The sequence below is a fragment of the Elgaria multicarinata genome, chromosome 4 (assembly GCF_023053635.1).
Source record: "Elgaria multicarinata webbii isolate HBS135686 ecotype San Diego chromosome 4, rElgMul1.1.pri, whole genome shotgun sequence".
Lineage (NCBI taxonomy): Eukaryota > Metazoa > Chordata > Lepidosauria > Squamata > Anguidae > Elgaria > Elgaria multicarinata.
In genome coordinates, this window is record NC_086174.1 from 71611862 (window position 1) to 71756040 (window position 144179).

The 144179-nt window shown below is 42.3% G+C and overlaps 3 protein-coding genes across 6 annotated transcripts; all 3 read left to right on the forward strand.

Annotated features, from left to right (window-relative positions):
• Window positions 1-17386: 17386 nt before the first annotated feature.
• RGS17 (regulator of G protein signaling 17) lies at window positions 17387-83476 on the forward strand. 4 transcript variants are annotated; one of them, XM_063125688.1, is made up of 5 exons: window positions 17387-17528; window positions 59577-59720; window positions 78445-78534; window positions 81709-81943; window positions 82989-83476. In XM_063125688.1, exons 2-5 carry the CDS (start codon window positions 59602-59604, stop codon window positions 83175-83177), a joined length of 633 nt encoding a protein of 210 aa, XP_062981758.1. In that variant the 5' UTR covers window positions 17387-17528; window positions 59577-59601; the 3' UTR covers window positions 83178-83476. The 4 variants fall into 4 exon arrangements, with proteins under 4 accessions (XP_062981758.1, XP_062981759.1, XP_062981757.1 ...); XM_063125689.1 differs by having other exon boundaries at window positions 17433-17532; XM_063125687.1 differs by having other exon boundaries at window positions 17452-17528; window positions 78457-78534.
• Window positions 83477-93243: 9767 nt separating this feature from the next.
• MTRF1L (mitochondrial translation release factor 1 like) lies at window positions 93244-101363 on the forward strand. Its single transcript, XM_063124529.1, has 7 exons — window positions 93244-93466; window positions 95384-95463; window positions 96754-96937; window positions 97977-98140; window positions 98403-98520; window positions 99285-99421; window positions 101148-101363. The coding sequence occupies exons 1-7, from the start codon at window positions 93319-93321 to the stop codon at window positions 101361-101363; spliced, it is 1047 nt and encodes a 348-aa protein (XP_062980599.1). The 5' UTR covers window positions 93244-93318.
• A 10382-nt stretch (window positions 101364-111745) lies between these two features.
• FBXO5 (F-box protein 5) lies at window positions 111746-116287 on the forward strand. Its single transcript, XM_063124528.1, has 4 exons — window positions 111746-112386; window positions 112834-112924; window positions 114661-114849; window positions 115639-116287. The coding sequence occupies exons 1-4, from the start codon at window positions 111746-111748 to the stop codon at window positions 115888-115890; spliced, it is 1173 nt and encodes a 390-aa protein (XP_062980598.1). The 3' UTR covers window positions 115891-116287.
• The last annotated feature ends 27892 nt before the right edge of the window (window positions 116288-144179 follow it).

The following is a 144179-nucleotide window of genomic DNA, read 5'->3' on the forward strand; positions in this document are numbered from 1 at the left end:
GCTGTTGACCTATCACATACGTTAAAATAATAAGTGGGACACAGTTCATTATGGGATTTATCTAGTTCCATTTTAAAATTTCCAAAGTCCATGTTAGAGTCATAGCTTTATTAGGCCAATCAAAATTCACACACACACACAAATGTGCAAGCTTTTTAAGATCTCCAGATCTCTTCATTGCATGAGGAATTGGGGGGAAAGCAGAAGTGAGGGGAAATAGGAGAGAAAATAATGCTGACTTGGTGGATTCCTGGTGTCTTCCAATATGGAGTGGTCCTAGAGGCAGCACCAGGTCCAACCTGTAAACATCTGCAGACCCTCCTCCCCCACACCATCTTAGGACTCTCATTTATTTTATTATCTGTTTATTTACTTACAATATTTATATACCGCTCCCCATCCAAAAGATTTCAGAGTGGTAAACAACAAATAGAATAAAAGAATAACATACCATATTAAAATTACAGCTTTAAAAGAACAATTACATTTTTCAAAGAACAAAGTTCTACTAAAGCTGTGGCCGGTTATTCAAGGAAAGCTTCCTTAAACAACAACACTTTCAGGAGGCACTGGAAGCAATACAACATTGGCGCCTGTCTGACTCCAAAGGCAGGGAATTCCATAGAAAAGGGGGTCACCACACTGAAGGCTCTTCTCCTGGTGGACTCCAATCAGACCATAGGTCCATGTGGAACCACCAGGACCGTGACCTCAGTAACCATGCAGGTTGGTAAGGGAGGTGCTCTCTTAGGAAGCCTGGTCCCAAGTTGTTTAGGGCTTTGTACATTAGTACCAAAGCCTTAGCCCTGGCCTAGTAGCCCATATGCAGCCAGTCTTGTCATGCAGACACCATGATTCCATCAAGCCAGTAGTTTTCTTCTCCTAATTCCCTTTGCCTCTGCTTTATGTAATAGCAATCTTACCTAATGAAGAGATCTGAAGATCTCCAAAGCGTGCATATTTTTGGTAGCCTTTTGGTTGGCCTAATAAAAGGATTACACTAATATAATACAAGACTTTTCTCTTCTCCCAGGCATTTAGCAATACGTAATGAGCCTGGATCTGTTTTTTTGGCTCATCATTTGTCAAATTGTTAGAGTGGTTTTAAATGTAAGTGCATTTTGCATGAACTTGTGGTTTTTCATTTTTGTATATTGTTTCTAAGTGTTTTTATCTTATGTGAACCGCCCAAAGAGCTTCGGCTATGGGGCAGTATACACATGCAACAAATAAATAAATAAATAAATAAAATGGATTTTGCTTTTTTTTTTTTAACAGATAGCATGGCTACTTGGGCATTTTAAACTTTGTTATCCATGCACACATCCTTTTATTTATTTCCCCAGACGTTTTAACAAAAGTTTATTGTCTTACATTACTTCAGTCAAACTTAAGGTTCTGTCTGTTTTCTGCTGCCAAATTGCAAACAGAGCCATTTCCCTATTTACTTTCAGTTTAAATGTTTGTGTTCCTTTTATGTTTAACCTTCTTTCTTTGCTTGTGCTCCTGGGTTTCGTGTCACCTGGACTATGTGTGTTACTAGGTATGTAAAAACTATTAATCAAAAATAGCTTGCACTCAAATTGAACTCCAATTTACATACATTTTTGACAGGAAATATGACATGGACAAATAAAGTAACGAAGAATTGTACATAAAGCCATGCAATTATTTATTATTTTTCACATTTACAACCTGCCTTATTTCAAGCTGCTTATGTAAAACCCTCGAAGAAGCCCTCTGAGGTAATCCAGGGTATGTACAAATGGATTGCTGTGAAAGAGTCAGGGGCAGTTTTACTGCTTTGTAAACAGATGCACTTCTGTTCTTTAAAATAAAATAAGAAGTTGTGTTGCTTTTCAAAATGGTCGTGTTTGAATGAGGAAGATCCACCCATGGAGAGCTGGTATTGGATGGTGCTTCATAATATGGCAAAGTGACCTCCCCTCCCCTATACCTAGAGTGCTTTGCAACTGATATTAAAAATTTAAACAGAATGTGTGTGAATGCATTTCAAGGACATGTGGCACTTGGGGAAAAAAACTTTTTTGAGAAAGCAGCTGGACCTATCTGAAGCACCAGGGAGGTGGAGAGTGATAGCTGGACCAGTGTCTGATTTGCTGCTATGTGAATCTGTCATCCAAACTGTAAAGTAGGGAGAGACCTACTTTAAAAGGTCTTCACTTGGTGCCAAAAAGACTACAATGAGGGTGCGAGGTGAGCCTCTCTAGGAAAGGCATTCCACATCTCCGGTGCCAGCACTGGTAGCCACCCGCTTCAGCTCATTTGAGAGGGGCACCTGAAGGAGGAGGAAAGACTTTGACATGCGCAAAGGCATCCAGGGATCTTCATGGTAGCTGGGAATGGCCATTTAAACCTGGCTAAACCAACCCTCTAACCATTTCATTTGATGAGGAGTTAGTTAAAAGGCTACTTTGGCTTTTATAAGCCAAAAGAATGGCCAGAAGAATGACAAATGCACACTGCTCCATTAGACATTTTCCATGTAGATTATTCCTTACTGCAAAATGTCTTCGCAAGAAGTAGTCTGCAACTGTGCAGTCTGGTGAGGTATTGATTGTGTTCCAGATTTCTATTAATTACGCAGATCTACACCAAGCAGGATAAAACACTTTGAAAACTTTATATGGAGTATGTCATGGGCCTCAATAATTGTCAAAACTGTTATAAACCGTTTTAAAGCAGTAGTGTAGATCCTGCCCCAGTTCCAGACTCTTGACTTAGGGCCATTTCTTTTTGTAAAAATTCAATTCAATTCCAAAATTCAATTCATTCATTTAGCTTTAGATAGATACCTATGTGTTATCCAAGTTGAGGAGTGGTTTTATCCAGGGATACCATTTAAGGATGGCACAGAGGCTTTTTACCCTCTCTTCTTTCAGACCATATGTGATTATTTCTGAAGAAGAGTCCCTTCATTTCTAAGTAGAGGCATATGAGAAATTCATTTGTTTGTTGTTGTTGGTGTTTTACCAGAATTTACCTACTACGTTTCCAAGCTTGCAATACCATTTGCAGAACAACAAAAATGTGTTTGAAAAATGTGCATTGAAGTAAAAGATGCACTTTTGAAAAATGTGCATAAACATACTTTAATCAACGGGAGAAAATGCGTAGATTTCTAAATCCATGCGATTGATGCATACGTTTAGGAAAATAGGTATGCATGAGTCAGAACGAGCTTTGAGGGGAGGGATTCCTAGATCCACCAGGCAGGATCTACACTACTGCTTTAAAGTGCTTTAAAGCACTTTATAACAGTTTTGACAACTGTTGGGGCCCAGGATACACTGCATATACAGTTTTCAAATCATTTTCAAAGTGCTTTAAAGCAGTAGTGTAGAAAGCTTTATCACACGTACCTGCTTCCCTCGGATTATCCCCGTAGCGCTTAGCTTTCGCGGCTGCTGTTTTTGCTACTGGGCGACAGCGATCATTTGCATACCAGGAAGTTAGTTTAAGGGGGGAAATGTAAAGAAATCATTAAAAAATCAAAAGATGACCCAATTCAATTCAAATTTGGTATGCTTAAAGCTCTCCCTAATATCTATTAATGTGCCAATTTTGGTGTCTTTATCTTTAAAGGTTATGCAGATGTAACCATGTCTTTAAAATCCTCCTCCTGCACCCCAGCGGCGGCTTGGAAGATACGCTAAAAAAGCAGGGGCTGAATATGGCGCATCTTTTCTCTTTAAAGGTTCTCTGATGGTTTTTAAATTTTGTATATTTTTAATGTTTACTGTTTTTAGCTTTTGTGAGCCACCCAGAGAGCTTCGGCTGTGGGGCGGTATATAAATGTCATTAAATAAATAAATAACAATTTGAAGCACAATTAAAGCAGGATGCATGGGAGTACTCCACAATCAAAGCAGATTATAAGGTGGGAAACTTCTGAGTCCTTTGCATGCAATTCGCAGTGATTGCACAGTATAACGCTGGTGTGATAAAGCTCTGAGATTCTAGTTCCCACTCGGCCATGAAGTGTAGGACTTTGTGCCAGTCACTGACCTTCAACCTAACATACCACACAGAATTGTTGTGACAATAAAATGGAGAGGAGGAGGGCCATGTAATCCACCTTGAGTTCCTTGCAAGAGGAAAAAGGTAGGATATAAATATAATCAGTGGCAAAACCTATAGTGGTTTGTGACTCATGGTTGAACTGCACACACAAAATCTGGGAAATCATTTTCCAACCAGAACACCAGCCCCCTTTCAAACCACAATGACTTTTGAACCACAGGGCTCTGGGAGCTATCAGTCAGCAGCCTGAGTGCTCGGGTCTCTGAGATATTTTTCATGCCAAGTCAGAGTCCCCGTCCCCACCCTCGTGACATGTTGATTAAGCATCTCTGGCTGGCTGCTTCTGTAGCCCATCTGTGCATGAAGATCAAGCTGCCTAGTCTTGTAGCAATGAAGGGTGCTGGAAAACAGAAGGCATGTCTACACCATGACACAAAGGGGATCCTGGAGGCAGGGAGGGATGATCCCTCTATTTCCCCAGTATAACCAGGACGGCTTTAATCCCAACTTTTCCTGCAGTCTTGGGATCATCCTGAGACTGCAGGAGGTGTGGGCAGCCATCATGGTTTTGTCCTGGCTCCTCACGAGTAAATGCAAAGAGCTGGAAACTGAGCATGGGGCATGGAGCTCTTCAGGCACTCCGTGTCCATCAGGAGTGGGGTGGGGGAGCAGGATCAGGGTTGTGTTTTTTTGTTTTGTTTTTAAACCTAACCTTTTCGTTGGAGAGCTTGTGCGCTCATCTTCAATTAAAAAAAAATGGTGGGTGCGACATCCTCCTTCCTCCCTGGACATCACACATCATGTGTGGACAAAGGGGAGGAACTTATGATGAGCATATTGCGAGATCCTCCCCCCTCCCTCCTGGATCGCCGGGAGGTGTAGACATGCCCAGAGAGTAAGTTGGGATAGAGACAGAAAGCCAGTGACCAGCAGTACAAGAGGCAACATTCAGCCCCCACTGGGCTGCACCACCAGTGCAAAGATCAACAGACCCTATAGCCTATACTTCTAGTCTCTCTCCATGTTTTTCCCAGCTCTCCCAATCTTGTGCCATCAGCAGAAGCTGCTAGCAGCATACAGTATTGCAGGTGCAGTACTCATTGAAGTAGCTAAGAGGCTTCAACAATCAGTTGATACATTGTAGCTGGAAATGCATCCCCAGCTAATTACAAGCCACTACAAATATATCCTCAGCCACTGATAGCCTATTAACATCAACAATGAGCTGATATAATTTGTAGCTCGTGACTGGAGCAGCATGACTGGAGCAACTCCTCCATTCCTATAGGCAGGTAGAAATGGGGTGGAGGCTGGAGGGAGGCTGTTTGCCCTTGTCATGCCACTGCACCCATTGGGAGTCAAACCGTTAACTTTTGGTTGTGCTGGGTGCAGCCTTGCTATCTGGTATGACATCCCAACTTCCTCTCTGCCAACCAGCACTCAAGCTGCTATTCCCTTCACTGCTGACACAATGGCACAGGGTGTAGTGAAACCAATGGGAAGTGGGATATGGGGTGGAGGCTATGGGTGCTGAACGTTAACCCCTGAACTGCTGGCTTTCCCTCAGCTGTTTTCACTCAGGCATGAAGGGGCAACATGGCTGAGCACTCAGTCTCAGAGCTCTGTGGTTCAATGGTCATGTGTGCATCCCAATGGGCTCCTGCCCTTCGTCACTTGCCACACATACGTTGGTCCCTTTGCCCAAGATGCATTGTGGTTTGGAAGGGGCTGTCATTATGGTTGAAAAAATGATTTCCCAGTGTGTTCATTTCAACTATAATTCCAATTTGCCACTGAGATATTATTACATTGCCTCAGGCATATGAGAGCCTTTCTCCAGTGGGACCATTACTAAGGACTAATACTGTAACCTCTTGAGTAAGGAACCAGAGCTGTTCTGCTGGGCCACAGCCCCACACTGAGGCCTCCTTAGTACTAGGCAATGTTGCTGTGCTTCCCTGGGTGCCATGAAAGAGTTTTCAGAGCTGAACCGTCACAATGGTTCAGAAACCATCTGATACTTCCAGTATCAGAAATTCATCACCTTTATAGGGGTGTGACTTGATGGGATGCTTGTGGTAGAGTGTCTTGTTTGTAGGCTTTTGGAGCAGAATAGCTTTGAAGCTTGGATTTTATGCATTTCAAGGTGCTGAATCTGAATTTTGTGTTGTTAAATCAGGGCTGGGCAATTTGTGGCCTTCTAGATGTTTTGGCGTACAATCCCCATGATCCCTCACCATTGGCTGTGCTGACTAGGCCTTATGGGAGTCACAGATCAAAACATATGCAGGGTCACAAGTCGTTCACCCCTGACCTAAATAATTAACAATGGGGTTCTGTTCAAAATTCAATATGGCTCTTTGAAATGCTAATAAAATATTCAGTATTTATTCAAAACTATATGGAATTTGGTCGGGGTGTCCATAACCATGCCCAATGTCAGGCACTTCTGTTGAGTATTGGCCAGGATACAACCACTTTATTCCCCCTGGGTTTGTCTTTCCTTTTTTCTTTCTTTTTTGCCTCTTAAATAACTTTGGATTGCTGTAAGGATAAATAGAGGGTGACTGAACATGTCTCCCAGAGCTCCTTGGGCAGGACAGATATATAATAAATAAAATAGCAATGCCCATTTGTGTTTTTGTGGCATGGGATTTAGTACAATGATCTTTTATAAATGTCCCATCCATCTATTAGTCAGGATGAAACTATACATTACTTTGAACATGCAGCGTGCAGCTCCATATGGGCTTCATGTTTACTCAGAAGTAAGCGCTGGAGCAGCAATTTGGATTCCCTTCCAATCCCAATCCTGAAAAATATCCCCCACATGCGCCAAGTAGTGGTAGTAAAAAAGAAAGAAAAAAAGATCCCAATGGCATATTGAAGTATAAAGTGTAGTTTGTCCCTCAGGGCAAAGAAAAAAAAAATCTTCCACAGCTTCTGCTGGCTAAGGAAAATTGGTCAGACCTTCAAAAGATTGACTTTTTGTTAACTAACAGATGTCAAAGAATATATTACTCAAGTCAGTGGCTTAGGCTTTGTCTAACACCCATGCTGCTTTTATTGAGTCCTATAGTGTGAATTGCTGCCATGATTGCTGTAATGACAACTAATTTTGGTTGGCAACTTGCCCATTGTAAAAATCTGGAAGGTGTGACTTTTGTCAGCAATTATTTTAGGTATACCTTTGCATTTGTCCTAGTACCAATTTGGAAATAAGATTGAACTGAAAATAATTAATGCACCATCATTTTCAAGTGTGACCCTGAGCAGTTGCCTGGAGAGGAGGCAACTTGGGAACCATGGAACTTCATGGAAGCATAAATATAATAAACAAACAGGCTGAATTTGGCTGCAGCAAAGAAATAGGCCTGACCAAGATACTAGCTACCATGAAAGCTTTCACAACGCATTAAAGACAGAGTGAATATACCATTATTTTACAACAACAAAATCGTATACCTTTTCCCCCAAATCCCATCTCTGTGCCCTACAGTCCTATAAGTCTAGCACGAAACTGTGTGCAGTAATTGCTGCCCCATTACCTCTGATAAGACATTTCACTGATATTTTGTGTTCTAATGAGATTCTATATTTTGTAGAAGAAATATTACTTGTTTGCATATATTAAAGGTTACATTTTTATCTCCCTTCATTTAAACCCCACAACAATCCCATGAGGTAGGTTAGGTGAAGGAACACTTACAGTCTAAGCTTAGGTGTCCCTGCTCCGAATCCCAGCCTCTTGCTACTGTGCCACACTGCCTCACCTGTCATCTTTATTAGTTATGGTTTAAGACTCTGATTCAGCAATTCACTGAAATTATTATATATGCAAAGCAATGTTCTGAGCCCAAAGGAAGTCTTGTGCTTTATGTAATCAAATTGTTGGTCTTTGGATGTATTTTGAAGCAACATCAATCAATTGTCTTTTGCCTAGTTCTTAATGTTGCAAATAAGTTTAACGGCTGTTAAATGATGGAGAGTTAAATATTAGAGAAAAGAGGCTGAACGGGACCTATGGCAGCTAGGAAAACAGAACAGCAGAATCCAATTAACTATGCCCTTCCACTTGGAGAAACAAAGATTTGTTTATAGGCATATTTGATTGCTAAGAAACTGATCCAATATATTTTCAAATAAATCCTACTCTTCTGTTATTTATAACTCAGAAAATAAGCAGGTAGAAGGCAAATATTGAGTGTTCATTTCTCCACTCTAGTCTAGTTGCTTGGTTCCTTTCTCCAGCTTTGAAACACTAATAAACAAATGACTTATTCCTTCTTGCTGCAATTAAATCATTGCAACGTATACATGAATGCAACAATAGCAACTGGAAGCGTGATTGATGATTGCAGGAGATAGTAAGGTTCAAACCCACAGCAGGGCCTGAACCAAGGGGAAACAAGGGATATAGCACCACCATCCAGCTCTGGTTGGTGGAGGGAACTGCAATTAAACCAGCAAAAAAGGAAAGAATCATCTTTTAAAAAACAATTGAAGTCAATGTGAGTGGGGTGATGCCTCCTGGTACATTAAGGTCTTCCAAACCAGCCTTTAACACACCTCCTTCACATTCATCTTGCCCCCTATTTGGACATGTGCTCGGGCAACGTGGGTGGACCACACATCCAACCCCAGGAGTGTGCATGATGTGCTCCTGCATGCCTTCCGCATGATGAGTATTAGGATCATTGACAGTGTCAATCACTTGAGAGGGAAACCAGGAAGTTTATAAAACCAAGGTGCCCCTCACTTCTGATCACTCAATAGGTGGATCATGTCATTTATATAAAAGGTGGGGTTTTTTTTCACTTCTCCCTGCTCCCACTCTATTCTCCTCACCTGACCACATCCCACAGGAGACCCCTTGACATGAACAAAGTGGCTCTGTTTCTGCTGCAGCCTCCTCAGGGCATTGTCTGGGGTAAAATTCATTGCCTCCATTGCCTACGTTTCACTTTATTGCAGACCTGTAAAATCACCTAGATGATATGGATCCAGTTTTTAAAATGTAGGCACCTGCTTTCCCTGGGCAAGACAGCAGGAGTCCCTCCACCCCCTTAGCACTCTGGAACATCGTAGAGCGGCAAAACAGTTAAGGCAAAAATTCAGGACCAAGGCGGAAGATTTAACTTCTCAAAGGCAAACTAACAGCACAAACCTCTGCATGTCTCTTCAGAAATAAGTCCCATTGGATTTAATGAGACTCGCTGCCTAGTAAGTGCATACTTACCTGGGAGTATGTCCCATTAAACTCTTTGGGTCTTAGTTCTGAATAGATATATACAGGACTGCACTTAAAATTGTTTTATCAGAAGTTTTAATAAAAGTCAGTACAAATACACAGACACACATATGCCCCATTCAAATAAATCAATGTGATTAGTAAAACAAGGTCAACTCCTAACTTTGGTTACAGGAATATGCTTGCCACATATTCACATGTAGAGCCATTTCATGCAGTTCAGAGTCAAATAAACCTACACACAGTAACTGGTAATATTTTAAAACTTAATTCACATTTGAGAACTACAAGTGACCTCATAGCCCATGTGGGTTTCCTGAACTAATTCTAGCCAGGGTCAATCAAGTGGATAACAAAACTAATGACCTTGGAAACTAAATATTATTGAGGGTGCAATCCTATGCATATTTGGACGGGTGGGTGGGTGTCCAACAACTCCCAGCATAGCTGGCTGGGGCATGCCAGGTGTTGTAGAACATTCTTTTGTTTCATTATGCATAGGATTGCTCTCTAAAGAGTTTTTTGGTTAACACATACCTAAAATTAATTGCCTCAATATAAGTGGATATAGCAGATATGGGGATTGGAATAGAGAAAGAAGTGGAAATGGGGAGGGAGAGCAATTGTGATGGCATTAGGGATCCTATCTTTCATAGGCTTGGCTACTGACAAACCTCTTCTTGGTGGCATCCATCCTTGTAAATGTCTCTGAAGTAAAGGTCTTCTAAATTCACCTATCCTAAATCAACAAAATACTTGTCTGAAGACTCAAGGTGTAAATTTTATGGAGACAGAAGAGGATATAGAGTGAAAAATAACAGATGTGCCTTTGGTATTACCATATCTTGATGACAGTACACTACCCTCTTTCCTCACTAAGGGCCAAAACAAACATGACGTTGGGAGATCCACAATCGTATGTCCAATACTATTACTGCCACCACCGCGTTGAGAACATAAGAAGTGCCCTGCTGGATCAGACTGAAGGTCCATCTAGTCCAGCATGCTGTTCACACAGTGGCCAACCAGCTGTCAGCCAGGGACCTACAAAGCAAGCTATGGTGCAACAGCACCCTCCCACCCAAGTTCCCTAGCAACTGATGCATACATGCTTACTGCCTCAGATACTGGAGGTAGGACATAGCCATCAGGGCTAGTAGCCACTGATAGCCTTCTCCTCCAGGAATTTATCAAACCCCCTTTTAAAGCCATCCAAATTGGTGGCCATCACTACATCTTGTGGTAGTGAATTCCATGGTTTAACTATGCGCCGAGTGAAGAAGTCCTTCCTTTTATCTGCCCTGAATTTCCCACCAATCAGCTTCATGGGATGACTCTGGGTTCTAGTATTATGGAAGAGGGAGAAAAATGTCTCCCTATCCACATTCTCTGCTCCTCCTCCTCCTCCTCTTTAGAAATTCATAGCAACTGGGTGTGGAGAGAGAGAAGTGGACCAGGTCTGTGACACTGGGGGACCAGGTTAAAACTTGCTCATCTGTGCCATTTTCTCAATGCAAGCAATCCCTCCCACAAGTTGCTATTTACCAGTGGAGGCTGGTGTCTCTGATTTCAGTGGGGTTGTGATTCCATTCTGGGTTTTAGTCATAACTCTAAAGGAGCGAGCCAAGGTGCTGAACCCTGTCCCCCAAATGGGTTCAGCACCTTGGATAGGCCCTTTAGAGATCTGTCTGGCTCTGGCAAAAAGCCAGAATGGAACCTCAGACCCACCAAAATTGGAACCACCAGCCGCCACTGCTATTTGCTCTGCATGTGTGTAGGGAGGGAGAATATTCATTTCTTATGAATTAAAGCTCTCGTGTCTAAGTCTAAAGAAAGAAAACTACATTAGATCAAGGATTTTCTTTTACGGAGCCTTGAATCAAATCTAGTTCTAGATCATTATTATTATTATTATTATTATTGATGTTGCATTGAGTCAAAATATGCCTTTTTAAAAGAGAGGTCAGTCAAATATGTTTTCTGTTTATGAGATTAGAATAACTATGACAAAATTGTCAAGTTCTGAGGAACAAATGCTCCATTTTGTAGGAATGATGCATCAGAATCTATAGCAGTAGCAGCAGCAGCAATAATAACAGGAAGAGGAGAAGGAGAGAAAGAGCATCAGAGATACAATGCATGGGGAAAGATCACACAACTAACCACTCTATTGTCTTAGCTGCCAAGAAGTTGGAAATATGAAGCAATGTCCATATATAAGATGTTGTATTTTTATCTTAGGGCATATCCTTAATTCAGCTGCACATTCTTTGAGGGCCCATCCAGAGAATCAAGGAAGTGGTCACAGTTCAACAGGAGAGCACAGATTTTGGCACAGGATATTTATTTCCTCTCCCTCTTGGTAAGGACTCATGGTTGGGAAGGCTGGGATAGATCCCTCTCTGGCACTTGAGAGCTCAAGCTTAGGATAGTGAATAGGTTCCATGACATGTAATACATGCTGGCATGCCTAAAGCAGTTGAGAAGTTTGTGGGGGCCGGGGAAGTAGATGGATATCTATCTAAGGATGGCTGCATATGTGCATAAGCAGCCTTTAAAGGTGGCATGGGGTTTTTATCATGCACACATGGTCGATCACTTATTATTATTATTATTATTATTATTATTATTATTATTATTATTATTTATTTATTTATTTATTTATTTATGGAAGTTTGCAGGTCCTTTTCACGATGTCATCAACCTCCAGTGTCTCTCCTATAATTTTTGAGCTTTTTCCTCTGCCAAAAATGCAGTAATAAATATAAATAGCCATCAAAGAGGTGATGTATTTCCAGAATTGCTCAATATCAAACTGATTATTATCCAAACAAGAAGAATAGTAAGCATAATATTTATTTAAATTATATTCCACTTTAATAATAATTTATTTATTTATTTATTTATTTATTGCACTTGTATACGGCTCCCATAGCCAGAGTTCTCTGGGCGGTTTACAGAAATTCTAAAATTAAGATAAAAATGAGTATACAAAATTTAAAATTCTAAAATACAGAACATAACACATAAAGCATTAAAAACCATTAAAAAAACTAAACATGTGGGTGATTAAGATGTGCCGCCATATGCCTGGGCAAAGAGGAAAGTCTTAACCTGGCATCAGAAAGATAGCAGCGTTTGTGCCAGGCGAGCCTCGTCAGGGAGATCATTCCATAGTCTGGGGGCCACCACCGAAAAGGCCCTATCCCTCGTTGCCACACTCTGAGCCTTTCTCGGAGTAGGCACCCAGAGGAGGACCTTAGATGTTGAACGTAGTGACCAGGTATATTCACATTGGGAGAGGCGTTCCATCAGGTATTGTGGTCCCAAGCCGAGTAAGGCTTTATAGGTCAAAACCAGCACCTTGAATTGGGCTCAGAAATATACAGGCAGCCAGTGCAAGCGGACCAGAGCAGGTGTTATATGGTCGAATCTTCTGGTTCCTGAAATCAATCTGGCTGCTGCATTTTGCATGAGCTGCAGCTTCCAAACCATCTTCAAAAGCAGCCCTACGTAGAGTGCATTGCAGTAATCTAACTTAGAGGTTACCAGAGCATGGACAACTGAAGCCAGGTTATCCCTGTCTAGATAGGGGCGTAGCTGGGCCACCAACCGGAGTTTGTAGAAGGCACTCCTTGCCACTGAGGTCACCTGAGCCACAAGTGACAATGATGGATCTAAAAAAAAACCCAAGCTACGAACCTGCTCCTTCAGGGTGAGTGCAATCCCATCCAGAACCGGTAGAACACCCCCCATCCTGTTAGCGGAGTCACCTATTAACAGCATCTCAGTCTTGTCTGGATTGAGTCTCAGTTTATTAGCCCTCATCCAGTCCATTGTCGCAGCCAGGCACCGGTTCAACACATCCACAGCCTCTCCTGCTGAAGATGAAAAGGAGAAATAGAGCTGTGTGTCATCAGCATACTGATGACAACACACTCCAAAGCTCCGGATGACCGCACCCAGGGCCTTCATGTAAATGTTAAACAATATGGGGGACAAAACCGACCCCTGCGGGACCCCATACTTGAGAGTCCACGGGGCCGAGTAATGTTTCCCAAGCACCATCTTCTGAATCCGACCTGCCAAATAAGAGCGAAACCACTGCAGAGCAGTACCTCCCACTCCCAGTTCAGTGAGTCGTCCCAGAAGGATACCATGGTCAATGGTATCGAAAGCTGCTGAGAGGTTGAGGAGAATCAACAGCGTCACACTCCCTCTCTTGTCTTTCTCCAGACATAGGTCATCATACAGTGCGACCAAGGCTGTTTCCGTGCCAAAACCAGGCCTGAAGCCCGACTGAATTTATTTATTTATTTATTTGTTACCCGCCTCGATCCAGAGGGAGAGGCGGGTAACAAATAATTAAATATATAAAAAAGGGGTACAACACAAATAAAAACACCATAAAATAATATAACTAATTAAAACATTTAAAACTAATACATGATTAAAAGCAGCACATTATTAAAAAAGGCATCTTAAAATCCAACTGGATAGGCCTGCCGGAAGAGATCAGTCTTTATGGCTTTCTTAAATTCTGGAAGACTGTTAGGTTGACGAACCAAAAAACAGTTTACCAACCAAAAAACAGTTTGCCAACCAAAAAACAGTTCTCAAGGTGGCCAATAATAAAAAACAGATAAAATAACAAAGTTATAATTAAAATACAGCAATAAGAAATAACAGTGCCCCCAAATTAAAAACGTCTCCAGCAGCAAAGAAACTTAGCTGCCAAAAGCCTGTCTGAATAAGTCTTTGCCTGGCAGCAGAAAGACATCAGAGATGAAGATAGACTGGCTTCCATTATTGTTATTGTTATTAAGCACACTGGCTGGTATGGATCTAGGCTAGCTTTGAACAACAACTCTCAGCACGCCCCAGCCCTCTGGGGGGTGCTAGGTTGGGGAAAGCTGATCTAGGCCAATGGTTTGATTACCTCTAAGGTAGGTAATTACTCAGTGACAGAACACATGCTTTTTGTTTATATGGTCCTATTACTGTACAAAAATGTTAACCTAGTGTGCAGCATCTGTGAAAAAGGCAAGTTCCATGTTAAGTATAATTAGAAAAGGAATTGAAAATAATGCTGCCAATTCTTACTCCCCCCCCGATACAAATCTATTAGGGCTGTGCACAGACCCCCCGATCCGCTCCAGATTCCAATCCGCACCTTTTGGATCGGGTTCACTCCGCTTTGGGTTGATCCACCTCCGCTCCACTCCGGATCTCCATTCGACTTGCATTGCAAATGTAAAACGCCTATAACTTTTTTAGTTTTCAAGTTAGAAACATGAAAATGGGCACCATGATAGGTTCTGAATAGATCCTTAGTCATGGCCATTTTGAAGGAAATGGGATCACCCCCTGATATTTGGGGAATTTTTAAAAGATTCCCCCCCCCATTTACAGAAATGCAGTTATCTCCGTTGTTTTTCAACATACCCACATGTAACTGGGCACCATGATAGCTTCCACATAGAACCTTAGGCATGGCCACATTGAAGGAAACCAGATCATGCCCTGATTTTGGGGGAATTTAAAAATATATTTTCCCCATTTACAGAAATGCAATTATCTCAGTTTTTTTAAGCTACACACATGTAACTGGGCACCATGATAGCTTCCACATAGAACTTTAGGCATGGCCACATTGAAGAAAACCAGATCATGCCCTGATTTTGGGGGAATTTTTAAAAGGTGTTCCCTCCCCCATTTATAGAAATTTCAGGACAATAGCATTTCAAAGGGAACACAGTGTTCCCTTTGCATTGTGTTCCCTTTGAAGTGCTAATATTGTCCTGAGATGCACTTTCGCTATCTCCTTTCCAATATACTTTATTTCTGAATGATATTGTGGTTAAGGTTTAACTTTAAAAATTTCCTAAAAATCAGGGGATGATCCGATTTGCTTAAAAATTGGCACAACTAAGGATCTATTTAGAAGCTATCATGTTGCCCAGTTACATGTCTGTATCTTGAAAACTGATGGAGATGAATGCAGTTTTGTAAATTGGGGAAATGGTTGAGGGTTAAATAATTTAAAATTCGCTAAAAATCAGGGCATGATCCGATTTCCTTCAAAGTGGCCATGCCTAAGGTCCTATTTGGGAGCTATCATGGTGCCCAGTTACATGTGTGTATCTTGAAAAATGATGGAGATAAATGAAATTTTGTAAATGGATGTGGCAACTTTAAAAATTCTCCAAAAATCAGGGGATGGTTACTTCAAAATTGGCATGAATAAGGATCTATTTAGAACCTATCATGGTGCCCAGCTACATGTGTGTATCTTGAAAAACAAAAAAGTTATAGGTGTTTTTTCACCCAATACAATGGAAAAAACGCTCAAAATGGCGTCCAGAGCTCTGGATCAAGGTGAAGCGATCTGAATCAAAGTGAACCACTTTGCTTTGATCCAGAGGTCCCTAGACCTGATCGAGATCTGAATTTAGCTGGTCTGGATCGGGTTGCTCTGCTCCGGATTCGGGGATCTGAAACGGAGCAGAGCACAGCCCTAAAATCTATGGTGCAACCACACTTAGGATACTGTGTATTTTAGATTAGGATATTATCTAATCTGTGTATTAGAATACTGTGTATACTGTCACAGCACCTAAAAAAAGAAATTGTAGAGTTGGGAAAAGTGCAGAAAAGGGCAACTATATTGATCAAAGGGCTGTAGCAACTCCCCTATGAGGAAACATTACAGCAGCTGCTGGGATTGTTTAGTTTAGAAAAGGGGCAAGTAAGGGTGACATGATAGAGGCGTAAAGAGTTATGCATGGTGCAGAGAATGTGGATAGGGAGACATTTTTCTCCCTCATAATACAAGATCTCATGAAGCTAATAAGTGATGAGAGATTCAGGACTGATAAAAGGAAGTACTTGTTCACAGGGTGCATAGTTGAACTATGGAATTCAATTTGGCCACCATTAAAGGGGGATTGGACAAATTCATGGAGGATAAGTCTATCAATGACTTCTAGTTCTGAGGGCTATGTGCTACCTCCAGTATCAGAGGCAATATGTACACCAGTTGCTGAGGGTACTGATGCACCTGTGTCCTGTGTGTGGGTTCCTGGTCAACAGTGGGCTGGCCACTGTGTGTACAGAGTGCTGGACTACATCCCACATGGCTCTTCTTTTGTGCTTATATTCTTGGTAATTCCCTAATGTAGATTAGGGTTATTATCCCCATATTGCAGATGGCTGGGTTGAAGCGAAGAAAAAGTGGTTTGCCTAACACCAGCGACTGAAATCCAAACTAGATGTTAAACAAGTGGATAGGGTGCCCCTGAAACCTCAATGATCGCGGGTGCCCGAAGGCCTCACTGAGCTTTGCCCAACCTGGTGCCCTCCACATGTTTGGGACTTCGACTCCCATCAGGAATGCTGGGAGTGGTGGTCCACAACATCTGGAGGTTGTTGTGAAATGGCTGACCTAGCTTGTATCTGTTGAAGACAGGCATTTGTCCGTTCATACAATGTTTCTCCCTGACCCCCTTTCCAAACTAAACTAAAACAAATCCCGGGGTCACCGTGATCTTTGACCACTTGTCCCCCTTGCCGGCCGGCGGGCTGGCCTCTTCGGCCACGCTCGCTCACTTGCCTGCCACCACAGAGCCCGCATCCCGCTCCAAGCACGTGGCCGCGCGGCTGGGCACGCAGCAGCGCCCGGCTCCGCCCGCGATCTCCACGTTTCTTCCCCTGCCGAAGACGCATCCCGAGCGCCGCGGGGATCCTCTGCCTGCCTGCCTGCCTGCCCGCCTCCCTCCCTGCGCTCGCCCCCTGGTACTCGCCAGCCTCCTGCTCGGAATCTCCCTGGGGAGGGGGGCAGGGAGGGACGGAGGGGAGGCGGGGCGGCAGTGGCCGGGCTGGGGGGGGGGGGGGCTCCAGGAATGAGTCACGCTTGGGAGAAGCGGGGAAACTCCAGCTGCTCTGTCGGGGCCAGCGCTAGCGGCGAGGCGCATGCGCACGCAGAGCCTCCGCTCTCCTTCCTCCCTCCCTCTTTCCCTCTCTCCCTTCCTTGCTTTCCCCTCCCTCCTACCCTCCTTCCCTTCTCTCTCTCTCTCTCTCTCTCTCTCTCTCTCTCGCTCTCGCTCCCTCTCTCTTTCCCTGCCGGCTGGGTGCTGAAGTTGGGCGGATGGCAGCAAACCAGCTCCGCTGAGGACCAGCTGCACAAGCCTTTCCCCGGGAGCGTTCAGTGCCAAGCACACCCATCCAGGCGGGGGTGGGTAAGACAAGACCGTCTCTCTCTCTCTCTCTCTCTCCCACCCCGGTTTTCCCTTTCAACCTCAGCCTTGGACAAATCAATGGCACCAAAATGTCTGCTTTATGGACCGATGCGCGGCAGGATAGAGATCTATATAAGAAAAGATGGGCGAGCGGGAGGGGGGCGCTGACGGGAGCGGGCGGGAGGACTGCAGATCCACGCGAAAGAGGGGAGGGACCGCCGTGGCTGCGTGGAGTGCCGAAGGGGGCGAGCGGTGGGGCTGGCGGCGGCGGCTGCCCGAGGTGCGCGTCTCTCGGGGCGGGGGGGTGTTTGGAGGTGGGGGGGTTGTTTCTCACCAATGATGCAGATCGTGGTGGGGAGGGTGCGAGGCTGAGAGCGCCGTGGCTTCCCCTGGACCGGCCATCACACGCGCGCGCGCACACACACACACACACACACTGGGTCTCCTCCTGGGCTGTTGCTCTGTAGAATGATGCTACCGGCTGGAGGGGCAAAGAATTGGAAACTGATCAAGTCAGGGAGGCAGAATATGGTTTGGAAGTAGGCTGGGAGTGATATTGTAAAAAAAAAGGGGGGGTGAAAGGGAAGAGAAAGCCCCTGAAATGGATGAATGTCAATGAGCAGATGTGAAGAGAGGCGCCTGAGATTGTCTCCGCTCCTCTTGCCTAGCTGGGCTTATTCCCAGGAGGAGGGAATGGAAGGCTGCAACCCTCCTCCACCCCCAAATATCTTTACAGATCATTGCGTCCTGTAGAATCGATGCCTTTCCCACCCACCCCTCCCCTTCCCCTGTGGACATCGTTCCCTTTCCAAATCCTGATTTTCCGCCTTGGCTCCATGTTTCAAGAAACTGGGATCCCTTCCTTTGGTGTATGTGTCTCTGTGTGTGGGAAAATCCCTAACGGAGGCATCGATTTCCAGAGGGATGAAAGGAAGAGAACCAGCCGCTGAATCGATAGTAGCCGCCGCATTGGTGTGAAGGGGGACACCCCCACGTGTGGGGGTAGGGGTGGAGGGGCTTACACAGACATTCTCCTTGTCATTCATAGGAAGAGCCGAGAAGGCATTTCCTAGCCTTACCTGCATGCCACCCTCTTCGTTGATCCTGCGGCATCAACACTGTGCTTGGACTTAGCCAGATTCTTTTTCCCGTTGCTTTTCTCCGTGAAAATGTCGGAGGATTGAGATTGGGGGGAAAGACAGTCAGTCAGTCAGTCTCTCTCTCTCTCTCTCTCTCTCTCTCTCTCTCTCTCGTCCTAACCTGCTGCTATCCATTCAAAGTTGCATCTGACAAGAGTGATTGAAACAGTCAGGTGTTGTTGTTTTTTGTTTTCCTTAGAGTGTTCTGGCAGAATTGCTGACTTTACCTACTGGTGTGTGTAGGCGGTTGGGGCAATGAGGGAGCGGAGGGAGGCGGGGGAGAGGGGGATAGCAGATTTTGATGGATGGGATCTCCCTCTGAAAGTGGATTTTTTTCCATCTTTCCCCTCCAGGAAGTAGCAGGGTCTGATGGATCAACACTCTTTTCTATTTACTATTTACTCAGCTTCTGTTATTCCTTCACCACTCCTCATCCTCTGCACCCCCTGCAGTTAATTTTACTCAGGTGGGCTGCTGGATCAGGACCATTACCATTTCCTTGAATTATTTAAATTTGTATTAAATGGTATAAGGTTTTTAATATATATAATCTAATGTGTTGCAGCTTCTTTGTTTTCATTATGGTTTTTAAAAAGTCATGTATTAGCAGTGACTCCAAGGAATAATGGGCACTCCCTCACCCACAATTTTTTTTTTTTTTTTGCCTGCTAACCCAAGCTTTCACTCACAGCTTACTTGTTTATAATGTGCGTGACAAAATCATTGTTCCCCTAATAATGGTCTTTGTTACTCCTTTACTCCCTCAGTCTATTTTTTTAGAGTTGCCCCAGGTAGGTATCAAACCTGCTCTGAATCTATTTTTAATAGCTGTAATATCATATGTTTCTGTGCATAGTCCACCCCGTGTCCATTAACATGGAATTTATCAGAAAATGATTATCATATGCATGTGAATATAGCATTCTCTGTTGCCCCAGCTTTGCATTGCTTCTGCTTGCTACCTCAGTTTTCTCATCATGCATAGCACAATCCTTATGCGTATTTACTCAGAGGGAGTTCTCATTGAGTTCAGTGAGGGTTATTTCCAAGTAAGTGTGCAGAGGATTATTGCTTCAGTTCTGCAACAGAGAAGTGTCTTCTATGTTCATTTTTGGAAAGAAAGGTCTGAGCTTATGCCTACATCCAAAATTACATCCAGAGAAATGGACTTCTTAATCTTTAAGGTAGTATGAGTGGGTAGGCTTGATAGTTCACCAGTGCTGGAAATGTGCTCTATACATGTTCAGAGGCACTCTTATGCTTTTCAGGACAATCTTAGTATTAAAAAATAGATTCTGGGCTGAGTCCTGGTGCACCTAGTCTCAAACTGAACCCTAGCTCTCTCATTCAGAATATCTTGAGTGTAAAGTGACAATGAAAATTCAGACAAAACTATTTTCCTGTTTGGTAGTCTTATCAGCTTGACCCATTCTCAAGATTTTCTTGGGTTCGCTCTTGTGTCTCTTAAAGGTGAATATGTGAAGTGACTTCTTTGAACTGCCTTGGAAACTCTATTGAGAGACAGTAAACAAAAGATGTAAATAAATGCCAATAAACTGAAATGCTGTGTGCTGGAGGTGATGAAGGGGATGTGGAAGTTCTCACTTCATGCATGGATGAACAAGCCCTATTTATGACACGTGTAAATGTGGTCAGTGTGGAATAGTCCATGTATGGAAAACAAATCAAATGTACTTTCATGCCAGTTTTAGGTTTTGTGATATTGACTGGTTTCATCACAAAACATGTTTCGTTTTGGTTTTATATTGCAAGTGTAAGACTTCAATTTACACTACAAGTGTGAGACTCCCCTAAAACAGGGATGGGGAACATTTGGCTTCTAGATGTCATTGGACTGCAACTTCCATCATCCTTCACCAATGGCTATGCTAGCTAGAGCAAATAGAATTTGCAGTCCATCATGGTGTAGTGATAAATTTGGAAGTGCCAGTGCTCATCATGACAGTCCCCAAAGCTACACCCCACAGAGAGAAATGGCTTGGACTCATTTCCTTTTAACAAGGACAAGTAACACTATTGCAAGTAGCTCTCTTATCCTGATTGTGTATTTGCAAAGGCACCAGTCTCCACGGTTTGTACATGATTAGCTGTGTGGGCAGAAGATAAACCTCCAGATGTTTGGGACTTCAGTTCCCAGCCAGCATTGCTCAATGATGAGCAGGGAGTGGAAGTAGCAAACATCTGGAGATCTAGGGACTGTCTAAACACAGGGAAAGCCCTGTGGTGGCTGTGGATCTGCACCACATCAGTTAGATGACACGAGTGCAGGTTCGCAGCCACCATAGGGCTTCCCCGCAATGATGCCTTTTGAAAAAGTTGGGGATTTACCCCAACTTTTTCAAACGGAATGATGTCACACTCTGGAGCCAATCCAGGGTCAACCCAGGGATGGAGTCTGGTGATTGGTCGCCTTCCACCAGGTCGCCTTCCATCAGAGATTGGTCACCTTACACCAGGAAGAGGGCAGGGGCAGCTCCAGGATCTGGATGGCTGCCCAGAAACCCCACACACTCTCCTCGGTGTTGGGATTACCCAATGCCACCCCAGGAGAGGGAAAGTGTGGGGTTGAAGAGGGAGGTGGCACCAACTTGGCACCATGAAGACAGCCCCCTCCTTTCTGCCCACCCCTGACTTAGTCCAGCCTTCCCAAACATGGCACCCTCTAGGCAATTTGGACTGCAAATCCCATCATCTCCAGATTATGCTTTCTGGAGCATAGTGGAGCTAATAGGAGTTATATAGTCCATAATATCTGGAAGGCACCATCCTGGAAAAAGATGACTTAGGCCAATTTAACTTCTCTCACATCTACATGAAAAATCAGAAGTAGAGCAGCTGCCATGCTTCTAAATATAGGAGATACCACAAGAGAGAATGATGCCCACCCATTTACTCCTAGCTGGCAGAAGCCAATACTAGAGTATAATTCCCAATTGTGCTGCTGGCTGGCACTCTGGGCTCAGCAGGTTATAAGCAAATGGTTCGCCTGCCCACCCCCCGCCCTTTGCTGAGAAATAGCTTGGTATGTTCTGCTTCCATTCTAGCCAGTCAAGATGGCTTCCACTAGGCACTGCTAAAATGCAAGCAGAGAGAACTATGTGGAATATCAGCAAAGGGGCCAAACCACTTCCTTAGAAATCTCTTGGCACATTCTGTCCTAGGAGTTTGGATGCATTTGAAAAAATAGGAAAGAGAGGTGCAAGAAAAATCTTAACTACTGTCAAGGTAGTAGTATCACTAAGGGAGATTCAGGAACCATCTCTGCTATGTAATAGTAGTTAAGAATTCCTTAGTCTTCTGGTTAGTGCCTTAGTGCTCTTCTAGATGAGGATGTACTAGAGCAGCCTTGTCTTCCAGTTGTTTTGGACAACAACTCCCATCAGCACCAGCCAGTACAGTGAATGGTCAGGGATGATGGGAGCTGTGGTCCCAAACATCTGGAGAGGAAGGTGTCTTTACATTAAGGGGAAATCACATTGCTTATCCAGGATGTTTGTGCTTCCTACTTGGGGGGGGGGGATTGTTATGGGCTACATTACATGGACAGAGAGGGGCAACCACTGGGCAATCTCTAAGCATGTTCTGTTCATTTCCATTGAGATGGCGCCATCTAGTGTGGAAGATCCTGCTTTCCCCCCACAAATTTCCACTTTAAAAGTTGTTCTTTTAATGATGGAATTTTCAATGAATGCTGCAGGAGACATCCTGGTCATTCATGATGTCATTTAAAAGACCCACTTTTGTGAGTGGCCAATCACAAGCATGCAATAAATCGCTCATTTAGAGGAGCCCTAACAGTCAAAGAATGTCACTCTCCACTTTTCCATCTAAGCACTTTCCCCTATCTGGACTTGTTACCTTATATATCAAGGATTCCCTTGGAGTATGCTGGTTGGCTCACTTACTTGAGCCATCTGGAAAGTTTACTGAATCATTTATCAAGGCACTTCTGATGCACCAGGTATCTGTGGCTGCTAGATTTTTTCTGCCAGGTCTCCTGCATCTTCAGCAGCTGTTTTAACAGGCAGGGGATTCAACAGATTAAGTTTTCCATCTCTGAATCTTCTTGCTGAGAGAGCTTTTTCTGCAGTCATGTATCTGCTGAAAGCAAAATGTTCCACCTGCAAAGCTTTTAGCTGCATCTAGAGACTATAAGTAAATCAAAATATAAATAGAAGAGAGAATTTTAATTGCATCTGCCATCTTAAACATACTTACTTGGATGTAAATGTTATTAATAGTACAATCTTATGGACAACTACTCAGAATAAAGACTAATTTAGTTCAGTGATACATATTCACAGGTAAAGGGTGCATAGGATTGCAGCGTAAATTAGTATAATGTAAATATCTTTAGGATTGAGCATTAAGGTGAAATATATAAATATTCCATTTTGCGGAAGTTTAATATGTGAAACAAAGGTTGTTCCCTGCAAATAGTACTTTAACCCTTCTTTACACCTTTGTTTGTTGCCAGTTCTACAGATGGACAGCCATCTGTCAGGAATGCTTTAAGGTGGATTCCTGCAGTGAGCAGGGGATGGACTCGATGACTTTAGAACCCCCTTCCATCTCTACTATTCTATGATTCTATGACACTAATGAAGTGCACCCAGCTGACCTGGTGACCTGGAACTTGTCATTGTGACCCTGTTCAGATGCCATGCTAAGCTACAGTGGTTAAGCATTTTGATCTAAACATGATGGCTTAGCGTGTCATGTGAACTATGACTTAGTGTGTCTTGTGAACCATTACTAATCATGGTGGCTGCACAGCCATGGTTTAAACACACTCACTAACCATTTACTGCAAAAGGTTTGTAGCCTAACCATGGCTTAGCGTGTTGTGTGAACAGGCCCTGTGTTTCATTGTTGTTGTAAGGGGTGAGGTTAAGACTGATGTCTACAATGCTGAACTACATTGAGGACAGGCAGGATGCAAATGTGATTTTAATATAAACAAACAAAACCAAGTTCCATTCTCTGTTGCTAAACGTCGTAAACCTCCAGCAATGTAAACTTATATCTGAAAGACAAATATTCCTCCTGACTTGCTAATAGCTACTTATATTGCTATCTGTCGTGTTTTTGTTTTGTTGATAATCCCTATACCTAGAGGAAGTTTCTATCCCTTAAGGCTGCAACTAAACATTTGAGAAAGCTTGTGGTGGACTGTCAGCAATGGAGAAGAGAAAAAGATTTCTATTAAACAGTAGAGCTGGGTTTCAGTTATCTTCATAGCTCTTGTCTCTCACCATAGTCAGCAGAAACAAAATAAATCATGCAAAATGTGTAAACAGGTTGCAGATTTCAGCCTTTACTGGAACAGACTCAAGAGTATGCTTTACACAAGATTTCCAGTTTGTTTGTTTTTAAAGCAGTACACAGCTTTGTAGGATGGCCATGTGTCCTAGTTTACAGAGGACAGTCCTCTATTTGAACAGCTGTCAGAGGACTGGCCTTTGTTTGAAGGCATCCTCTGTTAGAAGGTTGGGCTTTCCAGTCGAAGTCCAGTTTAAAGGTAAAAGAACCATGAGAAAAGAAAGCAAGGGCCCTGAAGTCACCTGCTATGGGGAGACATACTGCATTTTTGTTTACATTAGGGTCTTTATTTCTAAATGTGCATTTATGCAAATAAATTAGCCTATTCAGTTTTGATACAAAGCAGTGTCCTCTTTGGTTCTCTTTTGGGGTGATGTGTTTCCTGTTTTGGGGGGCTACATAAGTGACCACTGTGCTATCTTGGCTATAGGATGGTGCAAGTCTTTGATAGGGCCACTGGGAAAGAGGCAAGAAAGAACAGGGAGCTCTCCACAAAGCAGTTAGCAGACTGTTCTTCCTATGGATAATTTTATCTGCCACAACCCCAACAGTGGTTCCCACCATGAAAACTGAAACCACTGCCTCTGTGGAGCATGTGGGCTTTCTCTTCCCACATGCCTTAAAGTCCATCGAGAAAATTATTAGCGCATGCTTGTATTTTCTTCTTGTTACATACGGCCTTTGTGAGTTGTGAGCGACCAAGTTAGACACAGCCCTCCAGAGGCCTGATTATCCTCCTATTTTTGCTGCCTGCCTGAGATGGTAAAAGCAAGAGGGTCGTCCGGCCCTTTCCAAGCCACATGGCCGGTGGCAGAGATGCAGTTAAAAGCAAAACAAAACTGTTTTGGCAGAACTTTGAAGCCAGCAAGATTTTCTAGGAACCAAATCGGAGAAACCTGCTTCCTGGTATTTGCTGCAATTACTGCCAGCGGGAACCTCCGGTTGTTTCCTTGTTTAAGGGCCAATGGCAATCTGGTGCTTGAATTTTTGCCTTGCTGGATGATGAGGTGTGTTTGCCTTGATGGATCAGAAATTTGCAGATTCTGCACAGGGCTGTTCATTAGCTTGGGGAACTGGCTCTGTGGGAGGGGAATTTCCCCCTTGCCCCATTTTACCCATTTAATTCCCCCCCCCCCCACAACCTGCTCTTGACTTAATAGTGCCACCTGACCCCACTCTAGTAGAGATAATAAACTTCAGAGAATTGGTTCAGATTAGAGGAAATGGAATAGGAAGAAACTCTCTCTCACACACACACACCAGTCTCATTCCTTGGTCAGTTTAGCATAGGGTGACCATATGGAAAGGAGAACAGGGCTCCTGTATCTTCAACAGTTGCATAGAAAAGGGAATTTCAGCAGGTGCCATTTGTATGCATACAGCACCTGGTCAAATTCCCTCTTCACCACAACAGTTAAAACTACAAGAGCTATACTAGAGCGATCAGATACAAAAGAGGGCAGGGCTCCTGCAGCTTTAACTGTTGCAATGAAGAGGGAATTTCACCAGGTGCTACATGCATACAAATAACACCTGCTGAAAATCCCTTTTCTATGCAAATGTTGAGTATACAGTAGCCTGTCCTCCTTTCCATATGGTCACCCTAATTTAGCAGTCTCGTGAGCAGTTGAGTAAAGAAGTAAAATGAAAAGCCTGTGGGAGATCCTGATCATGGAACTCCCACATCATGTCTAAGTTGGTCTGCCACAGTCCTTACATGCAACCATCCTCCTGCCATGTACATCAACACTGTTAGGGTCAGACTCAGTGGAAGCTGGTGGCTCCAATGTCAGTGGGGTGATGAATCTGTTCCAGGTTTCCGTCAGAACTCTAAAGGAGATATACACTCCAAGCTCTGCACCTTAGATGGATCCTTTACAGTTCTGACTGAAAGCTGGAGTGGATTCACTGACCCACTGACACTGGTCAGACTACACATTACGTTAATTATTCCTTGTTTTTGTATACTCTGAAGTAAACTGTGGCCTGTTTCAGACAACACGCTAAACCATGCTGCTTAACCACAAAATGGTTAACAGAATGCATTGACCTTAATGCATTCCATTAACCATTTTGCGGTAAAGCAGCATGGTTTAGTGTGTTGTCTGAACCAGGCCACAGTGTCCCTGAGCCTTTCCTTCCCAGCTACTTCCCTCCTGAAATTCGCTGCACCACATGGAAGTTTTTAAAAAAGGAAAGGGGGATGGGGGAAACAAACCTTCAATAGCACCAATTTTTATACTACAGATGGGGTGGGAGGCTGAGAAAACTATGACTTGAAGCCCAAGGATTTTGGGGCTCAGGGTTAAATCCAACCTCAGGTGAGCAGACATCAGCTCATGCACTGCTGTTGTCTGGGCCAGAGTGAGAAGCAGGTGAAGCAGTAGGTTGCAGTGGGGAAGTGGAGGTGCAATTCCAGGGGCCTCATATCATTGGGCCCATTGGGGTTGGGGTCCTCGGTAGGTGCCCAGCCATGCCTACCCCTGTCCCAGCCCAAACTTATGCATGTTTATGCATATTTGTTCAGATATTTTTTTCTGGGGCTTACTCTCTGGCAAGAATATTTAAGCTTAGCCATTGTATGAAAGCACACTCACACTGTGTATGCATACGGAGAGGGGAAGGAATTCTGGAAGAGAAGAATGCAAGGTCAATAGAACGGAGGTGTGTGTGGTCCAGCATAGGGCTTCTATTTCTTTTTGTAATGTCCTACAGCTTGTACACATGAAATAGGAGGCGTATCACTGTATGCAGAGATTACTCATGTGTAATTTTTTTTAACTTAATGCTGCAGTTCAATTGCCTGGACCCAAATGGGCTGTGCTTCAGAACTAAGGCTATTGCAGTCCTCCTGAATGCACTTACCTGGGAGTAAGCCCTGTTAAAGAGAGCATCCCATCCCCTAACACAGCTAGGGTTGTATTGAGTAATGCATTTCACGTGAAAGCATTCATATTAGGGGAGTGAGATAAAATTAAATTTTATGAAATTGAATTCAACCATCAGGCTGAAAGAGGTTCAGCACCCCTGCTCTAAAGTAAGTGCTGGAGGCCTGATTTGGATTGGGCCCCTAGCATGGCTTTAACCCTTTGCCCCCTGCTGAGGGCCCAGAGGATTGGGGCCTCTTGTGCATTTATTTCATTGCCCAAAACTGATGTATTTGTTTTAATGTGTATTATTTTGGAAGTAGACACATCCTCCAGATCACGTCTGGAAGTTATTTTGATTCTAGTACAGACCTACTGGATAAGAGAATAAGCTGTAATGTCTTCTGTTTCATACATCAAAGTAACATATAGGTTTGGGCCATTATTGTTTCTTCACACATTCGTCCCTTACCAGTCCAGTCCAGAAGACAGTGATATGAAATAGAATGCTTTTAGAAAAATGTACTACCACATTACTTTTCAGCAGAAAAATGTCCACTTTTACAAATGAATTGCTTCTTCAGATTAATTGGTAACAATGAAACTGCACAGTGCAAGTCAAACTGGGCAACTGGAATGGATACAATATTAATCAAATTCAAAATCAACGATTTAATTAACTTTTCAGATGATTATCCCTAGGAAGCACATTTCTGCACACAGCGGAAATTAGTATGTTTTCAGTGATTTCATTTTTTCCTAAAATATAAATGACGTTAATTAAGTGTATACAATGAATTGCCATGTCTTTAAAAAAAAATCAAGTAAGGCATTGAATTTGTGTAAATATATCAGTTAAACATTGCTAAGTACTTCACTGAATTATTTCCCCCCTCATCAAATATTGCAGTTCAATTATTTTTGGCTATTGGAATAACTTTTCTGGGATTTATAAAATATAAAATTATTAGATGACATTTTGTTTGCTGAATGTAACTGAAATAAATCTATTAAACTGAAGCTGAATTGATTTCAAGGCAGCGGAAAAATATACGGGAGTAAAAATCCCATTCAAAATATTCTGGCAAACCCACATCTCTACCAGGAAGAGAAAAAAGAAGTGCAAGAGCAGGAGAGCTCCCAAAATAGACTCACGAATGGAAGAGAAACATCTCAAGATGCTAGAACAAAAAAAATATTTGTATAAAAGCCCAACGCGTTTCAGCCTATTTTTACTGTAAGGTCTTCTTCAAGGGTTTATAAAAATGACTCCAGAAATTCCAATAATAAAGTGACCATACTTTATTATCCAATAATAAAGTGACCATACTAAAAGTGAATTTTAAAAGGAGATATTATTACAATAATTTCTGCAGACATTTTTATAACTCCTTGAAGAAGGTCTTAAAATAAAAATAGGCAGAAACATGTTGGGCTTTTTTAACAAATAAAATCTTTGTTCCGCTTCTTGAGACATTTCTCTTCCATTTATGAAACCCTCATGTCTGCTACAAAATGGATGGGCCCTGCAGTCCACACAGATAGCTTCCCACAGTGAATGCGTATGTGAGTTTCCTGAAAAAAATTCCAGCTTTTCCCCACTCCCCTGTGGAGAGTACAACAGCATTGGGCATTCAGTGGAGAAAGCTGCCATTTTAATGCCCCTAAACTTGCTCAACCAGTGCAAAGGCATATACTTAAAAAATGTTGTGCACCAAGGGGATTTCTTGAAGATCAGGCTTCCTCAAAATCCAAATATGCCTCAGGAAGTATAGACCTGGTTCATGAAGCTGTACAGCACTGCCAGGCTGGCGTGTTCACTTTCTCACTGCTATTGTCTCTTAATTGCAGTTTTATCCTCATTCTCTTTCTCATCATTGCTACCATGGGCTTGCTTGACAGGCAGAGAGGCAGTAAATGAGTAGGTAGTCACCTGGTTTGGATGACATGACAGCCCATTGTTCACCATTAAGAATATGGCTTTGTGTGTCATGCAAACCCAGCAAAGAAGGGCTATTTGAGGGTTAAACAACCCCTGCATAACCCTAGAACAGACCTCACCTAACCTTCATTTAACCCTTGCATAACCCTCCCTGACCTGGTTCACACAACATAAGCCATGGTATCTCCAGGTTGGGAGTTGCATATGCATAATGGGGGATGGCTTATACCATGGCCCCTCAAGGATTAATTAACCCAAATTCTGAAATTGCCCAACTTTCGGACTCAGGAACACTTCATCTAGTAGTTACAACAGCTGGGAATGTTTAGCTTGGGGTGGGGGAAAGGAGGCTAAGGGGAGACAAGATAGAGTTGTACAAAATTTTGCATGGTGTAGAGAATGTTTATAGGGAGACATTTTTCTCCGTCTCCCATAATACTAGAACCCAGGGTCATCCCATGAAGCTGATTGGTGGGAAATTCAGGACAGGAAAAAAGGAAGTACTTCTTCACACAGCACATAGTTAAATTGTGGAATTCATGACCACAAGATGTAGTGGTGGCCACCAATTTGGATGACTTTAAAAGGAATTGAAGAAATTCTTGTAGGATAAGGTTATCAATGGCTACTAGTCCTGATGGCTATGTGCTACCTCCAGTATCAGAGGCAACAAACATATATATTGATGGGGAATATGTTTGGTAGAGTGCTTTTGTACCATATCCTGCTTGTGTGTTCCTGGTTGATAGCAGGTTGGCCACTGTGTGAACAGAGTGCTGGACTAGATGGAGCCTTGGTCTGATCAAGCATGGCTCTTCTAATGTTCTAGTGTATATTATTTTCCTTCATGGCAAGATCATCACAGGCTTCACGCTGCTACCTTTTAATTCACTCCTTGTTAAATGTCAAGCAGACATTGGGCTGATGCTGATTTTTGCCTCATTTGAGGAGCAGGTTCACTCCTTAGTGCTTTTCTCCATCCATGTCAAGCACAAACTGTAGCAAATTTAGCTCAGCTTATTTAGCACACGTGTTAAGTAGTACCTAGGGAAAATCAGTCATTCGATGTTGTTTCAGGAACTGCAAAACACTGTATTAGGTAGCAGATTCCTTGAAAAGTGAAACTGCATTTTAATATGTCACTAAAAAGTAAACAGTATTGTTCTGTTCACCAATTTCATACAATGATTTCAAACCATTATAATCCTACTTAGCATTTGTAAAGCAATTTAGTGTGATCAAAGTACTTCAGGTACATTTTCGTTAGTGCAATACCCCATCTCCACATAAACAATGGGGAGTAACCTTGTTGTGGGTAATAGCTGAACTTATGCCTGTAACTTTCCAAACAAAAGCCAAAGCAGTTTGAAGTGGTGCTCAAGCACAAAGTGGCAAAACAACTCCAGGTCTTCCTGGATGAAATGGATTATTTGGAGGTAACTGATTATTTGGATATTTTCTTATCTACTTTTTCACCCTATTTTGGAATTGAAAATGTCTTGGAAACCTGGGCAGATGACCAATACAAGGAGTGGACAATGGGAGGGCAACCCTGTAGATTCTCCATGGACCTCTCTTTCAACATCATTGACTATATAGCTTCTAAGCCATATAGCTGAGATGGGACTGTCAGATACCATTTTCAGGTGGCTCCAGCCCTTCCTGATGGGTGGGTCCCAAAAACTGGTGCTGGGAGAGTGCTGTTTCTCCACCCCAATGTCTTTGGCATTCAGGGTGTCTCAGAGTTCCATATTGTCTCTCATGTCATTCAACATGTATATGAAACCACTGAGGGAGATTAGGGCTTGCAGATGACACCTAGCCTTTTCTTTCATTTCCAACTTGTGGTTCGAGGGAGGCAGTGGAAGTCTTGTACTGATGTCTGGCAGCTGTTTTAGACTGGACGAGGGAGAACAAACTGAAGCTTAATCCAGGCAAGACTATGGCACTGTTGGTTAGGCTTCTACTTGACTTGGAGTAGATGCATAAATGTAGTATTCTGGATGATGTTGGGTTCTCCTTGAAGCAATCAGTTTACAGCATATACCTGGATCTGCTCCCGTTCCTGAATGCACAGGTGGTGCTAGTGGCCAGGAGTGACTATCGGCTTCACCAGCTGTGCCTTTTCCTGGAGAAACGAGACCTTCCAGGTTAGATTACTGCAATGCACTTTGTGTGAAAACAGTCTGGAAGTTTCAGCTGGTTCAGAATGTGGCAGCTAGGGTTTTTTTATTGTTGTTGTTTTGTTTTATAAAATCATAGAATCATAGAATTGAGAAGGGGCCATATAGGCCAAAGAGTTCAATGTCCTGCTCATTCCAGGAATCAGGTTTAAATATCTCTGACAGATGGCTGTCCAGTCACTGCTTGTATACCTCCACCACTTCCCTAGGCGGTTTGTTTGTTTATTTATTACATTTATATACTGCCCCATAGCCAAAGCTCTCTGGGCGGTTTACAGAAGTTAAAAACAATGAACATTAAAAATATACAAAAATTTAAAAGTATAAAAACAGCAATATCCAGTTGCCTGACTGCTCTTATCACTAGGAATGTTTTTCCTGATTTTGCTTCCTCTGTTGATTTTAACCTAGATTCTTTCTACAAGGCCACAATGTTTTCTCCTGAATTTTTGTAGAGATGTGTGTTTATTTCTAACATATAGTCCGATTCCTCCCTGCTTTCTGTTCTTTTTGAACACATGCTATCCTTCAATTGTTATATTCTACTCGTAGGAGTCACCCCACCAAGTCATATTATTAAGTCATATTTAACTTCTTGAATCAAGAGTTCAAGCTCATCCTGTTTATTTCCCATACTTTGCAGGTTAGTATAAAGACACTGAAATCCACAAATTTTATGCTCCAATGAACTCCCTGTATTTTTATTAAGAAGTTTAACAGGTCCCATTACAGCTGCTCTCCCAATTCCTGCTACAATGCATGAGCCCTTTCCTGTAGTCCTTACCTCTGGGCTTCTGTCTCCATCCCCCAGAGGATTCAGTTTAAAGCCCTCCTGATCAAACTCACCATTCTTTGGACAAACACATTCTTCTCGGTTTGTGTGAGCTGTAGTCCATTTCCCACCAGTAGCATAAACCCAGAAACCAAATCGTCTCATGGCAACACCCTCTGCATGGCCAGTTGTACACCTGCAGAATTCTTCTTGCCTTTTCTAGTCCTCTTCCATGAACCAGAAGGATGGATAAAAACACCATGGAGTCCCAAAGATCTTGAGCTTGCTGCCTAAAGCTTTATGGTCCAACATGTTGTGATCATAGCTATGCTTGGCAGCGTTGTTCCTTCCCACATGGATAAGCAGGAGGGGATGACTATTGGTGGACATGATAAGTGTTGGCTGGTGCTCCATCACATCTCCAATTTGTGCTTCTGAAAGATAACATACTTCTTGACCCAGTGCGTCTGGCTGGTACACATCCTCTTTTGTGCTTCGCTGTAAGGAGTCACTAATCATGATTACCCTTCTCATCCTCTTGCTGCAGGGAGTGGCTCCATCCTCTCTGTTCTGTATGGTTCCAGCATCTTGCTTTTTGTCCAGTAAAGTGTTGCACATATCTTCCCTTGAAGATTCAGAGCCACTGTCTCCTGCAAGAGCTTACCTAAGAAGTGCATTGCTGGAACAGATCAAGGGTCCATCTAATCCAGCATTCTTTTCACACAGTGGCCAACCAGCTGTTGACCAGGGAACACACAAGCAGGACATGGTGCAACAGCACCCTCCCACCCATATTCCCCAGCAGCTGGTGTACATAGGCTTACTGCCTCTGATACTAGAAGTAGCACATAGCCAACAGGACTAGTAGCCATTAATAGCCTTCTCCTCCAGGAATTTATCTAACCCCCTTTTAAAGCCATCCAGATTGGTGGCCATCACCACATCTTGTCATAGCAAATTCCATAGTTTAACCATGCACTATGGGAAGAAGTCCTTCCTTTTATCTGTCCTGAATATCTGCCAATCAGCTTCATGTGATGACCCTGGGTTCTAGTGTTTTGAAAGAGGGAGAAACTATGGCCTTTGCTAGACCTACCTGAAAATCCGAGGGAGAGGAGGGGAGACCTCGTATTGTGAATAACGCGAGATCTCGCCCTAGTTTACACACAAGGAGCGACGAGCTCAAGAAGAGAGCCGTCGCGCCCGCCATTTTTTAAAAAAACTTTTGAAGAGCCAGCTGCGCACGAGAGGACAAGTGGCAAGGTAGGGTTTTTAAAAACAAAACAAAAACAAACTTGATTTCCCCGCTCCCCCCACCCTAGCCTCAATGGGCGCTGCTTCCGGCTCCGCATGAGTAATCGCATGGAGCCAGGAAAAGCTGCAGAAACGGGCCACATGCTCACGGTCTTGGGCTGACCCCGAGGCCGCGGAAAAAAGCAGGGCCCAAGGGTAGGCCTATATCCCGGAGCCAGGGAGGGTTGATCCCTGCCTGAGCCCAGGATCCCCTGTGCGTCATCTGGATGCACGGGGATGATCCCGTGTATCACCCCGGGATATAGGCTGGTCTAGCAAAGGCCTATGTGTCCCTAACCACATTCTGCACACCATGCAAGATTTTGTACACCTCTATCATGTCTCCCCTTACCTTACTTTTCTTAGTTCCAGTGGTGGAAAGAGCCTTTTGAATCTCTTCCTCCTGAGCATCATTGTCATCCATGCAGGTTGCTCCTCCTTTTGTTCATCCTGTCCTCCTTCTGAATGCCCACACACACACACAGGTACTCTTCCAATGCCTCCTGTGTGTTCTGAGGAAGAACTTTTCATCCCCTCTTATACCGTGGAGTATGGCTCTTTTCTGTTATTTCCATTTTTTACTTGTGCATTGGTTGTTCCTGCTTCAACTGTTCCTATTTACTAGGGCTGTGCACCCCCTACCCGAACCACTTTGGAACCCGATCTGGACCTTCCCCGCTCTGGAACTGGATCCGGACCAAGATCAATATTCAGCCCCCATTTTGCCCTCCTTCCCCACTTACGGTGGACAGCGGAGGCAGGTAAGTGGGAAGGGGTGACAAAATTGGGGCCGAATAAGCCCCCCTCCCCCTTACCTGGCTCCGCCATCCGCCACCGCACAGACCACGGCAGCAGCAGAAAGCGGAGCCAGGTAAGCCCCCCTCCCCCACCCCACCTCCCACTTACCTGGCTCCGTCGTCCATCGCAGACCGGGCAGCAGCTTCAACTGAGGCCTGGGCCGCAGTTGAAGCCATCACCAGGACAGCGACGGAGCCAGGTAAGCCCCCTCCCCCTCCCCCGACTCCGCTGTTGCACAGACTGTGGCACCACCGCCAGGTAAGCTCCCATCCCCACTTACCTTGCCCGAAAGCTTTGGAATGGTCCGAATCGCTTCGGACCGTTCCGAACCTCTTGAGCCAATCCAGACCTCCCCCGCTCCACTCCGTAACCAGGCTTCGGAGGTCCGGATCAGCCCGCTCCGCTTTGGATCCAGGGATCCGTAATGGAGCGGAGCACACCCCTACTATTTACTAAAAACAATCCCTGGTAAATTGCTCTCCTTTTTTTCCTTATTTGGCCTTTTGGGATGCCTTACCATTCTGTTAATGTTGTCGATCTAGAGTTGTCTAGAGTTGTCGATCTTATCTTCAGGTTTCAGCCACCTTTCTCAAGTCTCTCCTTCATTGTTCCCTAATGTGGTGCCTTCCAGATGTCTTCCCTAACGTTCGTACCATACTGGCTAGGAATGGTGGATGGTGTAGTCTGACGCATGAGGAGAGCTCCAGGTTGCTCTACCAGTTAAAGATCTGAGCGGAGCTTGGAATTACCTTGTCTCTAGCGCTTGTAGCCTAGAGACAAGATACATGAGCAACCCAGGCAAGGGTGTTGAATCTCAGGCCCGTGGGCCACATCCAGCCAACCTGGAATCCCAATCTGGCTTTGTGGGGTTCCCTAGTTGGCCGTGCCGCCTTTCTCGCTCCACTGACCATTTGGTGCTTTCCTGGCTTTTGCACATTTCCCCTTGTTTGAAAAGGTTGCAATGTCTCTCCTAAGGCTTCGTTAGTGGCAGTAAAAGCTTTAAGCTAAACTAGGCTGGTATTTTTTGCTGGCCCCTTTTACCTAGGGCTGGGCTGAAACCTGCCCCATATTTGTTGGAACTTTCTCTCTCCCTGCGAAAGAGGCATTGTTTTCGGAGACAGGGTTTTCACATACCTTTTCTAAGAGTAGCTGATTGCTGAGGGGCTTTCTTCCTATTTTTTAGTTCCCCTACCCCCCAAAAAAACCTGCAATCCCTTCCTCTGGCATTTGGAGGAGCCCAGCAGTTCTTAGTGAATGCCTATTGAGACCATGTGACCTTGCCCTCTCCAGTAAGCATCCAGTAAGCACTCCTGGGCTCCTGAAAATGCCGGGCATGTTTTAAAAAGAAAAAGAAAGAAAGAAAGAAAGAAAGAAAAAAGACCCCTCAACAACAGGCTACATTTAAAAAGGCAGGTGGAACTCCCCCTCCCCAAGGAGAACATTTTCCGAAATTCTCAGCTCTCCCAGCCTCTTTCGCTTCAGTTTTCATTCCCCACCCACCCCACCAGAAATGCTAAAAATGGAATGTTCAAAATTGTCAGCACAGCACTACTTTTACCTTCAGCCCCCTCAAGAGCTTCTTGGAAATGCCGTTTGGCCCTTTGGCTGAAAGAGCTTCTCCCCACCCCCAAATGAAGGCTCCGTGCACTCTGCAGCTCTGCTGCTTCACGCACTGCAACTGCTGCCCTACATTTTGAAGAGTTGAAAACATATTCTAAGGCATGTAAGAAAATATAACCTAACTCCTACCCAAAGCATAAATATCCTCTTTGCTTTTAAATTAGCACAGGGCAGACTCTTAACAAATGTGGCACACCACAAGCCAAAAAAGAGCCTATAGCAACAGGTAATAATGGGAGGAGAGTGGTTTGGATGTGATTCGTGGTATGGGAACAGGGGGTGTTATAGTCAAGCGCCTGTGTCCAACTGTGAAACAGAGGATATGGGAATGAAATCCTGCTTTGCTGAATTTCCTTTTACTAGTTTTCAGACCAATTATCCAGTTTATCAGCATAATTATGAATTGTCCTGCTAACCTCAAATGTATTGGCAATCCTTCCCATTTAGCATTGTGTACTAATTGGATGAGCACACACATGCTCTATTCCTGAGTCCCAGCCATTAGCAGAAACAATGAGCAAGCCCTGGCTGGACCGGATTCCTTTGGGACCAAGCTTGACTTCTCCCTAGAACTTGCTTCTGAATAGACATACATATATAAGATAGTGCAGTGGCTCATTAATTAGTCTGTCCACATCTTTAATGATGAACACTTCCTAGTTTGAGGAGTATCCAGTCCAACTTTCCTGTCACCATTCATTCCTCAGTCTCCCAATTCTCATCTTCATACATTTCCTGGACATACATGTTGCAACTAAGGATGTATGCAAAATCCATTCCATCTGCGTTTTGCGGATTGTCAGGCACCTTTCATGCCATCATCCACCCATCAACAGAATCAGGTTCCCCCCCCCCAGTTTTTGAATTTGCGCAAATTTGCTCATGCACCATCACACAAATTTCCCCCAAATGTGCAAATCACCCCATGTGCATTTTCACACTTTAGCTTATGGGTGTGTGTGTGTGTGTGTGAACTGCACATACTTTTATTTATTTATTTATTTATTTATTTATTAAATTTATATACCGCCCCATAGCCGAAGCTTTCTGGGCAGTTTACAAAAGTTAAAACAGTGAACATGAAAAAGTATACAAATTTAAAACCATCAAAAATATAAAACAACAGTGTAAAACAGTATCCATTTTAAACCACGACAGTTCTGGGGTCCATTAAAAAACAAAACAAACTTAGCATATGTTGTTAAATGCTGTTAAATGCCTGGGAGAAGAGAAAGGTCTTGACCTGGTGCCGAAAAGATAACAATGTTGGCGCCAGGCGAGCCTCATCAGGGGGATCATTCCATAATTGGGGGGCCACCATTGAAAAGGCTTGGTTTTTAATTTTATTTTCATTATAATTTTTCCATATTTTTCTAAGACAAAATTTGTGCCAAATTCCTGAAGGTTAAGAAAATGGTCCACAAGTCCACAGACTCCACCTAACAGGGAAAAAGACGGCCCGCTGTGGAATCCACAGGTTGGATTAAAAAAATCCAAACTCCTTCGGTTCCATTGTGGATTTCTCGAACATCCCTAGCTGCAACCTCCCAGGATGTCAATTTCTTTGTTTTCTTCAAACTGAATGTTTACGATTGCACCTGTACATGCTCAACAAGAAGTCAGATTGTGATGCTAAAAGCAGGGTGGGCTGGGATCTTCAGACAGGAATGTCAAGTAGTGAGTTTCTGGAATACTGAAGTGTCCAGGTTTGGCTTCTAATAAAAGAAAAAGAAAACAACAAGGGGTTCAGTCCAGCCAAAAAGGTTGAGCACTTATCAATCCCTTTTCAGTGGGAGGGTTAAGTAAGGCCTACAAGCAAGCTGTATCTTGCTGGGTTTGAGTGCTTCTGAGGGCCTCCTTGCAGGCCCTTGCATTGACACAGTTTTAGGCCAGATAGACTTCTGATTAGCACGGCAAGTGTTATGTTATGAAGTAGCACTAAGAAATGTTTCTTCCTAGTTCATGGAATTATAGTCTGCTGCATAGTCTGTGCCTATTTAAGCAACTGGGGGTGGGGTGTTTCTGATTTTTTTCACAGATCGTTCATATGAAATCATTTTATGAAGGAAAGCTCTTCGTTCTCCTCAAAGAACAGAAACACCAGATTATGAAACAAATAAACCAGTGGTGAGGCATTAAGTAAATCTCTAAACCACCAATTGAGGGGGGAAAACACTTACAAATCAATTAAATATGGATTACGGAAAGTGGCATTGTGCCACTTACTGGAAAACGGTGATATTTTGCAACTGGCTTTATTCGTAACCAGTGTTTAGCCAGTTCAGCTTGTGGTTCCTGTGGCTATCATTCCTATGAGGAATGATACCTTTAAGTCTGGTATTATACAACCTTTCTGTCTCACAAGTGGGCTTAACTTCCATCCAGTATTTCAGGCCACAGACACATGTGCACTTGTATGTGCATCTATCACGGTGTTGAACCTCAGGCCCGTGGGCCAAATCCAGCCTCCCTGAGGGCCAGATCTGGTCCTCTGGAGTTCCTCAGGTGGACACCCCCTTCCTCCTCCACCACCCCTTTCCCCAACAGTCAATCATTCAGTGGTTTCCCATCATTTTTCCTCCATCCTAAAAGTTTGAAATGCCTCTCCTAAGGCAGCAAGAGCCTTAAGCTACAATACACTATTATTTTGACCGCCCCCTTTTACCTTCAGCTGCCCCCACCGTGGGAATGCAGCCTCCGAGAGTTTCTCTGAAATTGAATTCAGCCCTTGTGTATATCTTATTATTATTATTTATTTATTTATATAGCACCATCGATGTACATGGTGCTGCACAGACCACACAGTAAATAGCAAGACCCTGCCGCATAAGTATATGAAACAATGAATGTATAAAATGTGACAATGGTTAACATTCACATATGTGTACAAGAGAACTTCAGGGCCATAGCACAGTGTGATAGAGCACATGCTTGTCATGCAGAAGTTCCCAGGTTCAGTCCCTGGCTTCTCCAGGTAGGGCGAGAAAAGAATCCTGCCTGAAACCCTGGAGAGCCATTGCTGCCAGTCAGTGTTGACAATATTGAGCTAGATGGGCCAAGGGTCTGGCTCTGTATAAGTCAGCTTCCTATATTCCTAATACTGAGAAATGGAGGTGAATGTTGTGGATGTCTGACAATAGAGCCATATTGCCCTCCCCTCTTTTGGACATACACCTCACCTCAATGCAACCAGTAGCGTAGTGCAGAGGGAACACAACTCCAGGACTTTTTCCAAAGCAGGATGGAGTGATGACAGTTATCTGGCAGAGCATGAGGGTAATACAGTTACTAGATTAGAACCTTTCCTGCTTTATTTAAAGACACAATGGTGTCTGTTTTTATGTTAGAATGTTTGATATGTCAGAATGTAGCACAACTGTCCTGCAATCTGTTTTAAACAGTTCAAAATGAGTCTCCACCATCTGTGAAAAGGCAGGGCAGTGCACTATCGGGTGCTTTAATGTGGCTCACATTTGTAACCCACCCTTCTTCCCTTGAGATCAGGGTGGCATACCTAGGTGTGGGTTACCCCACTTTGATCTTCTCATAATAACCTTGCAAGGTAGGCTAGGCTCAGACAGTGACTTGCTCATGGTCACCAGCAAACATCATGACTGATCCAGGTTGTAAATCCCAACATGTGAACCACTGAACTACCATTTTTCAGCTTAGTATCCAGTGGCTATCAGCTAATCCATTTGGGTATTACGCCATGTACTGCTGGTCTTCGTGTGTATAGATATAGAGCAGCCTTCCTCAATATGGTGCTCTCTAGATGTTTTGGACTACAACTCCCACAATTCCTGAGTATTGTTTCCATGCTTGCTGGGTCTGATAAGAGGAGCCATGCTGGATCAGACCGAGGGTCCATCTAGTCCATCACTCTGTTCACACAGTAGCTAACCAGCTGTTGAACCCACAAGCAGGAAACGAGTACAACAGCACCCTCCCACCCATGTTTCCCCAGCAACTGGTGTATATAGCTTATCACCTCTGCTACTGGAGGTAGCACATAGCCATCCATTGATAGCCTTCTCCTCTAGGGAGATGAAGGGCACTACACTGGGGAAGCCAGATAAAGAGATAAAAACTCACCTTGGGGGCTTTGCTATGGGAACTGCCCTGCAGAGCTCTTGTATTTCCAGATGTGCTATTGTCACATGTTTGAGTTCATAATGTTATGGAAAACTGAAACTGCTAATGTGAACTCAATGTAACCCCTCACCCCAGTTTACCCTAATATATTTCTCCACGGGCTCATTTATCTGCGTAGTTGATCACAGACCAGTGACCAATGGTTCCTCTGGTCCTTGGCCCACCTGCCCACCCCCTGGTTTGGGTTTACCTGGTGGGAGTGTTGAGTGGTTGCAAGCTGCACTGCTGTTTTAAATTGCCCACCATTCCCAGAGAGATGCTATATCAGGGTATGCTGGGTAATTAAAATGGCACACATTGCTCAGCCAGCTTCAGAAAGTGGAGTTGCTGCTCTTAGGCCCACTGGGTAGGCAATGATTTTGAAGATTGTGTGACAGAGTGGGCCCACCAAATGGATTTCTCTCTGGGTTCCTTCAAACCTGGAGCCAGCCCTGGTTGATAAGATGGAGGGGGAAATGACTGCAGACATGTGAGAATTTGCCTCTGAATCATTTCCTAGCGATACCGGTATTACCACTACAAGTGACGTTGTTTGCCTTTGTTTCATTTTATTCCTATGCTGCCAATATTGTGGGCTCTAAAGTTTGAGAGTACAGGCTAAAAATGTCAGTCAGACAGACGCATCCAAGGAAGATCTGGCAGACGGTCTCATTTCCCATGGCTCTGTCAGGGATTTGCTTGTACCTACAGTCGCTATAGGTAGGAATGTTCTTCCAATCAAGGGGAACAGAATCTGCTTGTTCATTAGCAACTGAGCCAGGGACTTCATATTTAAAAATAATTGTTTGGATCCAAAGTTCTTGCTCCATGAATGGAAGGAGTTCATCCTTCCATGCACGATTTCAACTCTCGTTCCATTCACAGTAGGCTGCTAGCTTCATGATGATAAAATTGACTCTGGTCCAAATATCCCATGCTTAATTATGTTATTGTTGCTATTGCTATTAATAGTGGAAAACATTAACATTCATTCTTGCCTTGATTTTCTGTGAAGTTTTCTCATTTTATTTTTTGTGTATGTATTCTATAAAAATTTACGTATTGCCCATTACATTTTGTGAAAAGGCCTTTTTCTTTAAGCTTTTTATTAGTGTGCATATAGTGGAAAAACCTCAAGTAGCTATTCCTGTTACAGTCATGTTTCGTGCATTTTTAAAAGAGGCATTCATTTATTTTTTCTAGAGCTTTATGTATTTTATTATTATTATTATTATTGTTGTTGTTGTTGTTGTGCAAAATATATGTATTAACTGACTACTTGGATATCCTCACTACATGTGAATATGCAATAAGAAATAAGGAATAATTGTGTATTTATTGGATGCAGGACAGTACAAAATTGATGGTGCTATATAAATAAATAAATAATAATAATAATAATAATAATAATAATAATAATAATAAAATTAAACAGGGCAAATAGACTGGTTTTGTTTGTTTATTTGTTTGATATCCCACCTTTCCACTGCAAATAGTGCTTAAGATGGCTAACAATAATAAAGTTCTCCATATCCAAATTTCCCCCAGATTTTGCAGTTCTGAATTTCCTGGTCACATTACTATTGTACTGCTTTTTATTTCTGAATTTTGTATTGAGCACTATGCATGCATATATTTTTCGCTGTTGTCTCCTCTAATGAAACACTGCAAAATTGCAATCCTAATCTGACTATGCAGAACTGTTGCATCAAGAGTCTCTTTGTGGGGTGTTTTGCCAGTGTAGAGGAGTGCATATGCACATTAGTAAAACACTGCACAAAAAGAAGCTCGACATTCTTATATCAAGATTGCTTCTTTTTTAGGTTTTTTTTTTAATCAATGGGATACTATGGGGTGGGGAGAGAAAATGCAAGAACTGAAAACTGTGCATGCCCCAATTCTAGAATTAATTTTAGAAATGTTCCTAGTAAAACTGGAATTCAGGACTTAAACTGGAATATAGGGCAGATATAACAATAAAGCAGAAGTACAGAATTTACAGTCTCCAGATGCTGTGGGATTACAGTTTTCATCATCCCCAACTATGGATCATGATGGCTGCTGATGATGAGAGTGAGAGTCTGACTACAAACCCCTTCAATAAAGGAACAAAATGAGGGAAATTGTTTCATCCCTAGTAAAAATCTGTGGCTATGTGTGTGCTACCATATATAAGCAGCTGTCATCATCATCATCATCATCATCATCATCATCATCATAATGCATTATTAATAGTAGATTATTATTATTATTATTATTATTATTATTATTATTATTGCTATCATCATTATTCTTTAAGCAAATACTGCCATCATGCCCTTCCATCCACAAAGCCCTTGGTTTAGCTTGCATACCCTTGCATGCTTGATTAAGGGAATTCTATCTTGCCATTTGCAGCTACTTAGTATCCTGCAGGAACTTCTAGTTCACTGTTTTTGCATGGTAACCCTATCAGAGAGGAATTGTTAGTTGACAGCTTTGTTACCATGTGGGGAAGGTTAACTCGCAGTAACATGTCTGTTGTTATTGTTAGTAAGCACTAACAAATCTTGTGCTGATTGTTTTCTTGTCTTCTTCTTCTCCTCTGCCTCTTAAACGAACTAAGAATATTCAGTCCATCGATGTAATCTGCCAAGCAGCCATAACATTGAAATGAGGTGCAGTGGTTAGCTGCCTTGCCTGGATTTAAAAGAGCAACTGGGGGAGAGAGGGGGAGAAATGGATTTACAACCATTTCCAGTAGTCTGTCTACATGAACAAGTACCCTATTTGGAGCCAGTGTGGTATAGTGGATAAATATAGTGTCAGATTTGGACTGGGAAGATGGATGTTTATATTACTGGTCAGCTGGAGCATTCTGGACAAATCTGGTCTAGTCACAATCTCAGACGATAAACAGATCATTTTGAAGATAGAATGAGTTAATAGTGATATACACTATGCTGAGTGCCTTGGAGGAAGGGCCAGATATGCACCAAATAATAACATAAACAATAAAAAAAAATAATTTGAGTGAAACTGCCTTATTTGCACACATACTGTATACCACTAGTTGGTTTTCCCTGCAGAAACTGTTCATTGTAAAAATAAAATCCCTTTCATCTGATCTTTAAGTAAAGTCATTAGTTTGTTATAGAGTTGCAAAATGCCAACATCTTTGCAGAATAGGATGGGAGTGTTGCAGAAGTGTGTTGCACTAAATAAGTAAGACTAATAAAATTATCTCAATTTGGCAGTGTCTTGATTGCTTTCCTTCTGGAATTTTATTCCCTACTATGACCTTAAGTGGTATAAGCATAAGCATAGATTTAGCTGAGCATTATATATTAGGGCTGTGCATCTGAATCCCAAATCCAAGGCAAATTGGGGTGATTCAGAGGCCTTTGAAACAGATCCAAATCGAAACTGGTCTGAATTGGTCCGAAGAAAATCAGCATTATCTGAATTGATTCAGATTGATTTGGACCTTTTTTTAAAGCGCAGACAGCCTGTCTGCAATGTTTCTTTTGTTACAGTAGGGAGAGGGTAGGAGGAGTTTGGAGAAGGAAATTGGCTGTTAAGTGACAGCTTCATCTCCCAATCCACATGATATCTCCCAATTCTCTGGGGCAGACAGCCACACATCCTGAGACCACGGGGAAACCTGCGATAGAAGTGTAGGGCCATATCCCAGGGAAAGGGTAGGATCAGCCTTCCCTGAGCCCAGGATCCCCTGTGCATCATGTGGATGCACAGGGATGATCCCAGGGCAATTCCCGGGATATCGCATCATCTAGCTATGCCTAAAGTCTTAGTAAATTGAGATTTAGTCCATTCATCAGTTTAATTGAGCAATTGAATTTGCATATATGTAAAACCCTAGTTCCGAAGCCCCCAAAAAAGAAAGAAACATACATGCTTTGTTTTTATTTTATTTATTTAAAGCATTTTATGCCTTGTTCTTCAGCCAGAGCAGCTTGCAATTAAAACAAGACAGTCCCCTGCCCTCAGGCTGACATACTCAAAAGACACATGACACACAAGCAGAATGAATGGGGATGGGGAAGAAAATCAAGAAAACTCCGGCACCCATTCTTCCTGTGACCTAGAATTTGACCTAACAAAGGTAACAAGGGAGATTTCTAGAAGGCAGTAGGGAAGATCTTCAGCACTCCTCCACAATGCAGCCATTGTGCCCTGACCCACCCACCCCCGAAAAACCTCCCGATGTTTATGGGAGCCTACCAGACATTGGGTTGCAAAAACTGGGCAGAGCAGTGGTACCTTGCGTAAGTGGAGCTTAGCAAGTGCAAGTTGCCTCTGGCTGATTTGGGGAGCATTCCCTGTTCCTCAGTCAGCCTTGTACCCCTATTCCATACAAGAGGGTCCCCGCCCTCTGTGGAAGTTTTTTTGGGGATGATGGTATAGATAGAATGCTGAGTGTGGGGGTAAGTGTGAGAAAACCCTGTTGTTTAAACCACCTTCTGCTCAAACAACCTTAGATCCCAACCCAAGATCCATGCCAAAACTCCTTTTTGGTTTTTTGGTAATATTCTCCAAGTATTACAAAAGAAATCACGGTTTGGCAATCCAATACATAATAAGCCCATATCTTCTTCTAGAAAACTCTGACTGTTCAGTGAAAGTTTTCTAAAGCCTAACAGAGTGGTGGTCATTGAATTTCATCGCTGCAAGTCTAATATAGAAAATAAAATGCTGGGAAAGCTATTAATAATAATAGCTTTATAATAATAAAAGTGTGTATATTAATAGCTATCCACCGAGGGTTTGACTGCTGTAATGTTTAGGGATTCCAAGTCATAGAATCCCTAAAGAAGTCTGAAGTGAAATGAGAAAGAATTTTCCATGTTTTTAGCAGCCTAGAGAGCTACTCATATAAGTTATATAGGCATGCTTGTTTGCTTGCTTGCACGACCATTCTTAGCATAAATAAATTAACACACTTTTTGTTTTGTTTCAAGACAGACTGAATTTTTCTTGTCAACGTAGTTTGAACTAATGAGGGTTCACGTGAATGGATTTGCCACACACTATCTAGCAAATCTATTCACAGAGCCAGACACAAGTCTCAGCCTAACTGGTTGACCAAAAACAAATGCCTGTCACCACTAAAAAGATTTTGTAATAATAACTTGTCTTTATTAAAAAAAACTTTCCCATAATCCAATAGGGAAGAAAATGGCCATTCTGTAGCTATAAGATTGCTTCAGCATGAAATAAAATTGCTTCCAGGCATTTGTCCTTCATTGTTTATTCAGGCCATGGCTAGACCAGGCGATATCCCGGTGATTGCCCCGGAATCATCCCTGTGCATCCACATGATGCACAGAGCATCCCAGGAGCAGGGAAGGATGATACGTCCCTTGGCCCAGGATATTGCCCTACCCTTTTTTCCTGCTTTTTCCGCGGTCTTGGGATGATCCCGAGACCGCGGAACATGTGGCTGGCTATCACAGGTTGTCCCTGCTCCTTACGAGTAACCACGAGGAGCCAGGAACTGGGTACGGAGCTCCTCAGGAGCTCCGTGCCCATCGGGGGTGGGATGAGGGTGAGGTTGTATTTTAAAAAAACAACGCACCTTACCTTTCATTCGAGTGCTCGTGCGCTCCTTTTCCTTTTAAAAAAAGTCCCCAATGTCACGCACTGCGTGTAGACGACGGCGATGATCGTGTGATCATAAAACCGTGAGATCATTGCCCACCAACCCCCTCGTCTAGCCATGGCCTCAGTGTATTCCTGAACATTTTTTAAAGCATGCTTTCTTGTACTCTCTGTAGTATATTTAGGGGTGTCATTTCTTTCTAACCTTTATGAATAAAACATATTTCACATTTCAGTGCAAATAGTTGTACTGAGAATTGTTATTTTGATATTTACATAATACATTATTCTTCTATATGAGCCTCCCTGGGTTTTGATACTTTTGGGGCATGGCCTTCTCTCCATACTGTCTTTATTAGAGGTATATTTGGTGGGGTTGCAAAAGAGGACCTTCTCAGTGACCACTTCCAGGGGGCCTAGTTTGGCCCTCTCTTGTCCTTCTTCTGGTAGGCAAATATGTGCTATTCAGGCAAGACTTTGGCATTTAAAGCAGTCTACTGCAGATGATGATTTCTTTTACCATTGTGTGTTTTTATTTGTTTTTATGTTATCTTTTAATTAAGATTTTGTTTTTAATCTAGATTTTATTGCTGGAGCCTTGAGTGTCCATTGTACAGCAGGGGTCTCCAACCTTTTTGGACCTTTGGGTACATCTGGGAATTTGAGAAACTGCTGTGGACACCACAACAAAATGGCTCCCAGGAGGGATGTGGATAGTCACATAATGGCTGCCATGGGGGCCTGGCTAGTCAAAAGATACGTAAGTCACCCAAGTAACTGAGTAAAAGCAGAGGAACTCCAATGCAAATCCACATATTTGACCCCACAGAAGCACAACAAAGCACCCATCTAAGGTTGCAATCCTACGCATGCTTACATGGCACTCAATGAGAATTACATTTGAGTAGACCTACATAGGATTGCTCTTCTCATCCTATTCACATACATGCCTTTCTCCCTCTCCAAAGAAAGGAAAATGCCCCCAGATCTAAAATGAAAGAAAAGGTTTTCCCTAACTCAACCTCAGGTTCACCAATATTTCTCACTGGACACTCCTATATCCTCCTCTTCCATCAGAGCCCGTGCCTGGGAAGGTGCCTGTTTCTGTGTGTAAACAAGAGAAGGAGCTGGGAAACGACAGGAAAAGAGCAAGGCTGGGGGCTGGGAGGAGCAAGAAATAGTGAGACAAAGGGGCTGAAAGGGCAAGAAAGAGCAAGGCTAGAGCCAGGGAGGAAGGGCGAAATAGTGGGAGAAAGCAAGGTTAGAGGCTAGGATGGGGGGAAAGCAGCAAGGTAAAGGCAGGGATAGAAATAGTAAGGCTTCAGTCAGGTGTAGTTGACTAGTTTGGGCAGAACGTGGATGAAGATGACCATCTGGATGCCAATTGGAATGCACATCCCTTTGAAAGTAACGTAGTGCAGGTGGCTAGTTGTATGGGTGGGGTAGCGCCAATCAGGATTGGTCCCCATGTGCTTAAACTAAGAAGCAGAGTGCAAAAATGAGTGTGTGCGTCATGTATTTGCATGTAAAAGAGAGATCATCCCCGCCCCCACTCTTTGCACCAGTAGTCTTGACGTTACTTGTCTAGTTTCTCTTTGTTGTGTAACAGGGGTTGTTGCTGAAACAATGGGGGTTCAAAGGAGTGCTTCTCTGTTACTGTGTGGATCTCGCCACTCCCCAGTCCTCTGCTTTGCAAGCATGGTCTCAAAGCTAATGTGCCTCAGTCATATTTTTCTGTAAAACGGGTTGCTGCTGTGGATAAATTGGACCCCTTGGCTCTACCTACTGCAACCCATTGGCTCTGCCTCACCAATCCCATTAGGCATGAATCACCACTGAATGCAGGTAGATGACAGCTACATATTGGTGTGCATCCAGATACATATCAGGTGCTGCCCGTCCTGGCTGCACAATGTACAGAGACATGTACGTTCAGATGTGCTACATTGAACTAGATTGAAGCCAAAGACTTGGGCCAGATCTACACCCAGCAGGATATGACACTTTGAAAATGGTTTGAAAACTGTATGTCGAGTGTGTGCCTTGGGCCCCAACAGTCATCACTACTGTTTATAAACTGTTTTAAAACAATAGTGTAGGTCCTGCCTTGCTCTAGAACTGGTAGGCAGTGAATGTGTGCCTGGCTTCCTTTCCCCAACGGTCCACTTTTCACATGGAATAGCAAACCTCACAAAAATTTAGCCGAGCACTATTTTAAACTGTGAAATTCTTCTGTGGAATGTCAGCTGATTATAAAATGTCAGATTCACCTAAACGTGGCTAGAGATATATTTCTGTAATCAAATCTAAAATTGTCCCAGCCTACCATATACAAACATAGCAAGTTAAATAGGAGTAAAACTGTGAGAACAAAAGTCCTCTAATAAACACAACAATTATTATTATTATTATTATTATTATTATTATTATTATTATTATTATTATTAAAAAGGACACCATAGCCCTGCTGTGTTTGTTCTGTTAAAATTTAATGTACTCAAATGCTGGACATGCAGCAACTTCTATGTAGCTGTGATGTCCTGGAACAACAGGAAATACTTTAGAATAAGGCAAAATCCATTAGAAGAAAGAACATTTGGCAACCTAAATTCTGGGTGTAATCTACCTAGCTTTTACTGTTAGGTTTGATTATAGCTATCACTCCTTTGTGGCTTCCTTAGGACTTAAGGGTGGCTTAAAAGCAGAGTTTCTCCTTATTGCTGTAGTTGGGCACTTGAATGCTAGTAGACTGTCAAGTTGACGAGTCTCCTCCGGCAGGCCATTCCACAGTCTGGGAGCAGGAGAAGAGAAGGTCCTCTGGGTAACAGTTGTTAATCTAGTTTTTGCTAGCTGAAGTAGATTCTTCCCAGAGGACCTGAGTGTGCGGGGCGGATTGTACAGGAGAAGGTGATCCCGCAGGTAGCCTGGACCCAAACCATGTAGGGCTTTAAAGGTAATAACCAACACTTTATCCTTCGCTCAGAAACTAATTGGCAGCCAGTGAAGAGATTTTAAAACTGGTGTGATATGGTGTACCGGTGACCAGCCTGGCTGCCATATTTTGAACTAGTTGAAGTTTCCAGACTAGGCACAGAGGTAGCCCTATGTAGAGCACATTGCAGAAGTCAAGCCTTGAAGTTACCAGTGCGTGCACTACCATCTTTAGATCTTCTAACTCTAGGAAGGGGCGCAGCTGGCATATCAGCCGAAGCTGATAGTAGGCACTCCTGGCCATCGCATCTATCTGGGATGTCATTTGGAGTGATGGATCCAGATGCACCCACAAGCTGTGAACACAGTCTTTCAAGGGGAATGTAACCCCATCCAGAACCAGTTGACAAACCAAACCCTGGTTGTGGCCTTTGACAGCAAGCATGCTTACTTTGGCTGTTCCTTATTTAGTCATGCTTACCTTGGTTGTTCCTTTTCTATCTCAGGGACTGGGAACCTCTTTCAGCCAGAGGGCTGGATTCAGTTTTGGAGAAACTCTAAGGGGCCACTTTCCAATGGTGGGCAAGGCCAAAGGTTTCACTCACTCTCACACACACACACACACACATTTTAACTTAAAGAATTTATTGCCCATAACTAAGCCTTAGAAAGGGCATTTCATCCTTTTCAAGAAACTGCACAAAAACCCGGAAATTACCTAACCATCAGTGGTTGAGGGAAAGGGTGTGTGGCCCTCTGGGAAGTAGAAGTCCAGACTGGAACCCCGGAAGGGCTGGATTTGAACACCAGGCCTGAAGTTCTCCACCCATGTTATATCTAACAACAGCAATAACAGGGGAGAAAGTGAAGTGCTCAGACTCAGGGCTGGGGTCAAAGGTAGGCATGGTTGTGCCCCGACAAGAACCTCGTCTTGACCAGAACAGGAGACAGTTGTACAACAGTGGTGTTGAGAAGGAGCTGTGGCAGATGCCACTGCCTACTTGCTCCCTGGATCTCCACCTATCAAACAAGCAACTGGTAGCAATGATGAGAAAGAGGATAAGGAGTAATCACGGCTGGTGACAATGGTCATGAGAAGGAGTGGCCCATTGAAGGGTCTTTCCTGAGGCTCTCCAGCTGGCACTACTGAGACTTGAGAGAACTTCTAAAAAAATTGAAAGGATTTATTAAACAGTAGGACATGGCTAAGTAGAGATGGGCTTGATCATGTGTGCTGTTTGCTCCCAACTGGGTTGGTATAGTCAGAGAACACACCTCTTTCAAAGATGTTGTAAAAATAATTAAAGAGAAAATAAAACTTCCCAAAGTCATCCAATTGCCACTCATGAAAGGACAATGGGATTTCATCACTCGGTTTCTAGTGATTCCCCAGAGTCTATCCATAATTCTCCCAGTTTGATGGCCTCTTAAACTCTTTCAGACTTCTAATGTTACATGATCCAGACTAAGTGTACTTATTGTGCCCTTTGGGGCTCTTTAATATAGATTTATCTTTGGTAAATATGCCATATTTCATTTGCTTGAAAAATAATTCTGCACCCGTCTATTTTTTTTAACACAATGACCAATGTGTTAAATTTTAAAATACTGACTTGTATAGACACACTTGCATTTGGGGCCAAACTACCTTGTTCAGGTTTGAAAATTTGTAGTCTATTCAGCTGTAAGTATCTCAAACACCACTCCCAACCTCTGAAGCTGATTTATAGGAACATCTGTGAGACGACTGACACTCTTGTCATAGTTTCTTCGGCAATCTATAAAGACGACATTCTAAAAGGCCTCAACTACTGATCTTGAGGGCCCTGTTTGTCAAAATTAAGTGGATTCACTGTCTCCCACTGCATTCACAATTGGAGCAACTTCTTAATAGTGTGCTGTATGACAACACAGCTAGGGGATTGTAAATTTGCTAATACTCCGGGTAAGATTAGAGAGCTGGGAATTGCATAGATCTGACAAGGCATAATATTTATGTGCTGTAGTTTGAATGTACCCACAGGATTTAAAGGACGAAGTTTTGAATTTGGGCAGAGTTATTAATATATATCTTTTGACTATGAGATTACTCAGTAGTGGTGCAATAAATAGAAACAAGTTAGAGTTAGTCATTGAATTACATCATTGGCAATCAGCTTCGGAGTGTCATCATTTCCTTAAATGTTACTAAAGCAAAAGAGATATTACATATTTTTAAAACTATGTAGAAGATACTTCAGAAGGGGAAATGCCTCTGTTGTTTCCAATAGGTTTCTGGGGCGAATTTATTTGATCAATTTGAGGGATGCTGAATTTGTCTATAATAGCAAGGGCATCACTGCAGCTCAGCATTGGACCCCATGAAACTGATTAAGAGCACTGACCTGTCACATCAATGCTCATAGGAGACCTCCACTCATCCTAAGCCCTGCTGGCGATGGCCTGGGAGGGCAGGAGGAACAGCAGAGGGTTGTTTGTTTGTTTTTGCTTCCAGATGCTCCTCAAATGCATTTAACATGGGATGGGCCACTGAACCCATCAACTCATTTACCTTGCCAGGCTAGGAACAGGAGCTGAGAGGCCTGTGAATCCAGGAGATCCATGGCCCTCACCCTTTCCCACCCACTTGCCCACTCCCAACAGAGAGAGAGAAAGAGAGAGAGAGAGAGAAGCCAGAGTAAGTGCACATTCATGTGCACACACAACCTCAGATAAGGATGGGCACTTCCTACATTTTTGTGATTGCCCCCACCCCCTAACTTGTGGTGGTGCCCAGGGCACTTTTTCAAAATGCCCAATGGCCCCAAAACATTGGAGACCCCTAATTTAAGGGCATATGGTTGCTCTCTCTATAATCACTGTTCATTAAGCAAAAACCTACAGTTCACAAAGCAACGTTAAGGCTCTAGAGCTTTCAACCAAGCATCAAAAACCAGAGAAACAAGCCTTAACGCCACATCCTCCTTAAGGAGCAGAAAGTGCAAGTGAAATTCTCATTCTCCCAAAGCAGATAAACCACGAGGACAGGATGAAGAATAGGATATACGGAGGTGACTGTGGGGTTGTGGAAAACTGATGATGAACAACTTAAGGCCATCTACTTCTCTCTTTTTTGAGCATCTCTTCATGTTGGGAGCTGCAACCCAACACATCTGGTGGGCACCAGGATGGGAAAGGCTGTTCTAGAGCAAGGGCAGGCAGAATGTCAATGTCCAGATGTTTTGGCGTTCAACTCATAAAAGCCCCTAACATCATGGGCAGTGATCAGGAATGCTGGGAGTTGATGTCCAAAACATCAGGATAGATCTATTTTCTGCCCATATCTGTTCTAAAGTACAATGTTTTCCAGCATTAAGACATGCAATCCATCAAATAACCCCCAGAAGAGCTGCATCACTTTAAATAGACTGTCTTAAACCTCTTCACTGTATGGTAGATACTTGTAATGGAACCTTTCTACCTGGCTAAACAAAATAATTGAGTAATGACTGCTACCTCAAGTTGTGCACTACATGAAAACTGATTAGTGTTAAAAGTGGGGATGTGCATGGACCCTTTGCTTCAACTTAGTTCCTGATTTGGCACTTCAGAAAACTGCCCACTTCTGCTTGGACCAATTTGGAGTTTTGGGGTAATCTATCCAACTTACTTCCAGTAAACTGTCCTGCTACTAAATTGAGATTACTCGATTTAGTAAACTGTCCAGTTTGGACAGTTTTCAATTTAATAAACTTCCAGTAAACTGTCCTGGGTCAGGGCTCAGTTCCTATGGTTTTGTAGGGAATGCTGCTTTGACTCGGGACCCAACAAAACCAGACCAAAGCTTCCTGCTTCTTGGGGTTCAGGGTTCATCCAAATCTGTTGCACACCCCTAATTAAAAGTCAGCCCAGAACAGTTTTAAGAGTGACAAGCATGTGGGCTACCCAGAGCATTCTCTGGAACTCACTCCATGAAGATGAACAGTAAAGGCAGGTTTTCTTTTGATATATGTACTTTCCAGAAAGCTTTGAACCTAAAGATAATAAAGATCTATGCTGGGAATAATGACAGCAAATTCTGTACTCCTTCACATTCATTAGCTTCAAAGGAAGCCAAATCATAGAAGTCCGCTTTATTTTTGGTATTCCTTTCAAAATTCAAGTTGTTTTCCAAAGGGGGAAAAGACTTCTACTTGAACTTGTCAGTCAGAATAAATAAAATATTGTCTGTGGCTACTGAGAAAAAATATATGGGGATATGTGTGAGGACCACACACATGCAGTCACATCAAGTTTTATTTATTTTGTTTTGTTTTGCTGTTTTGCAGCCCTTTAGGAATACACATTAGTAAGGGGGAAAGATGGAATGTCACTGAAAGAACTGAAAGCCAAAAACTCAACTTCAGGAATAGTGGAATAAGTGGAGGCTGGTGGCTCTGATATCACTGGGGCGGTGAATCCACTCCAGGTTTCAGTCAAAACTCTAAAGAAGCTGTCTAAGGTGATCCATACCTTGGATAGCTCCACTGGAGTTTTGACTGTTACAGACTGAAACTCAGAGCCATTCACCGCCCCACTCACATCAGAGCTACCAGCCTCCACTGAGTGAAATGCAGGGCAGAATGAAGTAGAGAAACAATAAAGGAATGAACTGGAAACACAGTCAGCTCCAGGTTGGAGAGGTCCTCAGGCAAAATGCCCTCTGGTGGCACCCTATTTATCTAGATGGGCTCTTTCAGGTTTACCTGGCAGTGGTGGTGCTGGTAGAACACCAAGGGTGATTGGAAACTGCCATTTGAATTTCCCATAATGCTCTGGAGTGCCCAATATAGTGTCACTCTAGGGTATTTGTGGGGAATTAAAATGGAGGTTCAGAGACACAGCTGCCTGATGTGGAAGGCCCCGGATAGGTGTCAACCCCAGTAGGTCCTTCTGGGGCCCCAACAACTTCCCAAGGATGCCGAGTGCTGTCTCTGAGCCTGAGTGAGGAAAATCCTCCCCTTCCTCAGCTACCATAATGCCTTTATATAACTCAGTGGTTTCCTTCAGAATACTGTGTACAATTCTGTCTCAAAAAAGAATATAATCTAACTTGAAAGGTTGCAAAAAGGGGTGTCCAAGCCTGTTCGGTTTTGAAAAGCAACCTCAAAGTTTGACTAATAAATAAAATGATCAACAAGCTGGTGCACCTTACTTGCGGTGAACAGCTAACATGGTCGGCACTTTTTAATTTGGAGGGCAGCATGTAACATTTATTTTTTTATTTATTACATTTATATACCACCCCATAGCCAAAGCTCCCTGGGCAGTTTACAAAACATTCATGGTGTGGAGAAAGTAGACGGAGATTTCTCTCTCTCTTACAATTCTAGCTTGCAGGGTCACCCAGGGAAATTGACTGGAAGTACATTTGGGACAGAAGAAAGAAAGTACTTCTTCACACCTGAATCCATTTAGTATTTGTATTCCTACTTGTTTTCTTTGTATTGTTCCGAGGGTGAATGCTTTCACCTTAGAATATTTTCCACCACAATAATTTCACTTCCCACTAGTTTGATTTCAAAAAAATTCATGGCATTCCCAGTTTGAAAGTGCAAAAGCAAGGAAAACCTCGTGGGGGAGTAAAAAATAGCCAAAGGCAAGGGTGGAACCAAGTAATCTTCAACAATAATATTAGCAAAAGTTTTATTAAAGTGCCAACGTGCCAACGCATTTCGAACGCAGTTGCGTTCTTCCTCAGGGCTTTATAGCATTTGTGAAGTTGTCTGCAGAAGCTGCTAGACTAGCATGATACAGGAAGAAGTGAGATGTATCCCTATATCTCTCTCACTTCTTCCTGTATCATACTAGTCTAGCAGCTTCTGCAGACAACTTCATGAATGCTATAAAGCCCTGAGGAAGAACGCAATTGCATTCGAAACGTGTTGGCACCTTAGCACTTTAATAAAACTTTTGCTAATGTTATTGTTGAAGATTACTCGGTTCCACCCTTGCCTTTGGCTATTTTTTACATTCCCAGTTTGAAGCAGTTATATTACATTTTATGTCACTGGCTGAGATTTGGACTTATTATCACAAGGAGGCAAACAAAGGGTTATTTGGAGAGGAGGACAGTAAACTGCACAACGTGAAGAAATAAAGAGAGTGGCCTGTGTTTAAATTTCTGGCTGCTACCAGAAAACTCTCTTGATGTTTGAATTGAAAATCCTGATCAAAGTAAGCTTCCAGTGGTCCAAGGAAAAGCATTCCAGGGATAAGCTGCTGACACACGCCATTTTGTCACCTTGATGTCTCAGCATTGTTAACAGAACAGTGGTGGACAAGGCAAAAAGCACACTTAACTGGGCCGGCGTGGTTTTGTCAAGGACAAGAAATATTCTTGCCCTCACTTACCACAACCTTTACTTACTTGTCTAGTCAACTCCTTTTAAAAATCAAGATGACAAAAAAAAAAGCAGTCTAGACTTGTTTAAATTTGTTAAGAGAACTGTACTCAGGCACAAAGGATGTGCTAGCTATATTGCTGAAGCTTAGCAGGTTGAGCAGGAAGGCTAGGTGGGAATTCTATACATACTTAATTGAGAGTGCACACCATTGAACTCAATGGGACTTATTTCTAAATAGACATGCCTAGGATTGAACTTGCTACTCATCATGATGGAGATGTATTAGCTCACGTATCAGAGGCAATATGCCTCTCGGTACCAGTTGCTGGGATTCAGGAGCAGGAGGGCACTATTCCCCCTCATGTCCTACTCGTGGGGCCCCTATTGGGGCATCTGGTTGGCTACTGTGCAATCAGAGTTCTAGACTGGATGGGCCTTTGGTCTGGTCCAGCAGGGCTCTTCTTAGGTTCTTTACCGTTAGGCTGCTTTGAGCTCTTTGGAACAAGAGTGGGGCACGAGTATAATATATAACTGCAACCCAAGTGGATGAAAGGGATCAAGGGAAGGTAAGTGCAGTTTCTGTGTCCTGCTACAATATTCAGAATGCTTTCTGTAGTAGGGGAACTATCCCCACCCTGGATTTATGAAATGGAAGTGCATAGAAAATTTAAACCACACAACAAGAGTTACTGTCTAGTGCAGGGGTTCAGAAGCTCAGGTCCGTGGGTCAAATCTGGACCTTCTGGGGTCCAAATTCTCCAGATGGCCCACCCCTTTCCCCTGACCACTGATGATTTGGTGGTTTCCCAACATTTTCCCCATATGTCTCCTAAGATTTGGGCACTGGCAGTAAGAGCTTTAAGTTAAAATATTCTGATATTTTGGTCCTGCCCCATTTTACCCATCCAGCACTGCAATGTGGCCCCTAAGAGCTTCTCTGAGATGGGGTTTGTTCCTCAGGTCTGAAAGGGGTTCAACACCCCTATTCTACTTGGCAGGCTGATCCATAGAGGAGCCAGACTCCTCAGCCATCTTCTGTTATACTTTCTTAGTCATAGAATTGAGCATGTTTATGTGAAAGTCCAAGAGTGTTTAAGCTCCATCTGACGAGCATTTTATTGCACACTCATTACTGGGCACTCACGGAGTTTGCTCAGGTCCCTCACATGACGTCATCTGCCTCCCGCGCGCCTTCTGCCCCTTTTGGCCTTCCTCTTGCGACAAAAAAACCCCTCTTTAAGTCCGATGTTTCTTTGAACTCAGAATTGCTGCTCTCTCCTGCTGTGTGCAGGAGAAGCAGCGCCATTAGAACAGTGGACTCAATGGGCCTCGTGCTCGTTGGGTACTTCCTCTTTTGAAAAGAGGAAGTAACTGAGGAATGAAAACTCGGGGAGAGAAGTAAAGGTAAAGAGTGTGTTAACCCCCGGTGTGATGGAGCTTTTTGTGTATGCACACACGAGGAAAAGAAGCCAGTATTTCTGGTGCCAGTCGTAGATCTGTCAAGGTTTTATCCCAAGGCACTGTCACGTGAACACAGGGGATGTTTTTGTGCTAATTACTTCTGTGGGCAAAGTGCAGTCTGTGGTAATTAATAATTCCTAAATATGGCAGAAAGCTTCTGTGCGGCTTCACAGCCTTCCACCGTTTACGGTGAATAAATCCTCATGGGGTAGCTTGTTGTTTAATTATGAAAGACCACAGGACACCCTTGGCCTATATATATATATATATATATATATATATATATATATATATATATATATATATCCTTTTCTCTAGCTTGCCTCTGTTTAATGCTGTCCATCGGTGGCTCAACTGAATGATTGCTTCTCTAAGCAAATATGACAGCACAATATTTACTCGTTACTAACGGAGGACGTTGCTGGAATAAATGGTATGGGGACTTGTGCTTCTCTTCTAAACAGAGGTACTTAGCTGTTTAAATATTAATGCATCGTAAGTAAGTAGCTGCTCTGTGTTGTGGTCCCTACATATCCAAGGTGGAAATCCTATGCAGATGTCTTTAGGTGCAAACCCCATTGAACTATTTTGTGCATTAAGTATAAATAACACTTGGTTGAATGACGTTTTCTCCTCTGTCCTACTGCCGAATTTTGTAAATTTCATGTATTACATTGCAAAGGGTTCCAGATAGCAAACTATACATTTCAGAGAGAGAAATAGCTTCCCCTGCCTCTAGCAGTATCTACTTTCTTGGACATAGTGGTAGTGGCAAAGCATAATAGTAGTTGGCAATGATATATTGGGTACAGATACTGGCATAGTTCTGCTAAAATAAACTAAGCGCAAATAATTTTAACTGCATTTATTTATTTATTGCATTTCTACACCACCCAATAGCTGAAGCTCTCTCGATGGTTCACAAAAAATAAAATGTGGGTTCCAGTTGTGGGTTCCTCCAAAGAAACAGGAGAACTGGGGGAGAGGGGCCCCACAGAGTAGAAAAAAATGTTATTAAAGGTCTCTAAATCTTCTACAGAACTATAGTACCCATAATTCCTTGTGGGGAAAACTTGAGAGTTAACCAATTTTAACCTTATTGAACAGGCCTGGGAATCTTAACCCCATCTAGCTTAATTGAACCCACCAGCAATATATGGTGGTCCTCCAGAGCTGGATAAACGTTGTCTTCTGCCTGAATTAACAAAAACACTGAGGTTTTCAAGAACTTGGCTGGCAACAATCCAATCCAACGGAAAGCATGGTAGAATGCATACTATTGGATGTGTCACAGATTGCGTAGACCACATAACTGAAGGCGGTATCCAACTATGTCATTCCGTTAGCGCAAATGACATTGCACTAGTGGACATTAGGTTGCAAACTATGTGCCAGAGGAGACTCCAACTAAAGTTATGTTGGTGCGAGTGCAGTTATGCATTGTGCTTGCACAAGCCATTGTATAACCGGCTGTGCAACTGTAATGGGTAGCTGCTTGCTCAACAGAACAATGTGGTGGAGCTTTGCTAGGACTATTTAATAGAGTGTGCACCCCACACCAAAAATCCGAAAGTCTGATGGAGGTCCATCGGATATCCTAACTGACGGGGTGGGTGAGTGTGTTTAAAGTTTACTCCCCACCCACTAGATACAAGAACATCTATTCATCTTTCCATTTCAATCCTGATCTTACATTTCGCCCCATACCTCCACCGCCTCCTGTTAGCCTCTCTATCTCTGTGTGTGTGCATGCGTGCGTGCATGCGCACGCTTAAAGTCTACTACTCCCCCACTAAAAATATACATATATTAAAATAACAAAATAATAATCCCTTTTGAGTTCTGTGTTATGTTTTCTTCAGTTTTCTGTATTAACAAAGCTTTCCCCATCGAATTCCATCATGAAGCATGGAATGGGTGTTACTGCTGGCTCTGGCTGTGTAGGGAGAGGGAGAGGTGTTTCTAGTCCCCACCACCACCAAAATTAGGCACTGTCTTTTCTCTGCTGTCCTTGCTGCTGCTGCTGATCCTTCCAAGGGGCAGGAAAAGAAGGCTGATCTCTATTTTTATAAACTGAAGATGCACAGCTGTGCATCAGCAAAGTAAAGGAGAAAAGCTCCCTCAATAAATGTGCAGGGATGAATTAACACAGTATCAGAGGTGTGTGTGTGGAATGTTTTGAGGGGATTTTTTTTTAAAAAAATCCTAAAAAATCAGGGGATGAACCGATCTGCTTCAACCTTGGCAAACCTAAAGTCATACTTAAGAGCTATCAGGGTGTCAAGTTTCATCTTTTTATATTTAAGAAATGACAGCTTTTTAAAACAACAACAACAACACAAACTTTAAACAATTCCTAAAAATCAAGGGCTGAAGCGATTGGCTTGAAACTGGCCAAGGCTAAAGCCCTACTTAAGAGCTACCAGGGTACCAAATTTCATCTCTTTATCTTTAAAAAAAGATGGTGACGTATGCATTTCTGTTAATTCCCATCAACAATAATAGTGCGGTTCTCCGAAAACAGAGCAGTTTTCCTACAAGTAATCTAGTGGTGTGGAGAGATGGACACCCTCCAAAAATTGGAGCAGAGACCCTGCTCAACACAGCTCCACCCCAAATTTCTGGGCAGAGAAGACCCGCTCTGCACATCCCTACTATTTGACACTATTGGATGCTGCTCTCAGGGAAAGTAGCATTTTCCAGTGCTGCCTGGATACTGGATCTACCATTATGTATTACTGAATGCCGTTTGGTGTAATTTCATGTACAATGACATTCTTTCTCTGCATAGAAAATGGAAAAGCTGTGATAGTTACATCGTTGTTGACATCTTAAATACTTCAAAGTGCTATACAAAGTGCGATATGCATCCCAATGAAAATGGATAAGAAAAGAACTCCCTGAACCAGAATAATGTGAAATAACCAGAAGGGACCTGTGAAGGCTAAACGCTGTGACATGCTACCTCAAAGCCCAATCTCATCACTCCTATACGTCAGAAGCAGGGGAGGCCGGTGGCTCTGATTTCAGTGGGGCTGTGAATCCATTCTGGGTTTCAATCACAACCAGTCAGAACATTAAAGGAGTTAACCAACATGCTGAACCTGTTTTGAGGATTGGTTCCAGCACCCTGGATACCTCCATTAAAGTTATTAACTGAAACCCAGTGCAGATTCACAGTCCCACTGAAATCGGAGCCACCAGCCTCCACTGTTCAGACCCCTTTCGGCATTGAAGGATGTCTTCTGTTTTCCCATAATTGCCACTAATAGGGAACTAGGCTGATTCCCTGGTGTTTTTCTGAAGGGGTTAGGAACCTCTGTCATCAGTAGAGACCCTCACTTCTCCTCCTTCCCTCCTTCCCATTCAGGGTGTCCAATAAAGAGAGTCCCACCTTACTAATTTAGGGAGAGTGATACTGTTAAGACATAAAGTATCTGGCGGTTTGTCACTGCAATGCTTACTGAACCCTGATATTAGTAATGGTGTTTGTGTGTTGAGGTTAAAAGTGGGCCTGAGCCATTGCAATTATTTTAGGAAGAGCCGAAATACAGTTGCATTTCCTTCATGTTCTCCTATGTCTGTGTTCTTGCAGCCACTGGGGGACTGACGTAGCTGAAATGAGAAAAAGGCAACAGTCACAAAATGAAGAAACATCTGCTGTGTCTCAAGCACCTGGAAACCAAAGGCCCAACAACACATGTTGCTTCTGTTGGTGTTGTTGTTGCAGCTGCTCATGGTATGTCGTGCAGTCTATTTGGTGCCATATCCAGCACAAGTAAATCACTACGGCCATCAGTTGCCAGACATACATCATTGAGGATCTTTTCTGTGCAATCAGGTTATTGCACAATAAATGTTCATTTGGTGCTCATTTGTTGTGCATAACCCTCGTGTCCTCCCTCAGGTTTATTCTGCTCTTTTTGGAATCACTCAAAGAATGATATTTTGCACCTGAGAAAACGTGATTTCCAAACCCTTGAAAATGCATTCGTACCTGGGAGAATTCAGGATTTTTGTGGTGTGTGTGGGTTTTTTGTTTGTTTTTTGCTTTTTTACATAATTTGGCCTTCTCTAAAGTTGTTACGAGAAAACTGGATTTCTCATAATAAATTTTAAAAGATGGATATTTGGACAGACTCCACCATCTCCTAATACTACTTGTTTGTTTTAAAAATGATAATTTGAAAACTCAAAGAAAGAAAGAAAGAAAGAAAGAAAGAAAGAAAGAAAGAAAGAAAGAAAGCTTTATAACTAATCTAGCAAGTATGTGCCAGAAATTAGTTTTCTGATTCCTTGGTGGGGGAGAGGAAAGGCATGAAGGTCAGTGCACGTTCAATGAATAACAAATATGAGCAAAACCATCCTGTTTATTGCTATCTCATAATTTGATGAATAACCTACAGAATGTATTTATAGTCTGGACGCATTCAAATTCCCCTGAGATCCCTCAACTGGCAAAGAGCTGTCATCTTAATGGGGATCACGCCAGGAAATTGTTGCTACTCAGCTCTTCCTAAAAGAATCATCAGCTCAGGAAATCTGAGACTGAAATCAGTGTTTATTTTCTGTTTTTAAAATAACCCCAGATAATCATGTGATCCTTCTATCCTGGGCATGTCCACGGTGCCTGTCACAAAAGCACACAAACCTTTTAATATAACAAGATTTATATGCATGTGAACAGTCCAGTGACATCAACGGAACTGTGTGGATTTACACAGCCATTTACGTGCCGTGCGCTCGACAAAACTAGCACATGCTTCTCTCTCTGTAAAAGCCACTTCCCAAAATTCCTTTATACTCTAGCACAGAGGTGTCCTCCTTTATAGAGGACAGTCTTCAGTTGGAAGGGCTGCCAGTCCTCTGTCTGAAGGCATCCTCTAGTTCAAGGGCTGCCCAGTCCAAGTCTGACTGAAAGTCAAAGAACCATAAGAAAAGAGAGCAGCGCTCTTGACATGTCAACAGTTAGCACCTGGCCAGCAGATTCAGCAGGCCCAGAGGTCACCTGGGCACAGCGTTCCCCATTGTAGTGAGATGTTTTACATTTCTTCTTAAATTATAGTAATTGTATTTTTACATTTAATTTATTCATTCATACAAACAAACAAACATACATTTATAAGTCACATTTTGGCCCAAAGGCAGTCAAAACGTGCAACCATTTTAAAACTAAATCAATTTAGTTCAACTGTAAAAACTATTTACAGTCTTTAAAACGTATGCACGTTTTATGCAAATCTGTGACCTATTTTCAGGTTATGTGTAGGCACCCCCCCCCCCAAATGGGCAACCTATGGCCTAAATTCATGTCACCCTCAGCCTACTTTCAGAAGTCCTCTGGAAACCATCAGCCCAGACCATTGGAAGACTGGCTTGTCCTTCCCCAAGCAGCATGTTGGGTCAGGGAGGGGGAAGAGAGAAAAAGGAGTTCCAGAGAGAGAGAGAGAGAGAGAGAGAGAGAGAGAGAAGAGGGTGGCAAAACAAAAGAGAAGGGAGCAGTCCCCACTACCACTGGCTTCAACCCTGCCTACTGTTGTCATGTAGTCCTCCGCTCTACCCTGACACGGCGGGAGGTGGGGGGTGACTATCCCTGATTGACTAGAATGCCACAGGAGCACCCAATGTCTTTATCCCTCCCTCCCAGAGTAATTAGACTTCACAAGCCCTCCTTCCACATTTGTGCATCAAAATAGCAATCAGCTTATTGGTTACATAAGTATATGAATCAACTGTGGATGAGGTTTGGTTTCACTTCTTTCCCCCTTTTTCCTATTAGTTTGTCTCTTCCCTATTACTTGCTTGGTTCTTTGTGCATTTTCAAAATAAATGAGTTAAAGGCAAATGTGGGGGTGGCAAACCTTTCAGTTGTAGTTTTATCTACAGGTCTTGGGAATAGCTGCAAAGTGAAATCACCATAGGCTGTCACGCACCCACTTCATGTGATCCCAGAAGTACACTAAAACATAGATTGTTGGCATGTGAGAAGAATTGTAGTGCTTGGTACAGCAGTTGCCTTATGTGAACACCTCACCATGCTGTGATTCTGGTTTCTCAGCCCACATACTTCCTTTCCCATCTCACTATTAACTAACACTTGGGAGGGGGGCTTTGCACAGATACATTGCCAAAGAATATCAGCCATTCCCCCAAGAATTAGAACTTGGGTGGTGCAGATTTACACAAGGCAGATAGTGAGGTGATATCTGCAACTGCACAATTTTATATGGAGCAGTTCTCTCTCTCTCTCTCTCTCTCTCTCTCTCTCACACACACACACACACACACACACACACCTCCACAGTTCTGTGAGTTTTCTAGACAGCAATGGAGAAGCCCTCTGGCCACAAATTCCTGGCCAGTGGAGAGGGCAGAGCACCTGGCCATTTGCAGAAACTGCCCTTATCCCTATCCACATGTGAACTAGGCCTTGGATTTGTGGTGAAGCAATTGCATTACCATTTTACCTCATGGCCAAACTCAATCCATACGCCAGAGGGGTTGAATCTTTCAGCCCAAGGGCCCAATCCGATAAGCTCACGGGGGTGGGGGTGCGTGGGAAGACACATGCCAATAGTGGGTGGGATCCAAGGCAAAAGGGGTTAGGCCAAAATACCCACATACTTTAGCCAAAAGTTCTTATTGTCAGTAACTACACCTTAGGAAAGGCATTTCAGCATTTCAGAATTGGAAAAATATTGTGCAAAAGCTGGGGAACTACCCAAACATTGGTGGTCAGGGGAAGGAGAGTGGGGCTAAGGGTGTGGGGTCATCTGGGGAACCCCAGAGGGCCAGATTGGGAGCCCAGGTGGGCCAGATTTGGCCCACAGACCTGAGTTCAACATCCCTGCCACAGACAAGTGCCATTTGACGGCCATTGTCAGTTGCTCCTAAGCTCTTCTGGGTAGGGGCTGGGCAGACTGGTGATTATGAAGCCACCTTTCTACTCGACACATTTGCATGTGGAAATGAAAGAGGTTTAAAAAGTAAACGTGTGGGTGAATTAGAACCATGCTGCCCCGGTTGTGTGTTACCCATGTCTATGACTTTAAAAGATTACTTTTTCACTGCTCCTTTAAAGCAAACTTAATTTAATTATATTAATAATTCTTCTCTGGGAAACTTTTAAGCATACGGTTTTTCTCAGATGTTCTTTAAAGCTATGTTTCCCTTGGCAAGACTCCAAAGTAGCACAGTACCCATATATTAGCTTGTAAATTTTCCAGAGTCTACAGATCAGCATTCATTACTTTCCAACTCTCCAGTGTATTTGTAAGTTGCAATACTATTTGTCAACACCACCGAGGCATTGTTAGTTACACCAAATTCTTCAGAGGGTTTGGGCAAAGCCTCTCCAGTGAAGCTCCAGCTGCCTGCTTTAAAAATAATAACGTTGGGGTGGAAATGCCATTGCTGATGATTCTTAGAATTAGATTGGACAAAAGTATGGAAAAAGAATGTAAGGAGAAACAGATTGGATAGCCTAACAACTTTCTTTTCCATTGCTAACGTTTGAGATTGAAGGGTGTTTTTTTATTATTATTATTTTTAAATGTTTTTTAAGGACACAGTAGACAAGGAATGATACTTCACAGACTTATGTGACTCAAAATATGGAAAGCTGTTGCTAAAGGCAGCTTAAATTACTATGGTACATCCAAACCATGGTAAGCGGTGCAATTATGAAGCTCTGTCCCACATGCTATGGAAATGGCCTGAGATGTTCTGATTCAGGGGTATGAAACCTGTGGCCTTCCAGATGTTTGGACTATAACCCATTTTGTTAATGGAGAACCAAGGCTAGGAGGGAATTGTTTCAAGAGACGGAAAATAGCACCACCGAACCGATGAAAAAGTGAGAGCCAAGCTCTGGTACTATGAAACAATCTTTTTCTTTAATCTTTAATGATTTCTTCGATCTGCTCTACGCATTTCGGAAATACATCTTTCATCAGGAGCCGAGGAAAAACACACTTTACTGTGATTTTGCAAACATTAGCACAATATTAAAACAATAAAACCTAAATACAAAAGAAAGCAGTTCTCATCTTGTTGGGTATCCCCACCGAGCTCTGTAGTATTTCAAAATTCTCCTACTAACAAGGTCAGCTTAGAGCAGTTTAAATTAATCCATAAATGGCCGGCAGCCTTAATTGTCTTATCTGCTTTCTTTTGCATTTAGGTTTCATTAGATTTAGTCATCTAATGCAGCGTTCTCAAGCCTGGTGCCCTCCAGATGTGTTGGACTCCCAGCATGCCCCAGTCAGGAGGGAACCAAGTTGGGGAAGGTTAATCTGATCTCCATGCTCAACTTAATCTGTCCATTACTCAGCTTTCATTCTCATCAGAGTTTTATGTACCCTTTGTACCACTGGGCTTAAACCTTTTTAAAGCACCATTCAACCTGAAAGCTGCATGGGTCATGTTGGATCTCTTGTGATGTGTAGCTTTCTCTTTCACTCCAGCCAACCTTTGAATCAGAAAGAGGATCAAGTCTTCTGTTTACACAGCAACTGATAGTTAAATATCCACACCTTTGTTTAGTGGATACTAAATTTATGACATCAGTAGAAGCATTAGATATGCCACGAGCGCAGTTAGCTGTTTAAGGAAGCTTCTGTCTTTAAGCCACTTGAATAATTATTAATACTGCAAGACCTCTTAGCTGGCAGAGTAGACTTGGCAACGGAAGTTAAGGACTAAGCAAAAATGTCATTTCATAAAAAGATAAATCTCCCTTCTCATTAACTTTCTTCCTGCTGGGAAAAGTCAATCACTCCACTGAATCAAGGTTCTTAAATTTTATTATAGCGAACCTTCTCAAGTAAGGAAAGATTAGCCTGAGCCTCTCGAAATGGAACTAAGTGCCATCTACACATTCAAAAAATAAATGTGCATGGTACAATTATCATAGAGAATGTAACATTTCAGGATGCAAGTGGCAGAATGGTATGATTGAATGCTCTCCTTCATATAGAAAAGAAAACCTATTTTCAGAAGGAGGGATCCTCAAAACCTTAAAATAAGATGACTTGTCTCCCATGTGAATTCTTTGGCCCAGAGCAGCCTTCCTAAACCTGGTGCCACCTCCAACTCCCATCATCCCCAGCCAGCATGGCCAGGTCTAGATGCTGAGTAGTCTGCCGCATAAAACACCCACACCTGCCACCTAACCTGCCTGCTGCCTCCATCCTCACTTAGCATGAGAGTGATGATAGCCATTTTCTCAAGTGGCGCAAGAGCAGCCATTTCTAATTCTGCAGCCCCATTGCCTGTCATTCCCTCTAGCAAGAGCTACATCAGTCCCTAGCTGGGATGACACTTTAAGGATGGCCAGAGCCATCCATTACGTCTCAGCAATGACAACTGCAGCTTCACGATCCCACAATGACTGCTAAACTTCGCATTGGTGAGCAGGAGGTGCATGATTTGTGTCTCTCACCTTGGCAGAAAGGGCTCAGCACACTTTCCTAACGTATGAAGATAAACAAGGGTGTTTCCAGAGGAAGCTTTTGTCACATCCTCAACCTGCCTCATTCACAGAACTTCATGATGCCGCCAGACAAGGCTTTTATCGTCCCACCTTCACAGACTTTTGATGATGTCATCTTCCACTTATAACCCTTCCGTGGTTCCCCACTGCTGCTTCCTTCTTTTTTCTTACCACAGAAAAAACACTATAATCGCTGCCCAATGCCTTCTGAGAGGTAGCGCTGGAAGCACTTCAAGTCTCCCTATTTCCTTGAGACTAGCATCTTAAATTTTGGATCCAATTGCTTAGGTTAGAGTTGTGAAACAACAACAAGCCGTAATTCCACCAGGTGGCAGCAGACTCTATTGCCTCACTTCCTGCATTTTTTATAGATAGCCGGCCCCCATTCCCCACCCTGAACATGCTCTTTAGATTGCATCATCCATTTGGAGACAAGTCAAAGTTTAACAGCTTTCCTTTTCTGCCCCACAATCAGGTGTTGCAAAGAGTCATAATTTCTTAGTTTGAAAACAGGAACCAGAAAAGTGTGCCAAATGGACTCCAGTGAAGCTGTGTTTATTTCCACCATTTTTCCCAGTGGGGAAGAGAACAAAAGAAAAGTTCTGCATGCAAACGTTGCACAGGAGTTAAGCAGAGTGTCAGGTTTTCGTTTTTCAAAATTGGCTGTAAGCTCTTGGCTTTCAAAGTGGCTAATAGTTTTGTATCAGAATCAGGCACAGCGATATATCTTCGGCCCATAATTCCAACAAGTCACCAGGTGATTCCACCGGCTTCAAAGGTGTTCACAGTCTTTGGAGTCAGCAAGAGTCGATTTTGGCAAAAAAAAAAAAAAAAAAACACCAAAAAACACCTTCTGGTTTTGTAATTTGCCTCAGACTGCAGCAATAGTCTAAAAACTCTTCCTTCTGACCTCGTTACACAAATATTTCTTTTTATTAAAAGGAATATTTCCCTTGTATGGGTTTAACAGCTGATGGGAGTTATAAAAAGGTACATGATCTATGCTTTTGTCATTATTTTTACAGTGGATGTATGAGATGTCTGACAGCTACACACATTTTAAAAGGCCTACATATTTTTAAAAGGGTATTTTTTTAAAAAAAGGTTTAGGAGCTGGATTTCTCCTTTAATTGTAGTTGTCAATATTAAATTTAAGGCAGTAGCATTATTTATAAAGATGTACTGTATACATTATATTATTCACTACATTGTAGATAAATAGGTGGGGGGGGTTCAGAGTTGAGAGCACTTTGAAAGAGGGATTGATGCTCACAATGTATGCCCTCATCCCAGTTCTGCTCCTAAACAGATGTTGAAGGGTTTTTAATTGTTTCAGAAAAACTTAAAAAATCTTTCTGATACAAGGAAGTAGAGGGGGAAAGACATAAGAGCCATGCTGGATCAGACCAAGGGTCCATCTAGTCCAGCACTCTGTTCACACAGTGGCCAACCAGCTGTCGACTAGGAAACCACAAGCAGGACACGGGTGCAACGGCACCCTCCCATCCCTTTCCCCCAACAATTTGTGTATGTTTTTATCTGGTTGAGCTTTTATATTGTATTTTATATTATGGTTTTATACTGTTGTTTTATACTTTGAATGTTTTTAATTTTTGTGAACCGCCCAGAGAGCTCCGGCTATTGGGCGGTATAGAAATGTAATTAATTAATTAATTAATTAATTCTGCCTCGGATGCTGGAGGTAGCACATAGCCATCAGAGCTAGTAGCCATTGATAGCTTTCTCCTCCCAGAAGTTATCCAAGAAGTTATCCCAGAAGTTATCCAACCCCCTTTTAAAGCCATTCAAATTGGTGGTCATCACCACTTCTTATGGTAGTGAATCCCAGAGTTTAGCTATGTGCTGTGTGAAGAAGTACTTCCTTTTATCTGTCTAGAATCTCCCACCAATCAGCTTCATGGGATGACGATGGGTTCTAGTATTATGGGAGAGGGAGAAAAATATCTCCCTATCCACATTCTCCACATCATGCATAATTCTGTACACTTCTGCCATGTCTCCCCTCACCCTCCTTTTTTCCAAGTTGTTGTAACCTTCCCTCACAGAAGCGATGCTTCAGTCCCTTGATCATTTTAGTTGCCCTTTTCTGCCCTTTTTCCAGCCCTACAATGTTTTTTTAGGTGTGGTGACCAAAACTATACACAGTATTCTAAGTATGGTCACACCATAGATTTGTATAAAGGTAGTATTTGTTTGTTTATTTATTACATTTTTATACTGCCGAATAGCTGCCGCTCATCGGGCAGTGCACAATTAAAACTATAAAAATACAATGTATATGATAAATTTAAAAAGGTTAAAAGCTAAGAGGGCAATATAAAATCAGTATGATACTGGCAGTTTTATTCTCAATTCCTTTTCTAATAATGCCTAACATGGAGTTTGCCTTCTTTACAGTGGCCGCACACTGGGTGGACATTTTCATCTGATTGTCTTCCACAACCCTAAGTTCTCTTTTTTGGTCGGTCACTGCCAGCTCAGATCCCATCAGGTTATAGCTGAAGTTGGAATTTGTTGTCCCAACATGCAGGATTTTACACTTGCTTACATTGAACCTCCATTTGGATCCCCATTCTCCCAGCTTGGAGAGACCCTTTTGGAGCTCCTCGCAATCTCTTTTTGTTTTAACTACTTTAAATAATTTGGTGTCATCAGCAAACTTGCCCACTTCATTGCTCACTCCTAATTCCAGATCATTTATGAACAAGTTGAAAAGAATTGGTCCCAATACAGATCCCTGTAGGGCCCCACTGTACTACCCTCCATTGGGAGAATTTACCATTTTTTCTTACTCTCTGCTTTCTGTTCTTTAACCAGTTACTGATCCATAAAAGGACCTCTCTTCTTTTTCCATGACTGCTAAGTCTTTGGTGAGGGACTTGGGGGGGATCTACACTACAGCTTTAAAGCGCTTTATAACAGTTTTGACATCTATTGGAGCCCAGGACACACTGCATATACAGTTTTCAAAACGTTTTCAAAGTGCTTTAAAGCACTTTAAAAGCAATAGTGTAGATCCCCCCTTGATCAAAAGCCTTTTGGAAGTCCAAGTAAACAATGTCCACCGCATCTCCCGTCTACATGTCTACTGACATTCTCAAAGAACTCTAAAAAATTAGTGAGACAGGACTTACCTTTGCGAAAGCCATGTTGATACTTTTTCAGAAGCCATGCTTCTCTTAAGCTGGTTTTTAACTCCCTTAAAAACTATTGCCTGCCTTCAGACCATGCTAATTTTCACACTTAAAAACAAAATATCAGGCCTGCATAACTTGTGACCCATCAAGCTGACTGCAACCCACCAGTCATATATGGCAACCCATCAGGAGTTCATTTATGCCTGCTGTTACGGCTACCTGTCCAGGACTATGGTAGGTAGCCTCATCTGTTTCTTCAGCAAGTAGCAAAGTAGGTTCATTATAAACTCCCATTTGGGCTATTTATATTTAAACACCTTTCTCATCCATTATCTTGTGAGGTTTGGGAAGTCTAATAAAAAGTTTCATTTTCTGGTCTCTAAACATAGATTGGCAATCCTCTTGTCCGCAAAATGAAGGGTTTTTTTAGTGGATTAATCCTCTAGTTTTTAATTATTGATGTTAATTGATTACATTTACAAGTGAGCAAATTTTCAGGAAACAGCAATCTGCACTGTTGTTGCCTTTGGGACTCCTTAACAGAGTCTCCAACCCTGCCGCCTTCCATCTTTCCGTGGGAGGAGCACATGAGTGTGTGAGGATTTTAAAACAACAACCTGTCCGACAACAGAGAACAAAGCCCTGAGATTAAAAAAAAAAGAGGAAGGCAAGCTCTCACCCAGTTAGAAGCCGAATGCAGCTAAGCATGGTGAGCTGAGTTCAGTCCCTCTGTTAATCCCCAGTGATATAGTACACCTGGATGGCATCAAAAGATGTTCTCAGGTATTAGTGGTGGCATACTGAGCATTATGAAATAAGGGCTACAGAGCATGTATGTACCATTCTATAAACAGAAATGACTGAGCAGGGAGCACAAAAACATGTGGACCATAAGAGCCACAGCCCTAGTTAGGAGGCCAAGAGAGCTCAAGTGCTGCAACATGGGGTAGTATCCAAAGTTAGTTCTAATTAGAGTAGACCTATTGAAATGAATAGAACAACTAAGTCTTGATAACTAAATTCTCATTCATTTCAATGGGTCTACTCTACATAGGACTAACATTGGATACTGCTCTTGGCCTCCAGTAAGGCTGAGGCCCTTTCTACACCTAAGGATTATCCTAGGAAAATGGAGGGATCGTCCCTGCCTGCTCCCGGGATCCCCTGTGTGTCATTTGGATGCACGGGGATGATCCCAAGGGAAAAGGCAGGTGTAGAAACAGTCTGAGACTGCAAAGTGCTGAGCACAATTAAGTTCTCCTTTTGAACAACTCGCATAATTTTCATTGTTATGTGAGATGAGATTTTATGGTGTGTCTCGAGACACTTCCAAAATGTTAAAACTCCAGTCAAGCTACTCCTCTGCAAAACTGCTTGACATGGGACAAGGGGAAGGAAAGGAACCCCCAATGTGCTTTTTACTTGTTAAACTGGACCCCAGGATATTATTCCCTTTCCCTTCTTTCCCAAGTGATTTACAAGGAAAGACTCGCTTCGCCGTGAGAGAGGTTGAAACCTGGAGGTCATATCTGAAGTTAGATCAATTCACCTCAAGACATGAACAATTACACAACTTTTAAGTCAAGTGAAGGAACAGGAGGCAGTGGCAGAGTTGCAAGAGTAAAGTTTGTGAATCTATTTATACCTGTTCAGTGGACAACCAGTATAGTAAGTGCTCAAATCCAAAGGAATTCACACACTCGGACGATAACAGAAATCACGCCCCTAATATCTTTGACCTCACTTTTGTTTTTGTTTTTTACAAGGCAGTAGAACTCTGGTTAGCTTGCTGATGGCCATGAACATACCATTCACACAAAAACCAAAACAAAAGACCTCTAAAACTTGCATGTTGGTTCCACCTACAGGTTCTGTTCAAATGACACTTCTGGAGTTGCTTTACATAACACTGCTTGAAGTGTTGCTAAATTTCATTTTACTTTCTTTGATTCAGAAAAACCATAGTTAAACCAAACTACTGAGGTTAAACCATGGGACAGATGCAACGATTACACTATTTTCCCTCTCTCTCTCTCTCTCTCTCTCCTAGAAACGATCAAACAATATAATCTGTCAGTCGGTCTCTAATACATTGCCTTCATCAGGCAGGGATAGCACCACCTTTGTATGGAAAATGTGGACAGGGAGACATTTTCTCCCTCTCCCATAATACAAGAACCCAGGATCATCCTATGAAGAGGATTGCTGGGAGATTCAGGACAGATAAAAGGAAGTACTTCTTCACAGGGCACATAGTTGACTACCACCAATTTGGATGGCTTTGAAAGGGGGTTGGACAAATTCCTGGAAGTGAAGGCTATCAATGACAACTAGTCATGATAGCTATGTGCTATCTCCAGGATCAGAGTCAGTAAGCCTACATACACCAATTGCTGAGGATCAAGGGTGGGAGGGTGTTGTTGCACCGTGTCCTGCTTGTGGGTCCCTAGTCAACATCTTGTTGGCCACTGTCTGTACAGAATGCTGGAGTGATCCAGCATGGCTCTTCTTATATTCTCATGTTGTACACCCTCTAATCAGGGGTCCTGCAAAAAAGTTGTATACAAAGAATGATCCAATGTTTATGTTGGCGAATCAGGACTAGTATGTTTAGAGCCAATTTAGATTTCCTTTCAGTTGAACAACTATGAGCAGCTTGGGTGTGGTGTGCTTATTGATGGGATCCAACTCACCCTTCCTATCAAATATTTACTCCTCAAATATACGATTGTTCTCAGGGACCTGTTTTCAGGGAGCTCTTTTGAAATGGAGGAATTGGATTTACTGAAAATGAATTAAAATATTCATCTTTTCCGTCCGACAGTTGAATTTTGACCTTATGTCTTAGGCATCTTTCAAGGTAGCTTGTAGGGATTCCATACTGTAGTTTTTAGCTAGGGTGTGAATGTCTGCTTGGTTAGAGAGCAAAAAGACCTGGCTCTTTTTAAGACTAGCCATTAAGAAATGTTAAATATTTAATTAGAAATCCCCACACCGGCAACGATACTTGTGCCTTTACGGGCAGTGTGAGCTGCAGCAATTAGCACATATGGTCTGAAACACATTTATTATTATTTGTTATATATATTTATACCCTACCTTCCAGGATAAAATGCTACCAAGGCAGCTTACAAGTAAAACAACAAAACATTAATAAAATCCATTATAAAACAATATTTTTTTAAAATTACAACTCATAAGGATCCATCCCACAGGGCACTTGATGGGAGAAAGTTCTGTGGGGGGTGGGGGAGACAGCTGGAGCACAGGCCTGGGGCGGGGGGGTGGGGGCTTTGCTTGCCTGCCTCTTTTCTGGGATCCTTCTCACGTGATGAAGAGGGAACTTGCTGAAGCTAAGCAGGCCCGAGCCTAGTCAATTAAAGTTGCAGGAGCTTTACTATAGTGAGCAGATACAAAAGAGGGCAGGGCTCCTGCAGCCTTAACTGTTGTGATAAGAGGGAATTTCACCAGGTGCTGCATGCATACAAATGACACCTGCTGAAATTCCCTTTTCTATACAACTGTTAAAAACATAGGAGCCCCTGTCCTCCTTTTCATATGGTCACCCTAATATAAATTGAATGATAGAAGTGTATGCAGTGAATAACGTCTGCTGATTTTTACAGATCACATTTGATTAAAGTATGGGTGGGGAACATGTAGTCTTCCAGATATTGTTGTACTGCAAATCCCATCATCCCTCACTATTGGCTATGGTGAACAGGCTGATAGGAGTTGCACTCCAACAACATCTGGAGGCAGAGTGGGCTTCTTTACTCGCTAGTTGAGTTTTTTTGTTTTTGTTTTAATTCTCAAAATTACCTTCCACCCTAATGAGGCTGTATAATTATGATTTTTTTTTTAAAAAAAAAAAAAGCACACTAATAATTTGGGGGCAGAGAAGCCTGGGACTCAATTCAAGGATCAAAATAAACACTTGTCTTGAATTTCTAGAGGGCCTATCTAGCAGTTCTTCTGACCTTATTAAGTGATTGAGCACAACTCAAACTTTTGATAACTAAATTATCAAAAATTCTCATCCACCTCCTAGAGTGGAAGATGAAAGATGTAACTTCCAGCTGATTTATTAGCTCACAGCATGATTTCCTACTTGAAAAGGGTTTATCTTCCAGCAATGTATCATTCCAAATCAGCTTAAAGTGTCAGTTAGGCTAGGAATCACTGTCTGGAATGTTTAAACAGAACTCAAGCACTATCTCTGGACCCCGTAGAATTAAGCATGTCTTTCAAGACGGTCTCCTTGCTTAAAGCCAAGGTGATACAGCATCCTTCCTTAAGACAGAAGGCAAAGAAGATAAAAAACAGCCTTTACTTTCTTTAGAAATCTGACGGAACATAAATACTCATCCATATAGAGGCTCCACTGAGTGCTCAAGGGTGCTTTAACAGGGTATACATGAATGTCTCCTTGTTCCCTCTCATTTCCCGCCTCACCCTCCACCCCTTGCTTTTTGCATTCACTTTTCCCTGTCATAGGATTCCACTTGTACCTCTCCCTCCTCATTTTTGTTTCTCTCATAATGAGCAATTTCTATTTCCAGATGTGTATTCCCAGTATGATGCCGCAGTGCCTTGCCTGCAGTGTGCTTTATGACCCCACTGGCTCATTCAAGGTTCCAGCTGAAATGATCCAGCTTGCTCTTAGTCAGAACAGCAGCCATTTACACAGGCTTCAATGGCCGCCATTATTTTGACGTCAAACCTGAGCCACCAGCACTGGATTTGAGGGGCAGCAGAATGACCACCTCCCCCTGCATGTCTGAGTCCGTGCCATGCTGCCTGATCTGTCCTGCTCTAGACTGAGTCTTGGCTCTTTGCAGGCACGTACAGGGAGCCAGGCAATAGAGCAGTCAGTTTAGCAAGCAGATGGTTAAGCAGACAGGTTTCAATCCAGTGAGGCTAAGAAGTGTTCAAAAATCCAAGCGGAAGTCAGACAGTGAGAATCAGGCAACAGCAGGAGTGGTCAAGTTAACAAGCAGAAGGCCAAACACAGGAAATCAGTCAGGTACATTACGTGTTACAGAAGCAGGGTCAAGAAACAGTCCAAGGGTCAGTAGCACAGAACATCCATCACAGGGCAAGGCACAACAAGCAAGGTAGCAGATACTGGAACTAGCACAGGTGTTGTTTCCAGGAACTCCATGGCTGCCAGCATCTGGCTAGGCAGACAGCTGGAGCTGCAGACTGGGCAGCAGCCATTTTGAAGTCAAAGCTCGGCCACATGGGGAGAGTCTTTCTATAGGCCTGCCTCAAGACTCACCCAGCCAAGTCTTGTGATACACTTAAGTCTTAGCTAGACCTAAGGTTTATCCCGGGATTGTCCCGGGGTCATCCCTGTTCATGTAAATGACACACAGGATATCCCGGGAGCAGGCAGGGACAACCCCGGGACTATCATGGGATAAACCTTAAGTCTAGCTAAGGCCCTAGTGAAGTCTTGAGATATTTTGCCAAGTCTAATCAGATTTCGCCACAGGCTTGTTGAAGTCTCATGAGATTTTTCTAAATATACTGAAGCTTGAGTGGCTGTTGAGCAAGCAACAGAGGTGGGGGATGCAGTGGCAGGCCTGCCTCTGCCTCAGGGTGGTGAATTTTGGGGGGCATGCCATGTTTCAGGTGGCCTAAAGAGTGCTTCAGTTTTTGTCACTGGAATGGTACTGTGTAAATAAGCTTCCAGGGTACTAATCACATGATAGATTAAAAATGAAGGTATTAGCCCAGTGATGGTTATTTGAATGGTTAACAGCCATCAAAATTTGGCCTAGTGTATATACATGCAACATGTCTACAATACTGAGGCAATGGCTGCTCTGATGCAGGATGGATTCTCGTATCTCACATACAGCTTGCATGAGAATGCAATCATGATACTAAGCACGTTATCACTGCTATCTGTTTCCCCTCGAACAGGCAATCAACTCATTTATTTTATATATTTATTATATATTCATTAAACAAAAAAACTACGGTTTACAAAACACCGTTAAGGCTCTAGAGCTTTCAACCAAGCACCAAAAAGCAGGGAAATTGGGAGTTAAGGCTCACAGGCCTAGAACGCCACATCCTCCCTAAGGAGCAGAAAGTGCCAGTGAAATTCTCATTCTCCCAAAGCAGATATAAACCATGAGGACAGGATGGAGAATAGGATATGCGGAGGTGATTGTGGGGTTGTGGGGAACTGATGATGAACAACTTATGGCAACCTACTTCTCTCTTTTTTAGAGCATCTCCTCATGTTGAGAGTTGCAACCCAACACATCTGATGGGCACCAGGTTGGGGAAGGCTGTACTAGAGTAAGGGCAGGCAGAATGTTGATGTCCAGATTGAACTAAATTCGGCAGGTTGTAAGGACCTCCAGAAATTACCACCGACTTTTACTTTAAATAAAATAACATGGAAACACTTGCAAGTCTTGCTCAAACTCTTTTAGTTTCACTCAGAAATCCTCAGATGATTCACCAAAGCAGAAACTATCCTAAATTCAAAAACATTTTCAGTGGCAACTATAAATTAATTCACTTTATACACATTGTTGTGTTGAAAATTACATTCCTAAAAATAGCCATAGGAAACTAACATAAGGATTCGGTAAGCAAATATTATTTAAAAGCAAAATCAATTTTTCTGTAGTAGGAAGAGGAAAAATAAAACTATTGCTCTTCATTTAGCATTATATATTACAAAAATAAGCCATTGGGCACAGAAATTCATATTGTTCTCAACAACTAGTAATTCTTAGTAGATTTCTTTTTTTGCTAGAAAACAAATGTTTTTATTGGTGTGAAAAGATTACTCATCAAAGTGCCCATTTATCATTGTGTTACACATTGAACTCACAGCTAAGGAACCCTCACGCCTTAATATTAAAGAAGAAAGGATCCCTGAAGGCTAGATGCATATATTTTATTCATTTAAGATGATGTATAGCTTGGATTAACTCTCAGAACAATATCATCAATCATCATATGACAAGCTCCTAGAGTTGGTGGGGCATTCTGTTGTACATTTTCTCCTTCCCTCTTCCTTTGTCAATAATAATCTGACTCTTTAAAGGTACGTACTGAACATTAATGTCACTGAAATAAACTGAGGTTGCATAGCAGCAGTATTTGCGGGATTGTCCCCTAAAACTGAGCATGATTTAGATCAGAGATGGTGAACTTTAGACGGAATAACAACATCTTGACCCACCCATGTCATTCTGGTGTACCGCAAAATCCCTGTCATCTCTGTTAATTTGTTCCACTATTTCTACTTACTGCCAGAAAGACCTTTGCATTTAGGTCTTTGACTTTTTGCGGGTATGATATCAGTCAGTGTGGAAGTTAAAGAAAAATGGACATCAGTTGGCTCAAGAGAGATACTCTGGGGCTTGTCTATACACGCTATATATTAGGGCTGTGCAGCCACACCCCGATCCACCTTGGAGGCTGATCCAGAGCCCCTGAAGCAGCCCCAATCCGCCTCGGGGTTGCCCGACCCACCTCGGTGCTTAAGCTGAGGTGAGATTCAGGCCCTATGAGGCAACTCTGACTTTTCTGGGTGCCGGCTGAGCAACCGCACTGCACAGCTGGCACCCAAAAAAGGCTCCACCCCACCAGTCTCCTTACCTTCTGCCTCCACCACCAGTGGAAATGACCAGAAGTAGGCCACATGCTTTTAAAATATTGCACAACCATAGAGGTACTAAACTGTTTACTACCTCTATGGCCACAAATTACAGTGGCCATAGAGGTACAGCAGAGGCCATGCGATATCTTAAAATTGCACGGACTACTCCCTTTCATTTCCAGCAGCGGCACTGGAAGCCGCCATAACCAAGATGGCAGCGACGACAGAGGCAGCAGGTAAGGAGACTGGGGGGGGGGGGGCTCCAAAGCATTGAGGTGGCCCGAAGCTTCAGAGCCAGTTGGCTTCGGGCAGCCTCGGCATTCACCCAAACCACCTCGAATCAGTGATCCGAGTGGATCACCCTGATCCACTTCAGATTCGGGGTTCAGATCCAAGGTGCAGTGCACGGCCCTACTATATATCCCACTGTGGCTGTGAAGTCATGCCCCGTTGTTTATCAGATGCAGCCACGAAGTCGCAGACACATTGTGCTATTCCCCGTGAAGCTGCGCTTTTTCAATGTGTCATTTTACCATGACTTTTACATTGTTCCGATGTCACCTGGTTGTTTGTACCTCTGTCAGTTCAGTTTAAGAGAGTGGGCACAGTTAGGGGCAGATCCCAGTGCAGGGTAGACATGGGAATAGAGGCCAGGGGCCAGGCTCGACAAGCCTGGCCTCCGTGGCAATATTAAAGTTTAGGGAACAAAAGTAAGGACAGTTATGATGCATAATGCATATATTCAATGAACTGTAGCAGCACAGATGTGCAGCTACAGGGTTTCAAAGCTACAATGTTTCAGAGTTGCCAGAAAATAAACAACAAAAAGGGTTTTCATGGTTTTCGGATATTTGATGCCCATTACTGCTGTCTGACAACAGCACTGCGATTTTTCCTGTCTGGATAGCCTGCACTCACACGTGCCGTGTAACCCTATCAATGCTGCTTCACAGCAGCGATGCTGCAGTGTTTGGGGGGAATCGGTAGACAAAGCAACGTTGTATAGATACCCCCTGGGCCAAGGAGCTTTGTAGAGAAGGATGAATGACAGTAGAAGCGAAGCAAGATGCTGCTACCCAAGTCCTTTTCCCCAGAAGTGAATTGGAAACACACAGGCCCAGTTTGCATGACATGACAGCCCATTGTGGGTTAATTTACCCACAAGTAGCTGTACAGCATGCCGGCTGCCCCAAACTTTCTGTGGGTTAACCTTCAAATATCCCCTGCTGCTTGCTTCAAGTGAAACTATGATAAGGAAGGCAGTGGTGGTGAAAATATGAACAATTTGGAACCCCAAAGGTGACCACCACGGTGGTCACCTTTGGGGTTCCAAAACACTTCAAGTGAAACAACAAGCCACGGGGCTTGCATATTCATAATGGTGGATGGGATGTGCCCTGGCACCCTGAGGTTAATTCACCCATGTTGGGTTGTCATCTGAACCAAGTCAGTGTGTTGAACTTCAAACTGTATATAAATGTGTGCCAATTACCTTGCAAAGGGTTGGGCTCTGAGACAACATGCTGTCTTTTGGTCTAGCATTCTTCATTCTTGAACAACTTAATGGCCACAGGAGCGGCATGAATAGGAAAAAGAGGACTCCTCACTTGAGTCCATGAGGAGGTCCATTAGGGCCTAGTCCATTACCATGAGGGGGGAAATGAGGTTAAGTTGTAGGTCAGGTTTGATAATGATTGTCCAAACTTATTTCTCTTTATCTACATGGGGTGTTAGATCAACAACTACACCCAACTGGTAGCAGAAGGGAGGAACAGGAACCATACGATTTAGGGACATTTAATTGAAGACACAAAAACAGTAGGCGTTAGTGCTGCTGATACGATTACAGCCCCCAGGTCATATGTGAATAAGGGCACAATTCTATGCACATTTAGACAGCAAATTCAAATTATAAAAATTACAATGCTGATATTTATATTAAAATATGTATTCTGTATTTCTTAACTTCAGTAGAGAAAATGGGTGGAGCCTCCACGGTCAAGGGAAATCTCTTACTATGGGTATTTAAACATTGGCCTGCATTTACTATGAAAAATAATAATATCAACCTTAAGTGTGCAGGTTTACTTTAAACCTCATTGTTGTTTTTAAATATTATACATTCATTATTTTAAATTAATTTTCTCTAGACAAAATAAAGTGTTGTACTACATTGCAGCCTCACTGTTAGGAATGAAGATAGAGGGGACAATACAGGAAGGTCGACACATACAACCAAAATGGAGAACATCCAAGTCATAGAAGAGTGGTAAGTTTGCCATTTATCTCCTCCAGTTACCTTATATAGTGCCAAATACCTAATCTGTTATAAAGTATTCATAGAGCCTGATCAGACAACACGTTAAGCCATGGTTAGGCCACTAACCTTTTTGCAACAAACGGTTAGTGAGCGTGTATGTAGCCACCATCTTTAGGAAAGGTTCACACAACACACTAAGTCATGGTTCACATAACATGCTAAGCCATAAAGTTTAGCTCAAAATGCTTAACCACCATGGCTTAGCGTGTTGCCTGAACAGGGTCACACACAAACAATGATTGGCAGGAATAAAAGTCTCTCCATGAAATGTTTGTTTCCAGCCTATCTTCAGGTCAGACCAATGTCTATAAAGGTAGGGTGCCCATATGAAAAGGAGGACAGGGCTCCTGTATCTTTAACAGTTGTATTGAAAAGGGCATTTCAGCAGGTGTCATTTGTATATATGGGGAACCTGATGAAATTTCCTCTTCATCGCACCAGTTAAAGCTGCAGGTGCCCTGCCCTCTTTTAAATCTGGTCACAGTATAGGTGCAGTATAGCTCCTGCAGCTTTAACTGTTGTGATGAAGAAGAAATTTCACCAGGTGCGACATGCATACAAATGACACCTGCTGAAATTCCCTTTTCTATGCAACTGTTAAAGATACAGGAGCCCTGTCCTCCTTTTCATATGGTCACCCTAAAAGGGATGTACTTGTTGAAGAGGGATGGATGTAAGCAAGGTATTCTCTCAGAAGACGTGAGATCTTCCCTCTTCTGTCGCAGACTATCAGATAGGTCTAGCTAAGGCCTAAGTTGATGGCTATCACCAAATTTTGCGGTTGTGATTTCCCCTACCTATTGGTCTCTGGTCTTTATCTCCCAGTTGTTTGACTGCTTGCCTTCATAACTTGAAGCACTGGTTCACGTAGACAGTACATTAAAATGTAAACTATGCGAAAAACAAAGATGGTGGCACTCAGGAGAGAAAAAACTGGACATAGTGTTTTGTGCTGCCAAGTTTTGCCTTTCCAACCTTGAATTCATGGGCAGTGACTACCAAATAACTGAGATGTTTACTCTGATGTTTCTGATTTGTACAGTCTGCAAAGTGCACACAAACCATACATGTGTAGGCTTTTCCACAATCGCACAGACAAAGTTTATGGGCTTACAGTTTGTACACACATAGACTCCTTTAAACATTCTGCGGAATGCATGTGGGGCACAGTCTCACGTCCCCTTCTATGTGTGTGCAAACAAACATCTTGCATGTTTCATTTGTCTATCATAGAGTGGCACCTTTTAACCTAGTATTTAAAGCATAGCTAAAGCTGTAGGTATTCTTCTTAAACTGGAAATGAGTGGTTCCCTGCACAGGCCTCTCCCCTGTTTTCTATTAGTATCTAGGATTTCTCCACCGGCCTCATGCTAATTGAGTATCATTCAGGTCAGTTGCACTAAACAAAGAGAACCTTGGCAACAACTCTGGCGCTAATATAGAAGAGAAATATGTGAACGTCAAGATCTTCTAATGAGTATTTTCCTGGGACACATTAGTATGTTGTTTGGCCGCCATGCAACTTCTTCCGCCACATGCCCTTGCTGAGAAGAATTAAAAAGCAATACATGAAGCCAAATATCAGCAAATGCAAGCAGCCACATAAGATTTCATCTATGCCAATCTTGAACAAGAATCTGTCATCAGACGTGAATCACCTCATCTCTGCAGAACCTGCAGTAACATACAGAACCAGAAATTACATTCCGCACCATAGCAAGTTTGTGTACATGTATTTTGTTGACTAATAAATACAAGTTCCATAGAAGATGAGGGCACTAAATTAACCATTACCATTTCTGTTAAATCTAAATGAAACTTTCTCTGCCTATAGAGATTGCCACTGCCTTGCCCTAGGGAAGAGATGGGCACCATGTTCAATAATGAGAATCAAGTTGGAGACATATCATGTAGTTGCTTCCAGCTCATTTGTGTGCTGCAATTATTTTACTCCGGTTGATTTACATGACCATAATGTTTCCCCCTGTGTTGGGCTGCTGAACTAGCACATTCTAACAAATTGCAATTATTGGTTTTAGTACTTGAGGTAGAAGCAGAATACATATCAAACCCAGGATCCATATTCACAACTGAATGACATATAACTCAGCATTGCAAATCACTGCTAATGGTCCTCTTGTGGTTGTTTGAATTCTCTCTTAATTAACACACACACCCCGGTAAACTTCCAATATCATCAGTTCTTTAGTAATCACCGAACGGGCTTAGAATTGATCATGTTTAAACAACAGAATGCACGTGAGATACTTTTTATTTGCTTTCTTTTGGGGGTGGCTTTGGCACTTTCTACCATGATTTTTCGAACACTGGTATGATGGTGAGAAACATTTAGTGAGGTGCAGGGGGAGAAAGAATTGTGACATTCACTTGATTCTAAACAAAGCCTGGGAATTATACAAAAAAGATTTTTGGACCATAAATAGTGGCCACAATCCAGAGTCATTCTAGAGTCCCATTGGAACAAGTTAGATTGACGAAGAGCCTCATCAGACAGGAAGAAAATTGCATTTCCCTACCGTTGCCTTACCTCCTGCTTCTGTCCCACAATAGGGACAAACAGCTTCCTCTTTCTTTACACAGGGAAAAAAGAGGAAGCAAGCAACCACCACATGGCCCATTCAGTGGGCGTTTTTATCATGCTACTTCTCCTGCATACAGCAGGAAATGGAGGCACATTTCATTACAGTAAAAAGGAAAAAAGAAAAAAAGAAGGATTTTCCAGGTCTTATTTTTTGACAGGAAAAAAGCAGAAGGAGCAGGAGCGCATGGGAGGCAGATGGTATAGTCAAAAGGTCCCCCGAACATCCATGAGTGGCCAGTAACGAGTGTGCTATAAACCACTCATCTGATGATACTCTAACTTAAGCCCTATGAGTATTAATAGGACTCAGGCTGCAATCCAGTATATACTTACCTGGAAATAAGTCCCATTGAACTCAGAAAGGCTTACTTCTGAGTAGACATGCATAGGGTTGCATTAAGTATAAAGCTAATTTTCTCTGGATAAGGGCTGCTAAGTACGAGGAGCCAAAATCGGAACCAACCAACATGAAAATATGTGAAATCATCACCTTTTATTGTTCTTGTTGGTTTATTTTGCAGCCAAAATCCTACTGCAGATGAAATTCTGTCTTGGGCTCAAAATTTTGACAAGATGATGAAAACACCAGCTGGTAGGAATATTTTCAGAGAGTTTCTTCGAACAGAGTATAGTGAAGAGAACCTGCTTTTCTGGCTAGCGTGTGAAGACCTGAAGAACGAACAGAGTAAGGAAACTATTGAAGAAAAAGCAAGGCTTATATATGAAGACTACATTTCTATACTTTCACCAAAAGAGGTAACGCTCTAAATTTTAAATTGGCATTAACAGCCATATAGCAGAGGTGGCTCATTTCGAGGGGTCCAGAGGCCACTTTCTACCCCTTATCCCCCAAGGACCACGTTTGCCGACACATTACAAAATTCAGTATCAGCAACAACAATGGCTGTTTGCCACCAGTTTTCAGTGGCAACGCTTCTGAGAGTTAGGTAAAAAAAGGCCCATGATGCTTTGCAGCTTCCCAGCTGCTATCCCCACTAGGAAAATAAGATATGAATAAGCAAGATCTATGATGTCAGCCGTGGCAGCAGACTACAGAAAGGTGTGGGGCTTCAGCCCTCCACATCCTTGTCAAGTCCACCATCCAGCTAAACTAATTGCTGGCCCTGGCCTTGCTCCTGGACAAGGAGTCAGGCTTAAAAGTTGTGTGTGGCTGCATAGCTCTTCTACAGTAAATGTTTTAACACGCTTAAAGAAGAGGTTTACCGAAGTTCATTGTTTGATGTGAATGGGTGTTTTTTTTTAGTGGATATTGCCCTGGGTGTGATTCATAAATATATTAATTAATTGAAGCACAGCCAAGAGCCCATCTGAGCATACCTCAATGGGGAAGAAAGCATAAAACTAAAACATCTAATTTTAACATCCACTCCAACACCCGTAAAGTGGAATTTTAGGATGGACTTCAGCTGTAAGCCATTTGGGGAACCAATCTTAGCTGAGAAGAAGTGTATCTAACAAATAAATGAAAATCTGAAATTGCTATAGCTGTGCTTCCACACAGGCAAAAACCTCAATATTTCAGGCAAATTAAATAAATTTGTATTGTTAATTTTGAGTTGCATTGATTTGAAAGAAGCACAGGAGGTTTCATATTTATTGTATGACCCATTTAAAATGTCAATAGGTTTATATCCTTCTTTATAGGCAAGGTCCCACTGAGTGCAGTGATACTTACTCCCAAGTAAGTGTGCATAAGACAGCAGTCTTTAAGTAATATAAATAGATTCATATACCTTTCTCAGGTAAGGGTTTAATCAACATCTCTTCCTCTTCTCTTTAGGTTAGTTTAGACTCACGGGTGCGAGAAGTAATCAACAGAAATTTGTTGGATCCCAATCCTCACATGTACGAAGACGCTCAACTTCAGATCTACACCTTAATGCACAGAGACTCTTTCCCTAGGTTTTTGAACTCTCAAATTTATAAGTCTCTTATTGAAAGCACTACAGGCTCTACTTCTGAAACTTAGGTCTATTTGGGGGTTTGAAACCTTGCTTTAGCTTTTGGGGGATGGGTGGGGGAAGGACTATTAGGATGAAGACAGACGTAACATTTTTAGAGCAAGGGGGTCTGTTCGAGAAGCACCCTCACTGCATTCAGTCCAAGTCGTACCTTTCCTCTCCAGGGTCGAGCTCTGGAAAAAACAGTTCTGCCCTTTTGAAGTGGGAGCCGGCTGCGCACGGTGCTGATTTGCTGAGCCCGCCTCCCTGCCCCATGATGTCAACAAGGAACCTCTCCCAAAATAGCTAGAGCAATATTGCACTTTAAGAAAAGTTTCCGTTTTAAATGAATGAGGTGATGAATGAACAGAGAAGTGCATGAATGTTCATGCAGCACACTATTTTAAAATAAAAAATGGCGGACAGCCAACCTGAAGCAGTGGAGTAAGGGAGAGAGGCAATACTGACCGCTGCAGTGGTGTACAGTTTGCTGGTATGCATGGCTGTCATTTCAGTTATGAGACTGAGAGGAAGCCAGGCTCACCCCATTGCTGAGGGGTGCGCTGTGAACTCTCTTTTTATATTACATCTGTCTTCACCTTAGTAGTTTAATAACATCTAGAACTGAGTTCCTGGAGAACTACAGTTTAGCTCTACTCAGGCTACTGTGAAGAAAACAAATACACAAAATGGTCTTTGTCTACATTTTACCAAGGTCGTTCATGCTTGAGTTTGGAAGGGGGGGAAAGAAGATTTGCCAAATCACATTTGTTTCACAGAACTGCAGTTGAGATTGCAATGGCGTACTTGTCGTTTTATGAAGAATTTCCTTGTGTACCTTCACACTGCATGTGCAAAGCAAAACTGCTTCACTTACCACTTAGTTGTTGCAATATTTAATCCAGCAACATAAATTATATCTATATTTAAGAACATTTTGTGCAATATGGTCTTATGGTACACACAGAAATCATTGGAGCGAGACGGAAAGTAACATGCTTTTTTTTCTTCAAAATACGCTAACACTGGCGGAAATTCACCCAAAGGTGTAGCAACAATATTCCAAGTGCTCTATGGAGAAAAATCCATGACTATGTAAGACAGACAACCTTTCTGTATAAGAAAGAGAGTGAGTGTGTGTTATTTATCATCATTTATTTAAAATTCAAAGCAGGGGACTCCTCTGGTTGTTGACTGCCAAAATTGTGGCATTTTCGTTAAAGAGTTTGAAATGTCAAAACAAACAAACAAACAACTAAGCACAAATTACATGAATGGATCCATGTGGGGTGGCACAGTCTATGCGCTGACATTGTTTTTAATTGTTATGAGAACAGATAATCAATGTACATTTCAGATGTCAGATACTGTAACAGATTTATTAAAGACTGGCTATCCAGTTATCTAATACTGTTGTGTAATGTTATGTAATTCATCAAAACAAAAAGGAAAAGAAAATCCATACATACACATAACCAAGGTGGAGAATTTAACTTTTTAATTAAAATGTTTAATTTAAAAAATGCATACATGTAGCATTTCAGTCTGCATTGAGGACTAGCATTTGTCTGTAAGTTAATTTTTCTTAAAAATTGTATAGTGAAAGGGAATGCTTGTGTATTTTCCACAAGACAAAATAAATTTGATTTTTTTTTAAAGGAAAGGCTAAAGAAGACTAATATCTTCTGTGCCTCCTAAGTTTGAAGGATTCATTGTGGGCTGAAAAAGAAGTTTCAGAGATTTAGTTGATGTTAAACTCAAAACATATTGGCTCATGAATAATGCTAATAGGTGTATGTTCTTTTTCTTGTTTTCAATCAAACACTTCTTTCTAAGCGCTAGAGTGAAGAGGGGAACAAAGTACTCCAACCACCTTGAGCTCAATTCACGAGGGGCATCTTTTGCACAAGCCATCCTGGAATGAATGTGGGTTTGGGCAAGAGCTGATGTACTCTTGTGGAACTCCTATTCATTGCAAATGTGCAATGGAGCAGTTCCTTGGGGATGACACCCTTTGCTGCTAGTTAAGTTTTGTAGATAGCTGCTTAACTATTTTTAATATAGACTTTCCTGATTTCAAAAAGTGCTTTGACCTTTAAAATAACTATCTAATTTCTAAAACAAACACACACATACACACACACGTTCTTCACACCTTTTCAAACCAGCACTGAATGCTGACATTTCCTTTGTGTGACTTTTAGAAACAGGCCACAGAACAGGTACATGTTGAAGAGTTTCTAATGAATGAAAACACTGGACCTTATATTGGAAGAGATTATATACGCCCAATTCCTCTCCCTTACATCAACCTGTTGATGTGAGTGGACCTAATTTAAAGACAAAACATTGCTGTGGCGTTAACAGCATAGAATTTGGTCCCCTCGTCTGCAAGTTATTCCTGAAGAAATCCACTAAGTGCAATCCGCTAAGCATACTGAGGTACAAGCTGTGTACATGTAAGTGGAATTTGTGCTGAAGCAGTTTTGAATAAGCTGTCCTCGAAGGGTCTATTGCACGGCCCAAAAGGACTCTGTACCATAGTAGCTATTTGTTGGTACAGAATCACTTTTAGAACTGGATTGTTTCACCCTAGTCCTAAACATGAGACTCTGACATTATGGTGTACAGAGCTCAGGATACCCCCTACTTAAATATTTCTTTGTTGGGAAACATTCACTTGTTTTTAGAAGGGTTCTTTCTTTGTTCTTTATTTCTTTCTCTACCTCTTCATATTTAATTTATTGAACACGTGTCAAAGGGCAGACATGGGGAAAATTTTATTTCTTATTTTACTTATACTTGAAATATGTATGCTTTTAGGTGGGGAGGGAGGGAGACACAGACAATTTAGCGAACTGTTTCTTAAACTCATTTGGTTTTGTAATTTATATAGCATTCAGGCGATACAACTTAAAAGGGCTATTCTTTATTCCCTATGCAACTCTTTTAACTGTTGTAGTGTTTGACAAAATGGGTTTTTTTAAAAAAAGAGAGAGAAAATTCTGCAAAGCAGGAAACGTAAAAAGTCTGTTTACACTGGCGTTGCTGACTATCCTACCATACTCAGCACTTTTAAATATTGTTGTTTATGAAATTGTAGTTTAAAATGCAAGACAAATTATTTATAAAGGACATTCTTTTAATAAATACCTGTTTTGTCTGAAAAGTGTTATTGTGTTATGATATACTTTATTCATGTTGGTTAGTTATTTACCATTATGAATAAATTTTAAAGACATATTGATAGAACAATACCTTTGAAGATGTTTACAAAAACAGATTTTTTTCCTAAAGGAGGAGGTGGGGGGGGGGGGAAATCAGCAAAGAATTGCCTCCTCCTACTGTGAAGCTCTCATAGTGAAATTTAAAATTCACTTTTACTAAGCAGAATTGAATTAACTGTGGTATTATTTATCTATAGCACCTCAGAGGTCATACTTACTATGGTACTCTGCATATATAGCACTCTGTATATATTTATATGGTGTTGATTCAGGTTTGTTACAGTATTTGAGACACAATTATCTCTGGTGCACACAACTAGGTACTATGAAATTAGAGAATTATCGCATGTGTACAACTTTCAATATTTAGACTTCATATTTTTGATGTTACTATTTGATGGTGACGTGTTAACCAGAAGCTATCTTTATAAGATACTTTTAATACAGTAGGTGAGTTATCAGTTTGACGGAATATCTTTTCTGAGGAAACTTAATAAAATCTAAATACAAGGGCCTGAAAAAACACCTAGAATGACTAGCCTAGACTTCCTTTCATCTGTATTGGCAGGAAGGGGAGATAAAGCATTTGAACGATTTCAGAAATTTCTTAGTGTTTTATTGCAATGAGACTATGTTAACATTTCAGCCTAAATCCTTATTCTTAAGAGATTTGTAGATTAACCATATAACACTCTGTTTGATATGTTCTTCCTAGGAATGAATATATACATTATTAAATCCAGAAGATATATGCCTTGTGCCATTTAAAAACAAAAACAAAGAACAGTAACACAGGTTGTTGATGTCAAAATTCTATGACTTCAAGAACAGCCAGATTTGTTTCATGGCAGTTTTGCATACCTCAAACAAATCGGTTTTCTAAAACTGATATAGGCAGTGTTTTAGACCCTAACATAATCTCATTGCTCGCACTATATTTGCAAAATGTGAGCAGCCAATGACTGAACTTCTGAAAAAAATATTGTGCATGTGTTATACAATAGCAAACAAATGCCTAATTATACTTATAGGCAGAAATAGATTAAAATGTATTTACTTCCTGTTTTTGGATTTTCATGAGACTACATATATACATAATAAATATAATTCTTTTGACTAAAAACACACAATGTGACTAAATTATATATACTTTCTGGTTATGCAAATGTCCAGGCATGTCTCCCATTCATTGAAGCGCTATTGGTGTTTTCCAATCAAACTAAACTTTTTATTGAACGTTCATAATTAAGTGTGCTCTAAGGACTGTGCTTATGACATTAACTTAACCTTCTTATGTGTTGGAAATCATAGGCTTGGATCCAAAGGTGCTACCATGTTAGTGGAAGGTGCTTGCAGTCACTCAAGAGGGGCTTTCCAGTTTTTGCAGATTCTCTCTTCCCACTGCAGCCTTCCTTCCCAGTTCTCCTTCCCAACCCCCAGATTGGCTTTAATGGGAACTCTGAACAGAACTCTGCTCATGGAAGTCAGGATCCAAGCTATAGCTCTCACTCCCCGCCCCAACCCCATCTGTGCGACTTCATACTCCATTTAAATTGCAATGCCCTGCATGTTTAGATACACACACAAAAAGGTCTTACAACTCCTAGCATGGCTGGCTGGGCTACAATGGATGCTGTAGAACTTTTTCTGTCTAAACATGTATAGGATTGCACCCTTATTCTTTTAGTATAAAAGAGTTGATCACTATGTTATGTCTGATCTCTCACTCCTGTGCTGTGTGTATGTGGCAGGGGTTGTGTTTTAATTACTTTCCGGTATTACCCAATTAAAGTGAGCCACGCCTGTCAGAATAAGCAGTAGGGGTGAATACAGATCACAATCTCTGTATAGTTGTACCCCTGTATTATAAGCAACAATCCTTAATAAAAGTTTATATTTTATAATTAAAAGGGGACTCATTGTCAAATACATCTATTTCTCCCATCTCTGACTTAATGAGGGTCTGTTGATGCCCTCCCCCCCAATCAGATAGAAATATGCTATTTAAAAGTTGAGGAGGGTTAAATTTGTGAAGGGTGCTCTTTTTAGAATATACTGTCGTGTTTGCATCACTCAGTCATACAGAAGTTCATGGAGTTGCAACTTTAGCATTACCAGACAATCAGGTTAGCCTAATTCTTCAGGTGAACAATTTCCTGATGGGTAGACGTGTTAGAGTCTGTAGAACCAAAAATAATAAGACTGTTATGGTTAACACATTTATCATGCATAAGCTTTCACGAGTTGCAGTCCACGTCATCAGATTCATGAAACGTTATCCTAACATGGCAGGTATAGAGCATCAACACACAGGAGGAAATTATGTTTGCTTACCGCCACTTTTCCACCCGCGTTTGTCCCTCATTACTTCCTCTTTTGAAAGAGAAAGTAAACAACTTGCACATGGCCCATTCAGTGGACCGGCTGCTTCTCCTGCACACAACAGGAGATAGCGGCAACTTCTATCTTTTAAAATAAGTCAGACTTACTGGGGTGTTTGTCACACAAAGAAGGCTAGAAGGGGCAGGAGATGCAAGGGAGGCAGATACTGTGCGAAAATCAGTTGGTGCCCAGTAACAAGCATGCAATAAAACACTCGTCTGATGGAGCTCATACTCTCCATATGACAGAAAAATGTGAAGAGTGAGATCAGAGGGAAACAGAAAAAAAAATACAGGTGCAACACAAAAGTTTTAAAAAGAGTTTGATCCATTTTTGTGTTCCATTACATGGGTAGCAGTGAGAGACCAGACACACATGCTTCCACCAATGGAGGTCAGAGAGAAAGAGTGAGTAGGAATGCAAGGAAGAATTCACAGGAAACCACATAGTACACTATAGAGATCCAAAGGCTCGCTGTGATCAAAATCCCCATGAATTAACTAATTGCAACACTGCCCCCTTCCAGTAACTTGCAGATGAGCTTGCAATATTCCCAACAGGTGGAACACGAACAAAACTGACACGGGCAGAGGAGATGTTAGGAGAGATTCACCTCAAATTCTGTATCCAGTTCTGGACATAACACTTTAAAAAGGATTCAGATAAATTGGAATGAATTCAAAGAAGGGCAACAAGAATTATCAGGGGACTTGGAACTAAGTCCTATGAGAAAAGATTGAAGCAACTGGGTATGTTTAGCCTTGAGAAGAGAAGAGACTGACGGAGAAGATATCACTTTTCAAGAACCTAAAGGATTGTCACACAGAGGAGGGCCGCAACCTGTTCTATATCATTCAAGACTGTAGGGCACAAAATAATGGACTTACATTACAGGAAGGCAGATTTCAGTAGAACATCAGGCAAAACTTCCTAAGGGTCAGAGCAGTCAGACAATGGAAGGTGGTGGGCTCTCTCTCCCTGGAGGTATTCAGGCAGAGACTAGACAGCCATCTGTCAGGGATGCTTTAAACTCGGTTCCTGCACTGAACAGGAAGTTGAACTTGATGGCCTATATGGCGTCTTCCAACTCTATGATTCTATGTTAAGAAGTCCTGTTGTAGCTCATTCTTGATTTTCTACTAGTGGGTTATTCTTGATTTTAAATTGCAGTATGACTTCAAAAATAAGGGTTTGAATAAAAAGTTTACAATTTGGGCCATTTCTACACCTGCCTTTTCCCCCGGGATCATCCCTGTGCATGCAAATGACACACAGGGGATCCCGGAAGCAGGAAGCAGGCAGGGACGATCCCTCCATTTTCCTGGGATAATCCTTAGATGTAGAAAGGGGCTTGATCTTCAAAAGGCTGCAGACCAGGAAAGTGTGTACACATGGCAAGTAAGTTGTAAGCAAGCACAATTGTGACGCTGACCAAAATCATTACTGAGTATGGGGCACATCTGTTAAGACATCAGCCTTAGTTTCCAATTTCCTGGCTTTCGGGGACATGAAATAGCTCTGGTCTTAAACCAGCAGGGTTTTTTATGGTTTATTTATCTTATTACATTTATATGCTGCCCCATAGCTGAAGCTCTCTGGGTGGTTTACGGAATAATTGAATAATACTTCTCAGGCAGCACTGTACACCTCTTATTCATGACTAGGGCAGGATCTACACTTACTGCTTTATAACGGCTTATAATGGTTTTGACAACTGATCGGGCCCAGGACACATTCCATATATCGTTTTCAAACTGTTTTCAAAGTGTTATATCCTGCTTGGTGTACATCTGCCCCAGCAGAAGAATATATTGAACAGATTCTTTCTTAAAGTTCATGTTAAAAAAGAACAACAAAACACTTCTATTGTGTATTTTTTCCAATGCATTTATGAACTAGGCACTTTTGTAAAGCTTTTAAGACACAACATTTAATAGTCGATTATAGCAAATACTTTGTTCTCATGCTTAATTTCAAAAATAAGTTCTGTTAAGGCAAATGTCATGTAAAGCATTTTGAGTTTCAAAGGGTTAAAAAAGCACACCTTGAAAACCATTCATCAATGGAACCTGAAGAAATACTCCTGTTATTCCACTGCTGTTAGTTATCTGTAAAGCACATACATAACTGTTTAAATTCTTGATACCAAAGGAAGGAAGTGGTAGACCCCAGTTTAGACTTAACTTCTTCCGATGACTGTACAATGAGCTTATTGACTTACACAGATTTTAAGCTAAGTGCACTCTTTCAAAACATAATAAATTTATATTGTTTAAGGCTGCAAATCTGCCCTCTTTGAGAGGAAGGCCAAAATAGAAATACAATAATTTTTTAAAAAAAACACTCTTAAGAGTTAGTTCCATTAAATTCAGTGGGACTTGCTTCCAAGTAAACATGCATAGGACTACATAGTTAACAGCTTACTTTTTCAGAGTATGCTAATACTTTACTACTAATTATACCTTACTTCTACTTAAGTGTACTACTAAGCTTTACATTTTAGTTTCTTGCAAGAGGCAAAGAAAGAAACCTCGGAACAGACGTGTGATTATTCCTAAGGCACAGCTATATCTACTGTTATTGTACAATATTCTCTTCTTGGTAAGTAGGTAACCAGAACTGTTAGGGAAATTTCCCCAAACCCAGTAGGGAAGAATCAACTCCAGACCGATCCAGATGCAGAGGCTTTATTTTATTACATGCATAGAACAGCTCACCCTCCAGTAGGCCCAAAGCTGAACTCTCTACCCATCATCCACATCAGCATACTTTTATACTCATCAGAGTTGCTCTGATGAAGTCATACTTTTCCCTCCTCCCTCCTGTGACTGATCACAAGTCCCATACATGTTCCATAAACAGAAAACCATTCTTACATAAACAATAAGGGGAAATGTGCTGTTTACCAGGGGCTGTTGTGCTTCCTGGTTCTTGGAGCAATTGATATGAGCTGATTACACGGGAGGAGAGGGGCGAAAAGGCGGAAAATGCTATTTCCCAGGGGTCCCTTTAAAGGTTTGAATCAAGGGAGTGCATTTCTCCCTGGTATGCGTGCAAATAAGGGGATAGGAAATCTTGTTTTTCTAGGTTAACTTGTGCTGTACTGTTTCCTCGCAGTCTCCAGAAAAGCCAAGACTTACTTCTGAGTAGATGTAAAATTGTGCTTTTGGCCTCCCCACCCCACCCCCTCTGCAGCTCTACCTAAAAATTACCTTCATAAAGCATTTTTAAAGTTTTACATCCCTCGTTTTAAATGATGCCCCTGAATTTTGATTCATTATTTTAGGTTTCTAATCCTTATTGAGGCTACAAGACAATCTTCCCCAACCAAGTGACCACCCAATGTGTGGGACTACAGGTCCCAACATCCCCTGCCCAGCTGGGGACGATAGAAGTTGTAATCCAACACATCTGGAGGGCACCAGCTGGAGGAAGTCTACTGTATGAGTTGGCTGGCATGCTAGGGGTGGGGGATATTTACACGAGAGAAAGAACAGTGAATTCTTTCAGCAAGCTCAGGCGAAACAACAACAAATATTTCTGTCCTCCCCTCCGCAAGGCGCCCCCAGGAAGGCGCCCCCGTCCAACGAGAGCTGCGGCTCTGCGACATTGCGGGGCTCCGTCAGCTCCACCAGGCCCGTCTCCCTGTGCCCCGCCTCTTTCCGATAACTGCCGAACCAAGAGCGCAGCTGATAGGCAGCGATCATCGTCCCATTCGTGACATCAGCCAGCCGAGCAGGGATTCGAACTCTTCTAATAGTAAACCGTCCCGCTCCCGGCTCCGAGAAGCATATCGAGAGAGCGCACGCGCGACGTCCACTTACCTGACGCCTCTCGTGAACCGGAAAATAAGAAAAAACAAACAAATAAACGGAAACTAGCAATGAGAGACCAAGGAGTCACGCAGAATGACGAAACTTCCGGTTTCCAATTGAACGTACAAGTGGTGGAGGCTGGTGGCTCCGATTTCGGTGGGGCTATGAATCCATTCTGGGTTTCAGTCAGAACCGGCCAGAACGCTAAAGGAGCTATCCAAGGTGCTGAACCCCAACCCCTGTGGATCCATTCTGACTGAAACCAGAATGGATCCACAGCCCCACCGATATCGGAGTCAACATACTACATACACACTAACCCGTACCAAATTTTTAAAAAAGGAGGGGCAGGCTTCGTAAGGAGAGAATCAGAGACAACGCGGCTACCCCACTTTGCTGTATGATTCTTCCCCATCTACTGCGACTGTTCAAATAGAAACCTGAAGTGATTACCCATAACTCTACCCTTTTTTTCTACCTCTATGCATGAGAAGGTATGAGATCAGAACGGCAGGTTACGCAGGATTGTTCCCGGAAGCGGCCAGCCACATGACCGGAAGCGGAACCGTTTTCCGGGAAGGCTGTCAGTCCCTGGCATGTGGTGTTGCCTCGCGTGGAATCCATTGCGGCAGCGGGGCCTGGGCGCTTCGTTGTCTACGCTCTGCGTTGCCCACGCGCGATGGCGGCAGCAAAGCTCCCTTCGGCGCTGCCTCAGCGGCCAGCCAGGCTGGCACGAGCTGTTCGCGATGCCGGCTCTTCAGCGCTTCCTGGAGCGGCAGCAGCAGCCAGGAGAAGGGCGCCGCGGGGGCTCTAGGCCGGAGCTGGCGGCGCGGATTCGCCTTCTGCGAGGCAAGGAGCAAGAGCTGCGCGACACGGAGCGCATGGCCCGGGAAGGTGAGGCGTCTCGGCAGCCTCCGTTTCTGCTGCGCTTACACAGGCAGGACGCAAGAAGAGCCCTGTCTGGACCAGCCTGTCTAGTCTCCAACCCACGCACCACCCCCAGTGACCTGCAGGGCACGAGGGCAAGCGCAAGCCGCCCGCTGCTTTTCCCCGGCAGCTGCTATTCCGAGGCCTGTTTCCTCTGATTCCCCCCAATGTTCTGTTTCGGGAACATCGCCGGGCCGGGGGGTGGGGTGGAGAGAATCCCGGTCTGTTCTATTTCTGACAGATCTGCAGCGATTGAGTCGGGATACTGGACATAAAATTGAAGACTTCTTCGTTGTTCTGTTCTGTAATACAGCTCTAAGCATGTTTACACAGAAATATGCCCCATTAAGCTCAGTGACCCAGCATTCTCTTTTCGGTGGTGACCAGCCAGGTACCTCGGGAAAGCCAAAATGCAGGAGGCAGAAACCCTGCTGGAAATACAGCTGCAGACCTACACTTAACAATATCTAGATTAGGGCCAGGCAATGTGGTGCTCCGAGGCACCAGTGCGCCCCAGACACCCTTCAAGGTGCCCCTCCCCTTCCACTTTATTTTTTGAAAATTAACACATGTTGATACTGGCAGCTTGGGTTGTTATGGAATGGATTTCTGTTGGTGCTGAAAATGATGGGTTCCAAAAATTGTGTTTAAACCAATTGTTTAGTGTGTTGTGACTCAAACCCATCTCTGCCATATACTCAGTCTTTTGGACAGGTACATGTCCTTTGTCTCTCATGGCAGCTATTTTGGGATGGTGCCCAGGACAGTTTCTCAAATGTGTCCATGGACCCCAAAAGATTGTCTACTTCTACTCTAGATTCTCAAGGGTGTATTGTGTAACCAAGACCACAGCGTATTCCAAACAGAAAACAATTGCATGCAGATACACTGTATGATTTGTGCTAAACCAGTGATTCCCAAACTTTTTCAGGTAACTGCCCCCTTGGTTCCACAAACTCATGCCCAGTGCCCCCTACCCTACACTATAAAAATCATTATTCGGAATAGCGGTTTTCAATGACCCACTAAGGAAGATAATAACAATAAAATTCAAAACAGTAACAATTAATTGAATATTTATTCAAAATCCACTTACATTTTTTTTAGTTTATTCAATTAAACATAATTGAAGGGGCCGCATTCCTGTGGATCCTGCTGGTCTGGGCGCCCGAGCTGAGCGGTAGCGGCCGGGTGAAGGAGCTGAGAATGAAAAGGGGGCGGCCCCTTTAAATGGGAAGCACCCACCACAGGCTTGCCAAGGGAGGGAAAAGTGAGCGAACTCTTCTGTTTTGCAGCTGGTGTGGTGGGGCACACCAAGCAGGGTATGTCTCTTCATTAGCGTTTTAGTGCTTTTGAAACATTTCAATTCACCATTAAAAGGACTCTTCTTAAACAGTATTAATACGTGCATGGATTCTTCCCCTATATGGCTTGGGACCAAACTACCTTCTCCCAATGTCCCTGGGTTTTAAGACCTTCTGGAGAGGCGCTTCTCGGAAAAGACCACCTCAAGCGCCCCCCCTGCCACCCCCTTACCTCTTAACGCCCCTCTATGCAATCCCACAGCCCCCTTTTGGAACTACTGTGCTAAACCAAGCAGCACTCTGCAAGAAAAAGTGTGAGATTGGTCAATATTGTGTCCTAGGAGACAATGTGTTCTCAACTAAAGTTTATCCAATTCTCATGAAGAATTAAGGAGGGGGGGGGAAATGTCTTGAAGACCTTTAAAATAAAAGATACTTGTTTATCGACGTAAGAGGGCCAAAACAATCTTTCATTCTAAAGCCTGTAGGCCAGGCTTGTGTTGTATTTAAAATTTTGTACTGTACCCGAAACATTTTAAGTAATTTATTAATAATGATAATAAATGATATACTGTTCTAGATGAAAATGAAGATTTGCGGATGCTTGCAGAAAAGGAAGTTGTTTCCTGTCAGGAAGAGATATCAGAGCTGAAACATGAGGTACTTTGAACAGTATACTTGTCATTCCTGCCTTGAGTGGCTTCTCCCCTTACAGGCGCCCTAAAAATAATTTTAAATTCATACATACGTACATACATATGTTGAGGCACAAGGTTTAAATTCAAGCGTAATTTAAATTTTGGTTTCCAATGTTATCAGCCAGAGGGAATATGAAATACTTTTCTTTTGCACTTTTCCAACCCCCATGCATGTACACACCAATGAGTTGGACTTCTCTTTTGCCACATACAATTTTGGTATAGTTAGACTGTTTCTTCAGCTAGTTTCAGAGGCCCTTGAGTTTTATCTGAATGTATGAAACTCCATCTCCCCACTATAGAGATTGTCTTCCTAAAGGACATACTGTATCCATGTCATTGCTCGTCAACGCCAGCAACGTCATGGTGAGGAGAGGGAATATGAAGGCCCATGTAGCTAGCCACTCTGTGTTATGCCTCACCATATGAGAGTCACTATATGAGAACTTCTTTGGCAAGCTCCAATATGACTAGTGTAATTTGTAGACTTTCTCAATGGCATGTACTTTGTGTATGCAATATACATTTTTCTGTAAGCACTGCAGTAGCCTTAATGGAATCTACAGTTTGATACATAGTCTTTTTAAATTCCATATTACATATAGTTATCTAAACTATCTATGTGGCTACTTCTGTACTCCGGAAAAATGCTTCTGTAATTGACTTAAAATGGCCCTGTCAAGTCTATCTGGTCAAATATAGGACATGGTCTTTTTAAGTATTTAAAACCAATGAGACCCCACATAGTCTGTGGTAGAATTTTGGTTGTATTTCACATGGGTTTTAAGTTGGAATGTCGGTGAGGTTTAAAGAAAAGGTGCAGGGTCTATTAATGTATGCATGGTCCCCATTTAGCCTTATTGGCAATCAGCTTAGTCAAGGGGCCAGGGGTTGGATTAGTAGCTACGATATTTTGATTCTATATATTATTGCTTTGCTACTTTATGTTCTCCATCTTCCCTCCAGCCCTTTATAAAATGAATGTGACACTACTGCCATTACTGGATATAAAAATCTAGAGAGTAAGCACTAGAATTGATACAGGAAACCTAGCTTGAATGCTGAGCAGAAGGGGGAATTCCTCATATGTTTTTAGTTTTGGGAACCAACACCGGAAATATATTGAACAACAACTATAACATACCAAGTAAATTGTATATTTAATAAATGTATTATTACCCTACCTCCAGCCAGATGTGTGGTAGAATGTGGTTTTATTTGGGTATAAGGTATCTTTTTGTGTGTGTTGCAGATAGTATTGCTTTTGATTCCTTCAGAAGAAACTGACAAAAGTGATCTTATCATGGAAGTGACTGCTGGAGTTGGAGGGCAGGAAGCAATGCTATTCACTGAAGAAATGTTTGATATGTATCAACAGTATGCTGCATATAAAAACTGGAATTTTGAACTTCTGGAATATACTCCCAGTGATTTAGGTAAGTAACCAGTATACCTTGTTGCTTGACATGAGAAAAGATGCTAAGGACAGATGTACACGTTACAATTGCTCCAGGAACTACCATTGTTAAGCTGTTTTTTTGTGCAGCTAATATGGACATTGCAGCTGTCAGCCAATCGTACGTGCATCTTTAAGCACCAGTGTATGCATATCCAGGAAACTTAGTCCAATCAGGTTTCCCAGATGTCTAGCTGGTGTTTAAAGATGTATGTATGCATGCCTGGGCAAAAGGCTTGTGGCTTAATAAGCTGGGATGCAATTGGCCAAATGCAGCGGTATTAGCAATAACATATCTACAAGTGGGACTTACAACAACATGTTGCACTGTTGAGTTCTCCTGTTCAGTGTAGAATCATTCATATTTATTTTAGGATACTTCGTTCCCTTTCTTTGCCCCTTTTCTGTTTGTTTGTTTTTTTTCCATAGCATTGGGCTGTTTTCCTGGTGGGATAAATCCTAAAAAATCTTAGGATTTTTTCCCTAAATGTTTTTCTATTTTTGCAAATCTCAGTGGTTCCCCAAGCATGTTGGTATCTCTCTCTTGTTTCGCAGTAGCCCTGTTTTGGCTACAAAGCCATCATAACTGAACATTCAGGTTTGCTATTAGTAGATATCAGGGGTGCACAACCTGCTGGCCTCATAAAGCCCTGGCCGCTTCCAGTGTGCCCAACAGAGCCGGGGACCCCACCCAGAATTTACCTTGTTAATGCTAGCTTAGGAAAGCCTGGGATTTTCCTTACCTATACAAGGGAAGACATTCTCTTATCTCTGGTATCTCCTGAACTGTTTCCCTTGCTAGCACTAGCAAGGGACAACCGTGTGTGTGTGTGTAAAGATTGTGTGAGTATGTATACCACCCTTGGCACCCCACCAGACACCTAATACTGCCCTCAGATGTTAAAAAGGTAAGGCCTCCTTGTAAGCTTACATTCTAATCAATCACAATATTGATTGTGTTCCAGTTGGATTGTACTGTGCAGTTATTTTAAATGGTGTCTGTATGTGTTTTATTTAAGGTGGTTTGAGACATGCATCTGCCACTATAGCAGGCCTTGAAGCTTATAGGCAAATGAAGTTTGAAGGAGGAGTACATCGTGTGCAGCGTGTGCCTAAGACAGAGAAGCAAGGCCGTATTCATACCAGCACAATGACTGTAGCAATATTACCACAACCAAATGAGGTATAATACAGTTACTAGAAGGAGCTGATCAAACAGTCTGCTTTCAGATAGCCTATTTGAATTTAGTTAAACTCATTGTGTCCTCACCATGTTTACAATATGAAAGGTGATCATTTCAGAAGAAAGAGAGGGTGGCAAAAGGTCTCAAATTTCCCAGTGAAAATATATTATGCAGTCTGTTGAAATAAAAATGATCTATAAATTAAATGGGCTGTCTTTAGTTTACAAAGGATAAGCAACATCTGTCTCTGTCCCTTTGCAGATAAATCTGACAATTAATCCTAAAGAGCTGCATATTGAAACTAAACGAGCCAGTGGGGCCGGTGGTCAGCACGTAAATACGACCGATAGCGCTGTACGAATAGTCCATATTCCGACAGGTAAATTACAACATTATTTCCACTTGGATAAAATCTGTTCTTCAAAGTCTCTTATGTTTTATACCTAAAAGCTGAAGGGGTATTGCTCGGTAGCAGGGCAGATGCTTTGGATGCAGTCAGTGGCATCTCCATTTCCAGGGAAGGAGAGCTGGACGGGCCATTAGAGGAGAACAAGTAGCTTACAGTATTCAGGACACATGGTAGGGAGCTTGCACAGAGTGTACCACCACTGGATTCCTGTTGAATAACTTGCCTTTAGTTAAGCATGATCCCCTTATTCCTTTCTCACAAATCAACATCATTTGCAGCCTTTCCCTTTCTTCTCTTTTCTAATTCTCCCTTTCTTCTTCAATTGTTATAAAATGGAACTATTGTATTTCTGTTCTCAGAACTAAATGTCCAGAAGACTCTTTCTTCTAGCATCTCCAAACTGTTTACAAAAAGCCATAGGAAGGCTGCTCATTGGAAAATATACGTTCAGTGTCTCTTACCTGACAAAGCTGTCATCCTAATGGTCCTAGGATCCTATTGGCTTAGGACTGCTGCAACTTCAGCAGTAGCCTAAATTTTTCAAAGCCCTGGCATCCTGTTTATGGCATTTCACTGTTTAAAAACAAGCAGTTGTAAAAAAAATAAATCAAATTTGAGTTCCATCTTTGTCCAGAGTGCTTGTTAGATCTTGGTGTTTTCCTTAAATGTAGTCATTATTTCTCATCACTATTCATTTTAATTTTGCTTGGCAATTATATTTTTTCCTGTGGTAGGTGTGGTGTCTGAATGTCAACAAGAAAGATCTCAAATCAGAAACAGAGAAAAGGCTCTGCAGATCCTTCGTGCCAAACTATATAGTATCAAACTTGAAGAAGAGTCAAAGAAGAGAGAAACTGCCAGGAAGATTCAGGTAACGTTTACTTTGTTCTCCATCCATATTGTGTCTATGTCTGGATGCTGAGCTTGAGTTCTAATGTGACAGCTTCTTGTAGGACACATAGTGTGAGGATGTAATTGGGATGGAGGAGTGGCTGAGGCATAAGAAAGATATGCACATTGTGAAGTTTGGAATATTATATCAATTGATTTAGTAGATTTATATCCCACTTTTTGGCAAGTGTTCAAAGTGGCTTACAATATTTATAAAATACAACAGATGTGGCAAGAACCACATCCTAAAAAAACCCAAACTGAACAACACAACCAGCCCCGCTTCAGGAGGAGGCAGCACCTGATGTTCCTTCCCACAGGGCAGTTGGTGTCATTTGGTCCTGGGGGGTGGGGGGCAGTGCAAGTAACACAGGCCCTGGTGTTCCCTTTACCTGCATTTTGAGGGGAGGAAAATGTGGTTCTTAAAAGCCCAGTGTTCTAGAATAACGGGTTAATTATGAACTGAAATGAAAGAATAGAAGTCCCACATGATGTACCTATTGCTGGCTGTACCATTTTGGAAACTGGAGGGAGATATTCCATTTACCTGGCATCTAGTTTTGCAAATTTAAGGAGTATTTTCTGTGGAGAACATTCAAACATTTGACCCTATTTACATTCTGAAATGCCCACCAGAAGGTATATCATGTGAAATATCTATTCATATTCTAGTTCTATTTATTTGTGTATTTTCTGGAGAAAGATGTTCCTGATAATACACAAATAAATAGAATGGTTTAACTTATTAACTTATATATGTTTTTGTATATCTATTATGTTTGCAGTCCACTTTTTACATGTGTCTAGGCTGTTGCTCATGCCAGAATAACCCAGCTAGTCACCAAAGAACCAGAACATACTATTGGCCTGGTTTACACATAACAATAAGTCTGGGAAAACCCTGGCTTATCATTTACAAGCAGACCCCTCGTGCATGCTGCCTTGATTGCTCCCACTGCAATCTGTTCACAGTTTGTCATGACATGCGAGTTAGGAATTCTGGCTTGTCTCCTCCAATAAGCCAGAGTCCTAAGCCATGGCTTGTTGTTAGTTTATGACTCTTCTTGTTGGGGGGAGAGGCAAGCCAGAACTTCTAGTTCACACACAACAATAAACAAACCATGGATGGAAGTGGGAGTGAAGTGGGAGGACGCACCAGAACACTGTTCATTAATGGTAAGCCAGGTTCCCCCGGAGCCCTGGCTTATTGCTGTGTGAACAGGGCCATTCATTTCTCATAGATTCTGCACATTCTAACAAGATGCCCCTGAATATCTAAGGGACCACCAGGTGTATCTCCCTATCCACAGTACTTAAGGAGGGTGAGTGAAGTGATGGTTCTGTTTGTCAGAGGGGAGGAATGTTGTAAAAGAGATGAGCACATATTCTATGTCTCTTATTTATAGCCATTAGTTTTTAGCAGTACACATAAGTCTCTCCTACCACACTTCCCTTCCCTCTATTTCTCTCCTTTACTCAAGGAAAAATAGATTGTAAGCTCTTCAGAGCAGAGGGCTTGACTTCTGCATTCAGATTTTCTTTTTTTATGTTTTGTAAAGGACTGTATTCAGTGACAATGTATTAACTATTTCCATGAAAAATAATATATGTTTCTCTTGTGGAAAGAAAAAAAAGTTGCCTAAACATTCAATTTGCATAGTGCAATGTGTGAATAATGTTACTAATCAAATTCTTCTTCTGACTAGATTGGGACCAAAGGGAGGTCTGAAAAAATCAGAACCTACAACTTTCCCCAGGATCGGGTTACTGACCACAGAATAAGCAGATCAGTTCATCACATTGAAAGGTTCATGTTGGGGGAAGAACTACTAGATGAAATGATACAGTCCCTGAAAGAATATGCTGACTATGAGATTCTAATGGAAATTATTTCAGAAAAGGACCCAACCAGGCTGAGGTGATCTTCACCACATCCTGCACTACAGGTATGGAAATGCATCCAAACCAGTTTGATGCACATCTACTTGCTCCCCACCCCCAATTCAGAAATACCTTTTTGCCTATGGGAAAAGGCTAAGTTAGCATTATTCTGAAACTGCTTTTCAAGGAAGAAAGCTGTAATGCTTTTTTAAGAGACATTATTGCTTCATTATTGTTTAAACTTAGAGTGATTCTAGTTTCAAATCCTGAATGAACAGTAATGTTGTACTCTTCAAAGGTGTGCAGAGAATTGAGCATGGAGTTGGATTCAGGCTTTGCTATTTGCGAATGAAAGTGCTCCTTGTACCCAGCGAACACATTTGATCCAGGAGAGATCCCGTTGGCAGAAGTGGACGAGGCAACTTTACTTATTTCCCCCTCCCTTGTGCTGGATGCTTCCACCAGCAGGAATCTAGTTCCAAGCATATTAGTGCAGTAACAAAGTTAATGATATTAATACCTGTGTTTACACTTTAAAAGCTTTATGAATCAGTGCATAAAACTTCCTATTAAGACATTGTGGAAGAATAAAATGAAGAGACATTCAACATTTTTAAAAAAAGAACTACAAAGACTCACTACATGATTCAAACAACTATTGCTATCAAATGTTTGCAGCAATAAAAATGTTTGAAATAATAAAAACAGTTAAAATCCAATTAAAACTATTAACGGCTAAACCAGACTTTAAAATGATAGAAACAGTTAATATCTAGCTAAAACCATTAAATGCTAAAACAGACTGCAGAGTTCAGGACACAATGATTTCCTGTAATGCCAAATGGAACTGGCTCTTGAACTGCAAGCCTCACCCCATTTTTTAGCATAAAGTTTAGCCTTCCTACTGCAACAGGCCCCGAACAGGCAATGCCCTTTAGCGCTGGCCAGGGCCACTGCCTTGACCTTCTGGGTCTTAAATAGCAAGCTGGGCCACACCTCTGGAGAAGACTGATGCTGTTGGCTGGAAGGTGGGCGGCTAGGGTCACACAGGTAGGGCAGGTCTTTTACCACCTTCCCCAACCAACGGAGTTGATGTATTTATTTATTACATTTATATACACCCCATAGCCAAAGCTCTCTGGGTGGTTTACAAAGATTAAAACATGGAACATTAAAAGCAAATATACAAAATTTAAAAGCATAAAAACAGATTACATGCAATATCCATCTATGAATTCTTAAACTATTTAACTTAACTTAATCCAAAACCTAGAAATGAATTCTATTATTCTCAATAGAACTTCAAAGTTAAGCATGCTTACAAATACAATTTCTGTGTTGTAATGTCATTGGAATCACGTCTGTAATAATCTTCTGTCAGCTGCTCTGTTCATACGATTGTGCTTTTAAGGGTTGCCCTTTTATTCTGTATTAATGCAGACTAGTTTAAAATCCGAGCCTATTTGTTTGGAATTGTAGCCCGGTTAGGCACCTGTGTTTTCAATGGATGAGTAACAAGAACAGTATTACACAGCACAATGCTCCTGCCTAAATACCTGCCCACCTCACAGTGTGCTGCTGCTCCCTGGCCTACATTTCCATAGACATTGGGCCAGTTCACACAATCAAATAAGCCACTGTGGCGTGGAAGCCATTATGAACATTCAAGCCGCAGCCCACTGTTGCTTAAACAAGCGATGGCAGTCTGCAATGTTCATGTGTACCCAGTCACTGAGGGCAGAGCTCAGAACAGACTCTGAAGAGAAAGTCTATGCCTAGGCCATGTGTAAAGCAGAACTATGTTTTATTAGCTGCACACTGGTCTGTTATAACTTTAAAGCTTGAAAATCCTGAGAGAGCCATGTGTTTATTTACTTTAACCACTACACCACACATATGTTAATTTGTCCATACCTAATGGCAGGCCTGAAGTAGAACTAAGCACCCTAAACTTAGAGCTCCCATTTTGCAGAGTACGTAATTAAAAGAACAGTCTTAAAAGATTTTTACTAGACCTTTGGAGATTTGGGTCTGTTGCATAAATGCATCTGTGATTTCATTGTTCAACACCACCTCCATTCCTTTTTAGCAAATAAGGCAGCATATGAATGTTAATGTAATAATACTACAAATGTAGTTAACATGCCACTTTCTTTAAATACATGTTGACCCAGTTTGACGTATAAGAATTCGTTTGCTTAATATTAAGCTTGTTTATGCTTCTTAGTGGGTTGCCTAACTCCCGCATTGACTAAAGCAAACACAAATCAAATCAGCTTTCTATGCATGCAGTTTTCCTTTCTGTGCACTTCATAGGTGTTGATTATGTAGTGAACATAACTCCACTAGATAATAAACTCTAAAATTCCATCTAAGCTGGGCAGTCAGAGACTTGTTACATACAAAATTAAAGGGGCAATTTTGCTTGTACCCCATTGGAAGCTGGCACTTAGGCATATATTGCCAGGCAATACTCAGTATCTAGGAACTCTAATTGCAAAACCCTCCTGTATACAATAATAGCAATCAAATGTTTGGGAAGTCAGAAATGTGCAAGGACATTATATAGGTTTGATAGCTGGTCCTGGATACGTTCTGAGGACAAGTTAGAGAAGCCTTGTACTAACAGAGAACATAGAGTTGCTGGTATTAAGTCGTTCTTTAATATAAGAATGCAGCATCATGTAGAATAGAAAGCAGGTGATCTATTCTGCATAAACTTTATATTAAGATAAGACTTATGTATGCATCTAGCATTCCATCATTTTCACAATGTACTAGGATAATTGAATTTCTTCTCTGTGTGTGTGTGTGTGTGTGTACTATAATATAATCTCTTTGGCAAGAACTGTATGAGGGCTCTTCTAACTAACCCTATTGTCTTCATTCATCTGTTTATGCTCCACTCAGGTGACCTTGCTGAGATGACTTCCCTTAGCTCAGGAAACCCTCCATCCATGATAATCAGTATAGGTGGTTTGTTTTCATCAATAGCAGATCCAGGAACCATAGCCTATGGCACAAATGTAGAAGGGTGAAATGTACCCTCTTCTATGGAGCTGCTCTCCTTGCAAACTTGCCTTCAGGGCAGTGTTGCAACAAAACTGCAGTTGTATGAGAAATTGTAAAGGCAGCTAATTCCATCATTTGTCATAATTGCATCAAAGTGGAGTGGAATCCAGGTGTTTTCTGTTGTAGCAGTGTGCTTTTTCTCTTTCCCTTTAAAAGAGGTTTTCTGAGACATGACAGACTTCTTTTTTGTTCTAAATGTTGAGAAAGGCGGTGGAGGAAAACCTGCCCTGAAGGTCACTCCCAAATTCCTTTTCCAGCTTGAAAAAGGAATTCAATCCCCACAACTGAATAATTCAAGTATACTTGCTTGGAAGGGGCAAATGGAACCAGCTACCTCTCTTTTTCAAGAAACAAGCACTCATGCACCGGGATTTATTTCCATCAGAAAAGCATTGAGAAATATGTGCTATCACTGTCATGATCATTTCTCAAAATGGGATAATGAAATTATGTTTGAAGGTGCTATTCTAAAGAATATGAGACAATGGATGTAAGATGGTCGTTTTTAATTTTTTGATCATAGGCCACAACAAAACTATGGGTGTTCAAGTGACTGAATTTTGTATTAAAAAACGGGTGTCCTATTATCTGAGGGCAATTAAAATTAATTGATTTAGAGATGTTTGCATCCAGACTTTTCCTTTAGTGTGTGGGAAAGGTTTATGATTTAGGGGAGGGGTCATGCTGGTGGAATTGGGGGAAATAGCTATTGCTGATTTAACCACCAGTACCACCTCCCACATTGATCCAGAGCCTCCCACCCACAAGACTCTGGAGCAGATTTTTGGAGGGCAGAAGTTGCTGTGGTGAAGAGGTTATTGGCAATGAGTTTTGGGGAAGCTGCTTTTATATCACACTTATAGGGATACAGATTTCATGGATTATAATAGGCATATGACAAGAGCACAATTTTCTGCTAGGGGAATACAGTATGTTTCTATACCACAGCAATTCACAAGATAAAATACAGCATTAAAATTTAAGTATACAAAATTTTAAAACAATTTAAACAGCTAAAAACAATTTCAATAAAATACTAAATCCGTACAAACAGTTGCCATAAATGCTTGTATTATATGCCATTAAATGCCTGGAAGTAGAGGAGTCTTAATCTAGTGCCGAAAAGATGGGTGTTTATGCCAGCGAACCTCAGTAGGGAGATCATTACATAATCGGGGAGCCACCACTGTAAAGGCCTTCTTCCTCTGTAACATTCACTTCGTTTAATCTGTTCCACTGCTATAATATATACCTAATGGCAGGCCTGAAGTAGAACTAAGCACCCTAATATATATATATATATATATATATATATATATATATATACACCAAGTTCGTATTTTATAGCAGCTATTTGTTTGAATATTAGCACAAGTATTACTATAAAATAGCTAGGATCGTGAGTTTAAAAGGGTATTGATATTTCCCTGTGGAAAGTCTCCAAGTTATTTTCTATATTTACATGTTTACCCAGAAGTAAGTCCTACTGAGTTCAGTGGCACACTTACCTGAGAGTACATCCCACTGAATTCACTGAGATTTACATGAGTAGACAGACATAGGATTGGCCTGTAAGTAAAATACTTTATCCATGATCATAGATAGGTTGTTTTAATTTTGTGGACAGAGGGAGAAGTAGAGGAGAAATGTCCCTGATCCTAACATTTGTGGCAGAAAGATTTGTGCTAGCCATGCCAGTACTACAATACCTATCTACATATCAGATGGCCTTCTCTGAAGAGCAGGAATCATCTTTGTTTGCAGTGTGGAAGACTATAACTATCAAAGTTAATACTTATTAGTAATGATATGTGTACTCGCCAATGTTTTGGCAGGGCCTGTCATTTTTATACTGCTCTTGCTGTTGTCATTGATGCATGGGAGGGCAAGATGGGGGAAAAGGCTGCTTTAAAGGAGATTGGACACATTTATGAAGCTCTCTAGAGGTACTGTTAGCCATGACAGCTGTACATTACCTCCAGTATCTGTACATTACCTTCAGTACATTACCTCGAGTATCCAGTATGCCTCTCAATTCTAATTGCTAGGGAACACGAGCTGGAAGGTGCTATTGCACTCATGTCTTTGTGGGATTCCACATAGGGATTTGCTTGGCCACTGTGGGAACAGAATTTTGGGCAGTCACAAAATATCAGGTTCTGGGGGCGGGGAATATATTCACGTAGCCAAAGTACTAGCTTGAGCAATCTCCTTGAACACCCACAGTATACTGATATGGAAAATACTTGCACATTGGGTGCCATCAACTTTCATTAAAACTGGGGGAAGATCTTGTATTCATTTTAAGGAGTTATCCATTGCACTCCATAGCTTAAACTGAAGCTTCTCTGATTCTTAATTCTGATAGTTTTGGTATAGTCCTACCAACCAGGTTTGATAGGCAAACTGGGTCATATAAAATATTAGCTAACCAACGCAGCTTCAGGAAGGATCTGTATAAAACACTGAAACACATCATGAGACTTTCTCCCAGATAAGTGTGTAGGATTAAAGTCTAAACTGGACTACAAGATTCTATGCAAATAGGCTGAGATGTCGCATGCATGACTTTAACAAAAGTAGTAGCTCAGTCGAAACCACATTTAAAGAGAAGTCTTGTAGATTTCACTATGAAATTTGGAAGCTCAGGCTCAAGTGGAGTCATTCCTGTTAAGTGCTTGCTTTTCTACTATAGGTCACCAGTTGCTGGGGAACATGGGCAAGAGGGTGCTGTTGCATTCACGTCCTGCTTGTGAGATTGCCGTGGGCAGCTGGTTGCCCACAGAATGTTGGAGTGTTGGGACCGTGGTCTGATCCAGCACAGCTCCTCTTATGTTCGGCATATTGAGGGAGTTATGGCTTTAATTGCAATCTGACTTGATGGCAGGGTTTGGTCTTGGTATTTCTTTTCAACAGCAGGACTCACTGGGTGCTCCAAAAATGCAATTCACTCTGTTCGATTGCCTTATGCAGCCTGGTGCCCTTGATTGCCTTACCCAACCTGGTGCCCTGCAGGTGGACTACAACTCCCAGCATTCCTAACCAAGCTGGCTTGGATGATGGGTGTTGTAGACCAACACATCTAGAAGACATCAGGTTTGGAAGGGCTGACCCACAGGAAGCCCCCCACTCGCTGGATATTACTGGGAAAGTGCTCCCAAATCAGGGGTAGTTGTAGACACTCGTCCTGCCTTGTTTTAAAATATAAGCACCAAGTTATTTCAGAAGTCGAAGGCCCTTTGCATGAAGGCACTCAGGATCGCAAAGGCTCAAGTTAAGAACGAGGCTTTATGTAGTACTTCCTTGCGCCCAAGTCACTAGGAATTGCGACGGCATGGAGAAAATCCGCCTGCAGCTTGTCCTGGCTAAGGGTGAACAGGCAGCTAAAGTGTCACCTAACGAAGAGGTCAGAGAGGAAGGAGGAGGGGGAAGCGAGTGCACCCTCTCCGTACAAACACGTAATCTGCGCCTTGCGGGTAGCTCTGGAATGCGCAGGAGCCTGCGGTGGGCGCGAGACAGCCGAGGTCGCGTCCAATAGAATGTCCCGGGCGAAGAGAGCGCGAGCCTTTGCGCGGTCCTGGGCAGGCGCCGCACCAGCAGCAGCAGCATCTCCCGCGTTCTCACAGCCACCCCGCCTCCCTCCAGGCTTACACGAGAGAGCGCGCGCGCTCTGACTGGCTCTATTCCCCACCCACCGACTCGCGCTCTTAGCCTTTAAATCTCTTGGCTGACGAGGAGAGCCCGCGGGGAGAATGAGAGGGAGAAAAAGTCCCCGCCCTCAACGGCAGCCCCACCTCTCGCGAGCGGGCATTGGCCGCCGCCTCTCGCCTTCTCCTTATTGGTTGCCGGCTTAAAATAGCTCCTTCCAACTGGCTCTCTGGTTTTGGGCACCAGATTCAAAAGTTTTTAGAAGTATCCGGAAAAGGGATTCCGCCCAGAGCAGACCCAGGTGGCGGCTGAGGTACAGGATCAGAGAGCCGCGTTAGAAGGGGAAACGAAGGCAGCCCCAGCAAGCCACTCCAGGTAACGCTGCTTGGTCGGGATGAAATAATAGGAAGGGACGAAGGGTCAAGACGCTGCATACAAAATTGTGGTGTTCTCAAGAGATGCAGGCAGAAATGGGGCTTGGATCTCCCCCGGGAATATGGGGGTGGGATGGATGAGTGTGGGGAGAGCGATCCGACTTCGCGATGGCTTGGGGGGGTTTCCTGGGGCGGAGAAAACCCCTCACCCACCCTGCCACCCCCCAAAAAAACCTTTTCGCCCAAAACCAGTAGTGGCAAACGGACGGAGGAAAGCGAGTCCCGCCGGCGGGAGAAGCCCCACAGCTCTCTCCCGCGTAATGACCGGGACAGAAAATAATGGATCTTTCCCCTGCCTGCCTCTTGCCGAACCATCGAACTCGTGGAGGATTGTAAGATTGGGGATAATATTCCTCCTTCCCCTCCACCCCACCCCGGAAAAAAAACACCCTGAGGAGATTTTTCCCTCAGCCCTAATGTAGAACACGTGTCTGCGTGTGAAGGAGAACTTGGGTTAAACTATAGACTCTCTTCTCCGCCACTCTCTCCCCTTTCCTTTCTCCTCTGGTCTCCGAGGCCGCCCCAAGGCCGGCCCCATTTCTGAAGGGCGCGGGCGGGTTCGTGGCTCCCTCGCTCGTTTAACCCGGAGCCCGCCAGTCTTGGGAGAAGCAGGGGAGGGGAGGAAGGGGGGGGGGGCTTCTGCAAGCCTTCGAGCGCGCGCTCGAGCCAGGGTGGGCTATGTGGGGGGGGGGGAGGATTCGCCCACCTCGAGAAACAAATAATAGCATTAATAGAGGGGCCGCAAAATAAATAAATAAGCAAGCGCGGACTCCATTCTCTCCTCTCCCGCGCTCTTTTAAAGGGCGCCTTTCCCCTCTTGTCTAGCTTGCAGGTCAAATATGGGAGGAGGGGTGGGCTGGAGGAGCCCACTAGCCCCAGCAAAAAGGCACAGGGGTGCTGTTCTAAACTTACCACCAGCCCATAGGGAGACGAATGGGGAGAGGGGATCGCAGATACGCAGAAGCTGCCGTCCTCCATGGCCCTTTAGGGCAGGGGCGAACAGATTTCAGGCTTGCAAGGTCTGCTTTTTCTTTTACTGGTTGCCTGAGGTGCAAAAAAGTGGCGCAAGTGGGTGGAAGTCAGCTAAGAATTAAGGAACGGTGTCAATGAGCACATGCTCAGCTCAGGAAAGGCATCCATACCAGAGCCACATCATTTTACACACAAATCTATTCCTGGTTTTTCTTCAAGCATTTTTTGTTGTTGTCAGCAACCTTAATTTGTGTGGGATCGGGACTTTCCTTGTTTTTAGGCAATTGGACATTAGAAGCCCTTGCCAGTCTGCTGCAAGTCACCCAGAGACCTTCTGCCCATCCCTACTAGGAAACTGTTCTCCTACTTCTGTGGAAGGAAATTTATGCACACTAATCACCCAGACCCATTTTAGCTTTGAATATAACCCTCCTCCACCTTTAAATTTCTATTGCCACACAGCATATCTAACACAGGCCACCTTTGGCCCTTTATCAAGGTTGAGGAACATATAAATGCTTCTTAGAGAAAGAGGCTTCTAGATCCTTTTTAAAATCTTATCTCAAAAATATAAAGCCAGTAAAGATGTGTGTTCTGTACAAGCCATTTCAGGTTGTAATCCATGTACTGTAATGCCCCAAACAGCATCACTCCCCACCCCCGCTTTTATAATGACCTGGTTCACACAACACCCACTGTGACTTAATTTAGCCATGGGGGATGTTGCATAGTGCAGACCCAAGTGACAAGGATGGTTAGACAAACTTCAAATAACCCATGGCTTGTTTTAGGGTTATTTCAGGCATGTCTAACCCTCAAATAGCCTCTGTGGCCTGGGTTTGCACAATATGGCAAACCAGGCACCTCTCAGCATCATGCAAAGATGCTGCCCATGGGCACCCAGCAGTACATGACGGCAGTACATTTTTAAAAGAACAAGGTTTAGATAAAACCACAGCCGGTCATTCAGGGAAAGCTTGCTGAAACAACATTTTCAGGAGGCACCAAACTCAATACAATGATGGCACCTGCCTGCCTGACCCCCAAAGGCAAGGAATTCCATAGGAAGGGAGCCACCACACTGAAGTCTCTTCTTCTGGTGGACACCAATCTGACCATAGGTCCATGTGGAACCACCATCAATATGACCTCAGTGACTGGGCAGATTGGTAAAGGATGAGGTGCTCTCTCAGGTATCCCGTTCCCAAGTTTGCTGCTGCATTCTGTGGAATAATTTTGTGGGGGAGGAGAGAAGGGCAGACATTGGATTTTGCCCAATGTAACTCAAGTGAGACCAAACTGGCCACATCAAGATTGCATTGCTGCTTTGCCTCAAAGAACAGCTGTTTCACCTAACCTTTCCTAGCATTGTTCTTTGTTGATGGAAAGTATAATAGGACCAGGTGAAAAACACAAAGTTGACCTGCCTGTGGTTTGATCATACAAATGGAAATGATCTCAATGGTCATCTACAACTCCCTGGCAATACAGGAAATTTACTGCCAAACAGCCCAGAAGCCTCTGCTTAAAAATTTATAAAGGTGATTTTGTTAACTGCTCAGCAGGTTATTATTTTATTTATTTATTTATTTATTTAATTACATTTATATACTGCCCCACAGCCGAAGCTCTCTGGGCGGTTTACAACATTTAAAAATAGTAAACATTAAAAGTATACAATTTAAAACACACACACACACATAAAAACAGTATAAAAACAACAGTATCCATTTAAAAACAACAATTGTGGGGTCCATTAAAAACAAACTTAACGTTGTTAAATGCTGTTAAAAATGCCTGGGAGAAGAGAAAAAGTCTTGGGAGAAAAATGCCTGGGAGAAGAGAAAAAGTCTTACATTATAAGAGTTTCCTATTCAAGATAATCTAACCTGATAATGGACAATCTGCCATAGTTACTGTCATTTTTAAGCTTTCCACACTTCCATTTTGTCTTGAAAGCTATCTGCCTTCATAAAAATATCCTGACACGTCTAGTGACTATGCAGAGCAAATAATTTTTAATTTGGTAGTTTATCCTTGTTTTATGTGATGACAAATGCTTTACAATTTGTATCCTTTAAAATAGATCTATTTTGTTTTTAAAACATTTACATACTACCTTTCAGCAACACTTCTAGGACATTTTACAAAAATATGCAACAGTGATTCAAGTTCCTTGCCTTTTCTGGCAGTTGTACTAGTTCAAGGCTAATATCTTGACTAATGTCTTATTTATTTATTTTGTTTTAGGATACAAGTCAGGAAAATATTTTTAAAAAGCACCCTAACCACTGAAAATGAAACGTGATATTAATTGTTACCATGTTAACTGTGGAGTTGTACCATTAAAACCTACTGCAACAGAGAAAAGATCAGAAGATCCGTGTATTGCTAATTATGATGAAGAGTTTTGTAAAGACTGCACTAAAGAGAGGCTATTGCATAGCGACCTGCACCACGGAAGTTCCAGAAGTGTCAGCATCAAAAGCGAAGGCAAGCCCATACATAACAAAGAAAACCAACAAGTATCATGGAGACATGTTGGGACTGCCATTGAAATGGACAACGGAAATGAGGACAGTGGATACTCTTCTTTGTTGGGCAATCACCATGATACCAGTGAACATGATGACATTTTGGCAGGAAATATTAGTGATACACCAAATCACAGTTTCAGTCAAAGAAAAAATTTGCTTCCAGTCCTCCATTTTGAAGAGCTTGTCTGCTCAACTTTGAAAAAAACATGTAAAAGAAACCCAAAGGCATTGGCTGTTGTCTTAGATAAGATGGCTTCCAGGCAAAGCATGGAATTCACAAATCTTATTGGCAAAAAGATGGGACTAGATAAGTTGGACATACTTAGTGAGCTATTCCATGGGATGTTCAGACATCTATTAGCAAGCATCTTAAGACATCTCAGTTACATCGACTTGATCAAGTGAGTTTTGTGTTTGTCCTTAGAAACATATAGGTTAAGCTGTACTAGCTATAAATGCTTTGGTCAAGCTCTATTTGGAGAACCTGTTTCATACATGAAAGCTAATTGGTGGAAAAGCAAGTTTATGTTCCCATATGTAAGCAATGAATCCTTAATCATTTTCCTTTTCTACTTTTATTTATTTAAACTGAAACAATTTCAGGATAGTATAGGAACCTGTTCAACTTTTGTGTTCTACTAAGCACAGAGTAGACACTTCTGAAACCTGCACATTCCGGCAAAACATTGATGAGGTCTCCAAGAAGTGGGGAGGAGAAGAGAGTATACATATCTCTACATTGATTTAGCCTATTATGTGTTACAATAGTGAAATGATATGCAAATAGTCCTATGAAACTATCACTGGACAGAATTTATGAATATAACTGGCATTTGTTTTCTTAACAGTGTGGCTAGAGTGAGCACAACATGGAAGAAAATTCTACAGGATGACAAGTGGGCTTTCCAGATGTATAACAAAGCACTAAAATTTACTTTGGTAAGCTTCTGTATTTTTCCCATTTAATTGGAGGCCTCAAACCTTTTTTATTCTTAAAGTACTTACACAGTATCTAGGCAGTGTACAAAGGTTAAAAACAAACCGCAATTTCTGTTTACAAACTTTTGATCTATAATACAAGTTGTAAAATAAAAACTGCTTATTTTCTTAGAGCTAGAAGTTTTTGGTAAACTTATTAGCCAGTTCCTATTTTTGTTTCCATTAACCCATCCCAGAGTCCTTTGCATGTACTCTTCGAATAGAGACTGAGCTTTGTTTAACTGCACAGAGCTTTTGCAAAAAAGCAGAAGCAGCTCAGGTCTCTCATGGAGAGGTGTCAAGGCCTGGAGAAAAAATGGGGTAAAAAACTGTACTCTCTCCACACCAGCCTTGTTTTCAGTCTTGCCAATGAAAACCGAAAAAAAAGCTATGAAAGAGCTAGGCTTATTTTGGGAGATGTGTTGCAACACCTTCTCTTCAAGATATTATCTGATCTTCCTACTTTTTAGCTTTTGGATCCTACCCAAGACCATCCTTGTGTAGCACCTGTAAACATATCAGTCTCCCACTTCCTGAGTTGACCACCTGTTCTCAGACATTTATTTAGGACTCTCTTCCACAATATTTAACCTATCACTTAGTTTTTCTTTCTCTTTAATATATATTTTGGCAAAACATAAAAGCATGAATTTCCCCCTTTATATCTGTGAAATGCATGCATATCTGCATTGCTCACAGTTTTAATATGTAATCCATGTCTCTTCCATTCCTACTTCTGCTACTAGAAACTTCTCTTTTTCTTGCATTGGCCTTATTTATTTATTTATTTATTTATTACATTTTTATACCGCCCAATAGCCAAAGCTCTCTGGGCAGTTCACTAGAAGTTGTCAGGTTGCCTCCCTTTTATCTGTTCGTAAGTTGGCAAAGGCTGGCACTTAAGGGCAATGGTGCTTGATTGTTAGGATCAATGTCCACCCTTCAGTGAAATGGACAGGAAAGTACCCTGGCACCTAAACAGAACTCTCAAGGTATACTACACCAATCTCATTCACACCCTACATACTGAGAGCCTGTAGTGCTCTGACCTTTTGCCTAGCACATAGAATGCACCAGGTGTCTGCTAGTCCTTTTTTCCAGAAATTAGCCCCAGTATGTACACTGCTGTTGTCCCTCATAGAACCTAATAATTGCCTACTGGTTCCTGGTCTGCTTTTGAGAGCAAACCTTCTTGGCACTCTTAGCCAAGTTCCCATCTTTGTGTCCCGCCATGCTGTGTTCCTTCACCATTGGCTATGCAAGCCATAGCTGATGGGAGTTGCAGCCCAGCAACATCTGGAAGGCCACATGTCCCCCACCTCTCTTCTAGACCAAAGGTCCTAAGTTACATAGATACACTTCTGTTAATTTGATGAAGCTGCCTTGAACTATAGAAGAAAAGTCGGAGTATAAACACTGCTGTTTCCAGCGCCTCCTAAAAACAACTCTTTTCCAGAAAGCATTCCTCTACTTATCAGCCACCATTTTTATTTGTATTTTGTTTTAATTAGAATAATTTTAATTTGTTGTTTTAATCTTTATCTTTTTACTGTTTTATTCCTAAGTTCACTGTTCTGCAATCTATTGTAGATATGGAGGTATATATTGTAAATAAACAAAAAGTTGCTAATTAAAAATAATTAGCTTGTGTTTCTTTGAAAATGAGATCTCTTACTACAATTCTCTTTTCTCAGCAGAGTAATAATGCAAAGTCTTCCAAACAGGCTGATACAAGGGAATATACTCTTCACCGAGAAGCCTTAACTGCTGTTCAGAAAGTAGCAATTGCACCAATCAACCTTTCTAAAAAAGCATCCAGAATCAAGACAAGCAACCAAAGTATTCAGAACTCTTCCTCTTTCAGCCGGCACACATTGTTTTCTGAGGTAACATATACTTTTAATTAAGTGGTGTCTCGATACTGTGATGTTATTGGTAATACTTTCAGATACAACTGTACCATATTAAATGCATTTAGCCATTTGCAAACATTTATTATTACTATTTTATTTATTTTATTGCATTTATATACCGCCCCACAGCCGAAGCTCTCTGGGCGGTTTACAACAATTAAAAATAGTAAACATTAAAAGTATACAAAAATTTAAAAAACATAAAAACAGTATAAAAACAACAATTCTGGGGTCCATTAAAAACAAACTTAACGTTGTTAAATGCTGTTAAAATGCCTGGGAGAAGAGAAAAGTCTTGACCTGGCGCCGAAAAGATAACAACGTTGGCGCCAGGCAAGACTCATCGGGAAGATCATTCCACAGTCGGGGGGCAACCACTGAGAAGGCCCTCTCCCTTGTTGCCATCCTCCGAGCTTCCCTCGGAGTAGGCACTCGGAGGAGGACATGAGGTTAGATTAAGCGAGCAACATACTGAACTGCTTACAAGGCAATAATAATAATAATATATTCATTTGTTACCTGCCTCTCCCTCTGGATTGAGGCGGGGTACAACACAAATTCAAATGCCATAAAATACATATAATTGATTAAAACATTTAAACATGTATGCTTCAGTTTGTGTACTATTTAGCACACCAATCACAGGAAGCCTTAAATTCTGGTTTAGCAAACTAGAAAAGCAAGATCTTGGTTCCACTGAGTTTCACTTTGATTGATGGAAAGAGTGAGAAATGTTTAAATATGTGGGGTTTTTTTCAACAGGTTGCAAAGACTTTGAAAAATACTGAAAACCTGAAAGCTTGCCATCGCTGTGGCTCCCCTGCAAAGTACGATGCCCATCTGCAAAGGGCGACATGCATCCGCGAAGGCTGTAGTTTCGACTTCTGCACTAAATGCTTATGCAGCTACCATACTGCCAAGGACTGTATAAGTGGAAAGCCTGTGAAACCATCCTCCAAACTAGGACCCCTTCCTGGTACCAAAAAAAGCAAGCAGAACTTACGGAGACTATAATTTCTGTGGTTTAGGGTGTGGTTAGTGTAACCTATAGATTGATTTTAGACCCCAGAAGAAGAGTGAATGTGAACGTTCATTATAAAAAAAATTTCAAAAACCAAATGTATTTGAGCTTTTTTCAGTGGTTTTTTTAACCACTGAAAATTCTAATTTTAAAGAATTAGATGTCTTTACCTGCCTTTTTAAAAAAGATATTCAGCTGAATTTAACTTATCTGTATGTTTAGTGGAGGAGGGAGAGGTAGCAAACTAGCTTGTCATTTTGTCAAGCAGTCAGTCAGTGGAATTTTATTAAGTTGTGAAAGGGACAGTCAATTAGTTTTAAGGAATGAGGTTTGGTTTAAATATACTCCCAACTTCATCCCTTCTAAGAAATGCTATGACTTTTTTACATTGGACGCTAAAATGGATATGAAATGTAAGTGTATATGTTTGTAAATACTTAAATATTTGTCGGTCTCTTTATGCTGAAAAATAAATTTAACTTTATAAAATATACCACTACTGCATCTGCCATCCCCCACCTTTCACCCCCAGCTGGCCCTTGGTATTGTATGCACTGTCGCATGCTGACTGATTAACCTGCAAAGCAGGGCTCTGGTGAAGAGTGGAAGAGCAGGCTGACTACGTGGAGAAGCACAGAGGTCTACCGTGGCCAGTCTGCTATGGTTTGTGCAGAGATCAGGAAGCGAGACAATGGGATTTCACTGAGGCAATCTGTATTACCTATGGATAGGTCATTCTTTTAATTTTGCTATGTTCAGGGATTACTAGAAACAGCATTGTCAGGATGACTGCAACAGAGATGTGATGTAGTCCCTTAAGGGGGACATTCCCAATACCACATTGAGGATTTTGGCCTTGTCGGTGTGGAATTCGCATGCAACACAGCTAATGGAGGGAACAATACTATGTCCCCCTAGACAGCACCTGGGGGACAAAGGATTGTTATGTTTCCTGGCTCTGAGCTAGGAGACAGGAAATGGCACTCCCCACCCCCTTGTAGAAGGCACAGAAAGAGCTGCCCTGGCTACTTCTGCGTTTGCAAAATGGAGTGCAAAGATGGGGAAAAGGAGGCGTTCCCAGGGGTAGCGATAGGAGTAGACCAGGGCAGCAGCCATACAAAAGAAAAATTGCAATGAATAAAAAAGTGTTATGTTGGATGAATGAAGGGTCTTAATATATTTTCTTTAAAAGGGTTCCTTGATAATAGTGGATGCATATACTTCCTTTGCCATACTCAAAAAAACAATTGATCTGGACATAGAGTGGGAAATGTGTCACCACCACTGAGGTCAGAAATACTCTGTACTCACATCTATTGGGGGCTTGCTGCAGTTTTGAAGTGCTATAGAAATTTGCTGAATCAGATAACATAACAAGAAATTGAACGTTTGCACCAAGATGATTCCAGTTAGTCTAGGGGGCTTTCAACCTGTAGGTGCTGATTTGATGTGCCTAATTTTCATACAGCCTAATTTTATGTAGTTACAATAGCTACATGGGGAGCCCTCACAGGAGGGGCTAGTTTGTATACTTGCTGTAGCTACCAACCTCATTCATTGGAACACAATGAGCATTCACTTCGTGCAAACATTTTCCCTTCAAGCTTTTTTCTTTTTTGGTCATAGTTGGTTCGTTTTTTGTATCAACAGAATCTCAACTTACTACATAGTTATCCCTATAATTATTAATATACTTGTTCTACCCATGTAGATTGGTATCAGAACAACATCTAGAAATGAGAGAAAAGATACAGTAGACAATTTAAAAATCAACTTATCTAAAGTACTAAAACCCACCCATTCCCTCATCAAAAATTTTAATGGTTTCCAGAAGATACCCAGGCTTGGTTTATTTCAGGCCTGTTGGCAAATGAAACTTGTCAGTTGTTAAACCAGGAGCAGGCAACCGTTTTGGTCCCATGGGCGTATTTGGGAAACTGTTCTGGACACCACAAAATGGCTGCCATAGGATATGTGACTAGTCATAAAGGACAAGTAATGTGCTCAAAAGACTGAATGCAAGGCAGAGGTGGTGTCCAAGCCCCAATGCTAAACAAACTCCTTGGAACCCAGAGTTTTAGCGCCAACAGAAATCCATTTCACAGAAGACAAACTCCCTCCCCCCACTGAACTCATTCCCCCTATCTCACGCTTCATCGCCACCCATATTTTCTCTCGACACAGCTCATCACCCACAGACCTACATACACCATATCTTCCAAGCCACCCATCCTCGTCTCTCCCATACCCATGTACCTTGCATGCATAATGCATGCACAAGTCCCTCCCTTTTCACTGCAAGTACATGAAAAAAAAATCTTTTCAAGTTGTCTCCAAACCCCCCGCCCAAACTCTTCTTCTGTCTTGCACACATGTATTTTATTGTAGGGCACCTTGGGAGGGCTTCTGCGCTGAAAAGCAGCCAAGAAATATTTTGAATAATAAACTGTCCATTCAGACATACAAACATACAGCCCTTCCCATCACCCCTGTTTGCTCCCAGCTGCTTCCCACAGCTCCTGTTCAGTCCCTGCAGCTCTTCTTAACACCCTACCTAATCCCCTGCTGATTTACTGTTGCCCTTACTAGCCCCATCCCCATCAGTTTATCAGAGAGAAGTGACATGTCCCTTTTTCCCCCCTTTGCCAGTTGCACTGCGTCTGTGCCATACTTAATGGCACAGAGCCATTAATGAGAAAAGAAGATGCCTCCCTAGACCCCCTTACCTTCCTTTGAAACTGTTCCATCTGCCAGTAAGAAAATATGGCTGCTTTAGGGAGTTGTTAATGATGGTAGACGTGGTGCTATAAAATGTCTGATTTTACATGGGACCAGTATATCGCATTGGATTCTTGACCTGACCTTGTTATCAACTATTGCCAATTTTCTGCAATGATTCTGCCAAATTATTTCATAGCTAACATGTCCTCTGAAGAGAAGAAACCACACGATGGTGCTGTTGCAGCATTGCACAAGATGTCCAAGCGAAACAGATGTTCACTGATGGGAGCAGCAAACTCATTTTATGAATCTTATGTAATGATACGTGGGGCTGCCTTTGAAAATGGTCCAGAAACTTCAGCTGGTACAAAACAAGGCAACATGTTTGCTAACAGGAACTGGCCAACGAGACCACATCACGCCAGTCCTTTTCCAGCTTCATTGGCTGCCAATCCATGTGTGGGCCGGATTCAGAGTGCAGGTATTAACATTCAAAGCCCTAAACAGCTTGGGGCCAGGCTATCTGAAGGAACACCTCTTCCCATATGTACCTAAGATCATCCTCAGGGGTCCTTTTCATGAGCCTCTGCCAAAGGAAGCGAGGCAGTTGGCTACCAGGAAGAGGGCCTTCTCTTCTGTGGCACCCTGGCTATGGAATTAGCTCCCTAGAGAGGTTCACCTTGCACCTACATTATACTCTTTTAGACACCAGGTGAAGACCTTTTTATTTTCTCAGTATTTTAACAGTTTACCAACTTAATTTTTAACTTTGCTGTTTTAAATTTGTATTTTAAATCTGTATTAATCTCTACATTGCTGCTCGGTTTAATCCTGGTTGTGCCTTTATATTGTATTTTATACTGTGTTTTTATACTGTTGTTTGTTTTATATTTTGAATGGTTTTCATGCTTTCAATTTTTGTGAACTGCCTAGAGAGCTTTGGCTATTGGGCAGTATAGAAATGCAATAAATAAATATAAGACCAAATCCATAACTTCCTTGGTGACCCCAGTGCCACTATCCAAGTGAACCTGTAAGGTCCTGAAATCTCCTAGTGCTGCAGCTCTCTTGCTGTCTCCCACCACAAGGTATAATGAGGTGGAGGGAGGTGTCCAGGCAGAGTTTCTGCACTAGACTGAAGGGTGGGCAGTAGACTAGTTTAAAGCACTGAGTCAAATTTGTGTATTGTACCCCCCAAAAAAGTACAAGTCATATGATGCCTTTGGAGAGAGATATTTGGAGAGCTATTTTAAAAAGTACCAAAGGGAAAGAAGGAGATAGCCATGTTGTGCCAATTTGTGATAGAGGTAAGTATACCATTTCTTTGTTTGAAATATTTCTAATCCTGCCTTTCCTCGAACACATTTAATGTGGCTAACAACAAGAATAATATAAAATACAACTAAAAAGACCACCCAACAAGCAGCAGTTAAAAAGCCAGCAAATCAGAAAAAATAGATGTGATGTTATATTCCTCTCATTTGGTTTTCCTTCCCCAACCTGGTGCCCTCCAGATGTTTTGAACCTCAACTCCCATGAACCTCAGCCAGTTTAGCTAATGGTGGGGAATGCTGGAAACTGTAGTCCAGAATATCTGAAGGGCCCTAGGTTGTGAAAGGCTCATCCATATGACTGTTGGGTGCAAATAAGTACAGTTTCTCAGTTTCCCTTTCCTCTGACATCTCGTGTGGCGTAGTGGTTTAGAATAGGAGCTATTGCTTGTACATCAGTCTCTGGTCTGGAGCTCAGCTCAGCGCTGAAGTCACTGAATAGCTGAGTAGGCAAGCCATTATGTCAGCTTCAGCTCTCCTTCTGAACCGTGGACAAAAATAGTTGCCTGCCCTACAGGAACTGCCTTGCTTCGGCCAGGTCAAAATCCATTTTAGCCACTATTCTGTTTCCCCCGGTGGGCAGCTGGAAGCTCTCAGTCAAGGTGTTTACTTGAAGTTTGTCCCCAGCATATCATGGTCAGAGGTACATTAATTCCGAACATGGAGGTTCCATTCGGTGATCATGGCTAATAGCCATATTATTATAAGCAATAGTGGCATAAAGTTTATAATGCCCCAATAGCACTCTAAAATGCATTCCAAAAATACTATATTTACCTACATTTATTTGTCTGCCTGTTCTCAGCCTTTCTTCTCTGTTCTCAGTATTAGTCTTGTTCTATTGCAACACTTTGTTTCTCTAACTCTAAGCTCTTACAGGTCTCAACACCTTTTACCGTCTATATTGTGCCCACAAGAGCCATTGAGCACCAGAACTGCTGAGCGTTTCTTTATTCATGATCTGATTTCTCTCTCAGCAGAATTCTAAATTGCACAGAGAACCTACAGGGATACAAAAGGCTCCCCAACGTAGATGTTTGCCCAGAACACACACAGGGCAGTGAGTGAGGATGATGATGGATGGGTGGCGGAGCTAGTATGCTCGCCTTGCTCTCCCCACTCTGTATTCTACTCTAAATTGGAATATCTGAGTTGGGCTTTTAAGCAGTGGTGTAGTGGAAGATTTTGAAATGCAGACACTCATCCTGACATGAACCTACACAAACACTACGTTCAACATCTAAGGTCCTCCAGGTGCCTACTCCGAGGGAAGCTTGGAGGGTGGTGACAAGAGAGAGGGCCTTCTCTGTGGTGGCCCCTTAACTGTGGAACAATCTCCCTGACGAAGCCCGCCTGGCACCAACATTGTCATCTTTTCGGCGCTGGGTCAAGACTTTTCTCTTCTCCCAGACATTTAGCAAATATGTAATGACCCTAGGACCCTGGGTCTGTTTTTTGGCTCATCATTTTTAAAGTTGTTATACTGGTTTTAAATGTATATGTATTTTGCTTGTTTTTGTGGTTTTTTAATCTTTGTATATTGTTTTTAAGTGTTTTTTTCTTATGTGAACCACCCAGAGAGCTTTGGCTAATTTATTTATTACAAATGCTAATAATAATGATGATGATGATGATGATGATGATGATGATGATGATGATGATGACAGTCCCCATTGTCACTCAAGGAGAGGCCAAAAACGTAGGGAACTGCATTTGGTTCATATCAACAAACTTGTTCTAGCAGTTTTTATCCCCACCAGGTACAGGCCTTTTGTAAAGCTCATTGGTCTTAAATGCCAATTCAGAATCAAGCCATCCCAGAAATAGTCTGCATTACAACGGAACAACATGTTGTTGCTGACAAAATTCATTCCCCACATTCCATCCCAGCTACTGTGCGGTTGCAGCTAAGGTCAGAGGGAACAGTAGTTTTTGAAGGGTGGGGGTGACAGAGGATGTCAGTGCCGCAGCTGATTTAAAAAAAAAAAAGTACCAGCACTGTGTCCCGATGAGCCCTGGCTCCGCTACACCACTGCATTTCTGCTCCGAGATCATAGAATAGTTGAGTTGGAAGGGGCTTGTAAGGCCATTGAGTCCAACCCCCTGCTCAGTGCAGGAATCCACCTTAAAGCATCCCTGACAGATAGCTGTCCAGCTGCCTCTTGAAGGCCTCTAGTGTGGGAGAGTCCACAACCTCCCTAGGCAATTGATTCCATTATCATACTGCTTTAACAGTCAGGAAGTTTTTTCTGATGGCCAGCCGGAATCTGGCTTCCTGTAACTTGAGCCCATTAGTCTGTGTACTGCACTCTGGGATGATCGAGAAGGGATCCTGGCCCTCCTCTGTGTGACAACCTTTCAAGTATTTGAGGAGCGCTATCATGTCTCCCCTCAGTCTTCTCTTCTCAAGGCTAAACATGCCCAGTTCTTTCAGTCTCTCCTCGTAGGGCTTTGTTTCCAGATCAACCTCATTGCCCTCCTCAGAACCCCCTCCAGCTTGTCTGCATCTTTCTTGAAGTGTGGTGCCCAGGAGCTCATCTACACCAAGAAGGATATTCCACTATGAAAGCGGTATATAAAAGGCAGGAGCAACAATACTGCTTTATAGTGGTAGTAAATAGGGCTGTGCACAGCTTCGGATCCAAATCCCAAATCCGAAGTGGATCAGGGTGATTCGGACCTCTAAAACAGATCTGAGGTGGATCAGGGGAGGTCCAAATCGATCCAAATCGGATTGGTCCAGATCGATTCGGACACTTTTTTCAAGGACTACAGATGGGAATTTACAAAAATGCATTCATTTCCATCATTGTTAAAAGTAAAGACATGAAATTTAGCACCATAATAGCACTTAAGTAGGGCTTTAGGCATGCCAAGTTTGAAGCACATTGGTTCTACCCCTGATTTTTAGGATTTTTTTTTAAAAAGTGAGTTTTTAAATTATTTTTTAAAATACAGTCATTTTTAAAGGTAAAGACATGTAACTTGGCAACATGATAGTACCTATGTAGGGCTTTATGCATGCCAAGTTTGAAGCACATTGGTTCATCCCTTCACTTTTAAGAATTTTAAAAAGATTTTCCCCTCAATCATTACTCTCCATTTACAAAAATGCATTAATCTCCATCATTTGTAAATAGGGCTTTAGGTGTGCCAAGTTTGAAGCACATTGGCAAACCATATTTTCAGCTTTTTAATATAGGATATTTTTCCTTGCTGTTGCATTGCCAACAGCAGGGGGATAAACCCCCTTACCAGCCCCTGGATGTGGCCCACCCCAGAGTAATCCTATGAATGTTTCCTTGGAAATAAGTCCCACCTGTTTTCAGTGAGGGGGGGCGCTCACTGCCCAGTAATTGTGTTTAGGATTGTAGGCTAAGTCATCTGCTTTGCAAGAACTCTTTTGCACCCATCTTTTTTCCTGCCATGTGGCAATTTGGCATGGTAAGGTTTAGATTCTTCAGACGAGTGATGGGTACCAATTATCACTTGGTGATTCTGTCTTCAGATAAAGAGTCAGGAGTCATGATAGGATTATTTGGTATTGCTGCTCCTGTTAGAAAGGCAGCTAGCAGAGAAAAACAAGAAAGGAACGGTGTAAAAGCCAGAACAGCCCCTTTATTTATTTATTTATTTATTTTAAAAACTAAGCCAAAAAATAGAATATTTTAGGACTAAAACCACAAACGTTCACAGAAACCATGTTCCAATACCCGTTCCAGATCATAGTCCATATTGCACAAAAGAGCCTGGAACGGAAACGTCCAAGCAAGCCAAATGAACCAAATCCACCAGTCATACCAGAATAGATTGGATTCTGTGGACGTTTTGTAGCTTACTGCATCCTTGCCACAGAATTAGGAGTGACTGGTGAGTTTGGTTGATTTCGCTCATTCAGAACTGGCCATTCTGTTCTGTTCCAAATGTGTTCTGGGTATTATGAGACTAAATCCTAAAATATTGTTCTGAAGTGTTTCTAACACATTTTTGGCATTTTTAAAATAAAGAAATAAAGGGATTGTTCCATCCTGCCTTTTACACCGTCCCAACAAAAAGGCAAAAGAGAATAAGCATTCACCATTCCCACATGCACGCAGGTTATCTTAGGATAATGAAGAGAAGACCACACCTGTCTTTAGTGAAGAAAGAAAAACAGTTTACTCACAAATACTATTGCACATAAAATGCAGGTACAGCAGAGGAGTTTGTTTAGACAGTCCAATTTTGTTGTGTTTCATTACACAGGCAGGAGCAGGATAGATCAAGAACGTGTGCTCCTACCAATGGAGGAATGTCAGAGAGAGAGAGGGGGGGCGGGAAGGAAGGAAGGGAAAGAGAAGAAAGCCACAATGTAGGCTATAGAGATCCTCAGGCTAGATATCCCCAATTTCCCTTGAACAAACTTCAACACTGCCCCCTTCATGTAACTTGCAGATGAGATTGCAATATTCCCATCAAGGAAGAGCTGTTTTCCAGGCCCATGAGAGTAAAAGCATATTTATTTATTTATTAAATTTATATACCGCCCCATAGCTGAAGCTCTCTGGGTGGTTTACAAAAGCATGAGCTGTCTCTCTTCGCAACCATTGAATGTGTGTGTTTTCTCTCTCTTTCCAGTAGAGGGCACCCTGCATCTTTTAGTTTTCAAGAAACAAAATGAGTAATGAAGACCTATTCCAGATCATTTTACTGGTGTTTAACGAGGCATGAATATAAGGTGAACAACAGCTTCTTAAGTACAAGTCCTACATTTATTATTATTTTATAAGGATTTAACTCAGTTTAGCTTATTGCATTAGAAATGCAGGCATGTCTCAGGACACCAAAAAAACTGAGGCAAAGGTTAGTTGCAATATGCTGGAAAATAAATTTTAAACAGGAACACCTCGAAATGAGACAAGCTTATAATTTTATGGCAGATTGCCTTCACCGTCTGTGATAACAAAAACATTTAGACTTAAGTTGTGGGAAGCGATATACCCAGCGTTGCTCGGGCCCCCTAAGATATATGTCTGCAAGGTAATCATGGTAGAGTCATAGAATAGTAGAGGCCAGTGCTAGGCCTGTGAGTTAACTTTTAAATGAATTAAATTTGTTTCTTTCTTTTTTCTTTGCTCACTCTCATGACAATCCGGCAAGGTAGGCTGGTGCTAGGACTGTAAGGTAACTTGAAAAGAAATTAAATTCTTCTCTCTCTCTCTCTCTCTCTCTTTCTCTCCCCCCCTCCTTTCCCCAGATGCAGGGTGGCAAGTCTGGCTGAGCTGGTCCATGCTGCATTGCATTATCAGTGCCCATAGGTAGGCCATGAGGGAACCAGCCGGCTGACTGATTGACAGCTCAGTCGTTGCTGTCAGCAACGGAGCTGGAGCTGCACCCTCCCGCTCCTGATGGTGCGTAGTGACCAAGGTAGCTGGCCCCAGGAACGATTCCTTCAGGCCCAGGATGGCAAGCCACTTCCAGATTATGGCCGCCAAAGCCCGGTAAATTTCCCTCCCGTCCAAGGCATGCTGGAAGTTGTAGGTGCAAGCCTAGCTCCCTGAATAACATGTTAATCTTTGAACATCTGAGGTGTGGTGGGAGACAACTGGAGAGCGGGCCTTCTTAGTTGTGGCACCCAGCTTATGGATTTCTTTTTCCCAGGTAGGTTTGCCTAGTGACTGCATTAATGGCTTTCCCGTGCCTTGTTGTTGTTGTTGTTGTTGATATTTTCCAAGGCCTTTTAACTTGATGAGATTATTTATGCTGTGTTTACCCCCACCCCCGTTATAACTAAATCACAACATTCCAAGTCAGATGCATGAATTACTGAATAAACTTTATGATTTTTATGTAAGAGCCTGACTATGCCATTTAAACAGAAGAGATTTTTCTGGGGTTCTTCTCGACCTCGAATACCTCTGAAACGGATGCAGCTCCCAATTAAAGAAGGTGGGTTTGGTTTTCCAGACCTAGCTTTCTACTATCGGGCTTACCTATTGTCTTGTACTAAATTCTGGTGATCTTCTGCTCCCTCAGAAATGCCACCATGGTCAGTTCTGGAAGCCTTATGGTTAGAACCTCTTCCCAAATGGACAGCACTCTAATGCTTCTTTAACTCATATGTTTTGGCAATACCCAGTAGTTGCCCCCTTTTGGGAGGAGGTTATAATAAGGATGAACTTTGTACTGAAACTATCTGTAATATGGAATAATGTACATCTCCTTATAAACTACCTACCTGCTTCTTGGAAATTAACACATGGTCAGCGCAGACACAAATTTACAGTGCTTGTAGGAGGCACAAACATACATAAACAAAATCAGAATCAGTAGAATTTATTTTAATTTCAGCACTGTTATCGAAAATAAAAATGAAATGAAGAGGAAATAAAGAGTCTCTCTGGGTCTACACAGAATTATTTTCGTTTACCATTGAGCAATAACGGCCCCCTTCCCTCACACTTAATAGTAATAGAATATATCCTACACAGATTAAAGCCTCAGCATTCCCTTTTTAGAGATTAAGAGCTGATCAGACCTGTTGCGGAAAAAAAAAATACAACCAGATTACCAGAGTAGGTTATTCTTCAGATTGTATAAATCTTTCACCTTTACAACCAGATCTCATATATTCTGCTCCCCTTCACACAATATTCCCTCCTCATTTTTCCTTCCTTTGGCAATTCTTCATAAAACCAAATGTTTTATTTATTTATTTCACCTCTCCCCTTCCTTCTTCTTGTTATAAGCAAGCTCTCATTATTATTATTATTATTAGTAGTAGTAGTAGTAGTAGTAGTATCCCGCCTTTTGCCCAATGCTGGACCTCAAGGCGGCCTTACAAAGTTTAAAACGTACTGGGGGGGGGAACAAAACCATAAACGTTTAAAATACACAACAAAATTCTAAGACATTAACATAGATGGAGGGCCAGATTATTCTCCAAAGGCCTGCTGGAACAAAAAAGTTTTAGCCTGCTTCCGAAAGCCCATCAAGGAGGGAGCCAGCCTAGCTTTCCCAGAAAGGGAGTTCCAGAGCACTGGAGCAGCCACCGAGAAGGCCCTCTCCCATGTTCCCACGAAGCGCGCCTGTGAAGATGGTGGGACTGAAAGAAGGGCTTCTCCAGAAGATCTCAAAGCACGGGCAGGCTCATAAGGGAGAATACGTTCTTTCAGTACATTGTTTCTTCCTTCCATAACTTAATTTGTGCCAAGAGGTCACCAGCCAGATCTACACCAAGCAGGATAAAGCACTTTGAAAATGTTTTGAAAGCTGTATATGGAGTGTATTCCTGGGCCTTAACAGTTGTCAATACTGTTATAAACCATTTTAAAGTAGTAGTGTAGATCCTGCCCAGGAGTCAGCCAAAGATTTTGTTTTCAATACTAGGACTAAGTATTCCTCTGAACATGTAGTAAGTGCCCTTGCCTCATTACTGAAGCTAGAGTCCATGCAAAAAAGGAAAAAGAGAAATGTCCCCAAATGCACAGGATTAGGCTAAAAGGATAGCCAAATTGGTGGAGTGGAGAAGAAATTTATTAAGCCTCCAGTATCATGCTCACAAATCAGGACTTATTTTTGAGTAAACATGCAAAGGATAAAGCTACAAACCTCCCTGCAAAACCAAATTGGGCTGCAATCCTGTGTACAGTTCCCTGGGAATAAGCCCCAATGAACAGAATGGACCTTTCCTCTGAGGAGACATATAGAAAATTGTATAAGTGAGCAGTATTTATTAAAGCTTGTCATCCCATTGCTGGATAATGGCAGATGACAAACAAAATATCCCCAGATAGCCTTCCTCTGAAACTCTGGGTGCTTCCAGACAGAGGGCTCCTAGCACTAGCAATCACAAAGCCTATGCAGCTGTTCCATCTTTTTCTCCTTAATAGTTTTTCTGCAATAAGGTAAAAGATGGAAGAAGTGATAAGAAAACATGGGAAGGGTCACACATAAAAGTCAACTTCTTCTAGACCCCCGAAATGCTTCTGTGAATGAGGCAGGGTGATGGCACCACAAAAGCCTCGTCTGGAAGCACCCCATGCAAATCCACTTTTCCCAAACAGTTGGCTAAGGAAGAGAAAAACAAATTCTCTTGTCTGTTTGCATCAAGGCAAATGCGGTTCAGAATTTCCCTCATCCACCACCTCTCTCCTCTTAAGAATTCCCCAATACCTGCTCTGGAATATAAACAGAAAGAAAGGACAGGGTTGGGGAGGGAAGAAGGTGGGCACTACAGCACAAATGCCTTAGACTCGAGCGACGATCTCCCCATTCTACTTTCAGTTTCTGACCCTGACCCTGCGTGCAGTCTGTTATTCCAATTACAGTTATTTAAGCTCATGAATTTGCCTTGCCTACAATACCATTTGAGCACCCCTGCAACATCAGCAAGATGTCACATTTGCTTTTCAGATATTCATGTCATATGGTTTGGTACTCTCATACTGTGAACTCTGGAGGTATACTGCTCATTGACTGAGGATCCAGGACATGTGCACATACATGCATTCAGTATAGGATATGCCGGCGGGGGGTGGGGGATATTCACATGCATGCATAGGCACATGTATATCTGACTTGCAAGGTCATTCCTTTGTTTAAAAAGCGGGGGGCGGGGGGTAGGGAGCTCATACAAATTAGGTGTATGCCATGTGCACCACACATTATGTTGCTGCTTTATGGCAGGCACAAGTGCAGAATGTTCTGTTGGGTAAGTGCATGAATGAGCCCTGTATATGTTCATTTTGCATCACCCTTGGGGTGGGAGGACAGCAGGAGATTAAGAATGAAATGTTCACATTGGCCTTTTAAAACGACAGTAAAACTTTTTATTAACAAAGTAGTACATGACAGTTAACCGTTTTACTGTAAAAGGAGGAAAAGAAACATCACTGATGGTAGGAGGAAGCAGAATTTAGTTCATAGTCAGATATTTTAAAGAAGGAAATGAAGATACGGGAGTGGAAAGTGTTGCTACATAATTTCCTCTCCTATTTTGTATGCCTTGTTAATTATTAAATTCAGTTTAGGGGTTTGTTTAATTGAAACCCACCCTTTCATCCCTACCTTTTATTCCCATCATGCCCCAGATGTGGCAAGACTTATACTCTTCCAGCAACTTCCATTAGCTTTCAAGCTAAGTCTCCCTGAATCAGCCTACTTGACCTCTGAAAAGGTCCTCTTACTCACAGCAGTCACAAGGGGCAGAATACAAACGAAAGGAAATGACTTCAAACAGAGTTCTCTAACTCTACTTGTTCTCCTGGGTATCCATCCCTCTAGTAGTCAAGGATAACCTAAAGGATATCCTCTCCACCTCCAGATGGGACTGTTACATTTATTCCTATGGATAACAACCATGTATTCCCACCATGGACACTCCTGACCTGCATTAGAGAAGTATCATGGTTCAAAAGTGGCATAACATAGAAATAATTTAAAAGGTTATTTAAAAACCATAACATTAAAGAGAATTTCATGAGTAATTATAGATCTGAATTAAGGTATAGTACACTAATTTAATCTACTGTGATAGCACAATACTAATTTTACATGTGCTGCAACACAAAAAAATAATCTTTTTTTATACTCATGGCTTAATTTAGCTTCTATAGATATTTACAGTTGCCTGCACTTGCCTACTCATCAGCACATTTTAGTAGTCAACTGACCATAATACAAAAAATAAAACATAGAGAGATGATGGGCCTTGCTAGACCAGGCGTTAGCGTGGTGTGAGGCCCGGTTTCCCTCCTGTGCATCCAGATGACGCACAGGGGAATCCGGGGTCAGGCCGCGCTGAAGCCTGCCTTAAGCCGGCATTATTATTATTATCATTATCATTATTATTGTTATTATTATTATTATTATTATTTATATAGCACCATCAATGTACATTGAAGTCGCTTATGGCCCGGCTTTTCCGGGCTGCGGAACGTATAGCAGGGTCCGTGGCTTTTTGCGGCTACTCGCTTACTCGCGAGTAGCCGGGAAAAGCCACGGACTGGGCACAGCGCTCATACGAGCACTATGCCCATCAGGCCGGGGGGGAGAGGGGCAGGCTGGACCCGCCAGGAGAGAGGGGGGGAAGCCGGACATCGGCGATGGCAAGGGGGGGGAGAAGCCGGACATTGGCAATGGCAAGGGGGGGAAGACAGGGATCGGCAATGGCAGGGGGGGGAAGATGGGGATCGGGCCTGGCAAGGGTGGGATCGGGCCTGGCAAGGGGGGGAAGACGGGGATGGCGGATGGGGGGAGGACGAGCGAGCAGGCAAGGGGGAATCAGGGGCAGGGAGAGCGGGGGGGCTTTATTTTTGTTAAAAAAAACCACCTACCTTCTCCGGCGGCTCCAGAGGCACATGGTGCCTTTAAAAAAAAAATGGCCGACGCTACGGGGCTTCCCGTTGCCCCGTCACATCGTGCGTCTGGAAGGCGGCGACGGCACGCGTTACTTCTAGTGCGCCGTCGCCCCTCCTCCCTGCCGGCTTATCCGGCAGGTCTAGCAAGGCCCGATGTCTTAAGGAATTGTTTCTTCTTTACTGCCTGGTCCCAGTCAATTAGGAATCACATTGTGAATGTAATGATGTCATGGCACCAAGTACCCAATTAGATTTGGCTTTGTGATTAGGTCACTAAGAAAAACAAAGCCACCCACCACCCTCACTCTGAACAGGAAGTAGAAACAAAGCATGTCCCCATTGCTCAACTGATTCCATTTTCCATAACCATTGCATGGCTAGCTAGTAGCAGGTAAGAACATGTGGTTCATTGAGGCAAGATGGACCCATGCAGCTGAACTTTCATATCGATGCTTGTTCTACTAGAATAAGTCAACTGCACTCTGCTAGATGGAATGAGAATGGACTTGGTTGCCTTAACAATGGGGCGGGGGGGGGGGGGGGCATTCTAACTTGGCCCTGTTCAGAAATCACCTTAAACCATGACTTTAACCATGGTGAATAAGGCAAAAAGCCTTATTCACCATGTTTAAAGCCGTGGTTTAAGGTGTCTTCTGAATGGGGCCCTTTGTCATGACTACACTAAGCAGGATACAACACTTTAAAAATGGTTTGAAAACTGTTTATGTAATGTGTCCTGGGCCTGAACAGTTGTCAAAACCATTATAAACCGTTATAAGCAGTAGTGTAGATCCTGCCCTGGTCTGTTCCCCTTAGGCTGGTGGAAGGAGTTTCAGGCGATCAATCAGAATCAGAATCTGAAGCAGAAGAGATGGCACCAGAAACATTCCAGCCTGTATGGGGAGTGGGGGAAGTGACTCTCACAGGCTCTTCACCAGCTGCGAATGAAATTTTGCCAGACCTTATCTCCGAAAGTGTCAACAACACACAATCTGTAGGAAATCAGTATTCTCCCAATGGTAGGGCAGTGAAAGGCTAGCTGATCCTAGAGTACACCGCAGACTAAAATGGGCGGAGCTAAAGGAAGATGAGAGAAGGTCGGCCTGGCTAGCTTCTTGCTAAAGGCTTCTTCAGAACCAGTCTCCCTGAAGTTAAAGCGTTCTTCTTGAAAGGACAATTGTCTCAGTTCGAATAGTTTTGCTAGAGGAAAGTTGCTAGAGGTTGGACTCTCTTCAGGTTGGAAGAGATGTTTATTGTCTGGATAAAGCTTTGTGGGTTTCATGGCAGACCTCTTTATTGTCTTCCAATAAGGTAGAAGGTTTTGGGAAACACCACACCCTTATCTCATAAAGTGGTGCAAAATTGCTGAAATGGTGGATTTCATTTCTTTATTAGGGGGATATTATCAAATTGTCGTCATCGTCCCCATTTTGATTTTGCACTAATTTTCATAGGCTAGCAGGATGGCATCATTTCCTTCCAACGAACAAGAAAGGCTACAAAAAAGAATTTTGTTGACAGAAAATGTTAGGAAAGATTTTAAAAATAAATAGAACTATTTGAGAGATGCAGCCACTTATTTCCTTATTTGTTGAAGTTAAATAATGCTTTCAGTTTTCAATTTAATAACATGGAAGGGGCACGATCCAATCTCTGCAGCATTTTCCACACCCCACAGCATTGACGGGAGATTCCTGTGGCTGAACCTCGCCTTTCCTCCTAGTTGCAACAAATGAAAACCTTCTGGGTGACTTCAGTAATTTAGAATAGCAACTTAAAAATCATGGTGATGTTTCAAAGGCATTATTGCCATGAATTCAAATTTAGGAAGTCTTTTATCTTCCCCTTAACCTATCTCTAATCTTTTCCTCCCACTGCTCAGCATTACAAGAGGCTGGGGGTGGCTTAGTACATTGAAGTATTGCTTCATAATGACACTGCCTTTTATTATTGGTCTTAGGAACTCTCTCTCGCTCTTGCTCTCTTGCTCTCTTGCACACAAATGTATCCTTAATGAGATCTTAATAATAATAATAATAATAAAAATCATCATCATCATCATCATCATCATCATCTAGGCCAAACATGTAGCATTACATAGATTCTTCAAAGGCCACTAATTGAACAATACAGCAAATGGTTCCACAAAAAATTGTACTAAATGTTGTTGTAAAGAAATTCAGAACATTGATAAATAATGTAATAATGACAATGCATGATAATTCCAACAGCCATCTCAAAAATATGGTGCAGCCACACTTAGAATACTGTGCACAGTTCTGGTCACCACACCTTAAAAAGGATATTATAGAGCTGGAAAAAATGCAGAAAAGGGCAACTAAAACGAATAAGGGGTTGGAGCATGTCCCCTATGAGGGAAGGTTTGGGATTGTTTAGCTTGGAAAAAAGGAGTCTAAGGGGAGACATGATAGAGATGTACAAAATTATGCATGGTGTGGAGAATGTGGATCGGGAGACATTTTTCTCCCTCTCTCAAAATACTACAACCTGAGGTCATCCCATGAAGCTGACTGGTGGGAGATCCAGGACAAATAAAAGGAAGTACTTCTTCACACAGCGCATAATTCAAGGTGCTAGTCTTAACCTATAAAGCCCTACATGGCTTGGGGCCACAATACCTGATGGAACGCCTCTCCCGACATGAACCTACCCGTACACTATGCTCAACATCTAAGGTCCTCCTCAGAGTGCCTACTCCGAGGGAAGCTCAGAGGATGGCAACAAGGGAGAGGGCCTTCTCAGTGGTTGCCCCCCGACTGTGAAATGATCTTCCCAATGAGGCTCACCTGGCACCAACATTGTTATCTTTTTGGCGCCAGGTCAAGACTTTTCTCTTCTCTCAGGCATTTTATCAGCATTTAACAACGTTAAGTTTGTTTTTAATGGACCCCAGAATTGTTGTTTTTAAATGGATACCGTTGTTTTTATACTGTTTTTATGTTTTTTAAATTTTTGTATACTTTTAATATTTACTATTTTTAATTGTTGTAAACTGCCCAGAGAGCTTCAGCTGTGGGGCAGTATATAAATGTAATAAAAATAAATAAATAAATAAATAATAGTTAAATTATGGAACTCACTACCACAAGATGTAGTGATGGCCACCAATTTGGATGGCTTTAAGAGGGGGTTGAATGAATTCCTGGAGGCAAAGGCCATCAATGGCTACTAGCCCTGATGGTTGTGTGCTATCTCCAGTATTCGAGGCAGTAAGCCTGTGTGCACCAGTTGCTGGGGAATATGGGTGGGAGGGTGCTGTTGCACAATGTCCTGCCTTGTTGGTCCCTGTCCAATGGCTGGTTGGCCACTGTGTGAACAGAGTGCTGGACTAGATGGACCCTTGGTCTGATCCAGCATGGTACTTCTTATGTTCTTAGGGGGTGTAGGACACTTGGCAAAAAGACATTACTACCCCACAGATGAGTTTGTTTTATGATTTTAGGTTTATTTCATTTTATTTATTTATTAAAACATTTGTATCCTCCCCTATATCACTGGAATCTCAGGGTGGCAGAGCTTAGGTTAATGGGATTCTGAACAAAAAAGTTAGCAACAATGCAGCAATGCTCATCTTTCAATGTCTATGTGTGAGGCCTGGGACCATTGCCTCCAGTGCTCCCTTAAAAATCATGTGGTCATGTATAACCTAAGTTCTCTGACCTACAATAAGGCCATGATCTAATGGTATGATCCCTGCATGTGCATGACAGAATTTTCCATTGTTTTCTCTTTATCAACATTACCAGTGTTCACACATTACAGAAACCATGAATGTGCAGTGAGCCATTGGCCGTTTCTACACCAGCCTGAAAATCTGGGCTGTTCACAGCTGAGTCCCTGTGCATCCAAATGACACACAGGGACTCCCAGGAGGAAGGAGGGATTAGAATGGGTTTTCCCAGGGATAAATAAACCCTGGGAAAACCCAATTCTTCCCACAGTCTTGGGATCGTTCCCATGACCGCAGGATGTGTGGCCACCCATCCCGGCTTCTTCCCTCTTCCCCATGAGTAGCGGGAATCAGTAGAAGGAAGGAAATGGGCCGGGATGTATCAGGGTGGTGGTGGGGAGCGGGGTCAAGGCTTTTTTAAAAAAACAACAACAACGTATGTTTTAGTTGGAGCATACGTGCGCTCAACTCCTTTATAAAAAAAAATATGGCAGGCATGACACCCTCCTTCCTCCTGGGATGTCACGCCTGCATGTGGACTAAGGGGAGGATCTCGCAATCAGAATATTGTGAGATCCTCCCCCCTCCCTCCCTCTACACGGGTATGGTGTAGAAAGGGCCGTTGTCTTCCAAGTCCCTCCTTCCCTCTTCTCCTCTTTTGTATGCCAGAGAAGAGATCAGAAGCCTCTATTTCCAGTTTTAAACTAACCTCAGTTTCCCATTACATCTGAACAGGGAACTGCAATTTAAATTATGGTTTCAAAACAAGCTAGGATCTGAAATCAGAGTTGGATCCTGGCTTGTTTCCATCAACCATAGTTTAAACAAACCATTATTCCTCCATCAGATATCATCCAGAATTGTGGTTTAATGTTGACAACAAAAGCTTCTAATCTTCCTTTTTTGGATATAATGCTATAAAGAAAACAGAGGGGGGGGACACAAATACTTACATGGGGTTTAGTGTGTGCACATCTGGTTCAAAATAATAATGTCATTTATATTTTGGCTAAATCAAAATATACATGACATCTTGTTATACAATCATGTTGATATTCTAGTAGGAGAAAACATTGGTGTCTGGGATTAATGAACAGTGCTTAAATGTTGAGAGTCTTATTGGAAATGACATGCTTTACCAGGAAGAAGGAAAATGTGAGCGAATAAGTGTAGTTTTATATGTAATATTCTCAGGCTGTATCTTTTCGAATAATTCAGCAGAGAACTCTCATCAGAACTGCAAAAGAACATAATGAGGGATTTATAATGAGTCTTATTATGCTGGCATGTCCTTGCAAAGTAAATTTAACACAATATTAAACTGTTAATAATATTGCTACCATTCTGTATGCAAAGGGAGGGCAGGGTACTAGCTAAAAACAACCAAGGTAAACTCTTCTGGTATTATGTGGTCACAATTTTTAAAAGGTCTAGACACACCCTTTGAACGGAGATATCTTAAAGAAATCCCACATCCACATCAATTTTCTGGGGCAAGTTTACATATCAGTAATTTCATCTGAATCCCTACTTTCCCTGAGGGGGTCAGAGTGACATTTTAACATCGCAATGAGGTATACTAGACTGAGCAGTAGACACGGGGTTTGCATAATCAGGGCAGGAAATAAAGCACTGCAGCTTATTTACCCACCCCTGTGCATGCCTGTCGTGCACCACGTCATTACTTTCATTACCAATGGCGGCACCAGAAAAAAATCAGGGGGGACACAGAAGGGGAAAAGTATATTTCTAGGTGGGCAGGCCGTGTCCCACATGTTAAGATCTCTGAAAGAAAAATCGAGGTACATCTCACACTAAAACTGCCATCTTAACCATATGTTTTGAAATAAGTCATATATTGATTAATTTAGGGATGGTTGGTTGTTGTTGTTTTTAAAAAAGCATGTATTAGCCAAATTCAAATTACCATAAGGAAAAAGGCTATCAAACAAGGTAGAGTCACTACACAAGCATTTCCTTGACATACAGATTAGACAGGCAGAACACTTTCTTTAGAAAACAGTTACTTTTGAACCAGTGCAGGCAGAACCACTAAGGTAGACTCTTAGTGTAAGGAAAGTAAGAGCAGACTGAAACACAGGGGTCCTGTACATCAATGCATGTTGATCTGTATCTAAATTCCAGCCATCTCCACACTAGGGCCAGCCCAAGAGGTTTTGCTTCCTGAAGCGGAAAAGCAAATGACCACACACAGACGCTCAAGTCACAATGCATAAGCCAGTCAATTTATTTTGGCACTTGAGACCAGTTGATGAAAGCTTATTAAGCCATAATAAAGTTGTGAGTCTTCGAAATGTCACTGTGGTTAAGCAATTTTACATGCTGAATGTAATAGTCTTATAGGCCCCATTATATCTTAAAATGCATTGCTTTACTTCAATTGACAAGTATACCTTCCACACTGACAGCTGCTACATTCCCAATACTAGAGCAATAATATTATATATGAAGATTCCACACATGTGAGGAGTTTCACATTTTAAACTCAAGGTTCATAACTATGCATGTTTAGAAAGAAAGAAAAAACCCTACAATTCTCAACATACCCCAGCCAGCCATGCTGGCTAGGGGATTCTAGGAGTTGTAGGACTTTTTTCTGCCTAAACATGCATAGGATTGTGCCTTTAACTCATCATGTCACACAGTGTTGGTGGTTTAAGAAGTTTTATTTTATGGCTAAAATAAGGAATTGAGGATGACTCCCTTTATCTGAACACAGAAGATCAAACAGGACACTCTGAAAATTGTATAAAGTAGATTATTGTAGGGTTACCTGAAATGGGGCTGAAGCAGGAGCTTATAATGACATCAGATAGCAAAGAGCTCCAAAACAAGGTTCATGTAAGAAGAAACCTTCTGGAACTATTTAACTTCAACCACCATTTACATATGGCATTTCTCTGCGCTTGCAAGACAATTACATTTACAGGCAAATGTACATGACTGCACATTCTCAGTACTGAATTGACTGTCAGCAGGAACCTCTGCAGTTGTTAAACAACTCGTCTTCTACATTGCTATTAAGCAGAGATGCATCAAGCAGAGCATAAGGGATGCTTCCAGATCAACATTTGATCCTGCAATCTCCCCACCTCAAACATGGAAATGGAAAGTACCCATGCCAAGCTGAGAATCTGTATGGTAATAAAATTAAGGCTTCATTCTAGCTTTTGATTCCAACTATCTTATATTTGTTGGTGCCAGTTTTTCAAATTGCCAAATGGACCCACAGTTTTAAATAGTGTATTTAAGATGGGGTGCTCTTGGAGCCCAGTATTAAAATGCAAAGTTAATTTCAAAAAGGATCTCAACCGGACAGAAAGGCAGGACCAGCCTGAGACATTTTGCTGACTGAGGTGAGGGACAAAGTGGCACCCCCTCACATTCCATGTATAGAAGCTGACCAGACTGGCAGTTGAATCTTATTTGAACACTGGTAATGGGACAGTGTCCTCTGTGGAAGAAATTAGAATGTGAGCCTAATCTGTCTCTCTTGCAGGTATAGGACAGCTAAATAGACTGCGAGCTTGACCATTATGAAGGTCTAGACAGAGACAGATGATAACTGTGTTTGTAACTGAAAATGCTTATGCAATAATAGAAGATATTTGCTAGCTTTTACCCTTCACCCCACCCTGTCACAGCTATATGTATAACATTGATGAGAAGTTGTATAATGTGTTTACAACTTATACAAATGCATAAACAACCTGTTGCATCAGCTTATATTAGACTGGATAATTTGAGTGTATGTGTGCTGTGACTGGGTATGTATTTTATAATCTAAGAGTAATAATTGGTGCCCTTTTGTATCTGAATAATGATTGGTCCTTTCTAGGATCCACCACAATCCTATAAATTTGTGGACTGTTGTACCAAATGCCAACCTCACTTTGAGCTCACCCATTGGTGCAGACTCCTTGCAATTGCTCGTAATAAACTTTCATTACAAAGAAGGAGACACTGTCTTGAAAATCTTTGACCCCCATCGAACGATCCCAACAAGGGGGAAACGGGGTTCCGGTTTCCTCTACACCTCCACCACGCCTGAGGGCAGCAGACTAGCTTATCAGGTGCAGAGCAAGTTGCATGGAACACACATACACAGCTTCAGCGAAGGTCAATAGCTCTGATTTCAGTGGGGCCTGGAATCCCCTCTTTGTGTCAGAGGAGCTATCCAAGGTGCTGAAATTTATTTTGGGGATAGGGTCCTTTTTGTTTCACTAGTTTGCCTTCTTGGAAGTGAGTATTTTGTGACTAACAGTGTCAAATCATGCCTACCACGGCAGTGCCCACCACACCATCCATTTAAAGAATGGGCAAGGTTAACCCCTCCAGCAGCCATTTTGTGAACAGCCTACAGCATTATCAAACAATCCCAAATATCTTCACTGACACAAAATGGCTGGGAATCATTGCTTTACATCCATTTGATAAATGTACACAAAATACCTACATATTTCAGGCAGAAAAAGAAAGTTCATACAGAACTGGGATAGAAAGAGCTTCCCAGTGGAAAAACAAGAACCTCAATGACATCAAGTTTGACAGCTTCACCAAACCCTACCCACAGGACTAGCTTTTTGGGGATCCCAAGGAGCTACAATGGGAAACAAGACTGGGAAAGCTTCAGTGTGTATGTGGGAAATGGGCACGGCCCTTTAGATGACAGCTTTGGATTTTATGCTCCCTCCTGCCTTGGCTACGAGAAGAAAAATACAATTGCTGCCATTTCTGAAGTTCTATGTCTTTCTAAAATTCAGCTCTTCATTGGGAGTGTGCTGAGCACAGCTTGGTAATCTCAAACATCTCTGATTTGATTTGTGTGGGACCAGATGTCAACAAATTGGAATTTAATGTTGTTGAAGCAGATGACAATGTAGGAAGTATAAAAGGCCTTCATTGCCAGTAACAATCAGAAGAAAACATTTGCATCTTGTTGGCCAAATATTATATCCTCTATAATTTAGGTGCATTATAAGAATAAAAGAAAAGCAATAGACCCATATTTTTAAAATTTCTTCCACAGGAATAATATTAAGCCAATATGTTTTGTTTTGTAATATATTTGGTTACTACACTCAGAGAACCTTAAGAAAATTGTATGAAGTCTTTCAAGTAAATGTTCTATATCACTTATACTACAGTGGATGAGTTTTCCTTAAAAATACCAGACCAAATGCTTGCCCACTCTCGGGCTGTACTTTAAAAGCTGGTACAATAAATTGCCGTATCTATGTACTGTATTTGTGGTGTGTGGGCGGTGTGTGGGAAGGGGCAGGGGAAAGTTTGCACTGTTTATCCATTTGGCTGAAATTTGTACACCTTTTCCATCAGAAATATTTGCACGCTTATTTAGCCCATTTCATACATAGGCCCTTTCTACACCTCCTGGCCTTCCGGGAGGGAGGGGGAGTATCTCATGATATTATGCTCACAAGCTCCTCCCCCTGGATCCATATGTGTGCGCGAAATCCGGGAGGCTGGAGGGATGCCACGCCCACCATTTTTAAAAAAAGGGGAGATGAGTGCAATTGCGCTCCAAACCAAAATATAAGATTAAAAATTTAAAAAAATACGACCCTGATCCCAAAGAGCTCCCTGCCTGTTTCCCGCCTCCTCATCTTTACTTGTAAGGAGAAGGGATGAAGCAGGGGCAGGTGCCCACACATCTCCCGTGGTCCCAGGATGGTCCCAGGACCGCAGAAAAACTGGGAAATTCCCATTTTCCTGGGCGTCATTCCTGGTTGACCTCAGGATCCCCTGTGTGTCATTTGGATGCACGGGGACAACCCCAAGGCAACCCCATGGAAAAACAATGGTGTAGAAAGGGCCATAATGTAGGGTTAGGGTAGCTAAAACTTTTTTTTTCTTGGTGGCTCTGCATAATGCAGAAGAAAGTATCAGCCTGCAGCCACCTGCCATCTTCATTTCCTAAGAATGTATCTGAGCTCCACATGCAGCAGTGGGAGGCCCTCACTTTGTTTTGAAGCAATCCCAGATAAGGGTAAGAAAATATGTTAATTTAAAAAAAATGTGGGAGGGACAGGGCACCTCAGTGGGTGGCAGGAAAGGTGCCTGGAATACACTTCCAGCCCTATACAATATACCATTTAGCTGGGGTAGCATAAATGGCTAAGCATGTGGGCTCTGAAATGCCCCTTTGATATATCACAGAAGATACAGAGCAAGACAATATTACCTCAGCCCCCGACTCAACCCTCACGACTGCAATTCATTTATTCATTGCACTTTTGAACTGTCCAATAATCCACATTCTCTGGGCAGTGTAAAATACATTAAAAACATAAAATAAAGACAAAAGAACAATGAATAAAAACAGCACATAATAAAACCATGTTAAAGCCAACTGCCAAATGTGAAAACACTGCAGCACGTAAAACCAAAGTAAAACCAGCAGCAAAATGAAATTGCTATCTGGCCTGGCCTAAGGCATGGTGCTGCCTCAAGTGAGCCGCTGCCGCCATTGCCCTGCTGCTGCTTCTGGTGGCAGTGCGTTGTGTGCCACTGCTAGCTCCTGCTCATCCAACCTGCTTGGCCAGCCAGTCGCTCGTCTCCTGCCCATCCTCCAACCCAAACCTGCTTGGCCGGCCAGCTGACTGACTAGCCAACCCAGCTGGCTGCACCCACCCACCCTGCCTGGCCACCACTCCTGCACAGCAGCCACTCCCACCCTATGCTTCCGCCACAGGACTCCAGGCAAAGGTAGGCCAAACTATCGCAAGAGCTACCAAACTATCGCAGGAGGGCTGGGACATCTCATGATAGTTAGGCCAACCTCTCCCAGGAGCCCCATGGCTTGGGGCACAACGTGCAAGCAGTGGCTGTGCAAGGGAGAGGGAGACACTGGCCAGCAAAGCATGTGACTAGCAGCAACAAGAAGTGGCAGATCCTTTGGAAGGGAGAGCAGGGCAGTTTTCAGCTCTTCCCAATCCATGGCCTGATGTGGTGGGGTTGGCCCTGAATGTTATGATCTAGAGCAGTGGTTCCCAAAGTGGGCGGTACTGCCCCCTTGGGGGCGGTGGGATTGCACAGGGGGGCATTAAGAGGCAAGGGGGCGGCAGGGGGGCGCTCGAGGTGGTCTTTTCCAAGAAGCACCTCTCCAGAAGGTCTTAATACCCAGGAACATTTTTATGGGAGAAGGTAGTTTGGTCCCAAGCCATATAGGGGAAGAATCCACACATGTATTAATACTGTTTAAGAAGAGTCCTTTTAACGGTGAATTGAAATGTTTCAAAAGCACCAAAACGCTAATGAAGAGACATACCCTGTTTGGTGTACCCCGCTATCCTGCACTATGGAGAGTGGTTCAGAAGCTCCTGGTTGCATTTCCATCATATTTGGTGGAATGTGGTTTTAGTGTGGTCTGCCTACTTCTCTCCAAGCAAAGAAATTGACTCCAGATTACTAAACGTGGTGATTTAAGACTCATGTTAAGTGACTTTAAACCAGACATTGGGAAACTGGTATCATTTCATAAAGCCCATCCATCACATTAAGAATTTACAGAATAGTGAGGTACCTATCTACCCTAGTAACTAAATGAGATGTCTGATATTCTTGCCAAATGACTATCAAACTTTGAAAAGATGATATCACTGGATCAAGTTCATCAATTATGTTTAATTGAATAAACTAAAAAATGTAATTGGTTTTTGAATAAATATTCAATTAATTGTTCCAGTTTTGAATTTTATTGTTATTATCTTCAGTGGGTCGTTGAAACTCGCTATTCTGAATAATGATTTTTTATAGGGTAGAGTAGGGGGCGCTGAGCATGAGTTTGTGGAACCAAGGGGGCGGTGACCTGGAAAAGTTTGGGAACCACTGATCTAGAACATTGAAAGCTGCTTAAAGTGCTTGGGAGAATAACAAGGTCATCATCTGCCCCCTCCCCCAAAAGGCCATAACATAGGTGGCAGGTGAGCATCTCTGGAGAGGGCATTCCACAGAAAAGGCCCTCTCTCTTGTAACCAATCACCTTCCTTCATTTGGCAGGGGCACCTGAAGGGGGCCCTCAGATGATGACCTTCCAGGTTCCAGGTTGGTAGATGCAATGCAGGCATCATAATGCTGCCTCACCTTACAGAATTACTCGAAGGATTATTAAGAGCCTGTACTACATGTTACGCTAACTACGTCGCTTTTAGCTGATGTTTGTCTTACTTTCTACTCTTGTGTAAGTGTGTGCAGCTCTAATTCAGATTGGGACCATGGCACTCCAAGAGGAGGGTCAAACTCCCCCCCCCCAATTTTCCTTGAAATCCCATCCCCAGGAGGGCTGTGTATTAAAAAAATAGTATCCATTGGAGTCAATGGAGATTTTTTTAAAAAAATAAAGTAAAATTTAAAAACCCTGCAGGGGGATTTTGAGAAAAATGGATGAAGGGGAGTTTAATCCTCTCTCTGTGTGGCTGCACACAGTTACACAAGAGTAAAAAGTAAGACAAGCCTTACCTACGCACTAGAGGCACAATCCAAAAGGCTGCTCCTGCCCCCACCAGTTCTTTTCCACCCTGCAAGCAGCCCCCACCATTTGCGCAACAGTCCTTTGAGTGGAAATGCTCATTTCTGGAAGGAGACAGATCAGTGGATCTGCCTCCTTATAGAAACCAGCTTTTTGGCTGGTTTTGGGGCTTCCCCTAGGAAGTCCTAAATCTCCCCTGCATAAGCATAACGCGTAGTTCAGCCCTGAGGACAAGAATTACTTTAAGCACTAGAAATGGTCAACTTGAATGCTACATTTTGTTATTATTAATTCACCTCTTTTTAATATGGTGTGCAGCATGTTTTCCCGCACAGCTGTGTCCCAATACACCACACCCTTTTTTTATTTGGCAGTAAATATTATATCTTTTCAATGTTGCATCTGTAATTCAAAGTTCTCAGGATGCTTAACTTTCTGTTCTACTCAGGGTAGAGCCGAGACATCAGGCCAGCCACATTAATTGTGTTACATCTCTGTCCAAATTACTTTCTTAAGAACTAAGAAGTCCATGAAAGAAGCCAGATGAGACAAGTAATCTTGCTTAAGCCCTCTGTTATTTTCACATTGAGGGCTTTGCGTGGTGTAATCATGCCTGTGAAATGATCTTCCACGATTAAAATCTCATTACAGCTAATTGGAATTGCACTATTGTCTGTCCCAGTGTCACAGACTAGCAACACCCTATTCCATGAGTGGTAGGGAAAACAGGCAAAATAGTAGCTGCATTTGGACAACATGATAGACAACAGGAGGGTAATGAACTCGACAGTTCTTTATCTAGGGGGTACTCCCCACACGACATGATAATAATCAACCATGGTATGGATTAGGATCAGTGTTGAGTTGATTATTAGTCCACGCTGAGTTGACTCTCACACACCCTGCCCTTTCTTTTCCCCCAGTCCTCCTGCTGGTATCCCATCAGCCATTGCTGCTGAAAATCTATCCTGCCAGCTGGACTACAGTGGCAGCCACCACTTTGTCCGCTCTTACTTTGTGACTATGGTCGACAAAATAACCAATGGTGGCCAAGGAAATAACCAACTGTGCCCTCCCCACATGATATCCAATGGTGGTTCAAATAGCTAACTCTGCACAGCATTGGTTATTTGCGTTGGTTATTTTGGCCAAATAACCAAACTGTTGGTGAAAAAACACCTTCCACACAACCATGATAACCCACGGTGGGTTAAATAACCACAAGTCAACTATTTAAACCATTGTTGGTTATTGTGTTGTCTGAACCCAGTCAGTGTCCCCACTCCTTTTTACCTTTCTCTTCCTGTGGCTTTTTTCACTGCCATCAGGTAGAAATCTTTTTTCCTCGGGTTGCCTCCACCAAACCAGCCTTAAAACTTTCTGTGTCTCCAATATCTACCTTAGGTAGTGTGGAGGGTTGGTTATTACACCTGGGGTGGACAGCCCCAAAAGGAAAGAGACCACAATGTTTTAAATAACATTGGGCAGTATCCAACTGTGTCAATCTGCTAGCACAAATGATGTTGTTATTTAAGTAGAAGAAAGAACCACAGAGCTCTGCGTAATGAGTGGTCTGAGCCAAAGCAAACAAGATATTGCTGCTTTTAGGACAAAATACTTTGCATTAGAAATGGTAAGATAAATAAACTTTTATAATGGACACAGAGGCCATATATTTCCCAGTGATATT

Bases quoted from the DNA above. Each gene is read 5' to 3' on its own strand.
- MTRF1L (XM_063124529.1), top strand. From the start codon at position 93,319: ATGCCGGCTCTTCAGCGCTTCCTGGAGCGGCAGCAGCAGCCAGGAGAA. The intron at 98,521-99,284 runs GTAAATTACAAC...TTCCTGTGGTAG, and splicing joins AATAGTCCATATTCCGACAG to GTGTGGTGTCTGAATGTCAA. The intron at 99,422-101,147 runs GTAACGTTTACT...TCTTCTGACTAG, and splicing joins AAACTGCCAGGAAGATTCAG to ATTGGGACCAAAGGGAGGTC.
- RGS17 (XM_063125688.1), top strand. From the start codon at position 59,602: ATGAGAAAAAGGCAACAGTCACAAAATGAAGAAACATCTGCTGTGTCT. The intron at 78,535-81,708 runs GTAAGTTTGCCA...TTTATTTTGCAG, and splicing joins ATCCAAGTCATAGAAGAGTG to CCAAAATCCTACTGCAGATG. The intron at 81,944-82,988 runs GTAACGCTCTAA...TCTTCTCTTTAG, and splicing joins CTATACTTTCACCAAAAGAG to GTTAGTTTAGACTCACGGGT.
- FBXO5 (XM_063124528.1), top strand. From the start codon at position 111,746: ATGAAACGTGATATTAATTGTTACCATGTTAACTGTGGAGTTGTACCA. The intron at 112,387-112,833 runs GTGAGTTTTGTG...TTTTCTTAACAG, and splicing joins AGTTACATCGACTTGATCAA to TGTGGCTAGAGTGAGCACAA. The intron at 112,925-114,660 runs GTAAGCTTCTGT...TTTTCTCAGCAG, and splicing joins AAGCACTAAAATTTACTTTG to AGTAATAATGCAAAGTCTTC.